Here is a 126770-nt window from a genome sequence, read left to right on the forward strand (position 1 = left end):
CGCTCATATTCATTACAGCATCACTGCGGCCGTGCACGCTCACATTTATTACAGCGTCACTGCGGCCGTGCACGCTCACATTCATTACAGCATCACTGCGGCCGTGCACGCTCACATTCATTACAGCGTCACTGCGGCCGTGCACGCTCACATTCATTACAGCGTCACTGCGGCCGTGCACGCTCACATTCATTACAGCGTCACTGCGGCCGTGCACGATCACATTCATTACAGCATCACTGCGGCCGTGCACGCTCACATTCATTACAGCATCACTGCGGCCGTGCACGCTCACATTCCTTACAGCGTCACTGCAGCCGTGCACGCTCACATTCATTACAGCATCACTGCGGCCGTGCACGATCACATTCATTACAGCATCACTGCGGCCGTGCACGCTCACATTCATTACAGCATCACTGCGGCCGTGCACGCTCACATTCATTACAGCATCACTGCGGCCGTGCACGATCACATTCATTACAGCGTCACTGCAGCCGTGCACGATCACATTCATTACAGCGTCACTGCGGCCATGCACGCTCACATTCATTACAGCGTCACTGCGGCCGTGCACGCTCACATTCATTACAGCGTCACTGCGGCCGTACACGCTCACATTCATTACAGCATCACTGCGGCCGTGCACGCTCACATTCATTACAGCATCACTGCGGCCGTGCACGCTCACATTCATTACAGCATCACTGCGGCCGTGCACGATCACATTCATTACAGCGTCACTGCAGCCGTGCACGATCACATTCATTACAGCGTCACTGCGGCCATGCACGCTCACATTCATTACAGCGTCACTGCGGCCGTGCACGCTCACATTCATTACAGCGTCACTGCGGCCGTACACGCTCACATTCATTACAGCATCACTGCGGCCGTGCACGCTCACATTCATTACAGCATCACTGCGGCCGTGCACGCTCACATTCATTACAGCGTCACTGCGGCCGTGCACGCTCACATTCATTACAGCGTCACTGCGGCCGTGCACGCTCACATTCATTACAGCGTCACTGCGGCCGTGCACGATCACATTCATTACAGCATCACTGCGGCCGTGCACGCTCACATTCATTACAGCATCACTGCGGCCGTGCACGCTCACATTCCTTACAGCGTCACTGCAGCCGTGCACGCTCACATTCATTACAGCATCACTGCGGCCGTGCACGATCACATTCATTACAGCATCACTGCGGCCGTGCACGCTCACATTCATTACAGCATCACTGCGGCCGTGCACGCTCACATTCATTACAGCATCACTGCGGCCGTGCACGATCACATTCATTACAGCGTCACTGCAGCCGTGCACGATCACATTCATTACAGCGTCACTGCGGCCATGCACGCTCACATTCATTACAGCGTCACTGCGGCCGTGCACGCTCACATTCATTACAGCGTCACTGCGGCCGTACACGCTCACATTCATTACAGCATCACTGCGGCCGTGCACGCTCACATTCATTACAGCATCACTGCGGCCGTGCACGATCACATTCATTACAGCGTCACTGCGGCCGTGCACGCTCACATTCATTACAGCGTCACTGCGGCCGTGCACGCTCACATTCATTACAGCATCACTGCGGCCGTGCACGATCACATTCATTACAGCGTCACTGCGGCCGTGCACGCTCACATTCATTACAGCATCACTGCGGCCGTGCACGATCACATTCATTACAGCATCACTGCGGCCGTGCACGCTCACATTCATTACAGCGTCACTGCGGCCGTGCACGCTCACATTCATTACAGCGTCACTGCAGCCGTGCACGCTCACATTCATTACAGCGTCACTGCGGCCGTGCACGCTCACATTCATTACAGCGTCACTGCGGCCGTGCACGCTCACATTCATTACAGCGTCACTGCGGCCGTGCACGCTCACATTCATTACAGCGTCACTGCGGCCGTGCACGCTCACATTCATTACAGCGTCACTGCGGCCGTGCACGCTCACATTCATTACAGCGTCACTGCGGCCGTGCACGCTCACATTCATTACAGCGTCACTGCGGCCGTACACGCTCACATTCATTACAGTATTACTGCGGCCGTGCACGCTCACATTCATTACAGCGTCACTGCGGCCGTGCACGCTCACATTCATTACAGTATTACTGCAGCCGTGCACGCTCACATTCATTACAGCGTCACTGCGGCCGTGCACGCTCACATTCATTATAGTGTCACTGCAGCCGTGCACGCTCACATTCATTACAGCGTCACTGCAGCTGTGCACGCTCACATTCATTACAGCGTCACTGCAGCTGTGCACGCTCACATTCATTATAGTGTCACTGCAGCCGTGCACGCTCACATTCATTACAGCGTCACTGCAGCTGTGCACGCTCACATTCATTACAGTGTCACTGCGGCCGTGCACACAAATTCATTACAGCGTCACTGCAGCCATGCACGCTCACATTCATTACAGCGTCACTGCGGCCGTGCACGCTCACATTCATTACAGTGTCACTGCAGCTGTGCACGCTCACATTCATTACAGTGTCACTGCGGCCGTGCACGCTCACATTCATTACAGCGTCACTGCGGCCGTGCACGCTCACATTCATTACAGCGTCACTGCGGCCGTGCACGCTCACATTCATTACAGCGTCACTGCAGCCATGCACGCTCACATTCATTACAGTGTCACTGCGGCCGTGCACGCTCACATTCATTACAGCGTCACTGCAGCCGTGCACGCTCACATTCATTACAGTGTCACTGCGGCCGTGGACGATCACATTCATTACAGTGTCACTGCGGCCGTGCACGCTCACATTCATTATAGCGTCACTGCGGCCGTGCACGATCACATTCATTACAGCGTCACTGCAGCCGTGCACGATCACATTCATTACAGTGTCACTGCGGCCGTGTACGCTCACATTCATTACAGTGTCACTGCGGCCGTGCACGCTCACATTCATTACAGTGTCACTGCGGCCGTGCACGCTCACATTCATTACAGCGTCACTGCGGCCGTGCACGCTCACATTCATTACAGTGTCACTGCGGCCGTGCACGATCACATTCATTACAGTGTCACTGCGGCCGTGCACGCTCACATTCATTACAGCGTCACTGCTGCCGTGCACGCTCACATTCATTACAGCATCACTGCGGCCGTGTACGCTCACATTCATTACAGCATCACTGCGGCCGTGTACGCTCACATTCATTACAGCATCACTGCGGCCGTGTACGCTCACATTCATTACAGTGTCACTGCGGCCGTGGACGATCACATTCATTACAGTGTCACTGCAGCCGTGCACGCTCACATTCATTACAGTGTCACTGCAGCCGTGCACGCTCACATTCATTACAGTGTCACTGCGGCCGTGGACGATCACATTCATTACAGTGTCACTGCGGCCGTGCACGCTCACATTCATTATAGTGTCACTGCGGCCGTGCACGATCACATTCATTACAGCGTCACTGCAGCCGTGCACGATCACATTCATTACAGTGTCACTGCGGCCGTGTACGCTCACATTCATTACAGTGTCACTGCGGCCGTGCACGCTCACATTCATTACAGTGTCACTGCGGCCGTGCACGCTCACATTCATTACAGCGTCACTGCGGCCGTGCACGCTCACATTCATTACAGTGTCACTGCGGCCGTGCACGATCACATTCATTACAGTGTCACTGCGGCCGTGCACGCTCACATTCATTACAGCGTCACTGCTGCCGTGCACGCTCACATTCATTACAGCATCACTGCGGCCGTGCACACACATTCATTACAGCGTCACTGCGGCCGTGCACGATCACATTCATTACAGCATCACTGCGGCCGTGTACGCTCACATTCATTACAGCATCACTGCGGCCGTGCACGATCACATTCATTATAGCGTCACTGCGGCCGTGCACGCTCACATTCATTACAGCATCACTGCGGCCGTGCACGCTCACATTCATTACAGCGTCACTGCGGTCGTGCACGCTCACATTCATTATAGCATCACTGCGGCCGTGCACGCTCACATTCATTACAGCGTCACTGCGGTCGTGCACGCTCACATTCATTACAGCATCACTGCGGCCGTGCACGCTCACATTCATTACAGCATCACTGCGGCCGTGCACGCTCACATTCATTACAGCATCACTGCGGCCTTGCACGCTCACATTCATTATAGCATCACTGCGGCCGTGCACGATCACATTCATTACAGCGTCACTGCGGCCGTGCACGCTCACATTCATTACAGCATCACTGCGGCCGTGCACGCTCACATTCATTACAGCGTCACTGCGGTCGTGCACGCTCACATTCATTATAGCATCACTGCGGCCGTGCACGCTCACATTCATTATTGCATCGCTGCGGCCGTGCACGCTCTCATTCATTATTGCATCGCTGCGGCCGTGCACGCTCACATTCATTATAGTGTCACTGCAGCTGTGCACGCTCACATTCATTACAGTGTCACTGCTGCCGTGCACGCTCACATTCATTATTGCATCACTGCAGCCGTGCACGCTCACATTCATTATAGCATCACTGCGGCCGTGCACGCTCACATTCATTACAGCGTCACTGCAGCCGTGCACGCTCACATTCATTACAGCGTCACTGCTGCCGTGCACGCTCACATTCATTATAGCATCACTGCAGCCGTGCACGCTCACATTCATTATAGCATCACTGCGGCCGTGCACGCTCACATTCATTACAGCGTCACTGCGGCCGTACACGCTCACATTCATTACAGCGTCACTGCGGCCGTGCACGCTCACATTCATTACAGCGTCACTGCGGCCGTACACGCTCACATTCATTACAGCGTCACTGAGGCCGTGCACGCTCACATTCATTACAGCGTCACTGCGGTCGTGCACGCTCACATTCATTATTGCATCACTGCGGCCGTGCACGCTCACATTCATTATAGTGTCACTGCAGCTGTGCACGCTCACATTCATTACAGTGTCACTGCGGCCGTGCACGCTCACATTCATTATAGTGTCACTGCAGCTGTGCACGCTCACATTCATTACAGTGTCACTGCGGCCGTGCACGCTCACATTCATTACAGCGTCACTGCGGCCGTGCACGCTCACATTCATTACAGTGTCACTGCGGCCGTGCACGCTCACATTCATTACAGCGTCACTGCGGCCGTGCACGCTCACATTCATTACAGCGTCACTGCGGCCGTGCACGCTCACATTCATTACAGTGTCACTGCGGCCGTGCACGATCACATTCATTACAGTGTCACTGCGGCCGTGCACGCTCACATTCATTACAGAGTCACTGCGGCCGTGCACGCTCACATTCATTACAGCATCACTGCTGCCGTGCACGCTCACATTCATTATAGCATCACTGCGGCCGTGCACGCTCACATTCATTACAGCATCACTGCTGCCGTGCACGCTCACATTCATTATAGCATCACTGCGGCCGTGCACGCTCACATTCATTATAGCATCACTGAGGCCGTGCACACACATCCATTACAGCATCACTGCGGCCGTGCACGCTCACATTCATTATAGCATCACTGCGGCCGTGCACACACATTCATTACAGCGTCACTGAGGCTGTGCACGCTCAAATTCATTACAGCATCTGTTGTGAATGTTAGTTATGTCTTGGCTGCTGGGAGGCTCCCTCTGGTGGCCAGGAATGGTTTGGACATGGACCAGGTGTGTTGAGCAGTGGGTGTTTCCTTTGCTAACTCTCTGCTTATTTAAGTCCTGGTCTGATTGCAGGCTGTTGTCGGATGTCAGTTGTTCTTTGTATCTCCAGCCTGCTTCATCCTGCTCTACACCACATCTTCCCCAGATAAGCGCTTGCTCTTTATTTATTGCCTGGTTCTTTTGCTTATCTGGGTTTGTCATTTGTTGTGGTTGGTTTCAGTTTATTTCCTTCCAGGGATTTTCCCCCTCAGTGGATTGTTGAGGAACTCCCTGCAGTTCTGTGTGGAGTATAGCTCCTTTGGGTCCATGTGTTTGTGGCTTGTTGAATTTGTTATAATTCTTGTTTTCTGTTCATTGGTATGACAAGGGCACCTGGTATAGGACGGAGTTCAGATCGAGCGATCTGAGGGCCTTTTTGTACTATCAGGAAGTTGGTATTTTGCAGGGTTTTTCTCTGGCCACCATCAGCCCCTTTCCTGTCCTTTCCTATTTTAGTCAGTGGGGGCCTCACGTTTTGCTAATCCTGTCATCTATCTGTGTATTGTGTTTTTCCTATATCACCGCAGTCTTTGAATGTGCGGGGCTAGCTATTCTTTATCTATTTTCTGAGGCAGAGAGTTATTCATCTTTCCCACCTTTAGGATAGTTAGTTCTCCGGCTGGGTTCGCGGTGCACAGGATGTTAGTTCACCCCTCGGCTACTTCTAGCTGTGATGGTTAGTAAGGGGATGGCGGCCAGATTAGTTGCCAATGCTCTTGTCACCTTTCACCAATGATTTATGGTGGTCTTCCATGGTTCTGGATCATAACAAGCGTCACTGCGGCCGTGCACGCTCACATTCATTACAGCGTCACTGCGGCCGTGCACGCTCACATTCATTACAGCGTCAATGCAACCGTGCACGCTCACATTCATTACAGCGTCACTGCAGCCGTGCACGCTCACATTCATTACAGTGTCACTGCGGCCGTGCACGCTCACATTCATTACAGCGTCACTGCGGCGGTGCTCGCTCACATTCATTACAGCGTCACTGCAGCCGTGCACGCTCAGCTCACATTCATTACAGCATGACTGCGGCCGTGCAAGCTCACATTCATTACAGCATGACTGCGGCCGTGCACGCTCACATTCATTACAGCGTCACTGCAGCCGTGCACGCTCACATTCATTATAGTGTCACTGCGGCCGTGCACGCTCACATTCATTATAGTGTCACTGCGGTCGTGCACACTCACATTCATTACAGTGTCACTGCGGCCGTGCACGCTCACATTCATTATAGTGTCACTGCAGCTGTGCACGCTCACATTCATTATAGTGTCACTGCGGCCGTGCACGATCACATTCATTACAGCGTCACTGCAGCCGTGCACGATCACATTCATTACAGTGTCACTGCGGCTGTGCACGATCACATTCATTACAGCGTCACTGCAGCCGTGCACGATCACATTCATTACAGCGTCACTGCGGCCGTGCACGCTCACATTCATTACAGCGTCACTGCGGCCGTACACGCTCACATTCATTACAGCGTCACTGCGGCCGTACACGCTCACATTCATTACTGCGTCACTGCGGTCGTGCACGCTCACATTCATTACAATGTCACTGCAGCCGTGCACGATCACATTCATTACAGCGTCACTGCGGCCGTGCACGCTCACATTCATTACAGCGTCACTGCGGCCGTACACGCTCACATTCATTACTGCGTCACTGCGGTCGTGCACGCTCACATTCATTACAATGTCACTGCGGCCGTGCACGCTCACATTCATTACAGCGTCACTGCGGTCGTGCACGCTCACATTCATTACAGCATCACTGCGGTCGTGCACGCTCACATTCATTATAGTGTCACTGCGGCCGTGCACGCTCACATTGATGGCTCATCCACACGGCTTTCAATGAGGCTAAAAAAACAGTGCCATAATTAACCAGAAAGGGTTATTACTCAAAAGAAATCAGCTTTACAAAGGGGATGACTTCCTGTTCGGACCCTCAGTGATACCGAAATTTGGGCTGTAGACCGCTGAGCATATATCTGAGCGCTGCACTTGCCAGTCCCAAAGACAATGACTACAGCGGGGTCTGCACATGTGCACTTCTGCTCCACTTGGGATTCGCTCTTCTGCTACACTTGGGATGCGCTCCTCTGCTACACTCGGGATGCCCTCCTCTGCTACACTCGGGATGCCCTCCTCTGCTACACTCGGGATGCCCTCCTCTGCTACACTCGGGATGCCCTCCTCTGCTCCACTCGGGATGCCCTCCTCTGCTACACTCGGGATGTCCCTCTCTGTCCTCTGCTACACTCGGGATGCGCTCCTCTGCTACACTCGGGATGCCCTCCTCTGCTACACTCGGGATGCCCTCCTCTGCTACACTCGGGATGCCCGCCTCTGCTACACTCGGGATGCCCGCCTCTGCTACACTCGGGATGTCCGCCTCTGCTACACTCGGGATGTCCGCCTCTGCTACACTCGGGATGTCCTCCTCTGCTCCACTCGGGATGTCCTCCTCTGCTCCACTCGGGATGCCCTCCTCTGCTACACTCGGGATGCCCTCCTCTGCTACACTCGGGATGCCCTCCTCTGCTACACTCGGGATGCCCTCCTCTGCTACACTCGGGATGCGCTCCTCTGCTACACTCGGGATGCGCTCCTCTGCTACACTCGGGATGCGCTCCTCTGCTACACTCGGGATGCGCTCCTCTGCTACACTCGGGATGCGCTCCTCTGCTACACTCGGGATGCCCTCCTCTGCTACACTCGGGATGCCCTCCTCTGCTACACTCGGGATGCCCTCCTCTGCTACACTCGGGATGCGCTCCTCTGCTCCACTCGGGATGCCCTCCTCTGCTCCACTCGGGATGCCCTCCTCTGCTCCACTCGGGATGCCCTCCTCTGCTCCACTCGGGATGCCCTCCTCTGCTCCACTCGGGATGCCCTCCTCTGCTCCACTCGGGATGTCCTCCTCTACTACAGTCAGGATGCCCTCCTCTGCTACACTCGGGATGTCCCTCTCTGTCCTCTGCTACACTCGGGATGCGCTCCTCTGCTACACTCGGGATGCGCTCCTCTGCTACACTCGGAATGCGCTCCTCTGCTACACTCGGGATGCGCTCCTCTGCTACACTCGGGATGCGCTCCTCTGCTACACTCGGGATGCGCTCCTCTGCTACACTCGGGATGCCCTCCTCTGCTACACTCGGGATGCCCTCCTCTGCTACACTCGGGATGCCCTCCTCTGCTACACTCGGGATGCCCTCCTCTGCTACACTCGGGATGCCCTCCTCTGCTACACTCGGGATGCGCTCCTCTGCTACACTCGGGATGCGCTCCTCTGCTACACTCGGGATGCGCTCCTCTGCTACACTCGGGATGCGCTCCTCTGCTACACTCGGGATGCGCTCCTCTGCTACACTCGGGATGCCCTCCTCTGCTACACTCGGGATGCCCTCCTCTGCTACACTCGGGATGCCCTCCTCTGCTCCACTCGGGATGCCCTCCTCTGCTCCACTCGGGATGTCCTCCTCTACTACAGTCGGGATGCCCTCCTCTGCTACACTCGGGATGTCCCTCTCTGTCCTCTGCTACACTCGGGATGCGCTCCTCTGCTACACTCGGGATGCGCTCCTCTGCTACACTCGGGATGCGCTCCTCTGCTACACTCGGGATGCGCTCCTCTGCTACACTCGGGATGCGCTCCTCTGCTACACTCGGGATGCGCTCCTCTGCTACACTCGGGATGCCCTCCTCTGCTACACTCGGGATGCCCTCCTCTGCTACACTCGGGATGCCCTCCTCTGCTACACTCGGGATGCCCTCCTCTGCTACACTCGGTATGCCCTCCTCTGCTACACTCGGGATGCCCTCCTCTGCTACACTCGGGATGCCCTCCTCTGCTACACTCGGGATGCTCTCCTCTGCTACACTCGGGATGTCCTCCTCTCTGTCCTCTGCTACCTTCGGGATGCGCTCCTCTGCTACCTTCGGGATGCGCTCCTCTGCTACACTCGGGATGCGCTCCTCTGCTACACTCGGGATGCGCTCCTCTGCTACACTCGGGATGCGCTCCTCTGCTACACTCATGATGCGCTCCTCTGCTACACTCGGAATGCGCCTCTCTGTCCTCTGCTACACTCATGATGTGCTCCTCTGCTACACTTGGGAAGCGCCTCTCTGTCCTCTGCTACACTCGGGATGTGCTCCTCTGCTACACTCGGGATGCGCCTCTCTGTCCTCTGCTACACTCGGGATGCTCTCCTCTGCTACACTCGGAATGCGCACCTCTCGCCTCTGCTACACTTGGGACAGTGGGTTCTAGGGCCCCATTATCAGAATCGCGGGCGGTCGCAGTGGTAAGACCCCAGTGATGAGAAGCGGTATGCCCTTGTCCTCCACTTTCTGAAGCCGGATCGCATTCTATCACTTTATACCTAACGTTGTTATTCTGTAAATGTAATGGAAGTTGTTATTCACCGTCCACAGGAGACCAGCGGCGTGGATATGAGACGTGGCTTTAGTTTACGCCTCCAGCGGCGTGGATATGAGACGTGGCTTTAGTTTACGCCTCCAGCGGCGTGGATATGAGACGTGGCTTTAGTTTACGCCACCAGCTGCCAGGACAAAGCATCGGCCCCTTATGCCGGCCACTCTGCATGATCGATCAGCTGCAGCGGCTCCTGGTGATTGAAGCATCTAAGGGCCAAAACGCCCGGGATCGGAGTCGTCAGGGTGAATCAGACGTGTAACACCGCACAGCCCTATACATAGCGAGTGCGCTCCTACCCCCGCACCACCGCCCAACGTGATACCTACCTGCAGCTCCCAGGGGTACGTAGCTCCTACATGTAAAGGTGCCTCTTAAAGGGGTCGTCCACTTTTAGAACAATGTTGCCTGGGGGCATAGCTTTTTTTAATGTGGAGTCGGGAAAAACACAATCTATTCCATCCTCCACTACAGTTTCCATGGACTGCACTAGATGGCGGTATGTCACATTCTGGTAATAGAGGACGCTCACCACTAGATGGCGGCATGTCCCATTCTGGTAATAGAGGATGCTCACCACTAGATGGCGGTATGTCCCATTCTGGTAATTGCGGACGCTCACCACTAGATGGCGGCATGTCACATTCTGGTAATTGCGGACGCTCACCACTAGATGGCGGCATGTCACATTCTGGTAATTGCGGACGCTCACCACTAGATGGCGGTATGTCCCATTCTGGTAATTGCGGACGCTCACCACTAGATGGCGGCATGTCACATTCTGGTAATTGCGGACGCTCACCACTAGATGGCGGCATGTCACATTCTGGTAATTGCGGACGCTCACCACTAGATGGCGGCATGTCACATTCTGGTAATTGCGGACGCTCACCACTAGATGGCGGCATGTCACATTCTGGTAATTGCGGACGCTCACCACTAGATGGCGGCATGCTTACAGCATGAACTTGTTCACACCCCATGGAAAATATTTTGCAGAGGACGTGTATGAATGTCACAAACCTGCGCAGATATTTGATGGAAATCCAAGGCTTCCTGTAGTCATTATTCACACACATTTATCTGGAATGCAGGATTGCAGCAGAGAAGAAAATACTAAATATTTGTCCCCAAATCATTTTTTGAGCTGTAATACAATAGGCAGCCTGAGGACAAGGGTGGCGCTGTTCAGAAGGGAAAAGAATCTGTCCTATTGCCAGATGTACCAGGGCAGGATTCACCTGCAGCGTCCGGATAAGGTGAACAGTTATACAGGGTAAAAAGTCCGAGAGCTGCACTTCATCTCATTTATTGTACCGGGTACCCTGTAGTGAGTGCACGTGGTCCAGAGTAGTCGGCGTACTGGTTCCTGTGTAGTGAGTGCACGTGGTCCCGAGTAGTCGGCGTACTGGTTCCTGTGTAGTCGACGCACCGGGTGCAGTGTAGTCGGCGTACTGGTTCCTGTGTAGTCGACGCACCGGGTGCAGTGTAGTCGGCGTACTGGTTCCTGTGTAGTCGACGCACCGGGTGCAGTGTAGTCGGCGTACTGGTTCCTGTGTAGTCGACGCACCGGGTGCAGTGTAGTTGGTGTACTGGTTCCTGTGTAGTTGGCGTACTGGTCCCGTGTAGTTGGCGCACCGGGTCCCGTGTAGTCGGCGCACCGGGTCCTGAGTAGTCGGCGCACCGGGTGCCCTCAGCTCTTCCTCAGGATGCATCGTCATCTAATGTGCAGCGGGACTGTAAAGACAACACATGCAAGAGGGTCTTAACCGCTTGTGACTGTGGTTTGTCCTGATGAAGAATCCGGTGGATTTCAAAACGCGTCGACTCCTAATGAACCGCATGTTCTTCACTTCTTGATCCCTGCGATTCATTGGACCAGTGCCATTTTCCTGGCCGTCCTACAGCAGCACACAATGGGTTAATAATGTATTCCTAGCTGGAGCAGAAGATGGGGTTAATGAGCAATAAACAAAATCATCAATGAAGTAGACGCTCCGCTGTCCTCTGCAATAGAGGGGGCTCAGAGACCCCACACCACGCATTATCCTTAATTTTTACAGGAACGGGAGATTTAACCCTGACAGGTGCAGGTCCTGTATACATGTATCTGTCCCTCTGTCCGCCATCTTGGGTCTTCAATGGTCCCTCTCTCCGGGGCAAGCTGGTCTAGGTCTTTCCACCTCTACCATTAATTCTGGAAGTATTGATCAAGATCAAGGAGGCGGGGGCAGAAGTAACAGCGATCAAGCCCTTCTGGCCTTGAAGAAATTGGTTTCTTCTCGTGTGGCATTTATTGAAAGGCGGATAATGGAAGCTTCCTCCGATGCCGGATCTCTTGAGCCAAGGGGACAACTTTCACCTAGCCTTTACCGAAAGGTGGATATCGGAAGCTTCCTCCGATGCCGGATCTCTTGAGCCAAGGGGACAACTTTCACCTAGCCTTTACCGAAAGGTGGATATCGGAAGCTTCCTTCGATGCCGGATCTCTTGAGCCAAGGGGACAACTTTCACCTAGCCTTTACCGAAAGGTGGATATCGGAAGCTTCCTTCGATGCCGGATCTCTCAAGGAAAGGGGACAACTTTCACCCAGCCGCAGCCAGGCTATCTGCCGGCATGGAGATTGTCCAGAAGAACTAAGCTGTCCATGGGCCACCAGAGCAAGTCATAACTTTGTCCGCAGCCAGAAGGCCGACGACACTAGAAGTCTAGGCCAGAATATGGAGAATCTACAATGTCTGGAGATTGACGGAACAGTCAGATATAAGATCCATAGCCTCAGTATTAGAGTTCCTTCAAGAGTTTACACTCTCAAGATGCAATTTTCTTCCATTGATGCCCACGTGGTTTGCTCTTTTTCAAATTATCATTTTATCAGGAACGTTTTTTAAGGCTATCAAAAACCTGAGACCGCCCAACACAACAGCCGAATAGGCTGGAGAAGTCCAGGCATTATCATCCAGGGAACCATATCTAGGTACATTTCCAGATCACGTGGCCCTAAGGCTCATGTTCCAACAGTAGGCTCTTCCTTTAATCGCCCATCAGGAGCGAATCTTACCGGTCCTGGGCTCTAATCCACAACATGAAGAATGGAACCGACACTCGATGGATGTCAAAAGGATTCTTCTTTATCTTAAAAAACTCAGCCATTTAGGAAAGATTTGGAGGGCTGCACCTAGGATGGACAGCTGGAAAAAGGCAGTTTAGCCAGGTGGGTCAATAATTTAATCTCTGAATCCTCAGGATGCACCGATGCCCCTCAGAGCCATTCCACTCGGGCAGCCTCTGCATCGGGGGCCCGAGATGACGCACGTCCCACTAGGACATATCTGCAGAGCGGCTATCCGGTCATCCCCAGCTGTACAGGGGTGCACCACCGGCTATTTAATTTAATAGGGCGGCTGCAGTCCCCTGTATAGCAAGGACGGCTGCGGAGAGCAGGGGATGGGGACAGACACAATGCAGGATAAATAAGTGGCAGGTAGGCGGTGGGCGCTGCAGGATGGGTAATACAGGCGGTGTGGCACTGGGCAGGTAATCTTCCCATTGACCACGGCTGCAAACCCTGCGACATTTACAGCAGCGTCCGGGAGAGAAGAGGGAACAATGGGCTTCTCATTACAGAGCTTCCCTGTGCCGGCCGCGGGGGCAGGGAGTGGGCCGCGGTATTCAGGGTCGCCACAGACGGCTCGCTCCGCTGTATTCAGGGCCTCCGCAGACGGCTCGCTCCGCTATATTCAAGGCTTCCGCAGACGGCTCGCTCCGCTGTATTCAGGGCCTCCGCCGACGGCTCGCTCCGCTGTATTCAGGGCTTCCGCAGACGGCTCGCTCCGCTGTATTCAGGGCCTCCACAGACGGCTCGCTCCGCTGTATTCAGGGCTTCCGCAGACGGCTCGCTCCGCTGTATTCAGGGCCTCCGCCGACGGCTCGCTCCGCTGTATTCAGGGCCTCCGCCGACGGCTCGCTCCGCTGTATTCAGGGCCTCCGCCGACGGCTCGCTCCGCTGTATTCAGGGCCTCCGCCGACGGCTCGCTCCGCTGTATTCAGGGCCTCCGCCGACGGCTCGCTCCGCTGTATTCAGGGCCTCCGCCGACGGCTCGCTCCGCTGTATTCAGGGCCTCCGCCGACGGCTCGCTCCGCTGTATTCAGGGCCTCCGCAGACTGCTCGCTCCGCTGTATTCAGGGCCGCCGCAGACTGCTCGCTCCGCTGTATTCAGGGCCTCCGCAGACGGCTCGCTCCGCTGTATTCAGGGCCTCTGCAGACTGCTCGCTACGCTGTATTCAGGGCCTCTGCAGACTGCTCGCTACGCTGTATTCAGGGCCTCCGCAGACTGCTCGCTCTGCTATATTCAGGGCCTCCGCAGACTGCTCGCTACGCTGTATTCAGGGCCTCCGCAGACGGCTCGCTCCGCTGTATTCAGGGCCGCCGCAGACTGCTCGCTCCGCTGTATTCAGGGCCTCCGCTGACGGCTCGCTCTGCTGTATTCAGGGCCGCCGCAGACTGCTCGCTCCGCTGTATTCAGGGCTGCCGCAGACGGCTCGCTCCGCTGTATTCAGGGCCGCCGCAGACGGCTCGCTCCGCTGTATTCAGGGCCGCCGCAGACGGCCCGCTCCGCTGTAGTCAGGGCCGCCGCAGACTGCTCGCTCCGCTGTAGTCAGGGCCGCCGCAGACTGCTCGCTCCGCTGTATTCAGGGGCTCCGCAGACGGCTCGTTCCGCTGTATTCAGGGCCGCCGCAGACTGCTCGCTCCGCTGTATTCAGGGCCTCCGCAGACTGCTCGCTCCGCTGTATTCAGGGCCTCCGCAGACTGCTCGCTCCGCTGTATTCAGGGCCTCCGCTGACGGCTCGTTCCGCTGTATTCAGGGCCGCCGCAGACGGCCCGCTCCGCTGTAGTCAGGGCCTCCGCAGACGGCTCGCTCCGCTGTATTCAGGGCCGCCGCAGACTGCTCGCTCCGCTGTATTCAGGGCCGCCGCAGACTGCTCGCTCCGCTGTATTCAGGGCCTCCGCTGACGGCTCGCTCCGCTGTATTCAGGGCCTCTGCAGACTGCTCGCTACGCTGTATTCAGGGCCTCTGCAGACTGCTCGCTACGCTGTATTCAGGGCCTCCGCTGACGGCTCGCTCCGCTGTATTCAGGGCGTGGGAGATTTAGGCCGTAGCAATGAATTTCTTCTGTAAACCTCATTCATTCAGCACCCGATGTAAACTGATCAGTGTCAGCACCAAAGAGACCATGGTCCATGGACCCTGAGATCTAGGGGTCTGCGATAGTACCGCTATTAGGGTAAATTCTATCTATAGCAGAAATTACCGCAGTGCACTCCGTGATAAGAATGGTTCTTGCAGAAATCCATGAGTGCTCGCTGCAGAAACAGCCACTAATGGCACCCACACATCAAAAACAGGGACACCAGAACATCTCCTCAAATTTTATGCAAGACCCTGAAGAAAAAATATAGCCAAATAACCAATAGAGAAAGTTGGATAAACTCTGTCTTCCTACATAGGGGTCTAGAGAAGAGGCTGGAGGGGATCGATCCATGGATCAGTCGGGGGAGAGGACACGGGTGGAGATCTGCTGTAAAGTGACGCGACTGTCTAAAAAGGTTCAGATGGACAGAGACTGCTGCAAAGTTTAATGTTAATTTTCGTTTATTTGTAAAATGTTGTTGTTTCTTTTATGAGAATCAGAATGTGACCCCAATGGACACAGAGGACGGGTCCGCCCTGCGGCACAATATTGTGCCATATGATGTATATTATTGTTTACCTTGTACCGACAAGGTATGATCTGATATAAAAAGACCCATGAAATAAATGAATATGACAAAATATCAGCAGTTTAATCATTTGGCGGCAGTGCGCGGCATTAACCCTTTGCAGCACTGCAGTGTGACCCCGTGGGGCTGCGGCAGGCGCCATTGTCTCACGCTTCCACAACCCCAATAGATGAGTATTTCCGTGCCCACGTCCTTGACCCGATCGGACCCTATTCTGCGCTTTTTATCCTCAGTTTTATAAGGACAAGCCTTGACTGCCTGAGACCACCAGGGTTGTTACCAGAAATTCCCTCCCAGCCCGAGGCCACCAGGGACATTGCCATTAATCCCCCCCCACCTTAGATGAGCGTTTCTCGTCTGCAGCCACCCCCCCCCCCCCGGGTCCGGATTTCCTCGGCGCCGCACAGGTGAGATTATCGTTAGATTATTAAAACCCGGAGTAAAGGATAATACGCTGCGGCCGCGCACTTCACCCCCCGCACATGCACGGCCCCTGCTTTACTGCTAGTCTTGGGTTTTGTGACCGGTTTGACTTAAGTGCTGATCCCGCCATTAAAGTTTGATGGGTTTCGTCTTTAGTTAGGGTCAGGAGTGAAACGCTATAGGTTTCTCTTTCCAAATAAAATATTTACATGAGTGATGGAGGGTAAAGATCCGGAGGAGCGCGGCACACACCGGGGACACCGGGGACGGCCGACCAAAAACAGGGGAGCATGTAAAAACCAACGGGTGATGACATGTAGGCGCCAACATAGACTACTACATCTGAAGATTTCCCCAGCCCCCTATGATCTACACTGCGGGGAGATTTAACCCTCCTGGCTTCTAGGGGTCCGACACTCAGGGGTCCATTCTGGATTCACCTTTTCCTTTCCGTCAGCCATTACATAGGCTTCAGTCATTTTTAGCCTGGATAGTAAAAGCCTGTGGCCCGAACGCCCCCCGCAGGGACGGAGAATCAGAACGGTGGAGGTCTCTGGCCTTCCTGGTTGTAGCCTTCATCTGGGAAGGGGGTCACATTTGGAATATACACAGGTAACGTACACACGTCATCAATATCTTGTGACAATGTAGAAGCCTTGTTCGGAGGGGACCGGGTGCGAGACCCTAAAACAAAGGGATGGAGGTGCTGAGCGCCACATGTTACCCCTGGTCTTCTGTTTGGCCCTCCCTGGGGGGATGGAGGTGCTGGGATTCACATATTGCCCCTGGTCTTCGGTTCGGCCCTCCTCGGGGGGATGGAGGTGCTGAGCGCCACATGTTGCCCCTGGTCTTCGGTTCGGCCCTCCTGGGGGGGGGGGGATGGAGGTGCTGAGCGCCACATATTGCCCCTGGTCTTCGGTTCGGCCCTCCGGGGGGGGGGGGGGTGGAGGTGCTGGGAGTCACATGTTGCCCCTGGTCTTCGGTTCGGCCCTCCTCGGGGGGATAGAGGTGCTGGGAGCCACATGTTGCCCCTGGTCTTCGGCTCGGGGGGGGGATGGAGGTGCTGAGCTCCACATGTTGCCCCTGGTCTTCGGTTCAGCCCTCCTCGGGGGGATGGAGGTGCTGGAGCCACATGTTGCCCCGTTCTTTGGTTCGGCCCTCCTCGGGGGGGGGATGGAGGTGCTGGGAGTCACATGTTGCCCCTGGTCTTCGGTTCGGCTCTCCTCGGGGGGATAGAGGTGCTGGGAGCCACATGTTGCCCCTGGTCTTCGGTTCAGCCCTCCTCGGGGGCAGAGGGGGTGGAGTACAGGCTCAGACGAGGTGAACAGAACATAAGGGGTGAGCTCTTGCTTCCATTTGTAGCGACATCCGGACCCCAATAATCTAAACTTGAAATATTATAACGTTGGTAAAAAAAAAATTTTAAATAGAAAAACCCTGTGACCTAAATTACGTTTATAGAGCGACATCTTCTTTACCTGTGGCCCAAAATGTCCCTTTGGCACAAGACAATACTATGAAGCCCGCCGGTGTTTCGGGCCCTATCAGAGCTGTGTTTTCAGGGCCACGTTACTTTATTGTGCCTAGAACATAGGCGTTACATGGACGATGAGCCGGAGTCCATGACTGACAGGAAGGGAATGCTGCTGCACGGTCACCTGGTGGGAGCAGGGTCCGGAGACCCCCGTGCTGGAGATCGCTGGGGGTCCTGGACTCTGCCTGAGAAAATTCCCTTTAAATAAAATCAGAAAACAAAAAGCTCAGTGGAGCGCCTTGTGCAGAGCTTGCATTTCCCGCAGGTGTCGGACGCCTCCGGGCCGGGGATCGCCTCCGTGTCCCAGTAACACCTTCTGCTGTGACATATTTCCATCCATTCAGCAGATCTGTGCCGGAGCGAGCGGCCATTAGCGAATTCTGCCATATGGCCCCGGCGCTTCCCTAAGTGACATAATCCGCTCTGCTGTGGTCATTATACCGTATACACTAATGTCCCCTCTGCTCCGGGGGTCATTATACCGTATACACTAATGTCCGCTCTGCTGTGGTCATTATACCGTACACACTAATGTCCCCTCTGCTCCGGGGGTCATTATACGATATACTAATAATTTTATTATTTATAATTTTATTCATTTATATAGCGCTATTAAGTCCACAGCGCTTTACATACATTGGCAACACTGTCCCCATTGGGGCTCACAATCTAGAGTCCCTATCTGTAGGTCTTTGGAGTGTGGGAGGAAACCGGAGACCCCGGAGGAAACCTACGCAAACATGGGGAGAACATACAAACTCCTTGCAGATGGTGACCTTGGTGGGATTTGAACCCAGGACCCAGCGCTGCAAGACTGCAGTGCTAACCACTGAGCCACCACAAGACTGCAGTGCTAACCACTGAGCCACCACAAAACCACAGTGCTAACCACTGAGCCACCGCAAGACCACAGTGCTAACCACTGAGCCACCGCAAGACCACAGTGCTAACCACTGAGCCAGCAGAGTAGTGCAGTGCTAACCACTGAGCCACCGCAAGACCGCAGTGCTAACCACTGAGCCACCGTGCCGCCCAGATATACACTAATGTCCGCTCCGGGGGTCTCCAGCTCCTCCAGTGGAGTCTAGTGCTTTCACACATCCGGTTTTTGCTGTGCGGCACAATACGGCGCTTTGCAGAAAAAACGCAACCTTTTTTTGCCGCCGCTTGCATTTTTTCCGCATAGACTTGCATTAGCACCGCACTGTGCCGCATGGCCTTGCGTTCCGTCCAGTTTTTGCTGGATGCGGCATATTTAGCCCATGCGGCGGCCGGATGGAACGTTCCCTGGCACGGTTTTTTTGTGCGGCGAAAAAAAATGTATGCGGCGCGATTTCCAATGCATGCCTATGGACGCCGGATGCGGCGTCCTGCGGAAAAAAACGCATCCGGCAGCCGCATGCGTTTTTTTGCACTGCGCAAGCTCAAGTAGGCTGGATCTACTTTCGCAGCCTACTTCCTGCTTACACTTCCTGCCCCAGAGAGACCGCCTGCAAGCTGCAGGAAAGAAGCATTACGACCGCCCGCCCGTGAATGCTAGCCTGGCCACACGAGACCACCGGCCCGATGAGACCCCCGGGCCGCAGGCCACCACCCGGCCCAGCCAGGCCGCAGGCCACCACCCGGCCAGGCCGCAGGACACCGCCAGGCCAGACGAGACCCCCGGGCCGCAGGCCACCACCCGGCCAGGCCGCAGGACACCGCCCGGCCAGACGAGACCCCCGGGCCGCAGGCCACCACCAGGCCGCAGGCCACCACCCGGCCAGGCCGAAGGACACCGCCAGGCCAGACGAGACCCCCGGCCTGGACGCAGGACACCGCCCGGCCGCAGGAGACTACCCGGCTGCAGGAAAAAGAGCCAGCCCGGCCACAGGAAAGAGGTCCAGCCAAAATGTCGCCTTCTGGGAGCCCTCCTGCACCTTCTCAGCAAAATGAGGTATTTTTTTTGTTCTGGGGTTTTCACCCATTCACGACAGATATATTTGTCATGGATTGTGTATGGTTAAACCTCGCCCCCTACAGTAGGCAGGTCGCGGTGATCCACGCACATATCAGCTGTTTTTATCAGACGCTTCCCACAGTGCACCCGACGCTTCCCACAGTGCACCCGACGCATCCCACAGCGCACCCGACGCATCCCACAGCGCACCCGACGCATCCCACAGCGCACCCGACGCATCCCACAGCGCACCCGACGCATCCCACAGCGCACCCGACGCATCCAAGTTTATTTTTTTTTATTTATTTTATTCAGGCTTCCGATTCTAGGGCTCATGGTAGAGTTCCTCCAAACACCCCCTCCCATGGTCGTGAGCGTTATCGTCGCGGCGGTCGAAGCGTAAGTTTTGTTTGTTTGTTTGTTTTTATCTACTTCATTGTCATTTTTTGTGTAATAATTTTTGTGTTCATCTGTTTTCAACAGGCTTCACAGCGGATCCAGACTCGGACGGTGAGGAGGCCGGATGTATCAACATGGACCTCCTCATCGATGAGGTTCGAGAGCGGGAGCCGCTGTGGAATACGGGTGACCCCGCCACGCTGATGCTGTTGTAACCCGTCGGCTATGGGAGGAGGTTTGCCGTGAAGTGGTGACAGGTTGGGAGGACGTCAATCCTCGAGCCCAGAATCGAGCGCGTATTCACAGCTCAGTAGGTTATGCTGCAGGATGTAGTGTTTGGATAATAAGCATTTTGTGTCTTCACTTTTCAGGGGATAGTTCTGAAGCGGTGGCGGTCCATCAGGGATCGCCTCAAGAAGGAGATGAACAGAGATGCTGGCCCCGAGTGGATCCGCAGGACGCGTCTCAAGATATAAGTATTCCAGAGCGTTGGCGTTCCTCTGGACAACAATGGCGTGCAGAAGGTAAATGTCACACAACATCTCCAAGGTTAAACTGTTTACATGTGTGACCTTTGAGTTTCCGCAGGAGACAGGCAATAGCAATATAATTTATTTATTTTATTTCTTTTCCTTTCTTCCACAGCAACGTCTGCAGCACCCGGGAGCCAGCATCGAACCCTTCAGAAGCGATCCCAACACGGTCCGCCACCGGGGAACACTTGGACAGACCCCACCCTTCTGCACCTTCCCTGTCTTCTGGTCCCTCGATCCCATCCACCCCCAGCGCTGGAGCATCTGGTGAGGCTTCATTACATGAAGCTGCTGGTGACGAGGGAGCTTTTCCCCTCCCCACCCCTCTGACGCTGCTGCCCTCAGTACAACACCATTGGGTTCTAGGCGTCAGCATCAGAGGGGTCTGGATAGCAGCTATGCGCCCCAGTTCTTGCATCTAAATGCAGCCTTCTAGAATGCAATCGAATTGCTGTCCGAGCAAACCAGTGCTGGAGCCTGGTGCAAAACACCCTGCAGAGCAATACGCATGAATTGTGCACGCGTCTGGACAGGCTGCATTCAGCCTGGTGCAAAACACCCTGCAGAGCAATACGCATGAATTGTGCACGCGTCTGGACAGGCTGCATTCAGTCTGGTGCAAAACACCCTGCAGAGCAATACGCATGAATTGTGCACGCGTCTGGACAGGCTGCATTCAGCCTGGTGCAAAACACCCTGCAGAGCAATATGCATGAATTGTGCACGCGTCTGGACAGGCTGCATTCAGCCTGGTGCAAAACACCCTGCAGAGCAATATGCATGAATTGTGCACGCGTCTGGACAGGCTGCATTCAGCCTGGTGCAAAACACCCTGCAGAGCAATATGCATGAACTGTGCACGCGTCTGGACAGGCTGCATTCAGCCAGGTGCAAAACACCCTGCAGAGCAATACGCATGAATTGTGCACGCGTCTGGACAGGCTGCATTCAGTCTGGTGCAAAACACCCTGCAGAGTAATACGCATGAATTGTGCACGCGTCTGGACAGGCTGCATTCAGCCTGGTGCAAAACACCCTGCAGAGCAATATGCATGAACTGTGCACGTGTGGAAAGGCTGCATTTAGATGCAAGAAATCGCCCAATCATTGTTTTTTCCAGGTAGTCCTCGAGCGCATGGAAAAGCTTTCTCCTGAGCAGCAGATGCATGTAATGCAAGCCACACAGCATGCTCTGGCACAGGTTAGCTTCCGACCACCCTAATTCCTCCCGCACCTACCCCCCCCTCCAGCCACTGTCCTTCCTCCCCCTCCTATACAATACCAGCATCCTGCCCCGTACCAGTTCCCAACCACATCTGTGCATCCACTCCCTGCCCTACCTGTACTCCCTGCCCAGTACCACCGTCTCCTTCCACACCCATCCTGCCCCAACTAATAATAATAATTTTATTCATTTATATAGCGCTATAAATTCCACAGCGCTTTACATACATTGGCAACTCTATCCCCATTGGGGCTCACAATCTAGAGTCCCTATCTGTATGTCTTTGGAGTGTGGGAGGAAACCGGAGGAAACCCACGCAAACACGGGGAGAACATACAAACTCCCTGCAGATGTTGTCCTTGGTGGGATTTGAACCCAGGACCCCAGCGCTGCAAGGCTGCAGTGCTAACCACTGAGCCACCACAAGACTGCAGTGCTAACCACTGAGCCACCACCAGACTGCAGTGCTAACCACTGAGCCACCACCAGACTGCAGTGCTAACCACTGAGCCACCACAAGACTCCAGTGCTAACCACTGAGCCACCGTGCTGCCCATACTACAACACTCTTCTTCACCCACCACCTCTTCTGTCATGCAATCCCTCCACTCCACCCCTCAATCCTTACCAAATCCCATGCCATCTCCTGTTTTTCCTCTTGGTTTCTCCACCACTTCACCTTCTTTCTTGTATTCCTTCACCCTCACCACAATCCACCCTCCATACTCCCACTGTCCAAGTGTTCCCATCTGACAGCCCCAGCCCCTCCAGTACTATCTCCACCCAAGACTTTTTAAATTTATAATTTTTACATTAAAAAAATTAAGTTTAAAATAATAAAAAAATACTTTTTTTGGTTTACTGATGTGGGTTTTTTTTTTTAATCTTAAAGGTATAAAGGTAAAATGTGGTTTAACAATAAAACAAATTTAAAAAAAGGTACAAGGTATAATAAAAAGTAAACTGTTTAAAACAGTAATCAAATATTACGAATCTAAGGGGTACTTCTCACACAGCGAGATCGCTGCTGAGGCACGCTTTTTGTGACGCAGCAGTGACCTCATTAGCGATCTCGCTGTGTGTGACACTGAGCAGCGATCTGGCCCCTGCTGCGAAATCTCTGCTCGTTACACAGAGTGATGGTTCATTTTTTGCTCGTTGCTTTCCCGCTGTGAAGCGCACATCGCTGTGTGTGACAGCGAGAGAGCAACGATCTGAATGTGCAGGGAGCTGGCTTCTGGAAGATGCGGACGCTGGTAAGCAAGGTACACATCGTGTAGCTAAGCAAAGTGCTTTGCTTGGTTACCCGCTATTTACCTTGGTTATGAGCGTCCGCAGCTGCTAGAAGCCGGGCTGCCTGCTTCATGCACACGTAACCAAGGTACACATCGGGTAACTAAGAAACCCGATATTTACCTTGGTTATAAGCATACGCCGCTCTCAGGCTGCCATTGCCTGTTCCCTGCACACGTAGCCAGAGTACACATCGGGTAACTATGCTTTGCTTAGTAACCCGATGTGTAACCTGGCTACGAATGCAGGGAGCCAGCACTAAGCGGTGTACGCTGGTAACAAAGGTAAACATCGGGTAACAAAGCACAGCATTTTGCTTAGTTACCTGATATTTTCCTTGGTTACCAAGGGCAGCATTGCTTCCACGAGTTGCTGGTGAGATGTGTCTGACAGCTCACCTGCGACCATGTAGCGACGTACCAGTGATCCTGACCAGGTCATATCGTGGTCGGAATCGCTGGTACATTGTTTAGTGAGACGGTACCCTAAGAAGTGTGGTATATACATACAAAGATTAAATCATGTCATCCTGCCATTCCAGTCTTCCTTCAGGTGACATGAAGTAATCGGCAAACTTGTCCCTTAATCGACAAACAGCAACACTTCTAACATTAATCACGCAGAGTACTTTGCTCCGCATTCTCATCAACATTTATACTTTCTTTAGATATAACAATATTGTGGAGGACGACACACGCTTTAATGACCTCATCAACAGTTTCAGTCTTCAGGTTAATGGCGGTGAATAAAACCCAAAAAGTACCAAAAGAGCACTCAACCCTTCGACGCGCTCTGAATAATCGATAGTTGAGTACTTTTTTGGTTTGTGTCGATCCACTGCTCGAGGAGGGCTTTAGAAGGTGATCAGAGAGTTGGAAAGCTTCGTCAGCAACGAACACATATGGCATTGGTGGCCCAGTGGTGTCCGGATGTGGTCTTTCTAGTGGAAAGTCAAGGGTGTTCCCATACAACTGACGCCCCATCGCTGACATCTTGAACACTTGGGAATCGTTGGCCATAGGCACCAATGTCCACCGCTACACTGTGTAATGCGCATCTGTGATGGCCATAAGCACAATGGAGGAGTACTTTTTATAATTGTAAGACTTCGATCCAGATGCCGCTGGCTTCACAATCCTGATGGGCTCCCGTCCACCGCACCCAAGCAATGTGGACACTGACAGGTTTGTAGGAAGCCATCTGCAATTTGCAGCCAAGTGTACCTGTGGGTTGTGGAATAAATTCTTCCTGCAAACAGCCCCACAATGCTCTGCAGGTATGGCGGACAATGCCGGATATTGTGGAGACCCCAAGGCGGAATTGGAAGTGGAGAGAAGAAAGTGAATCTGTCAAAAGAAAGACAATAATTAAAAAAAATAACAGTTTAACCCCTTAACGAACCATGACGTACTGGCTACGTCATGGATCGTGTGAGGTTAATCCCCGCCCCATGCCGTGGGCAGGTCGTGGCCATCCGCGCACATATCAGCTGTTTATCAGCCGGCATGTGTGCCTGCTAATCGTGAGTGGAATCGCTTCCACCGGCGACTGTTAACCCTTTACATCTCGCTGCCCAAATCTGGCAATGAGATGGTTATGCGCTCCGCCAATAGAGTGAATTACCCCCCCCCCCCCCCCCCGGAAGTCTCATCCCCAACATCACCGCAGTCCTCATCCCAGCCCTAACCCATCTCCTCAACCTATCACTAACAAGTGGTGTATTCCCTTCATGCTTTAAACATGCCTCAATCACACCCATCCTCAAAAAGCCCTCCCTTGACCCATCCTCTGTGTCAAACTATCGCCCCATATCCCTTCTCCCCTATGCCTCAAAACTACTAGAACAGCACGTCCATCTTGAACTGTCCTCACACCTCTCCTCCTGCTCCCTCTTTGACCAGCTATAATCTGGCTTCCGACCCCATCATTCGACTGAAACTGCCCTAACTAAAGTCACCAACGGCCTACTAACCGCAAAAGCCAAGCGACACTACTCTGTCCTCCTCCTCCTGGACCTGTCCTCTGCCCTCTACACTACTCTGTCCTCCTCCTCCTGGACCTGTCCTCTGCCTTCGACACTACTCTGTCCTCCTCCTCCTCCTGGACCTGTCCTCTGCCCTCTACACTACTCTGTCCTCCTCCTCCTGGACCTGTCCTCTGCCTTCGACACTACTCTATCCTCCTCCTCCTGGACCTGTCCTCTGCCCTCTACACTACTCTGTCCTCCTCCTCCTGGACCTGTCCTCTGCCTTCGACACTACTCTATCCTCCTCCTCCTCCTGGACCTGTCCTCTGCCTTCGACACAGTAGACCATTCCCTCCTACTACAGATTCTCTCATCTCTGGGCATCACAGACTTGGCGCTATCTTGGATATCCTCATACCTTACCAACCGGACTTTCAGCATCTCCCACTCTCACACCACTTCCTCATCTCGCCCCGTCTGTCGGGGTCCCCCAAGGCTCAGTTCTTGGACCCCTGCTGTTCTCCATTTACACCCTTGGCCTGGGACAGCTCATAGAGTCCCACGGCTTCCAGTATCACCTCTGCACTGATGATACACAGATCTACCTCTCTGGACCTGACATCACCTCTCTACTAACCAGAATCCCACAATGTCTGTCTGCTATTTCATCCTTCTTCTCTGCCCGATTCTTAAAACTGAACATGGACAAAACAGAATTCATCATCTTTCCTCCTCCTCACTCAATTCCCCCCCTCCCCCCACCTGACATATCCATCAATGTCAATGGCTGCACACTCTCCCCAGTCCCACGTGCTCGCTGCCTGGGAGTATTCCTAGACTCTGATCTCTCTTTCAAGCCACACATCCAAGCCCTTTTCACCTCCTGCCGCCTCCAACTCAAAAATATTTCCCGGATCCGTACATTCCTTTCCCAAGAAGCTGCAAAAACCTAGTACATGCCCTTTTTATCTCCCGCCTGGATTATTGCAACCTCCTGCTCTGTGGCCTCCCTTCTAACAGTCTCGCACCCCTACAATCTATTCTAAACTATGCTGCCCGACTAATCCACCTGTCCCCCCGCTACTCCCCGACCTCTCCTCTCTGCCAATCCCTTCACTGGCTTCCCACTGCCCAACGACTACAGTTCAAAACACTAACCATGACATACAAAGCCATCCACAACCTGTCTCCTCCCTACATCTCTGACCTAGTCTCCCGGCACTTACCTGCACGTAACCTTCGATCCTCACAAGATCTCCTTCTCTACTCCTCTCTTATCTCCTCTTCCCACAATCGCGTACAAGATTTCTCCCGTGCCTCTCCCATACTCTGGAATGCTCTGCCACAACACATCAGAGTCTCGCCTACCTTGACAAGCTTCAAAAGGAACCTGAAGACCCACCTCTTCCGACAAGCCTACATCCTGCCGTAACCCTCAGTCTGATATAGCGCCACACAATCAGCTCTACCCTCACCTACTGTATCCTCACCCATCCCTTGTAGACTGTGAGCCCTCGCGGGCAGGAACCTCCGTCCTCCTGTACCTGTGTGTGTCTTGTACTGTTTATGATCATTGTACTTGTCCCTATTATGTATACCCCTTCACATGTAAAGCGCCATGGAATTGATGGCGCTATAATAATAAATAATAAAATAATAATAATAATATTAATAATGATCACATTGCTATGGTAGCACAGGGTCATGTGTTGACGCCTGTAGCTAACATGGGTCACTTCCTCTCAATGCCGGAATACAGCCAGCATTGAAAGTTAACCCCCATATCTGCAGTTCTGAGCTCTGTAGCTGTGAGCTTGACATATGGCAGAAAAATTAAAAGGTTAAAAAAATATAAAAACATACAGCTATTTGGTATAACCGCGTTCAGAAATGCCCGATCTATCAACATATAAAATCAATTATTTGATTAGTAAACTGCGAAATGGCCAAAAATAAAATAAAAAGCAAAAAAATCCGTTTTTTTTATCATTAGAAAGTGCGCAAAGTGCAATAGCCGGCGATCAAAACGTAGCATCTGCACCAAAATGTTCCAGTTAAAACCGTCAGCTCGAGACGCAAAAAATAAGCCGTCACCGAGTCATAGATACAGAAAAATTAGAGCGCTATGGGTTTCTGAAAATGGCGCAAAACGTGTGGCACTTTTTTTGGACAAGTTTGTGAATTTTTTTTAATCCCTTAAATACAAGTAAAATAAATCATGTTTGATGTCTACAAACTCGCACCGACCTGAGGCATCACAATGACACATCATTCTTACCATATAGTGTACACGGTGAATAAAATATCCAAAAAACTATTGTGCGATAACACTATTTGAAATTTTTCCACACTTGCCGTTTTCCAGTACACTAGATGTTAAAAATGATTGTTTCCTTTAAAAGTACAACTCGTCCCGCAAAAAAACAAGCCCTAATATGGCAAGATTGATGGAAAAATAAAAAAGGTAACGGCTCTCTGAAGAGAGAGAGGTAAAAAACAAAACGGAAAAACGCAAAATGCCCGGGGGCTGAAGGGGTTAAAGTCTCCTAACAGAAGAAGATACAGTAAAAATGCCTTACCGTAGAGTCACCAGCAAACGCTCGTAAGTGTCACACTTCCGGATTTGGTCTTCAACGTAGCCAACCAGAATGTCGAAGGAATCCGGGGTCATCAGTACATCGCTGGCAAACCTTTCAGGGGGTCTTAACTCTAAATATAGAGTGCAATAAACCCCACGGGACATTCTGTGGGCTGTCAATGGGTGCATCCAAAAGCGTCGCCGAATCATGACGCGCTGTCGCTCTTTCTCCCGCACAATTACTGCTCACCGATTGGCCTCAAAATTGAAGTCCACAGAAATCCGCAAGATATTTGCTGTTATAGCCTCCATGTCTCCCTCTTTGTCTTCAAGCTGTCTTGTGCTGTGAAAGCACTGAATATATAGTTTTTCATTGGCCAATCAACAATTTAGTTTTTGTTTTAAAAAAAACGGATCCGTCAAAAAACGGAAAAGAAGGGAATTTTGTTACTTACCGTAAATTCCTTTTCTTCTAGCTCCAATTGGGAGACCCAGACGATTGGGTGTATAGCTACTGCCTCCGGAGGCCACACAAAGCATTACACTAAAAAGTGTAAGGCCCCTCCCCTTCTGGCTATACACCCCCCGTGGGATCACGGGCTGCTCAGTTTTAGTGCTAAAGCAAGAAGGAGGAAAGCCAATAACTGGTTTAAACAAATTCAATCCGAAGTAACATCGGAGAACTGAAACCGTTCAACATGAACAACATGTGTACCCGAAAAACAACCAAAAATCCCGAAGGAAACAGGGCGGGTGCTGGGTCTCCCAATTGGAGCTAGAAGAAAAGGAATTTACGGTAAGTAACAAAATTCCCTTCTTCTTCGGCGCTCTATTGGGAGACCCAGACGATTGGGACGTCCAAAAGCAGTCCCTGGGTGGGTAAGTAATACCTCAAGTGTGAGCTGCAAAACAGCCCTCTCCTACGAGGAGGCAACTGCCGCCTGCAGGACTCTTCTACCTAGTCTGGCGTCCGCCGAAGCGTAGGTATGCACCTGATAATGTTTGGTAAAAGTGTGCAGACTCGACCAGGTAGCTGCCTGGCACACCTGTTGAGCCGCAGCCTGGTGTCGTAAGGCCCAGGACGCACCCACGGCTCTGGTAGAATGGGCATTCAGCCCTGATGGAACCGGCAGCCCAGCAGAACGGTAGGCTTCAAGAATTGGTTCCTTGATCCATCGAGCCAGGGTGGATTTGGAAGCCTGCGATCCTTTGCGCTTACCAGCGACAAGGACAAAGAGTGCATCCGAGCGGCGCAGGGGCGCCGTGCGGGAAATGTAGATTCTGAGTGCTCTCACGAGATCCAACAAATGTAAATCCTTTTCAAACCGATGAACTGGATGAGGATAAAAGGAAGGTAAGGAGATATCCTGATTGAGATGAAAGGAGGATACCACCTTAGGGAGAAACTCCTGAATCGGGCGCAGCACTACCTTGTCCTGGTGAAAAACCAGGAAGGGAGCTTTGGATGACAACGCTGCCAGTTCGGATACCCTCCGAAGAGACGTGACCGCTACCAGAAAGGCCACTTTCTGGGAAAGTCGAGAAAGTGAAACATCCTTCAGAGGCTCGAAGGGCGACTTCTGGAGAGTAACTAGTACCCTGTTCAGATCCCATGGATCTAACGGCCGTTTGTACGGAGGGACGATGTGACAAACCCCCTGCAGGAACGTGCGTACCTGAGGAAGTCGTGCTAGACGCTTTTGAAAAAATACCGATAGCGCCGAGACTTGCCCTTTAAGGGAGCCTAGCGATAAGCCTTTTTCCAAACCAGATTGCAGGAAGGAAAGAAAAGTAGGCAATGCAAATGGCCAGGGGGACACTCCCTGTGCCGAGCACCAGGATAAGAAAATCTTCCACGTTCTGTGGTAGATCTGAGCAGACGTGGGCTTCCTAGCCTGTCTCATGGTGGCCACGACCCCTTGAGATAATCCTGAAGATGCTAGTATCCAGGACTCAATGGCCACACAGTCAGGTTCAGGGCCGCAGAATTCAGATGGAAAAACGGCCCTTGTGACAGTAAGTCTGGCCGGTCTGGTAGCGCCCACGGTTGGCCGACCGTGAGATGCCACAGATCCGGATACCACGACCTTCTCGGCCAGTCTGGGGCGACGAGCAGGACGCGGCGGCACTCGGACCTGATCTTGCGTAGCACTCTGGGCAAGAGTGCCAGAGGGGGAAACACATAGGGCAGCTGGAACTGCGACCAATCTTGCACTAAGGCGTCTGCCGCCAGAGCTCTGTGATCGCGAGACCGTGCCATGAAAGTTGGGACCTTGTTGTTGTGCCGGGACGCCATTAGGTCGACGTCCGGCCTTCCCCAGCGGCGACAGATTTCCTGAAACACGTCCGGGTGAAGGGACCATTCCCCTGCGTCCATACCCTGGCGACTGAGGAAGTCCGCTTCCCAGTTTTCTACGCCGGGGATGTGAACTGCGGAGATGGTGGAGGCCGTGGCCTCCACCCACATCAGAATCCGCCGGACTTCCTGGAAGGCTTGCCGACTGCGTGTCCCGCCTCGGTGGTTGATGTATGCCACCGCTGTGGAGTTGTCCGACTGAATTCGGATCTGCTTTCCCTCCAGCCACTGCTGGAAGGCTTGTAGGGCAAGATACACTGCCCTGATTTCCAGAACATTGATCTGAAGGGTGGACTCCTGCTGAGTCCACGTACCCTGAGCCCTGTGGTGGAGAAAAAACTGCTCCCCACCCTGACAGACTCGCGTCTGTCGTGACCACCGCCCAGGATGGGGGTAGGAAGGACCTTCCTTGTGATAATGAGGTGGGAAGAAGCCACCATTGAAGAGAGTCCTTGGTCGTCTGGGAAAGGGAGACTTTCCTGTCTAAGGACGTCGACTTCCCGTCCCATTGGCGGAGAATGTCCCATTGAAGTGGGCGCAGATGAAACTGCGCAAACGGGACTGCCTCCATTGCTGCCACCATCTTCCCCAGGAAGTGCATGAGGCGTCTTAAGGGGTGCGACTGGCCTTGAAGGAGCGAGTGCACCCCTGTCTGTAGTGAACGCTGCTTGTCCATCGGAAGCTTCACTGTCGCTGAGAGAGTATGAAACTCCATGCCAAGATATGTTAGCGATTGGGTCGGTGACAGATTTGACTTTGAAAAGTTGATGATCCACCCGAAACTCTGGAGAGTCTCCAGCGCAACGTTCAGGCTGTGTTGGCATGCCTCTTGAGAGGGTGCCTTGACAAGCAGATCGTCCAAGTAAGGGATCACCGAGTGTCCCTGAGAGTGCAAGACTGCTACCACTGCTGCCATGACCTTGGTGAAAACCCGTGGGGCTGTCGCCAGACCAAATGGCAGGGCTACGAACTGAAGGTGTTCGTCTCCTATAACGAAGCGTAGAAAACGCTGGTGCTCTGGAGCAATCGGCACGTGGAGATAAGCATCTTTGATGTCTATTGATGCTAGGAAATCTCCTTGAGACATCGAGGCAATGACGGAGCGGAGGGATTCCATCCGGAACCGCCTGGTTTTCACGTGCTTGTTGAGCAGTTTTAGGTCCAGAACAGGACGGAAAGAGCCGTCCTTTTTTGGCACCACAAACAGATTGGAGTAAAAACCTTGACCTCGTTCCTGAAGAGGAACAGGGATCACCACTCCCTCTGCACTTAGCGAGCACACCGCTTGCAGAAGAGCATCGGTTCGGTCGGGATGTGGGGAGGTTCTGAAGAACCGAGGCGGAGGACGAGAACTGAACTCTATCCGGTACCCGTGAGACAAAATGTCTGTTACCCACCGGTCTTTGACCTGTGGCAGCCAAATGCCGCAAAAGCGGGAGAGCCTGCCACCGACCGAGGATGCGGAGAGAGGAGGCCGAAAGTCATGAGGCAGCCGGCTTGGAAGCGGTTCCTCCGGCTGCTTTCTTTGGGCGTGAGTGAGTCCGCCAGGAATCTGAGCTCCTCTGCTCCTTCTGAGTCCTTTTGGACGAGGAGAATTGGGTCCTGCCCGAACCTCGAAAGGACCGAAACCTCGACTGTCCCTTCCACTGTTGAGGTTTGCTTGATCTGGGCTGGGGTAAGGAAGAGTCCTTACCCTTGGACTGTTTAATGATTTCCGCCAATTGCTCACCAAACAGCCTGTCTTGAGATAATGGCAAACTGGTTAAGCATTTTTTGGAAGCAGAATCTGCTTTCCATTCCTTTAACCATAAGGCTCTGCGTAAAACCACCGAGTTGGCGGACGCCATTGACGTACGGCTGGTAGAGTCCAAGACCGCATTGATAGCGTAAGTCGCAAACGCAGACATTTGCGAAGTCAAGGACGCCACCTGCGGCACCGATGGACGTATGATAGAGTCCACCTGCGCCAGACCAGCTGAAATAGCTTGGAGTGCCCACACGGCTGCGAATGCTGGAGCAAACGACGCGCCGATAGCTTCATAGACAGATTTCAACCAAAGGTCCATCTGTCTGTCATTGGCATCTTTAAGTGAAGCCCCATCCTCCACTGCAACTATGGATCTAGCCGCAAGCCTGGAGATTGGGGGGTCCACCTTTGGACACTGGGTCCAGCGTTTGACCACGTCAGGGGGAAAGGGATAATGTGTATCCTTAAGACGTTTGGAGAAACGCTTATCTGGATAAGCATGGTGTTTCTGGACTGCTTCTCTGAAGTCCGCGTGGTCCAGAAAAGAGCTCAATTTACGTTTGGGATACCTAAAATGGAATTTCTCCTGCTGTGCTGCTGCCTCCTCCGCTGGAGGAGAAATATCCAGCAGTCTATTGATGGCCGCTATAAGATCATTCACCATGGCGTCACCATCAGGGGTATCCAGGTTGAGAGCAGTCTCAGGATTGGACTCCTGATCACCTAGTTCTGTCTCATCATACAGAGAATCCTCTCGCTGAGACCCTGACCAGCGTGATGACGCCGAGGGTCTCTCCCAGCGAGCTCGCTTAGGCTGCCTGGGACTGTCGTCCGAGTCAGAGCCTTCAGCCTGTGATGTCTGGGACCCCCTTGGAGCACGGATTAGTTCCAACTGAGGGGGACCGGGGAACATTGAATCAGCAGTGCCCATGGTCTGAGTGACCGGCCTGGCCTGCAAGGTTTCTAGAATTTTTGTCATAGTCACAGACATCTTATCAGCAAAAACTGCAAATTCTGTCCCCGTCACCGGGGCAGGGTTCACAGGCGTCTCTGCCTGGGCCACTACTAGCATAGACTCCGGCTGACGAAGTGGCACAGGGACCGAACATTGCACACAATGGGGGTCAGGGGAACCTGCCGGTAGATCAGCCCCACATGCGGTACAGGCAGCATATGAAGCCCGTGCCTTGGCACCCTTGCTTTTTGCGGATGACATGCTGTTGTCTCCTCAGAGCAATATAGGGGTATAAGCCAAGAAGCGACCGTACAGTGCAATATATAGGTACAGATAAAGTACACAAAACAACACTGTGGCACTAGTGGGGTCAGCACCTAGGTGCTGCTTACCGTCCGCTTAACAGCGGGTGTGTGGTCGCCAGAATCCCCTGTCTGGGTCTCCCAGGGCTATGTCCGTTCTCCAGCTCAGACTGCGTGCAGGAATGGCTGCCGGCGTCCTGTGAAGAGGGGCGGGCCGTGGGCGTGCTGCAGACAAAGAGCGGGAAACTGGCGTCCCACTGTGCCCAGTGAGAGGGCTGGAGTATGTAAATAAGACTCCAGCCCTCGGCGCTGACTATTGTACAGCGTCTCTCCCCTTCCCTGACTGACAGGGCTGGGGGCGGGAACGAAACGTAACTAGGCCGCAGAAGCCGGGGACTAGATTTACAAGCGCTGCCGTCGTAAAAGCACGGTCGGCGCGAAGTCCCCGGCGCACCACAAGTCTCAGCCGCGCCGCAGTCACCATGGCGGCCGGCGCGGTAGTTCCCCACACATAAACTCACTCAGCAAAGCTGCAGTGAGTATAACCCCAAGCGCGCAGCGCTACTGTCCCCGGCGCACTAGAACACCCAGCAACGCTGGAGTGTGTCTGTGCCTGTCTGCACGGGGACACAGAGTACCTGAATGTTGCAGGGCCTTGTCCCTGACGGTACCCTAGCTCCGTATCCAGCAGGATCTCCGGGTCTGTGGATGGAGCCCGGCCTCAGAGCCTGGAGGCCGGTAAGATCCCACTTCACCAGAGCCCTTCAGGGGGATGGGGAAGGAAAACAGCATGTGGGCTCCAGCCTCCGTACCCGCAATGGGTACCTCAACCTTAGCAAACACCGCCAACAAGAGTGGGGTGAGAAGGGAGCATGCTGGGGGCCCTAGTATGGGCCCACTTTTCTTCCATCCGATATAGTCAGCAGCTACTGCTGACTAAACAGTAGAGCTATGCGTGGATGTCTGACCTCCTTCGCACAAAGCATAAAACTGAGCAGCCCGTGATCCCACGGGGGGTGTATAGCCAGAAGGGGAGGGGCCTTACACTTTTTAGTGTAATGCTTTGTGTGGCCTCCGGAGGCAGTAGCTATACACCCAATCGTCTGGGTCTCCCAATGGAGCGCCGAAGAAAAAACGGATGCCAAAACTGGACGAAACGGATCCGTTTCGTCCGTTTTTGCACATTTGCTGCCGGATCCGTTGCATCTGGCACAAACCGGATTGTGAGTGATTGCAAAAAACTGATGTGTGAAAGCAGCCGGTAACAATGGGAACAATGCGGTGTGTGAACTCGTGCGGAGCGGCCAGAGATTTCACCACCTAATCACACCGTGAGGCCGTACACAGTCGCCGCGCACCCGTACACCATCACGCTGCAGCACAGGTGCCGGACCACCGGCTGCTTTCATCCACAGATCATTGCATTTCTCCTTTCTAGGCAGATCCTGCACAGACCTGTCGTCTCGCAGCATAATACGGCCGGACTCACACCTGATATTAGATTTCCTCCAGCGTTGGCAGCTCTTCCCCTCTGCTTTACACTGAAGCACTGATCACTTTTTGGTTGCAGCTTATAAATGCAGCAAGTTTTCAGATCTCCAATAGAGCGATACATCACCAGGTGCACGTACATCATAGCCCCCCCAATACTATACAGTGTGTCCCCCCGTATCCTGTATACACCACCCCTATATACAGTGTGTCCACCCGTATCCTGTATACGCCGCACCTATATACAGTGTGTCCGCCCGTATCCTGTATACGCCGCACCTATATAGTGTGTCCGCACGTATCCTGTATACGCCGCACCTATATACAGCGTGTCCGCCCATATCCTGTATACGCCGCACCTATATACAGCGTGTCCGCCCATATCCTGTATACGCCGCACCTATATACAGCGTGTCCGCCCATATCCTGTATACGCCGCACCTCTATACAGCGTGTCCACCCATATCCTGTATACACCGCACCTCTATACAGCGTGTCCACCCAGATCCTGTATACACCGCACCTATATACAGCGTGTCCACCCATATCCTGTATACACCGCACCTATATACAGCGTGTCCACCCATATCCTGTATACACCGCACCTATATACAGCGTGTCCACCCATATCCTGTATACACCGCACCTATATACAGTGCGTCCACCCATATCCTGTATACACCGCACCTATATACAGTGTGTCCACCCATATCCTGTATACACCACACCTACAGTTAGGTCCAGAAATCTTTGGCCAGTGACACAATTTTGGCGACTTGGGCTCTGCATGCCACCACATTGGATTTGAAATGAAACCTCTACAACAGAATTCAAGTGCAGATTGTAACGTTTAATTTGAAGGTTTGAACAAAAATATCTGATAGAAATTGTAGGAATTGTCACATTTCTTTACAAACACTCCACATTTTAGGAGGTCAAAAGTAATTGGACAAATAAACCAAACCCAAACAAAATATTTTTATTTTCAATATTTTGTTGCGAATCCTTTGGAGGCAATCACTGCCTTAAGTCTGGAACCCATGGACATCACCAAACGCTGGGTTTCCTCCTTCTTAATGCTTTGCCAGGCCTTTACAGCCGCAGCCTTCAGGTCTTGATTGTTTGTGGGTCTTTCCGTCTTAAGTCTGGATTTGAGCAAGTGAAATGCATGCTCAATTGGGTTAAGATCTGGTGATTGACTTGGCCATTGCAGAATGTTCCACTTTTTTGCACTCATGAACTCCTGGGTAGCTTTGGCTGTATGCTTGGGGTCATTGTCCATCTGTACTATGAAGCGCCGTCCGATCAACTTTGCGGCATTTGGCTGAATCTGGGCTGAAAGTATATCCCGGTACACTTCAGAATTCATCCGGCTACTCTTGTCTGCTGTTATGTCATCAATAAACACAAGTGACCCAGTGCCATTGAAAGCCATGCATGCCCATGCCATCACGTTGCCTCCACCATGTTTTACAGAGGATGTGGTGTGCCTTGGATCATGTGCCGTTCCCTTTCTTCTCCACACTTTTTTCTTCCCATCATTCTGGTACAGGTTGATCTTTGTCTCATCTGTCCATAGAATACTTTTCCAGAACTGAGCCGGCTTCATGAGGTGTTTTTCAGCAAATGTAACTCTGGCCTGTCTATTTTTGGAATTGATGAATGGTTTGCATCTAGATGTGAACCCTTTGTATTTACTTTCATGGAGTCTTCTCTTTACTGGTGACTTAGAGACAGATACACCTACTTCACTGAGAGTGTTCTGGACTTCAGTTGATGTTGTGAACGGGTTCTTCTTCACCAAAGAAAGTATGCGGCGATCATCCACCACTGTTGTCATCCGTGGACGCCCAGGCCTTTTTGGGTTCCCAAGCTCACCAGTCAATTCCTTTTTTCTCAGAATGTACCCGACTGTTGATTTTGCTACTCCAAGCATGTCTGCTATCTCTCTGATGGATTTTTTCTTTTTTTCAGCCTCAGGATGTTCTGCTTCACCTCAATTGAGAGTTCCTTAGACCGCATGTTGTCTGGTCACAGCAACAGCTTCCAAATGCAAAACCACACACCTGTAATCAACCCCAGACCTTTTAACTACTTCATTGATTACAGGTTAACGAGGGAGACGCCTTCAGAGTTAATTGCAGCCCTTAGAGTCCCTTGTCCAATTACTTTTGGTCCCTTGAAAAAGAGGAGGCTATGCATTACAGAGCTATGATTCCTAAACCCTTTCTCCGATTTGGATGTGAAAACTCTCATATTACAGCTGGGAGTGTGCACTTTCAGCCCATATTATATATAGAATTGTATTTCTGAACATGTTTTTGTAAACAGCTAAAATAACAAAACTTGTGTCACTGTCCAAATATTTCTGGACCTAACTGTATATACAGTGTGTCCACCCATCTCCTGTATACACCACACCTATATACAGTGTGTGCACCCATCTCCTGTATACACCGCACCTATATACAGTGTGTAAACCCATCTCCTGTATGCACCGCACCTATATACAGTGTGTGCACCCATATCCTGTATACACCACACCTATATACAGTGTGTCCACCCATATCCTGGATACACCGCACCTATATACAGTGTGTCCACCCATATCCTGTATACACCGCACCTATATACAGTGTGTGCACCCATATCCTGTAAACACCGCACCTATATACAGTGTGTGCACCCATATCCTGTATACACCGCACCTATATACAGTGTGTCCACCCATATCCTGTATACACCGCACCTATATACAGTGTGTGCACCCATATCCTGTATACACCGCACCTATATACAGTGTGTCCACCCATATCCTGTATACACCGCACCTATATACAGTGTGTCCACCCATATCCTGTATACACCGCACCTATATACAGTGTGTCCACCCATATCCTGTATACACCACACCTATATACAGTGTGTCCACCCATATCCTGTATACACCGCACCTATATACAGTGTGTCCACCCATATCCTGTATACACACCTATATACAGTGTGTCCACCCATATCCTGTATACACCGCCATTAACTTGAGAACGGCGGCAGCTATAGGCATAGAAGTGGTTGTAACAGTGTGTCCCTCCCCCGCCTGTGCTCATGGTGTAAGAGTCTGTCTCTCCTTGACTGTCCTGTATGTACTACTGGTGGGTGATTGTTTGTTCTTCTCAGCATGAGACTTCTCCAATCCACAACTTGGTAAACAAAACAGAGCCAGGAGTCTAAAGTCCATTCATGTATCAAGTGTCCAGGCGGAGTTGGACTCTTCTGCCCACCTTAGGGGCTGATCCCAGGAGAGAAGAACAATGAGACCCATGTTAGGTTGGTTAGTTGAATCTCGGCTGGAGAAGGACTAGGATCTATTGCTGAGGCTGGATCCTAGGGCCTGTGTATGGACTGTCACAGACTGGAGATCAGTGGCCACGTGGAATTGTGTTGTCTCAGCCACGCTATCGGATTTAAGGAACACATCTAAGGACTGTTGTTGCATTTTCTTTGGCATCGGATTGGTGTGTGGCGCCCCGGATCTGTTTTCTTTGTGTGGACTCTAAAGAACCATTTGGATATTGGATGTTTTATGCTCCCTGCCTCATTAAATCTTGTTGGATTGTTCATCAGCCTGGCGTCCCTTACCGCTCTGTCACATACACCGTCACAGTGGTGTCTAGGTATAGTAAAGTAGCCATGCACTACGCAATGAAACCACCTATAGCGCCACCTGGTGGAAAACAACGGAGTTAGCATTTTTATCTCAAAAACGGAACGAGATAGAGAAAAAAAGTGAATTACAAAGTTTTGGGCGTCATCAATTCAATAGGAATCCACACCTTGCACAGAAATGCTGTGATTAGAAGGTGTAAACCTCACAAGGCTGCGGACGTGAAGCGACACCTCATGGAGACCTCCTACAAGTCATTGGGTATGGGGCTGTGTGGAGTGGCCTCCGCTCACCTGACCTGACCCCATAGGACTTCTCTCTGTGAGGTCACATCACACAGCCGGTGTATGCGACCCCTCCCCCAACATTGCAGGACCTACCACCACGTATCACAGATGCTTGTGCAAACGTGTCACCTGCCATATTGCACAGCGTGCAGCAAGATACAGTATGCTGTGCAGAGTCCAGATGTGCACTGCAGCCAGATACAGTATGCTGTGCAGAGTCCAGATGTGCACTGCAGCCAGATACAGTATGCTGTGCAGAGGCCAGATGTGCATTGCAGCCAGATACAGTATGCTGTGCAGAGGCCAGATGTGCACTGCAGCCAGATACAGTATGCTGTGCAGAGGCCAGATGTGCATTGCAGCCAGATACAGTATGCTGTGCAGAGGCCAGATGTGCATTGCAGCCAGATACAGTATGCTGTGCAGAGGCCAGATGTGCATTGCAGCAAGATACAGTATGCTGTGCAGAGGCCAGATGTGCATTGCAGCCAGATACAGTATGCTGTGCAGAGGCCAGATGTGCATTGCAGCCAGATACAGTATGCTGTGCAGAGGCCAGATGTGCATTGCAGCCAGATACAGTATGCTGTGCAGAGGCCAGATGTGCATTGCAGCCAGATACAGTATGCTGTGCAGAGGCCAGATGTGCATTGCAGCCAGATACAGTATGCTGTGCAGAGCCCAGATGTGCATTGCAGCAAGATACAGTATGCTGTGCAGAGCCCAGATGTGCATTGCAGCAAGATACAGTATGCTGTGCAGAGCCCAGATGTGCATTGCAGCAAGATACAGTATGCTGTGCAGAGGCCTGATGTGCATTGCAGCAAGATACAGTATGCTGTGCAGAGCCCAGATGTGCATTGCAGCAAGATACAGTATGCTGTGCAGAGGCCAGATGTGCATTGCAGCAAGATACAGTATGCTGTGCAGAGGCCAGATGTGCATTGCAGCAAGATACAGTATGCAGTGCAGAGCCCAGAGGTGCATTGCAGCTGACGGGGGCCACTAATGAGCGCCATATGCGTGACCAGCATTCAATGTTTGGGGGGTCATAGGTTTCATATCATAGCATTTCTGTGCAAGGTGTTGATTCGTATTGAATTGATGACACCCTACAACTTTGTAATTCACTTTTTTTCTCTATCTCGTTCCGTTTTCGAGATAAAAATACTAACTCCGTTGTTTTCCACCAGGTGGCGCTATAGGTGGTGTCATTGCGTAGCGCATGGCTACTTTACTATACCTAGACACCACTTCTATGCCTATAGCTGCCGCCGTTCTCAAGGTAATGGCAGTGGACAGGATATGGGTGGACACACTGTGTACTAGTATCAAAAAGCCCGCAGCACATTACAACCCGGTCACTGGAGGAGGAACAGCTGCAGTGTCCGTGCGCTGACAGGTGACGTGCTCCGGGGGGTGCTGATAATCCCTCACTCAACCCTGCAATTAATAAATCACAAGGCAAACAAAAAAATACGACACAAAAGTCACAAAAGTCATAATTTATTTGTTTTCTGTCTCCCTACGGTCGCTGCCTGCGGTCTCTCACACTCGGTGCGGTCCTGGACCCGGCAGCAGAGCAGGAATAAAGGCTATACAAGTCTGAAAATAAAATGACATCTCACGTGTTACTGAACCTGCGGCACAGGAGGCCGAGGAAGGGTCTCCAAAATGACATCCACACCTACAGGAATAAGGTGCCTGGTGGAAGAGCATCGCACGACAAGAACGCGGGGGGAGGGGAATGCAACAACAGTAAGGTAAAGGGGTCTGCACCAAGTGACGGGACCGAAACCGCAGGATGGGGGCGCCAACACACTGGCCGGGGGTAGGATGGGGGGGCCACGTGTGGTGAATGCAACAAACAGTAAGGTAAAGGGGTCTGCACCAAGTGACGGCACAGACAGACCACAGGCAGGGGGCACCCACACAACAGCTGGGGGTAAGGGTTTAGGACGCCCATGCCAACACACATTTTGGGGGGATTTTAGGACGCCTATACCCACACTTACCCTGGGAGAGGGGACACCCATGCCCACGCACTGGCCAGGGAGAGTGTGTGTGTGTGTGTGTGTGTGTGTGTGTGTGTGTGTGTGTGTGTGTGTGTGTGTGTGAAGATCCCCCCGCCTCTCGCGCACATTCACACATCGCTTCTTCCACCTCCGCAGTTTGTTCGCTGCAATTTTTATTGTCCCAATGAATCAAAAACTAAACCAAAAACACCTACATTTTCAGGAGGATTCAATGACCGTTTTGTGCACACAGCTCCTATACAGAGCGATGCGTCTCCATGGTAACAGAAAGCCAGGACTACACACCCTCTGACCCGCAGTCACCGTCTCCCATCGGTCGCTGACTTCTTCCTAATCCAAATGTCCAGCAAGTTATTAAAAAAGACAAATGTGCACGTGCAGGATCAGACTACGCAGGGTTTGTTTGTGGTCTGTTACCATGGAGACGCAGGAGTCCGGAGAGGAGCTGTAAGCACTAAACGGTGATTTTTTTTTTCCCTTTTTAAATGAAATCTTCGGCAAAGTTGCTTCATTTTTGATGCATTGAGACAATAAATGGCGGAGATGAACATGACCATGTGACACTTGTGGCCCCTGTACACGTGGCATCATCCCGGGGTGCAGAGCAGCATAGAAATGCGGATGAGGTCCTGACAAGTGAAGGCCGACCACTGCCAGCCATTCCCAAGGGACCCCCGAATGTTTACCACCCACATACAGACCCTTCAACTTCCAGGAGGAGTTACAGAGTATGGGGGATAATGGGCAACGTTAGGCACCATGGCCGCTCTCTTATCCCACAGACTTGGCTTGACATAACAGAACAGCGCCACTCCTCCTCACAGGTTCAGTGTGGTACTGCAACCCCATAAATTCAAGGGAAACTGAACTGCAAAAACAGGCGAGGCGCTGATACCAGCGAGGCGTCTAATCTCATACCTCCCCTTTCCTAAGCACATGAGGCCGGGGGCACGGGGTAGAAATAACCCGTAACATGAGCCGGGCGCGGTCTGTACACCGGTGTCTGGTAATGGCTGAGACTCGTCTCACACCAAGGAGGAGATGAGAGCGCAGCACCGGAGGGAGCGCAGCACCGGAGGGAGCGCAGCACCGGAGGGAGCGCAGCACCGGAGGGAGCGGATGCAGGAGCAGTCAGTGACACGAGGGCCGGCGCTCACCGCTTCATTCTGCACAATGGGAGGAGATGAGAGCGCAGCACCGGAGGGAGCAGACGCAGGAGCAGTCAGTGACACTAGGGCCGGCGCTCACCACACTATGTAACAATTCCCGGGACATAGAAACATTACAAAAATGGCCAGAAACACGTCAGCACAAAGAATTAAGGAAGGAAGGAAGGAAGGAAGGAAGGAAAAAAGAAAAAAAAAAGGGAAGGGGGGGGAAAAAAGAAGGTAAGGGGGAAAAAAAAGAAGGTAAGGGGGAAAAAAAAGAAGGTAAGGGGGAAAAAAAAGAAGGTAAGGGGGGAAAAAAAGAAGGTAAGGGGGAAAAAAAAAAAGAAGGTAAGGGGGGAAAAAAAAGGTCAGGGGAAAAAAAGGAAGAAAAAAAAAAGGCAATAATAAGGGGGGAAAAGGACAAAGGAAAAAAAAGGGAAAAAAAGGAAAGGAAGGAAGAAAAAAGGCAACAAATAAGAAAAAAAAACCCCATACAACGTTATAAAAACTGAAGAGTAAAAAAGAAAATACAAAAAGGAAAATGGCACAAAGAAGCAGAAATAAGAGGGTGAAAGAGGCAGCAAAGGAGGCACACTATTCACTACAGAGAACATGAGACCAGCGCTCACCCCCCCCCGCTGAGGCACTACAACTCCCAGCATACCACATACAACTCCCTACTAATCGGGGATCGCTCACATGCCTTCACAGCTTTTGTATTCCCCATAAAATAATTTTGGAGCTTTCTAAACAGTTTTGACGCTCCTCTGTAATTACTCCTGGAAGTGAATACATTGAAACCTGGGCTCCAGCCTTGTCCCTACAATCTGTGCTGGTCGTGTCAGGACACACCCCATTTACGAAAAGTATTGACAAGGCGTATTGTCCATTTCCAGGAGGAATAACAGAGGCTCTGCCAACACAATTCAAAGAATAAATGTTCCAAAAATCCCCATCATCAGGAGTTTATAGGTACGTGCTGAAAAAGACATGGCAGCAGAGCATCTCTGCATCAGGCAGTTCCTCTGTAATTCCTCCTGGCAATGTATAAGTACCATTCCTCGTCAATGAAGCCCATCCCTACTCTCTTTGATGGTCCAGTTGGTGTCAGGACAAAGTACGACAGAGCCCAGTTTATAATTAAACATTTCCAGGAGGAATAACAGAGGTACACAATAACAAGGTTGTAAGAAAAGATTGAGCAAAACAAGAACATTAAGGAGTTTGCTGAAATTTACTACCACAGCCGCGGTCAGGCGAGCGGAGGCGTCCCCCTCACCCACACTGGGCAGGAAATGCTGGGAGTGTTAGTCCGCCGCTTGATACAGATACTTGATCATAGCACCCATCAATGTCCTCCACCAGGCGTGGCACATAGCGGTGTGGTACAGGGGATCATGTGGCTTGTGGAGGTGTCCTTGGTGGCGGCCGGCGGTGACGTGTTTGTATAAGGTACACTTTGAGAACGGATATGGTGATGGCCGTACAGGACGTGGAGAACGCGGTGTACAGTCTGTGCAGTCTGCGCTGTGCATAGATGTCGGGCGCTCCGCCTCTTCAGTATCTCATGGTGCTGGACGCTCGGAAGTAAGACAGAAACTTGAAACACAGACTAACCACAAAGTACCAGATGTTCCGCGCCATCTGCGAGCGCGCAATGAACACGCGCCAGATGAGGACCACCAGGACCGTATTGAAGCCATAGCGAATGTTCCTCAACCTGGAAAATAAGGAGAAGACAGAGTAAGAAATCTGCATCACGAGCGACGGCGACCTCCTCTCCTATAGAAAGCGACAGGCGCGGAACTGAGCGTGTGCGACCACCTCTCCTATAGAAAGCGACAGGAGCGGTACTGAGCGTGTGCGACCTCCTCTCCTATAGAAAGCGACAGGCGCGGAACTGAGCGTGTGCGACCACCTCTCCTATAGAAAGCGACAGGAGCGGTACTGAGCGTGTGCGACCACCTCTCCTATAGAAAGCGACAGGAGCGGTACTGAGCGTGTGCGACCTCCTCTCCTATAGAAAGCGACAGGAGCGGTACCGAGCGCGTGCGACCTCCTCTCCTATAGAAAGCGACAGGCGCGGAACTGAGCGTGTGCGACCACCTCTCCTATAGAAAGCGACAGGAGCGGTACTGAGCGTGTGCGACCTCCTCTCCTATAGAAAGCGACAGGCGCGGAACTGAGCGTGTGCGACCACCTCTCCTATAGAAAGCGACAGGAGCGGTACTGAGCGTGTGCGACCACCTCTCCTATAGAAAGCGACAGGAGCGGTACTGAGCGTGTGCGACCTCCTCTCCTATAGAAAGCGACAGGAGCGGTACCGAGCGCGTGCGACCTCCTCTCCTATAGAAAGCGACAGGAGCCGTACCGAGCGACGGCGACCTCCTCTCCTATAGAAAGCGACAGGCGCGGTACTGAGCGTGTGCGACCTCTCCTATAGAAAGTGACAGGAGCGGTACTGAGCGTGTGCGACCTCCTCTCCTATAGAAAGCAACAGGAGCGGTACTGAGCGTGTGCGACCTCCTCTCCTATAGAAAGCGACAGGAGCGGTACCGAGCAACGGCGACCTCCTCTCCTATAGAAAGTGACAGGAGCGGTACTGAGCGTGTGCGACCTCCTCTCCTATAGAAAGCGACAGGAGCGGTACTGAGCGTGTGCGACCTCTCCTATAGAAAGTGACAGGAGCGGTACTGAGCGTGTGCGACCTCCTCTCCTATAGAAAGCGACAGGAGCGGTACCGAGCGCGTGCGACCTCCTCTCCTATAGAAAGCGACAGGAGCGGTACTGAGCGTGTGCGACCTCCTCTCCTATAGAAAGCGACAGGCGCGGTACTGAGCGTGTGCGACCTCTCCTATAGAAAGTGACAGGAGCGGTACTGAGCGTGTGCGACCTCCTCTCCTATAGAAAGCGACAGGAGCGGTACTGAGAGTGTGCGACCTCTCCTATAGAAAGCGACAGGAGCGGTACTGAGCGTGTGCGACCACCTCTCCTACAGAAAGCGACAGGAGCAATACTGAGCAACGGCGACCTCCTCTCCTATAGAAAGCGACAGGAGCGGGGTACTGAGCGTGTGTGACCACCACTCCTATAGAATGAGTGCTCTCTACACTCACACAGGGGTCTTTAGTCTGTACTCCCGGCTGCCGGACCCCTATGACTGACCATTTATCATCTCATCTGACATTAGGTGACGACGCTTTAAGGCTATGTGCGCACTAGAAATGTGAAGTTTCTCAAGAAAATTTCTTGAGAAACTTCTGCCAGTGAAAGATTTCCGGACCTGCGGAAAAAATCCGCACCAAATCCGCATGCGTTTTTGCCACGGATTTGCCGCAGGTTTGTCCCTGCAATAAATAATAAAGATAATCGATAGACAGATAATGGATAGAGGGAAAGATGGATAGATGAATAGATAGATAGATAGAGGGATAGATAGATGAATAGATAGATAGAGGGACAGATAGATGAATAGATAGAGGGATAGATAGATAGATAGATAGATAGATAGATAGATAGATAGATAGAGGGATAGATAGATAGATAGATAGATAGATAGATAGATAGATAGAGGGATAGATAGAGGGATAGATAGAGGGATAGATAGAGGGATAGATAGAGGGATAGATAGAGGGATAGATAGAGGGATAGATAGAGGGATAGATAGAGGGATAGATAGAGGGATAGATAGAGGGATAGATAGAGGGATAGATAGAGGGATAGATAGAGGGATAGATAGAGGGATAGATAGAGGGATAGATAGAGGGATAGATAGAGGGATAGATAGAGGGATAGATAGAGGGATAGATAGAGGGATAGATAGAGGGATAGATAGAGGGATAGATAGAGGGATAGATAGAGGGATAGATAGAGGGATAGATAGAGGGATAGATAGAGGGATAGATAGAGGGATAGATAGAGGGATAGATAGAGGGATAGATAGAGGGATAGATAGAGGGATAGATAGAGGGATAGATAGAGGGATAGATAGAGGGATAGATAGAGGGATAGATAGAGGGATAGATAGAGGGATAGATAGAGGGATAGATAGAGGGATAGATAGAGGGATAGATAGAGGGATAGATAGAGGGATAGATAGAGGGATAGATAGAGGGATAGATAGAGGGATAGATAGAGGGATAGATAGAGGGATAGATAGAGGGATAGATAGAGGGATAGATAGAGGGATAGATAGAGGGATAGATAGAGGGATAGATAGAGGGATAGATAGAGGGATAGATAGAGGGATAGATAGAGGGATAGATAGAGGGATAGATAGAGGGATAGATAGAGGGATAGATAGAGGGATAGATAGAGGGATAGATAGAGGGATAGATAGAGGGATAGATAGAGGGATAGATAGAGGGATAGATAGAGGGATAGATAGAGGGATAGATAGAGGGATAGATAGAGGGATAGATAGAGGGATAGATAGAGGGATAGATAGAGGGATAGATAGAGGGATAGATAGAGGGATAGATAGAGGGATAGATAGAGGGATAGATAGAGGGATAGATAGAGGGATAGATAGAGGGATAGATAGAGGGATAGATAGAGGGATAGATAGAGGGATAGATAGAGGGATAGATAGAGGGATAGATAGAGGGATAGATAGAGGGATAGATAGAGGGATAGATAGAGGGATAGATAGAGGGATAGATAGAGGGATAGATAGAGGGATAGATAGAGGGATAGATAGAGGGATAGATAGATAGATAGATAGATAGAGGGATAGATAGAGGGATAGATAGAGGGATAGATAGAGGGATAGATAGATAGATAGAGGGATAGATAGAGGGATAGATAGATAGAGGGATAGATAGAGGGATAGATAGAGGGATAGATAGAGGGATAGATAGAGGGATAGATAGAGGGATAGATAGAGGGATAGATAGAGGGATAGATAGAGGGATAGATAGATAGATGAGAAAAACCTATATAATGTTCCACCTCCCTGCATTTTCTAAGCTGGCACCCTTTAGTGACTTTCATGTGGCACTTAGGCTACTTTCACACCTCCGGTTTCTGCAATGCGGCACAATCCGGCACTTTGCATGAAAATCGCAACCGATTTTTTTTGCTTCCGGTTGCAATTTTCCTGCATAGACTTTAATTAGTGCCGCATTGTGCCGCATGGCCTTGCGTTCCGTCCGGTTTTTGCCGCATGCGGCAGATGTAGCCGATGCGGCGGCCGGATGGAACGTTGCCTGGCACGTTTTTTCGTGCGGCAAAAAAAAACGCATCGCGCCGCATTCGGACGATGCGGCGCATTTTTCAATGCATGCCTATGGCGGCCGATGCGGCGCATTTTTCAATGCATGCCTATGGCGGCCGGATGCGGCGCGATGCGGCAATAACCGCTTCCGGCCGCCGCATGCGGTTTTTGCCACTGCGCATGCTCAGTAGCATGCCGCAAGCGGCAAAAACCGGACTGGTCGCACAGGAAAAACTTATGCAAAGGATGCGGTGTTTTCACCGCATCCGTTGCATAGCTTGCACAGCCGGATTGAGCCGCAGAGCTCAAGCCGGATGTGTGAAAGCAGCCTAAAGGGTGCTTAGCCTTGTATTTAGCCATAAAATAAATAAATAATTAAAAAAAAATGACGTGAGGTCCCCCCATTTTTTGTAGCCAGCTAGGGTAAAGCAGACGGCTGCAGCCTGCAGACCACCGCTGGCAGCTTCACCTTGGCTGATAATCCAAAACAGTGGGCACCCCACGCTGTTATTTTAAATTATATAAATAATTTAAAACAAAAAACGTGGGGTCCCCCCCATATTGGATCACCAGCCAAGGTAAAGCGGACAGCTGGGGTCTGATATTCTCAGACTAGGGAGGTCCACTGTTATCGGACACTCCCCAGCCTAAAAATAGCAGGCCGCAGCCGCCCCAGAAGTGGCGCATCCATTAGACGTGCCAATCCTGGCGCTTTGCCCCAGCTCATCCCGCGCCCTGGTGCGTTGGCAAACGGGGTAATATATGGGGTTGATGCCAGATGTGTAATGTCACCTGGCATCAAGCCCTGGGGTTGGTGAGGTCAGGCGTCTATCAGATACCCGACATCACCAACCCAGTCAGTAATAATTAAAAAATAGACAACAAAAAAAGTTTTATTTGAAAAAACACTGCCCAAAACATTCCCTCTTTAACCAATTTATTTGAAAGAGCACAATCAATTCCACGTCCGGCGTAATCCAATAAGGGGGGGGGGGGGGCACGGCGATCCATACCATAGTCGCTGTCCCAGTCAATGAAAAACAGAATGTTCCCCATTGGCTGGGAGAGCAATGCAGTGACCTGAGCTAACATCAATAGGTCAGCTCAGGTCACTGCAGGGGATGACGAGCGCTGCCATCAGGAGCATAGATGAGATCATTATTTTCTGTGATCATCTCCTGTACTGCTGATGTCAGCGCTGTCACTGACTTATCGCGAGAGCCCGTGACGTCACCGCTAGTGACAGTCTCGGGCCGCTCGCGAGACGGGTATAGAAAGCAGTGACCGCGGTGACGTCAGGAGGCAGGAGATCGTCACAGCAGGTAATGATCTCCCCTCCTGACAGCAGCGATCGTCATCCCCGCGGCTCCCAGCACTGCAGGATGTCAGTGTCTGCCTGCGCTGCCGCGTGACAGGCTGCTGACACTGCGGGCAGACACTGACACCCTGCAGTGCAGGCAGCCGCGAGGCCGGAGCAGGACACACACTGCACGGGCACCTGGAGGTCGCACGGAAGTGCTTCTGTGCGGCGTCAAGGGAGTGTGACGTGTGTTTACTCTGCTCCTCTTCCTGGCATAATGACATCACTTCCTGCAAAACCGCAGGCAGCGATGGGCATTACCGCAGGTAAATCGCGGCTGTTCCGGTGGTATACCGCACATCATTGCTACCTGCGGAATACCCCCGGAATACCGCAGGTACCTGCGGAAATTAATGGACATGCACATTTTCTCAAGAAAGTTTCTCGAGAAAATTTTCTCAAGAAATTTTCTTGAGAAAAATCCGCACAGTGCGCACAGCTATTTTTTTTTCTCATTGAATTTCATGGGAAATGTCTGCACAAAGATTGCAGACATTTCTCAAGAAATTTCCGGGGCAAATCCGCGGGTAAATCCGCGGGAAAAACGGTCTAGTGCGCACAGAGCCTAATGATCCCCGTCCTCTGCTCTCCTGAGTCCGATCATGTAACCATTCTGTACAGACATTTCGCAGAACTCTGCAATGTGCTGTTCCTCTGTTGCTCCTCCTGGACACTGATCCTGTCCAATCACAGATGCCAGTGCCAGATATTGTAAGCACATCCCTTTAATTTAGCAATACACTTAGGAGGATTAACAGAGGAGCGACACAAAATTATAGGAAAAGATGAATTAAAGCAGGAGAGGCGCGAGGATCCCCCTACAGAGACAGTATGGCGGGCTGATAACATGTAATGTGAAGGAGCAGATCAGAAAGCAGCACTGCCAGTGCGCTAGGAAAGAGGGTCCCAAGCCGGGAGGTGGTACCGGCACATACACCACCGAGGCTATCGCTCGCAGCATCGCCTCCCTACAGAGCGGCACAAGGATCACGGAAAGTCCTGACGTAGTAAAGATGCAAGTACCGCCAGGTGGTGCTGGTGATACTATACCGCTATCTGTATCTGCCATCGCCCGCACCACGCCAGTTCCCCCGGCGGCAGACCACTTACTTGTTCAGGTGCTTCCTGGCGGCGGGCAGGCCGGACATCTCTTCATTCAGGACATACTTTTTGGTTCCCATACAATAGTTTTCCATATATTCCGCCCAGTGCAGCTGCCGGACGTCAAAGTTAAACACCTGCGAGAAACACAAGATGTAATCTCTGCGCGAGGACACCGCCCGTAAACAGCGGTGTGATCCCTGCACGACGCCCCCGCCCGCTAACAGCAGTGTGATCTCTGCACGAGGCCCCCACCCGCTAACAGCAGTCTGATCCCTACGCGAGGCCCCAGGACTGACGGGATATCTATAGGGAACTCTAGCGCTAGGGCACAGCGGGCCCCGGCCGGCAGAGCTCCAGCGCTAGGGCACAGCGGGCCCCGGCCGGCAGAGCTCCAGCGCTAGGGCACAGCGGGCCCCGGCCGGCAGAGCTCCAGCGCTAGGGCACAGCGGGCCCCGGTCGGCAGAGCTCCAGCGCTAGGGCACAGCGGGCCCCAGACGGCAGAGCTCCAGCGCTAGGGCACAGCGGGCCCCAGACGGCAGAGCTCCAGCGCTAGGGCACAGCGGGCCCCGGAAGGCAGAGCTCCAGCGCTAGGGCACAGCGGGCCCCGGAAGGCAGAGCTCCAGCGCTAGGGCACAGCGGGCCCCAGACGGCAGAGCTCCAGCGCTAGGGCACAGCGGGCCCCAGAAGGCAGAGCTCCAGCGCTAGGGCACAGCGGGCCCCGGAAGGCAGAGCTCCAGCGCTAGGGCACAGCGGGCCCCGGACGGCAGAGCTCCAGCGCTAGGGCACAGCGGGCCCCAGACGGCAGAGCTCCAGCGCTAGGGCACAGCGGGCCCCAGACGGCAGAGCTCCAGCGCTAGGGCACAGCGGGCCCCAGACGGCAGAGCTCCAGCGCTAGGGCACAGCGGGCCCCGGAAGGCAGAGCTCCAGCGCTAGGGCACAGCGGGCCCCGGACGGCAGAGCTCCAGCGCTAGGGCACAGCGGGCCCCAGACGGCAGAGCTCCAGCGCTAGGGCACAGCGGGCCCCGGAAGGCAGAGCTCCAGCGCTAGGGCACAGCGGGCCCCGGAAGGCAGAGCTCCAGCGCTAGGGCACAGCGGGCCCCGGAAGGCAGAGCTCCAGCGCTAGGGCACAGCGGGCCCCGGAAGGCAGAGCTCCAGCGCTAGGGCACAGCGGGCCCCGGACGTCAGAGCTCCAGCGCTAGGGCACAGCGGGCCCCGGACGTCAGAGCTCCAGCGCTAGGGCACAGCGGGCCCCGGACGTCAGAGCTCCAGCGCTAGGGCACAGCGGGCCCCGGACGGCAGAGCTCCAGCGCTAGGGCACAGCGGGCCCCAGACGGCAGAGCTCCAGCGCTAGGGCACAGCGGGCCCCGGAAGGCAGAGCTCCAGCGCTAGGGCACAGCGGGCCCCGGAAGGCAGAGCTCCAGCGCTAGGGCACAGCGGGCCCCGGACGTCAGAGCTCCAGCGCTAGGGCACAGCGGGCCCCGGACGGCAGAGCTCCAGCGCTAGGGCACAGCGGGCCCCGGACGGCAGAGCTCCAGCGCTAGGGCACAGCGGGCCCCGGACGGCAGAGCTCCAGCGCTAGGGCACAGCGGGCCCCGGACGGCAGAGCTCCAGCGCTAGGGCACAGCGGGCCCCGGATGGCAGAGCTCCAGCGCTAGGGCACAGCGGGCCCCGGACGGCAGAGCTCCAGCGCTAGGGCACAGCGGGCCCCAGACGGCAGCGCTCCGATGCATCCATTGTGCATTGGGGGGCACCAGATCGGCCCCCGCTGTCAGGCCGTACCCGCGCCCCTCACCTTCTTGTCCTCGGGGTTGAGCTGGTTCATTAACATGTTGGTGTTTTCATTACTCCAGATCCAGGAGTTACTCGTGAAATACTCCAGTAACATCATGGCTTTGTGCAGACGCGTGATCGTCTTCATCATCCTTAACCGAAAGGGGAGAAGCCAGAAGTCATTACTGCACCCCAAGAACCGGCCACTCTGTGGGGAAGAGGAACCCCAACATCTACAATTCTGGGCATACAAATAACCAAACCCCACGTAGCTCATAATAACCAACCGCAGCGAGCGGAAGAGGAGCAGCCGGAAAGCAAAAGCACAGGTGAGGTGAAGGAAAACAAAAAAAAAAAATGGAGATGTGGTGGCCCCGGGGGACAGAGAACGCGGCCGGCCGGGGGAGGGGGGGGTGGGGGGTGTAGAGAGCGCGGCCGGCCGGGGGAGGGGGGGGGACAGAGTGCGGCCGGCCGGGGGAGGGGGGACAGAGTGCGGCCGGCCGAGGGAGGGTGTGGGGGACATAGAGAGTGCAGCTCCAGACACACTGACACTGCTGCTGCACTCAGGGGGACAGCCGCATTTTTCTTTTCTGCGGAATACCATTCAGGTATTTGGTGTTTTGTAATAACCCGATTAAGGCCGTGTTCACATGTAGCGTCTTTGCAGCTTTTTCGTTTTTGAGATTTTAGAGATCTTCCGCAGACACTTGCTTTTCTGATTGAATTGAAAACAACCGCAGAAGATCATTTTTCCGATGAGATGAGAGTTTTTGGTGAATAAAAGTAACTTTGAGCGTCGCGCAGACAGAGCCCGCAGACAGAGCCCGCAGACAGAGCGCCCGCAGACAGAGCGCCCGCAGACAGAGCGCCCGCAGACAGAGCGCCCGCAGACAGAGCGCCCGCAGACAGAGCGCCCGCAGACAGAGCGCCCGCAGACAGAGCGCCCGCAGACAGAGCGCCCGCAGACAGAGCGCCCGCAGACAGAGCGCCCGCAGACAGAGCCCGCAGACAGATGCACCATAAACAAAAAATAAAACCTGTTCATGACGGCAAAAAATGGCACAAAAAAGTTTGAAAACCAGGAACTTTCACAGCAGCATTTTTTACAACGAAAAGAGCAGGTTTCAGCTGAAGACAAAAAAATGCAGCAAAAACGCTTCATGTGAACATCGCCCAACACCACAAAGAGGGAGCAAAAGATGCGAGGAGCCAAGGGGCAACATCTAACGGATCCGCTCCCCGACTGTCACCTCCCGGGGCCCAATCTGCCGCAGCCACAACATAATACACTGAAGCCCTTTACACCCTGAACATTGGTGGGGGCCGGGGTTACGAAGAGTCTCAAGGAGGAGGGGGGCGGACGGACAAACAGGAGGAGCCACAAGGAGGAGGGGGACGGACAAACAGGAGGAGCCTCAAGGAGGAGGGGGACAGATATACAAACAGGAGGAGCCTCAAGGAGGAGGGGGACGGACAAACAGGAGGAGCTACAAGGAGGAGGGGGACGGACGGACAAAGGAAGGAGGCTCAAGGAAGAGAGAGGAGGGAAATGGACACAGGGGGGCCTTGTGGAGGGAACATACACAGAGGAGGAGCATCAAGGGGGACAGCTAGACAAAGAAGAGGAGCTTCAAGAAGGAGAGGATGATAGAGGGGGAGCCTTAGGAGGAGGGGGATGAAAGACACAGAAGGAGCCTTGAGGAGGGGTGGGGGGGCGTACACAGGAGTTTTGAGGTAAGGGGGGGGGGACAGATGGAAACAGGAGGAGCTTCAAAAAGGAGGGGGACACAGACACAAAGAAGGGATCTCAAGGAAGGGGGTATGGACAGAGGAGGAGCCTCAAGAAGAGGTGAACAATGAGGATGGGCCTCAAGGTGGGTGCAGGGGAATGTGGCCGCTCACATCTATTTGGTATTAGGGGCTTAAGGGGTTCAAAACTATAACATGAGCAGCCACCAACACAAGCCGATGACGGGGGACGAGCTGTGAACTGACTGCATCTAACAAACCAGTCCCCGGCCTCCCCCCAGGCCCCAGCCTCCCCCCGGTCTAGGGCTCCCCGGCCTCCCCCAGCCCCGGCCTCCCCCCAGGCCCCAGCCTCCCCCGGTCTAGGGCTCCCCGGCCTCCCCCAGCTCCGGCCTCCCCCCAGGCCCCAGCCTCCCCCGGTCTAGGGCTCCCCGGCCTCCCCCAGCCCCGGCCTCCCCCCAGGCCCCAGCCTCCCCTGGTCAAGGGCTCCCCAGCCTCCCCCCAGCCCCGGCCTCCTCATGTCAGGAGGAAATCTCCCCTGCCGGATTTATGACTGATTAGAAAACAAAGTGTTTGGGCTGCTCCTCGGGGGGGGGGGGGGGGGGGGGGGGGGGGGGGGGGGGATGTAATGGAGTCTGCAGAATCCCGGCCTCTAGGACGGAGGATATTGATAATGGAGCACTTCTCCTAATGCTTTCCTGCCAGAGAAGATTACAATGGAACGCGTTACCCCGGCTCCAGGGAATTAATGGCTTTTCTTTCAGGAACTAAAAGGCATTTGTTTCCCAGATTTAAGCCGTCAGGAAATAAAATAAAACAATCAGACGCAGAGCAAGTGATCATTACACATAGCAACTGGTCTGCAACAGGTCAGGGGCAATACTCTGCAGGGAGCTCCCCCTAGTGGTGGCTGCAGACAGGATCTTATCATGTATCTCTGTATACAGGGAGCTCCCCCTAGTGGTGGCTGCAGACAGGATCTTATCATGTATCTCTGTATACAGGGAGCTCCCCCTAGTGGTGGCTGCAGACAGGAGCTTATCATGTATCTCTGTATACAGGGAGCTCCCCCTAGTGGTGACTGCAGACAAGAGCTTATCATGTATCTCTGTATACAGGGAGCTCCCCCTAGTGGTGGCTGCAGACAGGATCTTATCATGTATCTCTGTATACAGGGAGCTCCCCCTAGTGGTGGCTGCAGACAGGATCTTATCATGTATCTCTGAATACAGGGAGCTCCCTCTAGTGGTGACTGCAGACAGGATCTTATCATGTATCTCTGTATACAGGGAGCTCCCCCTAGTGGTGGCTGCAGACAGGAGCTTATCATGTATCTCTGTATACAGGGAGCTCCCTCTAGTGGTGACTGCAGACAGGATCTTATCATGTATCTCTGAATACAGGGAGCTCCCTCTAGTGGTGACTGCAGACAGGATCTTATCATGTATCTCTGTATACAGGGAGCCCCCCTAGTGGTGGACTGCAGACAGGATCTTATCATGTATCTCTGTATACAGGGAGCTCCCCCTAGTGGTGGCTGCAGACAGGATCTTATCATGTATCTCTGTGTACAGGGAGCTCCCCCTAGTGGTGGCTGCAGACAGGATCTTATCATGTATCTCTGTATACAGGGAGCTCCCCCTAGTGGTGGCTGCAGACAGGATCTTATCATGTATCTCTGTATACAGGGAGCTCCCCCTAGTGGTGGCTGCAGACAGGATCTTATCATGTATCTCTGTATACAGGGAGCTCCCCCTAGTGGTGGCTGCAGACAGGATCTTATGTATCTCTGTATACAGGGAGCTCCCCCTAGTGGTGGCTGCAGACAGGATCTTATGTATCTCTGTATACAGGGAGCTCCCCCTAGTGGTGGCTGCAGACAGGATCTTATGTATCTCTGTATACAGGGAGCTCCCCCTAGTGGTGGCTGCAGACAGGATCTTATGTATCTCTGTATACAGGGAGCTCCCCCTAGTGGTGGCTGCAGACAGGATCTTACCATGTATCTCTGTATACAGGGAGCTCCCCCTAGTGGTGGCTGCAGACAGGATCTTATCATGTATCTCTGTATACAGGGAGCTCCCCCTAGTGGTGGCTGCAGACAGAAGCTTATCATTTATCTCTGTATACAGGGAGCTCCCCCTAGTGGTGGCCTGCAGACAGGAGCTTATCATGTATCTCTGTATCCAGGGAGCTCCCCCTAGTGGTGACTGCAGACAGGAGCTTATCATGTATCTCTGTATACAGGGAGCTCCCCCTAGTGGTGACTGCAGACAGGATCTTATCATGTATCTCTGTATACAGGGAGCTCCCCCTAGTGGTGACTGCAGACAGGATCTTATGTATCTCTGTATACAGGGAGCTCCCCCTAGTGGTGGCTGCAGACAGGAGCTTATCATGTATCTCTGTATACAGGGAGCTCCCCCTAGTGGAGGCTGCAGACAGGATATCATCATGTATCTCTGTATACAGGGAGCTTCCTCTAGTGGTGACTGCAGACAGGAGCTTATCATGTATCTCTGTATACAGGGAGCTCCCCCTAGTGGTGACTGCAGACAGGAGCTTATCATGTATCTCTGTATACAGGGAGCTCCCCCCTAGTGGTGGCTGCAGACAGGACGTTATGTCTGGTTGTCTAGATGACGCTCCCCCTGGTGGTCCCATTATTAGAGGGAGCAGTTAGGCTGCTAATCAGTGGCCTTTTGCAGTTGTTGTAGCTCAGGCACAGCCAGTGAGACATTCCCTGACTGGTGCGCTGCAGATTTTCAAGTCTCTAGGATTATAAATCTCTACAGCTTCATGTATAAAGCAGCGAATGTAGAAAATGGTGCACAAGCTACTTATGAGGCCGGTAACCTGCAGCGTGACATTACCCCACAGTGCCCAAATACTGAGAGGAAAGAAGAGAGATGAGTGTACGTGGGGAGAGGAGTGCGGAGTCAGCGCTGCGATCCCCAGCCATGAATCAGCGCCTATCTGGGAGGCTCAGCTGTCTTAGGAGGGATCCTATTTAAAGCAAATGTTGGAGGAGTCTGCAGGAGCGGACCAAGGCGGAGAGGAGAAATGAAGGAGGGGGGACATGCTTGTGTCTTCACAGGACAGGACCGGGGGTGACTCCGGGACACAGCGAGGACATCATTAGGATGCAATACTGGGAATGGAGGTCAACCATCATCAGCGAGAACATAGAGCATTGCAAAGAGCTAACGAGTGTGGCTAATCATGTGCATATATAATGAGCGGACGCCTTCACACGAGCCGTGGTGACAGATCAGAGAGGCAGGTGTGAAAGCGCCCGAGAGCTGCGAGAAGAAGCGTCAGCGATCCACACCTCTACCCTAGGACCATCAGCCATTCTATATTTATATATACACATTATAAACAAGGGGTTAACGACACCCCGAAAATATACAAATGACTGAGAGATCATAACAGCATACAGGAAAAAATGCACAAAATGCTGCGCATACTGCAAACGTTTCACATGGGTACAGCTTAATGCAGAGAAAAGTGGCAGGCTTGATGGCAATAGACGCACGGGTGGAATTAGCCGGTTAGGTTGGTAATTGGGGAACAAACGTTCACGTTCTGCACCTCTGAACGGTAACACCTGCGAGCAACGGGAACAAAGATGAAAAAGAAACAATACCATGACAATAGTGACACCAATGTGGGCATGTATCAAAGAGAACCACATGTGGGTCAAGTGTGCCACATCTGCCGGGGCCACGGAGGCGCGCGTCCGGTCACCAGCTGGGGGCAAGCGGGGGCAGACGGGATCCTGTGTCCAGACCCTTCTCCCACCGAGCACCTCCAGAGGATGCCGGCAGATGTAAGCAATGGAAAGAAGCGGAGACGGTTTGGGGCCCTACAATGCAACACTGCACAGAGCATGCTCATCCGCATGACCACTGCAACTCACCGCTAATCCGCCTTCCCCTCCGCTCTCCTATCTATCCTGAATGCAGCAGTATGGCGGTCCAGCTGCTACACCGATGCCTCCACCCTGTGCCAGCCACTGCACTGGTTACCCATCTAACACATAATGCAATAAGCTCATCGCAATCACCCACAAAGCTCTCTACAGTGCTGCACCGCCTATATCTCCTCATCTGTCTACCTCCATACCAGTCCTCTCCACAGTGCTGCACCCCCCAACATCTCATCTGTCTTCTACCCTACCCGTCCTCTCCACAGTGCTGCACTGCCCTACATCTCCTCCTCATCTGTCTACCTCCATACCCGTCCTCTCCACAGTGCTGCTCCACCCTACATCTGTCCGCCACCCTACCCGCCCTCTCCACAGTGCTGCTCCACCCTACATCTGTCCGCCACCCTACCCGTCCTCTCCACAGTGCTGCACTGCCCTACATCTCCTCCTCATCTGTCTACCTCCATACACATCCTCTCCACAGTGCTGCACCCCCCAACATCTCATCTGCCTTCTACCCTACCCGTCCCTCTCCACAGTGCTGCACTGCCCTACATCTCCTCCTCATCTGTCTACCTCCATACCCGTCCTCTCCACAGTGCTGCACCGCCTACATCTCCTCCTCATCTGTCTACCTCCATACCCGTCCTCTCCACAGTGCTGCACCGTCTACATCTCCTCCCCATCTGTCTACCTCCATACCAGTCCTCTCCACAGTGCTGCACCCCCCAACATCTCATCTGTCTTCTACCCTACCCGTCCTCTCCACAGTGCTGCACTGCCCTACATCTCCTCCTCATCTGTCTACCTCCTTACCCGTCCTCTCCACAGTGCTGCACGCCCCAACATCTCATCTGTCTTCCACTCTACACGTCCTCCCCACATTGCTCCACCCCCCTACATCACCCCATCTCTTCCACTCCAAACATTCTTTGCCCCACCTACTTCTACATCTTATCTCGACAACCCTACCCAGTCCTCTCCAGAGTGATGCCCCACCCAACATCTCATCTGTTCTCTACCCTACGTGTCCTCTCCACAGTACTGCTCCGCCCTACATCTCATCTGTCCATCGCCCTACCGTTCTCTCCACATTGCTGCACCACCCTACATCTCCTCCTCTACCCATCCTCTCCAGAGTGCTGCACTGCCCTACCCCTCCTCTCTTCCACCCCAAACGTTCTCTGCACCTACATCTTATCTCCATCACCCTACCCCTCCTCTCCACAGTGCTGCACTGCCTAACATCTCATCTGTCTTCTACCCTACCCGTCCTCTCCACAGTGCTGCTCTACCCTACATCTGTCCGCCACCATACCTGTCCTCTCCACAGTACTGCTCCACCCTACATCTGTCCGCCACCCTACCCGTCCTCTCCACAGTACTGCTCCTCCTCATCTGTTCCATGCCTTCCGTTCTCTTGAAAGTGCTGCATCACCCTAAATCTACTTCTCATCTCAACCAACCTACCCTCTCTCCACAGTGCTGCACTGCCCAACATTTCTTCCTCGTGTGTCTTCCATCCTATCTTCTCCCTAGTGCTGCACCACCCTACCCTTACTCCCCACAGTGCTGCTCTTCCCTACATTGCTCCTCATCTCCATTTACCACCCTACCCATCTCTGTTTGCTAATGATCCAAGATTAATACTCATACATAATTAAAACCTCCCACTCATTTCTAAGACTTTTCTCATGCTGCACCAGTTTTCTAGAATGCGCTAACAGACAATTCTCAGTGTGCACAGTGTTAAAGAGAACTTTTTTTTTTTTTGCAGCTGCCTAGCTTTACAATCCGTGGCTGAAGCGCTGAGTAAAACTTATTTTTTCTGATTTTTCTCCACTCAGTTGTGGAGTTTGAAGCTTCTGGATTTTCCTGCTCTGAATATGTACATGCTGCCTTCAACTTAATGACTGAAAGATTTTTCTCTGCTTTCCCCTATATGACATTGCCCAACCATAGAGAGACAGCGTCATGAAGGGGGGTTTCAAAAACAAAAAAATAATACATTTGGCATTATGGTGACTTGACAACTAATAATGTCAGAAGTTGTTTAAACAAAAAAAAAAAACAAAAAACTTCAGTTTTTGGCCCTTTTTTGCCCATTTTCCTCTCCTTTTATTCTATAGGGTAAAATAAATTTTTACATTCAAAACTGCAGTCCGTGCCGCAAAAACTACCGCCATCCTACGGAAAAAAAAAAAAAAAAAAAAGCGCAAAGAAAAGAAAAATATCAAACCGAAATCTTTCCAGAGCGGCGGTGATACACAGGCGGATGGCGCTGGCTCTCGGCAGCACGGGTCCGGTCTCATACAGGACAATGTGCTGCCGAGGACGGTCTTACTCTGCCGCAGGATCTATTACATATTGCATTATAGTGGTGCTCCAAACCATCAGTGTAGAAAATTGCACAAGGGGCGGGCGGAAATTAAATAAAATAAACATTGTGGACTTCCAGGCAGTAAAAGAAAAAAGGCAAAAAAAGGGGGAGCAACCAAGGCACAGACTAGAAGAGCGAGCGAGAAAATGAGGCACAGACACAGCGGAGGGAGGGGGCATGTAACGGTGAAGATGAAGGGTGGGGGAGAGGACGGACTACACCGGTGCTTCTCAAACCGCGGGGCCCGGCTGCCGGTGCCGGTGTGGCAGGGTCCGTAGCTGTACCCATCGCTGGTTTTCGGCTCTGCTCAATGCTTTCTGAAGACGGGCCCGCAGACTTCCTTGTGGCCTGAGGGTCCCCGGTACACAGTTTGAGAAGCGTCAGTATTAACCCTTCGAGGGCAGCAGTATTGGCTTTTTGTTTTTTTTTTTTGTTTTTTTGCCATTGAGCCTGCGTCTTCTCCGCACGCCTTCACCAGGTTATCAGCACCTCCTAGTTTTAAATGCAACCTCCTTACCAGGGTTTCTGACCTGTCAACCTGAGAATAGCATCATACAACACTGCGGGAACTATATGACTGACAGCCGTCCAGTAATGGTGCAAAAGGGGGTTGTTTCGGAGGTTAACATTGGGGCGCCTGAGGGCCTGTTCTAAAGGATTCATCTTGAAGGAAACATTTACATAATATTCTGTAGGAGAAATAAGGGTCAGATGCAGTGAGAACACGTAGACAGTCTGGGACGCAACACAATATACAATGATGCATTACAGGACGCCTCCATAAAGGGAACCGGCCCCCGACCGTGGACGTCTCCCCAACTCCAGTGCGCTTCCCTCTGCAGTCACCGGCTCACTATACAGGGTCCAAATTACAGGGGCGCCCCCCCGGGTGTGCGGGCAACACGGGTCCCCCTCCCCCAGGCCCAGTGTGAAGAAGTGTGTATGGAGGTCAGCACGGCCGGAGGAGAAAAAAAAACAGGATCTGCCTCCTATACACGGCCGTCACTCTGTTACACCTCCTGGAAATGTATCAATAGGGGTCACAAAGTGATACTGCCATGTAGCAGCATACAGCGATCTGTTACACACCTGTCCCAGGTCCGGGCTCTGCTCCCTGCACCCCGGTCAACATCGGGTACCCCGTCCTCACAAGACTCCGCTCTGGGTCCTTCTATGAAAACTCTCTCACAACTCTTAGTTTGTGCACATTTCTTGTCTACAGGATCCTGGAGGTCTCCAAAAAGGTCTTTAATTTCCGCCACCTCCCTGCCCGCAGCTCCCGCGACTCGCCACCTCCCTGCCCGCAGTCTTCCGGGACTCGCCACCTTCCTGCCCGCAGCTCCCGCGACTCGCCACCTCCCTGCCCGCAGCTCCCGCCACTCGCCACACCTCCCTGCCCGCAGCTCCCGCCACTCGCCACACCTCCCTGCCCGCAGCTCCCGCCACTCGCCACACCTCCCTGCCCGCAGCTCCCGCCACTCCTCCCTGCCCGCAGCTCCCGCCACTCGCCACACCTCCCTGCCCGCAGCTCCCGCCACTCGCCACACCTCCCTGCCCGCAGCTCCCGGGACTCGCCACACCTCCCTGCCCGCAGTCTCCAGTACTCGCCACCTCCCTGCCCACAACTCCCGGGACTCGCCACCTCCCTGCCTGCAGCTTCCGGTACTCTCCAATTCACTGCCCGCAGCTCCTGGGACTCTCCACCTCCCTGCCTGCAGCTTCCGGTACTCTCCACTTCACTGCCCGCAGCTCCTGGGACTCGCCACCTCTCTGCCCGCAGCTCCCGGGACTCGCCACCTCCCTGCCTGCAGCTTCCGGTACTCGCCACCTCCCTGCCTGCAGCTTCCGGTACTCGCCACCTCCCTGCCTGCAGCCCCCGGTACTCGCCACCTCCCTGCAGCTCCCGGTACTCGCCACCTCCCTGCCTGCAGCTCCCGGGACTCGCCACCTCCCTGCCCGCAGCTTCCGATACTCGCCACCTCCCTGCAGCTCCCGGTACTCGCCACCTCCCTGCCTGCAGCTTCCGGTACTCGCCACCTCCCTGCCTGCAGCTTCCGGTACTCGCCACCTCCCTGCCTGCAGCTTCCGGTACTCGCCACCTCCCTGCCTGCAGCTCCCGGTACTCGCCACCTCCCTGCAGCTCCCGGTACTCGCCACCTCCCTGCCTGCAGCTCCCGGGACTCGCCACCTAACTGCCCGCAGCTTCCGATACTCGCCACCTCCCTGCAGCTCCCGGTACTCGCCACCTCCCTGCCTGCAGCTCCCGGTACTCGCCACCTCCCTGCCTGCAGCTCCCGGGACTCGCCACCTCCCTGCCTGCAGCTCCCGGGACTCGCCACCTCCCTGCCCGTACGAACAACGTGGCACCTCTATTAATTGACATTTTCATTCCATTTCCGCCCCCCTCGGCTCAAGAGCAGAGATCGTCATCAATTTAGTAATACATTTCCAGAAGGAGCAACTGAGGAACAGCACAATGCAATGTATAATAAAGAATATCAGGAGGAGTCATGAGAGTGGATGTGATCAACTGCCGGCCCCTAGTGGATCACTTACTGTGACCCAAATCAAGGACCCTCATTAGCAAAAATAAGTAATGTCACATCCACTCGACATTGTTCCTCTCATTTGTGTCATTGCAAAGTAAGTGTGACCGTATAGCCATGAACCAGGAGGCTCAGGATGATTATTATATCCCTCCAAGGTAGATGACCCCTGAACAGATACAGGGTGCCTTAAAAAATACATTTCAAATAAGGAAATCTGGACCTAGAACCTATGTGCGGACCTCCCGGGACAGTCACTTACAATAGGTGATGACTACAACTCCCAGCATCTCTATACTGAGCACTGCCCGCACACCCGAGGAGCGAGGAACAGCAACGGTGACAGGAGGCAAAGAGGAACAAGAACTGAAACAGACGTCCATTATCAGGCTCACTGGTACGTTCCCTTTAATGTGCAGGCGGGAGAGGATTTAGTGGATCAACATTGGAAGGCGCAAGATAAATGGCGCTGGATAAATGGCACTGTGCACTACAGGAAGGCACTGGATAATTGGTGCTGTGCACTATAAGAAGGCGCAGGATAAATGGCGCTGTGCACTATAGGAAGGCGCAGGATAAATGGCGCTGGATAAATAGCGCTGTGCACTGCTACAGGAAGCCACTGGATAATTGGCGCTGTGCACTATAGGCAGGCACTGGATAATTGGCGCTGTGCACTACCACAGGAGGGCACTGGATAAATGGCGCTGAATAAATGGCGCAGGATAAATGGCGCTGTGCACATCACACAGACCACCTGCTCCTCTGTGATTGGAAACTGAAAACTTAACCAGCCCCATTAGAATTTGGTGCCCAATATATACGGGGGTAAGTGACCGTTGATCCAGAACAATCCCCTCCCCGCCCGCGAGGCGTCCGCGGTGCGGTCTACCATCCACGCGGTTAGTACTGGGTTAGGCGGACGCATGCTTGGCGTACAGCAGACGGCCCATTGGCTCGATCCGCGGTCAGTCACTGGCGCTCGACATGTAAGAGGAACAGAAAAAAATGACAGAGCGATCCACCATTACCTTGGGCTTCTTCCAGTAATCCTGAGGTAGATATCATACAGGAATGCTGGGGCCTTATGGCTTACAGCAATCCAATAGTGATATAATAGGTGATTGGAGGTGAGATTTACATTGGGCCGTCTGAAGGCCTGCTCGAGAGGATTCCTCTTGAAAGTGGAAATTACATGGTATTCTGAGAAAGAAAAGGTGTTCAATAGCTTAACCGTGTAATGACCGGCGACAGACAACGCTCACAGAACCATAAAGACATCACAACTACGGGCGGGCGGGGGAGGGGAGCATGCCAAGTCTGCTGCCTACCGGGGCGCCACCGGCTACGCGGACACCTCGGGGACGGGTCGGGTGGGCGCCCGCTCTCCACAGCTGGGTTCCCCTACTTTTTTTCTGTTCCTCTTAAACCACTTCCCAATATTTTTCTCTTAAAAATCAGAACATTTTCCCCCAAAATAAATAAATAAATTTAAAAAAAAAAAAACAACAAATGTTATTCTTCGATTTTAGGGGAAAATGTGCTGCAGGATGCGCAATAAATAATAATATTCCACCTCCGGTGAGATTTGTACGGGAGAATCAGCCAATTTCATCTGGTGCCACCGCGAGTGAACAATAGCTTCGGATTTCACAATTTTTAAATTAAAAGAAAAAAAAAAATAAAATGAATTTTTATAAAAAATTGCTATAAAATGAAAAAGGTCATTAGATCCTGGAAATGTGATAACATGGAGGTCTCCGTGTGCGGAGGAGTGATCCGCTCTGGGAGTGCGGGGGGCTAATACATTATATGGGGGCCACATCCGATTGTCAGGGTCTGACAGCAAGTGTCGGGACCATGACAAATGGATGCCTGAATCCAGCAGAAAGGGAAGCAAAGGGTGGTCACAATGAGTACCCCCCAACCCCCCTCTCCTGGGTGGTCACAACGAGTACCCCCAACCCCCCTCTCCTGGGTGGTCACAACGAGTACCCCCAACCCCCCTCTCCTGGGTGGTCACAACGAGTACCCCCAACCCCCCTCTCCTGGGTGGTCACAACGAGTACCCCCAACCCCCCCTCTCCTGGGTGGTCACAACGAGTACCCCCAACCCCCCTCTCCTGGGTGGTCACCGCAGTACCCCCAACCCCCACCCCCCCCTCCAGGGTGGTCACAGCGAGAGCCCCCCACCCCCCCCTCCAGGGTGGTCACAGCGAGAGCCCCCCACCCCCCCCTCCAGGGTGGTCACAGCAGGTACCCCCCCCCACCTCCTCCTCCAGGGTGGTCACAGCGAGCACCCCCACCCCCCTCCAGGGTGGTCACAGAGAGAGCCCCCCACCCCCACCCCCCCCAGGGTGGTCACAGCAGGGTTCCCCCCCCCCCCAGGATGGTCACAGCAGGTACCCCCAACCCCCCTCCAGGGTGGTCACAGTGAGCACCCCCAACCCCCTCCAGGGTGGTTACAGCGGGCACCCCACCCCCCTCCAGGGTGGTTACAGCGGGTACCCACCCCCCCTCCAGGGTTGTCCCACTGGGTACCCCAATCCCCCACGGTGGTCACAGCAGGTACCCCACCCAAGGGTGGTCAGTGCTCAGACCACAATAAATGGATGCCTGAATCTAGCAGAGAGGGAAGCGTCCACAGGGGGCGTCCACAGGGGGTGTCCACAGGGGGTGCCACCCTTACATCTATACACCGGAGTGCAGGCAGAGAAGGCATCGTTGTAAATGATGAGCCGCTTTACGAGGAATGCCCCATAGGCCGGCGTGCTCATGCCCTCCCCAGGCCGGCGTGCTCATGCCCTCCCCAGGCCGGCCAGTAATCGTGGACCCACGTACAGTGTACATGGGTCACCGGCTACAAGAGCAGGTAATGTATTAGCCCCGGTACCTTCCAATCAGAGGTAATCATTAAATTTGGAGGAGACCATGAACCAATCACTGCAGACAGTCGTCAGATCCCGGAGATCCACAGCGCACCAGAGACGTCCATTATTATCACCGGGGAAAAAAATAAACGTCATTCCTGCACAAACTATATCCATGTAACGCACAATCCTCCCGAGTCATGCCGAGCTCAGAAAAGCTTCAAAAGAAAAATAAATAAAACCGTAGCACGTAAGCCGTGCACTGACGCTCTCCCGCCTGCCCTGCGGCCCGCGCGGGGCCACTACGCTGCCAGCAATGCGCCGCGGTAAGCTGGGATACAGGGAGGCGTCATACCGACTTCTCCCCAGTGGAAGGGGTTGGTTCCTCCGGTCGTGCAGTTATATACGATGATGTTTTTAGGCCTGAAAATGAAGAAAAGGAGAAGTTAGACGGCTGCAGCCCGGAGGCGGGTGCGGGGCTACGGGCAGAGAGGCGGCGTCACCTGCTGTACCTATTCACTCCCGAGTACCAGGCCGCCGCCACCGTGGTGTTCACAACCACATCCACGGGGATGAGGTCGGCCACGGCGTTGTTGGAGGCTCTCATGGTGCGGAGGATTCCCTTTCCTGCCTGTAAACGACAGCAATGAATGGAAGACGTGTCAAAATCAACGCGACAAGTCTAGTAGTGTGCTTCGCGTCCTACTGCTAAAGACACCGAGGGAAGCGTCCCCCGGAGGAATCGCCACAACCAGACGCTGCCCCCCCAAAAACCAACCAGACGCTGCCCCCCCAAAAACCAACCAGACGCTGCCCCCCCAAAAACCAACCAGACGCTCCCCCCAACCGTACACTCCCCCAACCCCAACCAGACGCTCCCCCCAACCCCAACCAGACGCTCCCCCCAACCAGACGCTCCCCCCAACCAGACGCTGCCCCCAACCAGACGCTCCCCCCAACCAGACGCTGCCCCCAACCAGACGCTCCCCCCAACCAGACGCTGCCCCCAACCCCAACCAGACGCTGCCCCCAACCAGACTCTGCCCCCAACCCCAACCAGACGCTGCCCCCAACCAGCCGCTGCCCCCAACCCCAGCCGCTGCCCCCAACCAGACGCTGCCCCCAACCAGACGCTGCCCCCAACCAGACGCTGCCCCCAACCAGACGCTGCCCCCAACCAGACGCTGCCCCCAACCAGACGCTGCCCCCAACCAGACGCTGCCCCCAACCAGACGCTGCCCCCAACCAGACGCTGCCCCCAACCAGACGCTGCCCCCAACCCCAACCAGACGCTGCCCCCAACCCCAACCAGACGCTGCCCCCAACCCCAACCAGACGCTGCCCCCAACCCCAACCAGACGCTGCCCCCAACCCCAACCAGACGCTGCCCCCAACCCCAACCAGACGCTGCCCCCAACCCCAACCAGACGCTGCCCCCAACCCCAACCAGACGCTGCCCCCAACCCCAACCAGACGCTGCCCCCAACCCCAACCAGACGCTGCCCCCAACCCCAACCAGACACTCCCCCAATCCCAACCAGACACTCCCCCAATCCCAACCAGACACTCCCCCAATCCCAACCAGACACTCCCCCAATTAACCCTTCCTGGAGTAAGTGAGGAAACCGCAGCACTCAGCAAATCCGTGCAATAACTGCCACATTTAACCACGTACATGCCGCTGACGGCAACACTAAATGCTGCGATTGGGGGGGTCCTGTTCCAGCGTCCCATCACCCCTTCACACTGGATCTCTTTCGCGCTGTGTGCACTCGGCACATTTGCCATTCAGAATCCCAGGAAAGATGGGTGTCACCAGCTGTACCAGCAGCCGTAGTGGGGTGGGGTCTCACCGCTTTTCTAAAGATCTGATTTCACAATTTCTAGCTAGATTTTTTAACAAAGGGGAAGCAAGCATCGCTTCTAGGGTAAATAGCCGATGATGGGGGCCGAGCCCCTATGGATCAGCAGGTTTGGGGGAAGCTGCGGTGACGTCTGCGCCTTTTAGTCCCGGTCCGGCTAGAGTACCCCTATAATTTGTGATTGGACCCTTGTGCGGTTCAGGGATGGTTGTTACTACTTACAGCAATGAAAAGACCACTTGGACCATTGAAATTATCGATCCAGCCCTGCAGAGGAGACAGAAGAGGTCAGTGCGGTACTCCGGACTATCAACAGCAAACAAGGCCGCCGTCTCCGAGATCAGTGCTGTGGACTCCGAGCCCGGACAGAGGACCCCCGAGGGGGGAGACGACGCTACGGACACTTGTTATTACAGACATACACAACACAGATAACAGTAAGACGGCTCAGCAAAGCCACAAAGAAAAAACACAGGTCATTTATCATTGCCAAATAAGCTCATTTAATAGGGAACCGGCCCTTTAAAAGACGACAAATAATGGAGCGCTAAAAACTTAGAAGACTTCCCGGAATAAACACAAAAGTGTCAGTGGACTTCATATCTGTAGGAAGCCGTGGGGAGGACGGGGTGTAGGGAAGGGTCGGCCCCATCAGGAAGCCGTGGGGAGGACGGGGTGTAGGGAAGGGTCGGCCCCATCAGGAAGCCGTGGGGAGGACGGGGTGTAAGGAAGGGTCGGCCCCGTCAGGAAGCAGTGGGGTGGACGGGGTGCAGGTAAGGGTCAGTCCAATCAGGAAGCCGTGGGGAGGACGGGGTGCAGGTAAGGGTCAGTCCAATCAGGAAGCCGTGGGGAGGACGGGGTGTAGGGAAGGGTCGGCCCCATCAGGAAGCAGTGGGGAGGACGGGGTGTAGGGAAGGGTCGGCTCCATCAAGAAGCCGTGGGGTGGACTGCGTGTAGGGAAGGGTTGGCCCCCCATCAGGAAGCCGTGGGGTGGACTGCGTGTAGGGAAGGGTCGGACCCATCAGGAAGCCGTGGGGAGGACGGGGTGTAGGGAAGGGTCGGCCCCATCAGGAAGCCGTGGGGAGGACGGGGTGTAAGGAAGGGTCGGCCCCGTCAGGAAGCAGTGGGGTGGACGGGGTGCAGGTAAGGGTCAGTCCAATCAGGAAGCCGTGGGGAGGACGGGGTGTAGGGAAGGGTCGGCCCCATCAGGAAGCAGTGGGGAGGACGGGGTGTAGGGAAGGGTCGGCTCCATCAAGAAGCCGTGGGGTGGACTGCGTGTAGGGAAGGGTTGGCCCCCCATCAGGAAGCCGTGGGGTGGACTGCGTGTAGGGAAGGGTCGGACCCATCAGGAAGCCATGGGGTGGACTGCGTGTAGGGAAGGGTCAGGCCCCATCAGGAAGCCGTGGGGTGGACTTCGTGTAGGGAAGGGTTGGCCCCCATCAGGAAGCTGTGGGGCGGACTGCACGTAGGGACAGGTCGGCCCCGTCAGGTTATATACGGCACGACCATTACACTGGCACAACAGAGAATGCCAGACATGAGGCTGCCCCCATCACCCGGTCCGCGCTCCCTGGTAACGCGCCCGTCCGCCTGCACACAGGGGACGCTGTTTACGATCCCCCATAAAGAGCTGCACTAATGTTTTCAGACTTTTGTGCGTATATTGCCGGAGGGTGAGGAGAGGGGCCGGTGTGGGGAGAGAATCAATGATTGACGAAACTAATGAGCGGCTGACGTGCACCTGCGAGGGTTAATCACTTACGGGGAACGGTTCCTTCCAGCTGGCACCGACGATGGAGGGCCTGACGATGGCGATGTTCAGCTTGCTCCCTTCTTGCTGGACTATGTATTCCGCCAGGGCCTTGGTGTACGTGTACGTGTTTGGCCGATCCCCTATGAGTTTGGGGGTGATGTCGTTCACCAGCCCGTCCTCCATCCATCTGTAAATGAAGGGTTGATGGTCAGAAGTGCGGCACCAGCGGTCACCTGTGATCGCCTTACAGGACCGGATGGATCCGGGGAATCAAGTCGGAAGATTCAATAACCCTATATTAAAGGGGCATTCCCGTAACGGGAAGCCGTCACCAGGACAGGACGGCGCAGGTCTCAGACAGAAGGGGGCTGAATGGTGCGGCGGCCGATCATGAGCACTGACACTATCATTCTCTACGTCACTGTCAGGCACAGCCGGACTCCACACAGGGAAGGCAGACACTATTCACTACCGCTCAATCAGCAGAAGGAAGCAGCAATGCGGTTACACATCCGCTCACTGCGCTCTCCGGGCAGCTGTGGCACGGTCAGGCGGCTTTATTTCTCTAATAAGCCGGCCCCATTAGGGTACATACACACGTCTCTTTTAGGGAGGTCCGCTCTAATCCGACTGAAAAAAGCAATACACAAAAAAAAAAAAGAACGAACGAACTGACTACGATGCAAAGCGACTGCACACGGTCAGCCTTTCCAAGAAAAGCAGAGTGATAAAACCTGATATATGATAATATACGCTGCCGCTCGCAGTCACAGACTGACAGACGGACTGACTGACAGCCTGCTGCGGCTGCTGAACTTTGTAACCCAACAATAAGGAACTTTGCAAACCCCACGGCCAAGATTTCCAGAAAAACCAGCGCCTGTAAAAGGAGAACGGCCGCATATTCACCAGGTGAAGGTGTGAAGCCTTTATTACAGGTGTGTAGTAACAGGAAAGTCACCTCGTCAATCAGTGCTGAGCAAACACACCGAGCCACGCCCGAGACGTGACCGCCCCACGGGTCATACCTGCCACATTCAGAGGAAAGGTCACGGAAGGGCTGGGCTGCAGCTGAAGGCTACGGACCTCCGAGCTGAAAAATGCAGAAGGACAAGGTGCCGCGGGCCGGTCTGCACCCGCTGCTGGAGGTGTGTGACGTGCAATGTCAGTATGGGGGCCTACACCCCTAAAAAACATCCAGGACACTCCAAAAATAAGGTGTAATCTGCCTCCCCCCCCCCCCCCCCACACACACACACACACACACACACACTGCTCCAGCGCAGCCTCTGCAGGTCTCCATTATTAACTCGTGCAACCAATCATAGCCCGCAGTGGTACGCACAGCCAGTGATTGGCTGCAGCGGGCACATGCATGTTTGGCCAGAAGAAGCAGAGAGACCAGAGGAGGACCGGAGAGCGCTGCAAGAGAAGAATTGGGGTAAATGGTTACTCAGCGCGGGCCGACTGATGAGAGGCAGCGCCGCATGCGACATTATCACAAAACTACAAATGCAAATCCTAAAACCGTACAGACCCCCCCCCCCCCCCAGCGACCCGCAGATGATTGGGCTCCCGGCATCTGACCACCTCACCTCCGCCTGTGCCCGGGCAGAGTATTTATACACTGAGCAGTAATTATAGACGGCCCCGTCATCACCAGCCCCGGAGTAATCCTCTCTGGCACCAAGAAGAGGAGCCCAGACGCTCCCAGCGAGCAATTACCTGAGGAGTCACCTTTATAAACACCTTCCATGGATGGGGAGCGGGGGGGCAGCTCTGCGGTGTAATGGGGGCTCGCTGGCGGGTGTTACAGAACATCTCACTGCACTGACACACTGTCACGAGCCAGGTGACATAACACTTACTCCAGAGACTCGATCAGCTTCTTGGGGTCCACCGGGGGCGGGTACACCACTTCCTCAATATGCTTCCGGTTGCAGTTGGCGTATGCGGTGGATACGTGAATGAAAACTTCCAGTTTCTTCATCCTCTGGGCGAGGTGCAGCAGCTGCTGGGTGGCGATCACATTCAGCTGCATGGCATCCCTAAAGAGACAGAAACGAGACCTCAGTACAGGTGCGCCAGCGTCAAGGGGCCCGCCAGCGTCAAGGGGCCCGCCAGCGTCAAGGGGCCCGCCAGCGTCAAGGGGCCCGCCAGCGTCAAGGGGCCCGCCAGCGTCAATGCAAATCGGTCACTAAAAAAGCCAGCCCTCCCGTCTCCTGTGCCTGCCTGTGTGCATGGCCAGCCAGCCCTCCCGCCTCCTGTACCTGCCTGTGTGCATGGCCAGCCAGCCCTCCCGCCTCCTGTGCCTGCCTGTGTGCATGGCCAGCCAGCCCTCCCGCCTCCTGTGCCTGCCTGTGTGCATGGCCAGCCAGCCCTCCCGCCTCCTGTGCCTGCCTGTGTGCATGGCCAGCCAGCCCTCCCGCCTCCTGTGCCTGCCTGTGTGCATGGCCAGCCAGCCCTCCCGCCTCCTGTGCCTGCCTGTGTGCATGGCCAGCCAGCCCTCCCGCCTCCTGTGCCTGCCTGTGTGCATGGCCAGCCAGCCCTCCCGCCTCCTGTGCCTGCCTGTGTGCATGGCCAGCCAGCCCTCCCGTCTCCTGTGCCTGCCTGTGTGCATGGCCAGCCAGCCCTCCCGCCTCCTGTGCCTGCCTGTGTGCATGGCCAGCCAGCCCTCCCGTCTCCTGTGCCTGCCTGTGTGCATGGCCAGCCAGCCCACCCGTCTCCTGTGCCTGCCTGTGTGCATGGCCAGCCAGCCCACCCGTCTCCTGTGCCTGCCTGCCTGTGTGCACGGCCAGCCAGCCCTCCCGTCTCCTGTGCCTGCCTGCATGGCCAGCCAGCCCTCCCGTCTCCTGTGCCTGCCTGCATGGCCAGCCAGCCCTCCCGCCTCCTGTGCCTGCCTGCATGGCCAGCCTCCCCTACCGTCTCCTGTGCCTGCCCTCCCATCTATACTCGGCATATATTTTTGCATTATCCTCCATTGCCGGGGATTAGAGGGCAGCAGTGTCCTCTGGAGGCTGTGACCTCACTGCACCCGATGGCTGCCAACCACGGCTCTAATCGCTGGCACTTCTTACCAAGACAGAACTTAGCTTCCCTTATTCACAGTAAATCGAGTTCTGCAGCATTTCATATGTACAGTAAAAACAGCAAAATTATTGGGCATAACAAGAAACAAATAACTTAATAAACCCTTTCCTTCATTGAGGTCAAACAAGCCCAAACCAGCAGCGCCAAAAAGGTGTCAACTACGTGTCTCTCCCAGTAATATAGGCTGGATGTGAGCTCTGTGTGTCTCTCCCAGTAATATAGGCTGGATGTGACCTCTGTGTGTCTCTCCCAGTAATATAGGGTGGATGTGAGGTCTGTGTGTCTCTCCCAGTAATATAGGCTGGATGTGAGGTCTGTGTGTCTCTCCAGTAATATAGGCTGGGTGTGAGGTCTGTGTGTCTCTCCCAGTAATATAGGCTGGATGTGACCTCTGTGTGTCTCTCCCAGTAATATAGGGTGGATGTGAGGTCTGTGTGTCTCTCCCAGTAATATAGGCTGGATGTGAGGTCTGTGTGTCTATCCCAGTAATATAGGCTGGATGTGAGCTCTGTGTGTCTCTCCCAGTAATATAGGGTGGATGTGAGGTCTGTGTGTCTCTCCCAGTAATATAGGCTGGATGTGAGGTCTGTGTGTCTCTCCCAGTAATATAGGGTGGATGTGAGGTCTGTGTCTCTCCCAGTAATATAGGCTGGATGTGAGGTCTGTGTGTCTCTCCCAGTAATATAGGCTGGATGTGAGGTCTGTGCGTCTCTCCAGTAATATAGGCTGGATGTGAGGTCTGTGTGTCTCTCCCAGTAATATAGGGTGGATGTGAGTGCTGTGTCTCTCCCAGTAATATAGGCTGGATGTGAGCTCTGTGTGTCTCTCCAGTAATATAGGCTGGATGTGAGGTCTGTGTGTCTCTCCCAGTAATATAGGGTGGATGTGAGTGCTGTGTGTCTCTCCCAGTAATATAGGCTGGATGTGAAGTCTGTGTGTCTCTCCCAGTAATATAGGGTGGATGTGAGCTCTGTGTGTCTCCCAGTAATATAGGCTGGATGTGAGCTCTGTGTGTCTCTCCCAGTAATATAGGCTGGATGTGAGGTCTGTGTCTCTCCCAGTAATATAGGCTGGATGTGAGGTCTGTGTGCCTCTCCAGTAATATAGGCTGGATGTGAGCTCTGTGTGTCTCTCCCAGTAATATAGGCTGGATGTGAGGTCTGTGTCTCTCCCAGTAATATAGGCTGGATGTGAGCTCTGTGTGTCTCTCCCAGTAATATAGGCTTGGATGTGAGCTCTGTGTGTCTCCCAGTAATATAGGCTGGATGTGAGGTCTGTGTGTCTCTCCCAGTAATATAGGCTGGATGTGAGGTCTGTGTGTCTCTCCCAGTAATATAGGCTGGATGTGAGCTCTGTGTGTCTCTCCCAGTAATATAGGCTGGATGTGAGGTCTGTGTCTCTCCCAGTAATATAGGCTGGATGTGAGCTCTGTGTGTGTCTCTCCCAGTAATATAGGCTGGATGTGAGGTCTGTGTGTCTCTCCAGTAATATAGGCTGGATGTGAGGTCTGTGTGTCTCTCCCAGTAATATAGGCTGGATGTGAGGTCTGTGTGTCTCTCCAGTAATATAGGCTGGATGTGAGCTCTGTGTGTCTCTCCCAGTAATATAGGCTGGATGTGAGGCCTGTGTGTCTCTCCAGTAATATAGGCTGGATGTGAGGTCTGTGTGTCTCTCCCAGTAATATAGGCTGGATGTGAGCGCTGTGTGCCTCTCCAGTAATATAGGCTGGATGTGAGGTCTGTGTGTCTCTCCCGTAATATAGGCTGGATGTGAGGTCTGTGTGTCTCTCCCAGTAATATAGGCTGGATGTGAGGTCTGTGTCTCTCTCCCAGTAATATAGGGTGGATGTGAGCTCTGTGTGCCTCTCCAGTAATATAGGCTGGATGTGAGCTCTGTGTGTCTCTCCAGTAATATAGGCTGGATGTGAGGTCTGTGTGTCTCTCCAGTAATATAGGCTGGATGTGAGCTCTGTGTGTCTCTCCCAGTAATATAGGCTGGATGTGAGCTCTGTGTGTCTCTCCCAGTAATATAGGCTGGATGTGAGGTCTGTGCGTCTCTCCCAGTAATATAGGCTGGATGTGAGGTCTGTGTGTCTCTCCCAGTAATATAGGCTGGATGTGAGCTCTGTGTGTCTCTCCCAGTAATATAGGCTGGATGTGAGCTCTGTGTGTCTCCCAGTAATATAGGCTGGAAGTGAGGTCTGTGTGTCTCTCCCAGTAATATAGGCTGGATGTGAGGTCTGTGTGTCTCCCAGTAATATAGGCTGGATGTGAGCTCTGTGTGTCTCTCCCAGTAATATAGGCTGGATGTGAGGTTTGTGTGTCTCTCCCAGTAATATAGGCTGGATGTGAGGTTTGTGTGTCTCTCCCAGTAATATAGGCTGGATGTGAGCTCTGTGTGTCTCTCCCAGTAATATAGGCTGGATGTGAGGTCTGTGCGTCTCTCCCAGTAATATAGGCTGGATGTGAGCTCTGTGTGTCTCTCCCAGTAATATAGGCTGGATGTGAGCTCTGTGTGTCTCTCCCAGTAATATAGGCTGGATGTGAGGTCTGTGTGTCTCCCAGTAATATAGGCTGGATGTGAGGTCTGTGTATCTCTCCCAGTAATATAGGCTGGATGTGAGCCGTGTGTGTCTCTCCCAGTAATATAGGCTGGATGTGAGCCGTGTGTGTCTCTCCAGTAATATAGGCTGGATGTGAGCTCTGTGTGTCTCTCCCAGTAATATAGGCTGGATGTGAGGTTTGTGTGTCTCTCCCAGTAATATAGGCTGGATGTGAGCTCTGTGTGTCTCTCCCAGTAATATAGGCTGGAAGTGAGGTCTGTGTGTCTCTCCCAGTAATATAGGCTGGATGTGAGCTCTGTGTGTCTCTCCCAGTAATATAGGCTGGATGTGAGCTCTGTGTGTCTCTCCCAGTAATATAGGCTGGATGTGAGCTCTGTGTGTCTCCCAGTAATATAGGCTGGAAGTGAGGTCTGTGTGTCTCTCCCAGTAATATAGGCTGGATGTGAGGTCTGTGTGTCTCCCAGTAATATAGGCTGGATGTGAGCTCTGTGTGTCTCTCCCAGTAATATAGGCTGGATGTGAGGTTTGTGTGTCTCTCCCAGTAATATAGGCTGGATGTGAGCTCTGTGTGTCTCTCCCAGTAATATAGGCTGGATGTGAGGTCTGTGCGTCTCTCCCAGTAATATAGGCTGGATGTGAGCTCTGTGTGTCTCTCCCAGTAATATAGGCTGGATGTGAGCTCTGTGTGTCTCTCCCAGTAATATAGGCTGGATGTGAGGTCTGTGTGTCTCCCAGTAATATAGGCTGGATGTGAGGTCTGTGTATCTCTCCCAGTAATATAGGCTGGATGTGAGCCGTGTGTGTCTCTCCCAGTAATATAGGCTGGATGTGAGCCGTGTGTGTCTCTCCAGTAATATAGGCTGGATGTGAGCTCTGTGTGTCTCTCCCAGTAATATAGGCTGGATGTGAGGTTTGTGTGTCTCTCCCAGTAATATAGGCTGGATGTGAGCTCTGTGTGTCTCTCCCAGTAATATAGGCTGGATGTGAGGTCTGTGTGTCTCCCAGTAATATAGGCTGGATGTGAGGTCTGTGTATCTCTCCCAGTAATATAGACTGGATGTGAGGTCTGTGCGTCTCTCCCAGTAATATAGGCTGGATGTGAGCCGTGTGTGTCTCTCCAGTAATATAGGCTGGATGTGAGCTCTGTGTGTCTCTCCCAGTAATATAGGCTGGATGTGAGGCCTGTGTGTCTCTCCAGTAATATAGGCTGGATGTGAGCTCTGTGTGTCTCTCCCAGTAATATAGGCTGGATGTGAGGCCTGTGTGTCTCTCCAGTAATATAGGCTGGATGTGAGCTCTGTGTGTCTCTCCCAGTAATATAGGCTGGATGTGAGCTCTGTGTGTCTTTCCCAGTAATAGCGAATGCACAACAAGTAGGCCAGATTGTCAAGAAGGGAATTTTGTTACTTACCGTAAATTCCTTTTCTTCTAGCTCCTATTGGGAGACCCAGACGATTGGGTGTATAGCACTGCCTCCGGAGGCCACACAAAGCAATTACACTAAAAAGTGTAAGGCCCCTCCCCTTCTGGCTATACACCCCCAGTGGGATCACTGGCTCACCAGTTTTAGTGCAAAAGCAAGAAGGAGGAAAGCCAATAACTGGTTTAAACAAATTCTCTCCGAGTAACATCGGAGAACTGAAAACCGTTCAACATGAACAACATGTGTACCCGCAAACAAACCAACAATCCCGAAGGACAACAGGGCGGGTGCTGGGTCTCCCAATAAGAGCTAGAAGAAAAGGAATTTACGGTAAGTAACAAAATTCCCTTCTTCTTCGGCGCTCCATTGGGAGACCCAGACGATTGGGACGTCCAAAAGCTGTCCCTGGGTGGGTAAAGAAATACCTCATGTTAGAGCTGCAAGACAGCCCTCCCCTACGGGGAGGCAACTGCCGCCTGCAGGACTCTTCTACCTAGGCTGGCGTCCGCCGAAGCATAGGTATGCACCTGATAATGTTTGGTGAAAGTGTGCAGACTCGACCAGGTAGCTGCCTGGCACACCTGTTGAGCCGTAGCCTGGTGACGCAATGCCCAGGATGCACCCACGGCTCTGGTAGAATGGGCCTTCAGCCCTGATGGAACCGGAAGCCCAGCAGAACGGTAGGCTTCAAGAATTGGTTCTTTGATCCATCGAGCCAGGGTGGCTTTAGAAGCCTGCGACCCTTTGTGCTTACCAGCGACAAGGACAAAGAGTGCATCCGAACGGCGCAGGGGCGCTGTGCGGGAAATGTAGATTCTGAGTGCTCTACACCAGATCTAACAAATGTAAATCCTTCTCATACCGATGAACTGCATGAGGACAAAACGAAGGCAAAGAGATATCCTGATTAAGATGAAAAGAGGATACCACCTTCGGGAGAAACTCCTGAATGGGGCGCAGCACTACCTTGTCCTGGTGGAAGACCAGGAAGGGAGCCTTGGATGATAGCGCTGCCAGCTCAGACACTCTCCGAAGAGATGTGATCGCTACCAGAAAAGCCACTTTCTGTGATAGTCTAGAAAGTGAAACCTCCCTCAGAGGCTCGAAGGCCGGCTTCTGGAGGGCAACTAGTACCCTGTTCAGATCCCATGGATCTAACGGCGGCTTGTACGGGGGTACGATATGGCAAACCCCCTGTAGGAACGTGCGCACCTTAGGAAGGCGTGCCAAACGCCTCTGAAAAAAGACGGATAGCGCCGAGACCTGACCTTTAAGGGAGCCGAGCGACAAACCTTTTTCTAACCCAGATTGCAGGAAAGAAAGAAAGGTAGGCAATGCAAATGGCCAGGGAGACACTCCCTGAGCAGAGCACCAGGATAAAAATATCCTCCACGTTCTGTGGTAGATCTTAGCGGACGTGGGCTTCCTAGCCTGTCTCATGGTGGCCACGACCCCTTGGGACAATCCTGAAGACGTTAGGATCCAGGACTCAATGGCCACACAGTCAGGTTCAGGGCCGCAGAATTCCGATGGAAAAACGGCCCTTGGGACAGTAAGTCTGGTCGGTCTGGGAGTGCCCACGGTTGGCCGACCGTGAGCTGCCACAGATCCGGATACCACGCCCTCCTCGGCCAGTCTGGGGCGACAAGTATGACGCGGCTGCAATCGGATCTGATCTTGCGTAGCACTCTGGGCAGGAGTGCCAGAGGTGGAAACACATAAGGGAGCCGGAACTGCGACCAATCTTGCACTAGGGCGTCTGCCGCCAGCGCTCTTTGATCGCGAGACCGTGCCATGAAGGTTGGGACCTTGTTGTTGTGCCGTGACGCCATTAGGTCGACGTCCGGCACCCCCCAGCGGCGACAGATTTCCTGAAACACGTCTGGGTGAAGGGACCATTCCCCTGCGTCCATGCCCTGGCGACTGAGGAAGTCTGCTTCCCAGTTTTCTACGCCGGGGATGTGAACCGCGGATATGGTGGAGGCTGTGGCTTCCACCCACATCAGAATCCGCCGGACTTCCTGGAAGGCTTGCCGACTGCGTGTCCCCCCTTGGTGGTTGATGTATGCCACCGCTGTGGAGTTGTCCGACTGAATTCGGATCTGCCTTCCTTCCAGCCACTGCTGGAAGGCTAGTAGGGCAAGATACACTGCTCTGATTTCCAGAACATTGATCTGAAGGGTGGACTCCTGCTGAGACCACGTACCCTGAGCCCTGTGGTGGAGAAAGACTGCTCCCCATCCTGACAGACTCGCATCTGTCGTGACCACCGCCCAAGACGGTGGTAGGAAGGATCTTCCCTGTGATAATGAGGTGGGAAGAAGCCACCACTGCAGAGAGTCTTTGGCCGTCTGGGAAAGGGAGACCTTCCTGTCCAGGGATGTTGACTTCCCGTCCCATTGGCGGAGAATGTCCCATTGAAGTGGACGCAGATGAAACTGCGCAAACGGAACCGCCTCTATTGCCGCCACCATCTTCCCGAGGAAGTGCATGAGGCGTCTTAAGGAGTGCGGCTGACTTTGAAGGAGAGCCTGCACCCCAGTCTGTAGAGACCGCTGCTTGTCCAGCGGAAGCTTCACTATCGCTGAGAGAGTATGAAACTCCATGCCAAGATACGTTAGTGATTGGGTCGGTGACAGATTTGACTTTGGGAAGTTGATGATCCACCCGAACGCCTGGAGAGTCTCCAGTGCAACATTCAGGCTGAGTTGGCATGCCTCTTGAGAGGGTGCCTTGACCAGTAGATCGTCCAAGGGATCACAGAGTGTCCGTGAGAGTGCAAGACTGCTACCACTGCCGCCATGACCTTGGTGAACACCCGAGGGGCTGTCGCCAGACCAAATGGCAGAGCTACGAACTGAAGATGGTCGTCTCCTATCACGAAGCGTAGAAAGCATTGGTGCTCTGTAGCAATCGGCACGTGGAGATAAGCATCTTTGATGTCTATTGATGCTAGGAAATCTCCTTGAGACATTGAGGCAATGACTGAGCGGAGGGATTCCATCCGGAACCGCCTGGCGTTCACATGCTTGTTGAGCAGTTTTAGGTCCAGAACAGGACGGAAGGAGCCGTCCTTTTTTGGAACCACAAAGAGATTGGAGTAAAATCCTCGCCCCCGTTCGAGAGGGGGGACAGGGATCACGACTCCTTCTGCTCTTAGAGAGTCCACCGCCTGCAGCAGGGCATCTGCTCGGTTGGGGTGTGGGGAGGTTCTGAAGAACCGAAGTGGAGGCCGAGAACTGAACTCGATTCTGTACCCGCGAGACAGAATGTCTGTTACCCACCGGTCTTTGACCTGTGACAGCCAAATGTCGCAAAAGCGGGAGAGCCTGCCACCGACCGAGGATGCGGAGGGAGGAGGCCGAAAGTCATGAGGTAGCCGCTTTGGAAGCGGTTCCTCCATTTGCTTTCCTGGGGCGTGAGTGAGCCCGCCAGGAATCTGAGCTCCCTTGTTCTTTCTGAGTCCTTTTGGACGAGGAGAATTGGGCCTTGCCAGAGCCTCGAAAGGACCGAAACCTCGACTGCCACTTTTTCTGTTGAGGTTTACTTGCTCTGGGCTGTGGTAAGGAAGAGTCCTTACCCTTGGACTGTTTTATGATTTCAGCCAATGGCTCACCAAACAGTCTGTCTCTAGATAATGGCAAGCTGGTTAAGCATTTTTTGGAACCAGCATCTGCTTTCCAGTCCTTTAACCACAAGGCTCTGCGCAAAACCACAGAATTGGCGGACGCCATAGAGGTACGGCTCGTAGATTCTAGGACAGCATTGATAGCATAGGTCGCAAACGCAGACATTTGCGAAGTTAGGGACGCCACTTGCGGCACTGCTGGATGTATGAAAGCATCCACCTGTGCTAAACCAGCTGAAATAGCTTGTAGTGCCCACACGGCCGCGAATGCTGGAGCAAACGACGCGCCGATAGCTTCATAGACAGATTTCAACCAAAGGTCCATCTGTCTGTCGTTGGCATCTTTAAGTGAAGCGCCATCCTCTACTGCGACTATGGATCTAGCCGCAAGCCTGGAGATTGGGGGGTCCACCTTTGGACACTGGGTCCAGCGTTTGGCCACCTCAGAGGGAAAAGGATAACGGGTATCCTTAGAACGTTTAGAGAAACGCTTATCTGGATGAGCGTCGTGTTTCTGGATCGATTCTCTGAAATCAGAGTGGTCCAAAAAAGCACTTAATTTACGCTTGGGATATAGGAAATGGAACTTCTCCTGCTGTGCAGCTGCCTCCTCTGCAGAAGGGGCTGGGGGAGAAATATCCAACAGCCTATTAATCGCCGATATAAGGTCATTAACCATGGCGTCACCATCAGGGGCATCCAGATTGAGAGGGGCCTCAGGATTAGAATCCTGGTCACCGTCCTCAGTCTCATCACAGAGAGACTCTTCTCGCTGAGACCCTGAGCAGTGTGATGACGTGGAGGGTCTTTCCCAGCGAGCTCGCTTAGGCTGCCTGGGACTGTCATCTGAGTCAGAGACTTCAGCCTGTGATGCTTGAGACCCCCCTGAAGTACGGATTAGTTCCAACTGAGGGGGACTAGAGAGCATAGCCACAGCAGTGTCCATGGTCTGAGGAACTGGCCTGGCCTGCAAGGTCTCCAGGATTTTTGCCATAGTCACAGACATTTTATCAGCAAAAACTGCAAAGTCTGTCCCCGTCACCGGGGCAGGGTTCACAGGCGTCTCTGCCTGGGCTACCACCACAATAGGCTCTGGCTGACGAAGTGCCACTGGGACTGAACATTGCATACAATGTGAGTCTTTGGAGCCTGCCGGTAGATTAGCCCCACATGCAGTACAAACAGTGTACACAGCCTGTGCCTTGGCACCCTTGCGTTTTGCGGATGACATGTTGCTGCCTCCTCAGAGCAGTACAGGGTGTCCAGCCAAGAAGCGACCTTACAGTGCAAATATATATATATATATGGTACCAAGAAAAAAGTACACTAATATAACACTGAGGCACAAGTGGGGCCAGCACTAAGTGCAGCTTACCGCCCGCTTAGGAGCGGTGTGTGATCGCCAGAAATCCCTTTAGTCTGGGTCTCCCAGAGCCTGCTGCCTTTCCCCAGCCAGACTGCATGTGTAATGGCTGCCGGCGTCCTTGTGGAGAGGGGGGGCGGGCCCTGGGCGTATACAGACGAAGAGCGGGAAGCCTGCTTCCCACTGTGCCTAGTGAGAGGGCTGGAGCATGTAAATAAAGCTCCAGCCCTCGGCGCTGCCTATTGAGCAGCGTCTCTCCCTGTCCCTGAGTGACAGGGTGGGGGCGGGAACGAAGCGGCGCTAGGCCGCAGAAGCCGGGGGCTAAAGTTAGAAGCGCCGCCGCCGTAAAAGCGCGGTCGGCGCAAAGTCCCCGGCGCACCACAAGTCGCAGCTGCGCCGCCGCTCCAGTAGCGGTCGGCGCAGTAGTTCCCAACATGTAACGTCACTCAGCAAAGCTGCAGTGACCTAACCCCAGCGCACAGCGCTACTGTCCCCGGCGCACTATAACGCTCAGCAAGCCTTGAGAGTGTCCGTGCCTGCCGGGGACACAGAGTACCTGAAAGTTGCAGGGCCTTGTCCCTGAACGGCACTCCCGCTCCAAATCCAGCAGGTTCTCTGGGTCTGTGGATGGAGCCCGGCCCCAGGGCTTGGGGGCCGGCAAGATCCCACTTCCACAGAGCCCTCCAGGGGATGTGGAAGGAAAACAGCATGTGGGCTCCAGCCTCTGTACCAGCAATAGGTACCTCAACCTTACAAGCACCAACCGCGGGTGAGAAGGGAGCATGCTGGGGGCCCCATATGGGCCCTCTTTTCTTCCATCCGATATAGCCAGCAGCTACTGCTGACTACAAACAGTGGAGCTATGCGTGGATGTCTGACCTCCTTCGCACAAAGCAGAAAACTGGTGAGCCAGTGATCCCACTGGGGGTGTATAGCCAGAAGGGGAGGGGCCTTACACTTTTTAGTGTAATTGCTTTGTGTGGCCTCCGGAGGCAGTGCTATACACCCAATCGTCTGGGTCTCCCAATAGAGCGCCGAAGAAAGGTGGAATCTCAACATCACGTTGGGTACGCTGCTGGTGTTGGTGAAGCCCCCCTCCTGGTGGTGGGCTGTAGTGACATGCATGCTGCTGGTGTTGGTGAAGCCCCCCTCCTGGTGGTGGGCTGTAGTGACATGCATGCTGCTGGTGTTGGTGAAGCCCCCCTCCTGGTGGTGGGCTGTAGTGACATGCATGCTGCTGGTGTTGGTGAAGCCCCCCTCCTGGTGGTGGGCTGTAGGGACATGCATGCTGCTGGTGTTGGTGAAGCCCCCCTCCTGGTGGTGGGCTGTAGGGACATGCATGCTGCTGGTGTTTGTGAAGCCCCCCTCCTGGTGGTGGGCTGTAGTGACATGCATGCTGCTGGTGTTGGTGAAGCCCCCCTCCTGGAGGTGGGCTGTAGGGACATGCATGCTGCTGCACACAGACGGCGCTGCCTCCCCGGGGGCTCGTTTCTTTAGTGCTCCTGAGCACCTCTTCTTGTGATATAATTGCTGGCCCCGACTTCTAGTTATACAATATCCCAGTATTTTGGGGTCATACAGTGCAGAGTGGGGGGAGCGTTCCTCAGATTTCATTTTCACACTTGTTATCCTGGAATAGCTCGTGACATTGGCCGTGGTCAGACGTGAGCTGAAGCGACAGCTCTGCCGGGACCAGTCCGGAGCCATCTGACATCTCCGCAGTGTCCGCCTGTAAATACTGGTATAAGATATGGCCGCAGTAAGGGAAGATCCTGCAGCCATTGGCTTCTCCCACCGCAGGGATCATTAGCGGGGGCTGGCAGGCAGCGCGGAGACAACAGATGGATACGGATATCCATGACGCATCTCGCTATATGTGGAGACGCCGGCCAATAACTGCTGCGCCTCCTTAAAGTGCAAGATACAGCAATAAGAAGCCTGCCGGTGACCGCAGAAAGTAACGAGGTGGAAGTGACAGCTACTGATCGCAACATCGGGGCTGCAGATGATTGACAGGTCTCTTGTTACTGGAGAGACCTGTCAATCAAACAGCGCAGCGCTGGGAGTAGCAGTCCGTGTGATGGCGGCGCAGGATTTTACTCTGCAATGCTGTGCACTCGCGCTGCCCAGCTGTGATTCACGCAGCCCGTGTTAGGTCTGTAATTCCAGAATGACCCCCCCCCCCTCCAGCCCTGGACAACCCCTGATCCGCTCCTGGTTCATTACCTGCATCAGAACCGATCCAATGCGTCTGAACGGCGTGTGCCCTGCCCCCGATAACATACCAGCAATCAGTCCGTCCATTCACTGCTCAGAACCACATGGTTCCGGTGCCGTCAGCACAGCCGGCCGCCCCATACATTGGTTTTTTTGAGTCCTATATATATGGCAATAAACTCACCGCAGCGACTCGTTGAAGCGCACGGTGGCGGCGCAGTGGAACACGATATCGATGCAGTCTATTAACATGTCCTGGTCTTCTCTGCTCAGGTCCAGCTCCGGCTGCGTCAGTTCACTGCTCACCGCAACCAGCTTCTCGGCACAACGCGGCTGCTCCTCTCTCAACCGGTCAAACAGCTGCGGAGGGAAAGAAACCATTAATGCCCATGAAGAGAGCTCCCTGACTGGTTCCAGTAAACTCAGGTGGTGCACATAGACATCACGTCATGCATAGAATAAACGGAGGAGATCTGCGGGAGCGGTGCGACATGTACGCTGGCCTCGGTGCCGGGTATATAGAGTCTGAATATAAAGGATGTTCAGAGGCGTCCGAGGAGGAAGAACACGCAGGATCACCGCACGGACCGCGTGCAAGATGGGAGCAGCGCCATGGCCTATGGGAGAGCAAGTGCCGACACATTGCGGCGCCCCCACGCAAAGCGCCCCGGCCCACCAACGCAAAGCGCCCCGGCCCACCAACGCAAAGCGCCCCGGCCCACCAACGCAAAGCGCCCCGGCCCACCAACGCAAAGCGCCCCGGCCCACCAACGCAAAACGCCCCGGCCCACCAACGCAAAACGCCCCGGCCCACCAACGCAAAACGCCCCGGCCCACCAACGCAAAACGCCCCGGCCCACCAACGCAAAGCGCCCCGGCGCCCAAACGCAAAGCGCCCCGGCGCCCAAACGCAAAGCGCCCCGGCGCCCAAACGCAAAGCGCCCCGGCGCCCAAACGCAAAGCGCCCCGGCGCCCAAACGCAAAGCGCCCCGGCGCCCAAACCCAAAGCGCCCCGGCGCCCAAACACAAAGCGCCCCGGCGCCCAAACACAAAGCGCCCCGGCGCCCAAACACAAAGCGCCCCGGCGCCCAAACACAAAGCGCCCCGGCGCCCAAACACAAAGCGCCCCGGCGCCCAAACACAAAGCGCCCCGGCGCCCAAACACAAAGCGCCCCGGCGCCCAAACCGCGTGGCAACAAGGCCCCAGGCTGCAATCACACCTTCAATTCCAGAGGCAGTTAATAAAGTGAAATCTAGAAATGCATCGGACAGTGACACGTTTCCATCCTCCGGCAGCTCCAGATCCTGACAAGTCCGTTCCTTGCTTTGTCTCATAAACCAGCAACGAAAGCAAGAAAAAAGTGAACCCAGAGAAAAAGCCGTTTTCCCTACCGCTGCACCGATCGATTCATGTGGCCAGGTCCATCAGTGATCTGTGGTCGCTGGATGGGAGCCATGAGACCCTCCAGATATCCTAAGGCACCCGCTGCTCTTCTATTGATTGGCCGGCCAGCGGTGACATCACGTGTTTGACCAGAACGATGACATCACGATAAGCCAGCTAATTAAGAGAAGAGCCGCGGATGCCGTCAGGTAAGAAGCTGCGCTAACGGATCCAACATGGCCGATGGACTGGCTTGTGTGAATCAATCATACCGGCTCTACTGCCCCCTCCACCGAATACCGGAGCATGGTAGTGCCCGCTCATCACTGGTTACCAGTACTGAGCACCCGAGCATGGTAGTGCCCGCTCATCACTAGTTACCAGTACTGAGCACCCGAGCATGGTAGTGCTCGCTCATCACTAGTTACCAGTACTGAGCACCCGAGCATGGTAGTGCCCGCTCATCACTAGTTACCAGTACTGAGCACCCGAGCATGGTAGTGCCCGCTCATCACTAGTTACGAGTACTGAGCACCTGAGCATGGTAGTGCCCGCTCATCACTAGTTACCAGTACTGAGCACCCGAGCATGGTAGTGCCCGCTCATCACTAGTTACCAGTACTGAGCACCCGAGCATGGTAGTGCCCGCTCATCACTAGTTACCAGTACTAAGCACCCGAGCATGGTAGTGCTCGCTCATCACTAGTTACCAGTACTGAGCACCTGAGCATGGTAGTGCCCGCTCATCACTAGTTACCAGTACTGAGCACCCGAGCATGGTAGTGCCCGCTCATCACTAGTTACCAGTACTGAGCACCCGAGCATGGTAGTGCCCGCTCATCACTAGTTACCAGTACTGAGCACCCGAGCATGGTAGTGCTCGCTCATCACTAGTTACCAGTACTGAGCACCCGAGCATGGTAGTGCCCGCTCATCACTAGTTACCAGTACTGAGCACCCGAGCATGGTAGTGCCCGCTCATCACTAGTTACCAGTACTGAGCACCCGAGCATGGTAGTGCCCACTCATCACTAGTTCAGTACAGAGCACCCGAGCATGATAGTGCCCACTCATCACTAGTTACAAGTACCGAGCACCCGAGCATGGTAGTGCCCGCTCATCACTAGTTACCAGTACAGAGCACCCGAGCATGGTAGTGCCCGCTCATCACTAGTTACCAGTACTGAGCACCCGAGCATGGTAGTGCCCGCTCATCACTAGTTACCAGTACTGAGCACCAGAGCATGGTAGTGCCCGCTCATCACTAGTTACCAGTACAGAGCACCCGAGCATGGTAGTGCCCGCTCATCACTAGTTACCAGTACTGAGCACCCGAGCATGGTAGTGCCCGCTCATCACTAGTTACCAGTACTGAGCACCTGAGCATGGTAGTGCCCACTCATCACTAGTTACCAGTACTGAGCACCCGAGCATGGTAGTGCCCGCTCATCACTAGTTACCAGTACTGAGCACCCGAGCATGGTAGTGTCCGCTCATCACTAGTTACCAGTACTGAGCACCCGAGCATGGTAGTGCCCGCTCATCACTAGTTACCAGTACTGAGCACCCGGGCATGGTAGTGCCCGCTCATCACTAGTTACCAGTACTGAGCACCTGAGCATGGTAGTGTCCGCTCATCACTAGTTACCAGTACTGAGCACCGGAGCATGGGAGTGCCCGCTCATCACTAGTTACCAGTACTGAGCACCCGAGCATGGTAGTGCCCGCTCATCACTAGTTACCAGTACTGAGCACCCGAGCATGGTAGTGCCCGCTCATCACTAGTTACCAGTACTGAGCACCCGAGCATGGTAGTGCCCACTCATCACTAGTTCAGTACAGAGCACCTGAGCATGATAGTGCCCACTCATCACTAGTTACAAGTACCGAGCACCCGAGCATGGTAGTGCCCGCTCATCACTAGTTACCAGTACAGAGCACCCGAGCATGGTAGTGCCCGCTCATCACTAGTTACCAGTACTGAGCACCAGAGCATGGTAGTGCCCGCTCATCACTAGTTACCAGTACAGAGCACCCGAGCATGGTAGTGCCCGCTCATCACTAGTTACCAGTACTGAGCACCCGAGCATGGTAGTGCCCGCTCATCACTAGTTACCAGTACTGAGCACCTGAGCATGGTAGTGCCCACTCATCACTAGTTACCAGTACTGAGCACCCGAGCATGGTAGTGCCCGCTCATCACTAGTTACCAGTACTGAGCACCCGGGCATGGTAGTGCCCGCTCATCACTAGTTACCAGTACTGAGCACCCGAGCATGGTAGTGTCCGCTCATCACTAGTTACCAGTACTGAGCACCCGAGCATGGTAGTGCCCGCTCATCACTAGTTACTAGTACAGAGCACCCGAGCATGGTAGTGACCGCTCATCACTAGTTACCAGTACTGAGCACCCGAGCATGGTAGTGCCCGCTCATCACTAGTTACCAGTACTGAGCACCCGAGCATGGTAGTGCCCACTCATCACTAGTTACCAGTACTGAGCACCCGAGCATGGTAGTGCCCGCTCATCACTAGTTACCAGAACTGAGCACCCGAGCATGGTAGTGCCCGCTCATCACTAGTTACCAGTACAGAGCACCCGAGCATGGTAGTGCTCGCTCATCACTAGTTACCAGTACAGAGCACCCGAGCATGGTAGTGCCCACTCATCACTAGTTACCAGTACAGAGCACCCGAGCATGGTAGTGCCCGCTCATCAGTAATGGCCATCTATGAACACGGGACTTTCGTCTCCAGACAACGCTGTAGAAGCCACTTCTGTGTTCGGGATCAGATAAAAGCTTCTGCCAAAGAATCGTCTGTGACGTAAATCCAGAGCACAATGTCAAATGGCACAAAGATAAGATGCAGGAGACGACTCAAGTTTCCGGCCTCGATCCAGAGACACAGACACAGAGCAGCAGAGTAATTAGTGTTCGGGTAATTTAGACCAAGCATGGAAATGAGGACAGAAAAAAGGGCACAAAGTCTTATAGACAAGTGTAACCCTCACAGACATTACACCCGGGGAGACACAGAAGAGTATACAGACATTACACCCGGGGAGGACACAGAAGAGTATACAGACATTACACCCGGGGAGACACAGAAGAGTATACAGACATTACACCCGGGGAGACACAGAGGAGTATACAGACATTACACCCGGGGAGACACAGAAGAGTATACAGACATTACACCCGGGGAGGACACAGAGGCGTATACAGACATTACACCCGGGGGGAGACAGAAGAGTATACAGACATTACACCCGGGGGGAGACAGAAGAGTATACAGATATTACACCCAGGGAGGACACAGAAGAGTATACAGACATTACACCCGGGGGGAGACAGAAGAGTATACAGACATTACACCCGGGGGGAGACAGAAGAGTATACAGATATTACACCCAGGGAGGACACAGAAGAGTATACAGACATTACACCCGGGGAGGACACAGAAGAGTATACAGACATTACACCCGGGGAGGACACAGAAGAGTATACAGACATTACACCCGGGGGGGAGACAGAAGAGTATACAGACATTACACCCGGGGAGGACACAGAAGAGTATACAGACATTACACCCGGGGAGGACACAGAAGAGTATACAGACATTACACCCGGGGAGGACACAGATGAGTATACAGACATTACACCCGGGGAGACACAGAAGAGTATACAGACATTACACCCGGGGGGAGACAGAAGAGTATACAGATATTACACCCAGGGAGGACACAGAAGAGTATACAGACATTACACCCGGGGAGACACAGAAGAGTATACAGACATTACACCCGGGGAGACACAGAGGAGTATACAGACATTACACCCGGGGAGACACAGAAGAGTATACAGACATTACACCCGGGGGAGACACAGAAGAGTACACAGACATTACACCCGGGGAGGACACAGAAGAGTATACAGACACTACACCCGGGGAGGACACAGGAGAGTATACACACATTACACCCGGGGAGGACACAGAAGAGTATACAGACATTACACCCGGGGAGGACACAGAAGAGTATACAGACACTACACCCGGGGAGACACAGAAGAGTATACAGACATTACACCCGGGGAGACACAGAAGAGTATACAGACACTACACCCGGGGAGACACAGAAGAGTATACAGACATTACACCCAGGGAGACACAGAAGAGTATACAGACATTACACCCGGGGAGACACAGAAGAGTATACAGACATTACACCCGGGGAGACACAGAAGAGTATACAGACATTACACCCAGGGAGACACAGAAGAGTATACAGACATTACACCCGGGGAGACACAGAAGAGTATACAGACATTACACCCGGGGAGACACAGAAGAGTATACAGACATTACACCCAGGGAGACACAGAAGAGTATACAGACATTACACCCGGGGAGACACAGAAGAGTATACAGACATTACACCCGGGGAGACACAGAGGAGTATACAGACATTACACCCGGGGAGGACACAGAAGAGTATACAGACATTACACCCAGGGAGACACAGAAGAGTATACAGACATTACACCCGGGGAGACACAGAGGAGTATACAGACATTACACCCGGGGAGGACACAGAAGAGTATACAGACATTACACCCGGGGAGACACAGAAGAGTATACAGACATTACACCCGGGGAGACACAGAGGAGTATACAGACATTACACCCGGGGAGGACACAGAAGAGTATACAGACACTACACCCGGGGAGGACACAGGAGAGTATACACACATTACACCCGGGGAGGACACAGAAGAGTATACAGACATTACACCCGGGGAGGACACAGAAGAGTATACAGACACTACACCCGGGGAGACACAGAAGAGTATACAGACATTACACCCGGGGAGACACAGAAGAGTATACAGACACTACACCCGGGGAGACACAGAAGAGTATACAGACACTACACCCGGGGAGACACAGAAGAGTATACAGACATTACACCCAGGGAGACACAGAAGAGTATACAGACATTACACCCGGGGAGACACAGAGGAGTATACAGACATTACACCCGGGGAGACACAGAGGAGTATACAGACATTACAGCCGGGGAGGACACAGAAGAGTATACAGACATTACACCCGGGGAGGATACAGAAGAGTATACAGACATTACACCCGGGGAGGATATAGAAGAGTATACAGACATTACACCCGGGGAGACACAGAAGAGTATACAGACATTACACCCGGGGAGACACAGAAGAGTATACAGATATTACACCCGGGGAGGACACAGAAGAGTATACAGACATTACACCCGGGGAGGACACAGAAGAGTATACAGATATTACACCCGGGGAGGACACAGAAGAGTATACAGACATTACACCCGGGGAGGACACAGAAGAGTATACAGACATTACACCCGGGGAGGACACAGAGGCGTATACAGACATTACAGCACGGGATCACTAATTATTCTTTCTTTGAGAAAAGCCGGCAGGTAAATGTTTTACCTCACAAGAAGCACCAGATGCGCCACCTTTAAGTCACAGATTACAATGTGGGAAATTATGCCCTAAATCTTCACGTTTACAGACAGACACTTTACCAATGCGCAGCAGGATCAGTCCCCATACGACACGCACTCCGCGTCCTTCCCTCTGTGCAGGTTACCATGGCAGACAAGCCTCTCTACCAGGGGAGTGCGTCACTTTAAATCCACGTGGGAGCCACGGCTGTCCTCGCCGGTGGTGTAAATGTCGTGCAGCGCAAGGATACGTAGTGCAATTATCTCAAGGTCAAACAGTAAAACACCAGAGCCCCAAAGCACCAGTGCTAGAGACCCTCCCTGCAAGCTAGTGCTCTCTGTGAGCAGCCAGCTGAAGGCGTCGCACCCACCTTGCAGCTCATCATTTCGGCCACCCGCTCCTGAGGCTTCTGGCTGGCTTTGGGTCGCACCAGCACATACACAGCCCTGATCCCCGGGCACGACCGCAGTAACTTCTCCAGCAGAACCTTCCCCATGAAGCCGGTGGCTCCGGTGATGAGGACGTTCTTCCCTCTGTAGAAATCTGGAATGGATGCCATGGTGAACCTGCAGACCTGCGGGGAACAGAAAGAAGGGGGTTACAGCCGGCGAGAGAGTCCAGGAGTAGCACTATCCCATCATATATGCTCTATACCCCCCCCCGTAATCACCGAGGGCCGGAATATAACGCTGCTCTACAGCGGCCCCCGGACAGACCCCCAGTATCACTATCCCATCATATATGCTCTATACCCCCCCGTAATCACCGAGGGCCGGAATATAACGCTGCTCTACAGCGGCCCCCGGACAGACCCCAGTATCACTATCCCATCATATATGCTCTATACCCCCCCCCCCCCGTAATCACCGAGGGCCGGAATATAACACTGCTCTACAGCGGCCCCCGGATAGACCCCCAGTATCACTATCCCATCATATGTGCTCTATACCCCCCCCACCGTAATCACCGAGGGCCGGAATATAAGCTGCTCTACAGCGGCCCCCGGACAGACCCCCAGTATCACTATCCCATCATATATGCTCTATATCCCCCCCCTCCGTAATCACCGAGGGCCGGAATATAAGCTGCTCTACAGCGGCCCCCGGACAGACCCCCAGTATCACTATCCCATCATATATGCTCTATACCCCCCCCCCCCCGTAATCACAGAGGGCCGGAATATAACGCTGCTCTACAGCGGCCCCCGGACAGACCCCCAGTATCACTATCCCATCATATATGCTCTATACCCCCCCCCCCCCGTAATCACCGAGGGCCGGAATATAACACTGCTCTACAGCGGCCCCTGGACAGACCCCCAGTAGCACTATCCCATCATATGTGCTCTATACCCCCCCGTAATCACCGAGGGCCGGAATATAACGCTGCTCTACAGCGGCCCCCGGACAGACCCCCAGTATCACTATCCCATCATATATGCTCTATACCCCCCCCGTAATCACCGAGGGCCGGAATATAACGCTGCTCTACAGCGGCCCCTGGACAGACCCCCCCGTATTCACTATCCCATCATATATGCTCTATACCCCCCCGTAATCATCGAGGGCCGGAATATAAGCTGCTCTACAGCGGCCCCGGACAGACCCCCAGTATCACTATCCCATCATATGTACTCTATACCCCCTGTAATCACCGGAATATAACGCTGCTCTACAGCGGCCCCCGGACAGACCCCAGTATCACTATCCTATATATGCTCCGAGCCCCCCCTGTAATCACTGGAATATAACACTGCTCTACAGCAGCCCCCTGACAGACCCCAGTATCACTATCCTATATATGCTCCGAGCCCCCCCCTGTAATCACTGGAATATAACGCTGCTCTACAGCGGCCCCCGGACAGACCCCAATTATCACTATCCCATCATATATGCTCTATACCCCCCCCCCCCCCGTAATCACCGAGGGCCGGAATATAACGCTGCTCTACAGCGGCCCCCGGACAGACCCCCAGTATCACTATCCCATCATATGTGCTCTATACCCCCCCCGTAATCACCGAGGGCCGGAATATAACGCTGCTCTACAGCGGCCCCCGGACAGACCCCCAGTATCACTATCCCATCATATGTGCTCTATACCCCCCCCCGTAATCACCAAGGGCCGGAATATAACGCTGCTCTACAGCGGCCCCCGGACAGACCCCCAGTATCACTAGCCCATCATATATACTCTATACCCCCCCCCCCGTAATCACCGAGGGCCGGAATATAACGCTGCTCTACAGCGGCCCCCAAACAGACCCCCAGTATCACTAGCCCATCATATATGCTCTATACCCCCCCGTAATCACCGAGGGCCGGAATATAACGCTGCTCTACAGCGGCCCCCGGACAGAGCCCCAGTATCACTATCCCATCATATATGCTCTATACCCCCCCCCCCCGTAATCACCGAGGGCCGGAATATAACACTGCTCTACAGCGGCCCCCGGACAGACCCCCAGTATCACTATCCCATCATATGTGCTCTATACCCCCCCGTAATCACCGAGGGCCGGAATATAACGCTGCTCTACAGCGGCCCCTGGACAGACCCCCAGTATCACTATCCCATCATATATGCTCTATACCCCCCCCCCTCCGTAATCACCGAGGGCCGGAATATAACGCTGCTCTACAGCGGCCCCCGGACAGACCCCCAGTATCACTATCCCATATATGCCCCGAGCCCCCCATAATCACCAAGGACCGGAATATAACACTGCTCTACAGCGGCCCCCGGACAGACCCCCAGTATCACTATCCTATATATGCTCCAAGCCCCCCCTGTAATCACTGGAATAGAACGCTGCTCTACAGCGGCCCCCGGACAGCGCCACAGCTCCGCCGCCCGGATCACAGCAAGTGGAGAAACCGGAAATACTGGAGGCGAAAGATCTGACATTCCCTGCACGATCGGGGAGGAAAGTGTGCGGCTCCAACCGGCACCACGCCGTATTATCACTACTTCCTCATCTGCAGCCAACGGGGAGGGGGATGTGACTGATGAAGACCCCAGCACCGCCAGCTCCGAGCCTCCACCCTGCACAGAATGTATGGCCACGAAGCTCTCAGCCCGGCCACCGGGGGCGGGGGCACAACACAGCCCGGCCACCGGGGGCGGGGGGCACAACAGCCCGTCCACCAGCGGGGCACCGCCGGGTAACGGGGGCACTGCTGTGCAGCTCACAGGACAGCCGAGTAGATGGGGCACTGCGGCGCCACTCCCTGCACAGTCAAACACTGGGGGCATCAACTCGCAACTCTGAGGATGACCGGGTACAAAGACTACCCATACACAAGAGGGGGGAAGATACAATGAAAGGAGCACAGCCGTGATTTGGCACCGTATATCCCAGGAATCTCTGCGGAGACCTGCTGCGCTGGAGCCGTCCACAATACACCGAGTTATGTATGAAGGGTGGAGAACGCCTCAGATTTTCCTATCAGGCAGAATAAACACCAACTCTCCATTATCATGCACCGAACACATCACATGCCGTGTATTACCGCCATATCTGTCTCCGGTGACTTCATCAATCGCAAGTGGAGAAAGGGACGACGGGGAAACCGAAGACGCACAACCGACAATATGTGACAAGCGCCTGTCCCCGCAGTCTACATCGGCCAATGTCACCGATGACCACGGTATAGCAGTATGGGCGGGAGTCGGCACCGATGACCACAGTATAGCAGTATGGGTGGGAGTCGGCACCGATGACCACGGTATAGCAGTATGGGTGGGAGTCGGCACCGATGACCACAGTATAGCAGTATGGGTGGGAGTCGGCACCGATGACCACGGTATAGCAGTATGGGCGGGAGTCGGCACCGATGACCACGGTATAGCAGTATGGGTGGGAGTCGGCACTGATGACCACGGTATAGCAGTATGGGTGGGAGTCGGCACCGATGACCACGGTATAGCAGTATGGGTGGGAGTCGGCACCGATGACCACGGTATAGCAGTATGGGTGGGAGTCGGCACCGATGACCACGGTATAGCAGTATGGGTGGGAGTCGGCACCGATGACCACAGTATAGCAGTATGGGTGGGAGTCGGCACAGATGACCACAGTATAGCAGTATGGGTGGGAGTCGGCACCGATGACCACGGTATAGCAGTATGGGTGGGAGTCGGCACAGATGATCATGGTATAGCAGTATGGGTGGGAGTCGGCACAGATGACCACGGTATAGCAGTATGGGTGGGAGTCGGCACAGATGACCACGGTATAGCAGTATGGGTGGGAGTCGGCACAGATGACCACGGTATAGCAGTATGGGTGGGAGTCGGCACCGATGACCACGGTATAGCAGTATGGGTGGGAGTCGGCACCGATGACCACGGTATAGCAGTATGGGTGGGAGTCGGCACCGATGACCACGGTATAGCAGTATGGGTGGGAGTCGGCACAGATGATCACGGTATAGCAGTATGGGTAGGAGTCGGCACCGATGATCACGGTATAGCAGTATGGGTGGGAGTCGGCACCGATGACCACGGTATAGCAGTATGGGTGGGAGTCGGCACAGATGATCACGGTATAGCAGTATGGGTGGGAGTCGGCACAGATGATCACGGTATAGCAGTATGGGTGGGAGTCGGCACAGATGATCACGGTATAGCAGTATGGGTGGGAGTCGGCACAGATGATCACGGTATAGCAGTATGGGTGGGAGTCGGCACCGATGACCACGGTATAGCAGTATGGGTGGGAGTCGGCACCGATGACCACGGTATAGCAGTATGGGTGGGAGTCGGCACAGATGATCACGGTATAGCAGTATGGGTGGGAGTCGGCCCGTGTTCACAGACCAGGGCCTCATCCTCTGTGAATTACATATGCCATAATAGAAAGGACAACTTTCGGGAAGGTTTGTATCAAAGTTACGGAGGATTTCTGCGATGATTGCGAGGAGGAAATGGATTGATAATCAGGCGACTGCGCGAGTCCATAGGAGATAAGAGCCTTATCAGAGTAAACTACTAGATATTGATTAGCGACAATCACTGAGACAGCAAAGTCATAAAACACTGATAAGCAGCGCTCCATAAAATAATCCGCCGATAGGACAGCGGCCGGAGGGATGTGTGCCAGGATAAAGGGGTCAGATACACGCTGGCACTGCGGCCCCGCTCCCCGCTCCGCTATTCTCTCCACTATTCTCTGCATTTACATGGCCGGACCCTCCCCCGGGTTACTGGACAAGGGTTACTTTGTGCTTCCAGAAAGTCTCATTACAGAATATCACGGCCTGGAAGAAAGCTGCAGACACGGGAGTCAGATCTACACATGGAAAAAAGTAAAACTGCAATTGCGTATCCAGAAGTAAAAACAAAAAAAAAAAAAAAACTTGCCGGACCTGGCGACACGCCGGGGGGGGGGGGGGCTGCGGACGTTGTACCGGACCTGGCGAGACGCCGGGGGGGCTGCAGACGTCGTGCCGGACCTGGCGACACGCCGGGGGGGGCTGCAGACGCCGTACCGGGCCTGGCGACACGCCGGGGGGGGCTGCAGACGTCGTACCGGACCTGGCGACACGCGGGAGGGGGGGGGGGGCTGCAGACGCCGTACCGGGCCTGGCGACACGCCGGGGGGGGGGGCGCTGCAGACGTCGTGCCGGGCCTGGCGACACGCCGGGGGGGGCTGCGGACGTCGTGCCGGACCTGGCGACACGCCGGGGGGGGCTGCGGACGTCGTGCCGGACCTGGCGACACGTCAAGGGGGGGGCTGCGGACGCCGTGCCGGACCTGGCGACACGTCAAGGGGGGGGGCTGCGGACGCCGTGCCGGACCTGGCGACACGCCGGGGGGGAATGCGGACGTCGTGCCGGACCTGGCGACACGCCGGGGGGGAATGCGGACGTCGTGCCGGACCTGGCGACACGCCGGGGGGGAATGCGGACGTCGTGGGACGTCGTGCCGGGCCTGGCGACACGCCGGGGGGGGGGGCTGCGGACGTTGTACCGGACCTGGCGAGACGCCGGGGGGGCTGCAGACGTCGTGCCGGACCTGGCGACACGCCAGGCGGCTGCGGACGCCGTGCCGGGCCTGGCGACACGCCGGGGGGGGGGCTGCAGACGCCGTACCGGACCTGGCGACACGCGGGAGGGGGGGGGGGGGCTGCAGACGCCGTACCGGGCCTGGCGACACGCCGGGGGGGGGGCGCTGCAGACGTCGTGCCGGGCCTGGCGACACGCCGGGGGGGGCTGCGGACGTCGTGCCGGACCTGGCGACACACCGGGGGGGGGCTGCGGACGTCGTGCCGGACCTGGCGACACGTCAAGGGGGGGGGCTGCAGACGCCGTGCCGGACCTGGCGACACGCCGGGGGGGCTGCGGACGTCGTGCCGGACCTGGCGACACGCCGGGGGGGCTGCGGACGTCATCCCAACCCTCTGAGTCTTTAACAGACAAAGGGGCAGTTTTGTGACCCAGTCCCCAAACATGTAAACATGTACACAAGTACCCCATCCCTCCGTGGTCTCAATAGTGATATATAACCCCCATAGCTACTGCATTTAAATGGACGGTAAATTAAACACATTAGAAGGATTGTCCAGAAATGGAAAAATATGGCCGCTCTCTTTATATAAACACAGCGCGACCTCTGACAAAAGGTTATATTTGGGATTGCAACCCCTTGAAGTGAATGGAGCTGAGCCACAATATCAGACACGTCCCATGGCCAGGGGTGTCTTGGTGTCTGAATGATGGCAGCCATGTTTTTCTAACCATGGAGAACCCCTTTAAGGTTGCACCCCCTGGGTCCTTCATCTATCGGCCATACAGCGCGGTGTGCGCCGGGTGGTTGGATTCCCCGGGTGCCCATTACATTACTCCAGACGTGTATAATGTGCGGCTCTAATAGGTCAATTACAGGAAGACGAGCAAAACAAACAACATTCAGGCTCAACGTGTGCTGCCTAGATGCCGGAAAATCAAGAACGGGGGCAGCAGTGCAATCACAACTGTATGATCACTGGGGGTCCGACTGCGGAGACCCCAAAGTCCCCTGTGTGAATGGAGCGATGCTGAGCATGTGCAACCACCACTGCTGTGGACAGTGAATGGGGGGGTGCTCGCACATGCTCAGTATGGCTCCAGTCACAGGGAGCCAGGACTGCGGCGTCTCAGCTGTCAGACCCCCAGTGAGCAGAGTCGTCATATATGCTGGGGGTCCTATTTTCCATATGGTGGGAGCAATGTTTTTTATGCTATGTAAGACATACCTGCCTGCAGTCACCACTAGGGGCGCTCAGTGCACAGCACTATCCCCGTACATCAGTCTGCGGCCAGCTCCTCGGCTCCCTCTAGTGACTGCTGCAGGAAGAACAGGATTTATTCTTTACCAATAGTTTCGGAGCAGTCTTAGAAAATTGGGGCTCCAAAGCATAAAAAAGTGACCAGGCCGAATTCTCCGCACATATAGGAGGACTGAAAACAAACAGCTAAAAGGTCCCGACCGTTACTGAGTAATGCAATGTACACCTAAATCCTGACAGCAGACGACCCTGCGGGCCCCACAGGGGTCATATTTACCTGCATTGGGCAATCTCTCCCCCATCACAAAGCACACTGCGGCGCAAAGTCTATACCGTACTACACCGCTCACAGGGGGGCATCGCTGCGGAGGTCAGTGGACCCAATACCGCCGGCAACACCATACTACGCATGATACCGCCGGCAACACCATACTACGCCCGATACCGCCGGCAACACCATACTACACCGCTCACAGGGGGGCATCGCTGCGGAGGTCAGTGGACCCAATACCGCCGGCAACACCATACTACGCATGATACCGCCGGCAACACCATACTACGCCCGATACCGCCGGCAACACCATACTACACCACTCACAGGGGGGCATCGCTGCGGAAGTCAGTGGACACGATACCGCCGGCTACACCATACTACGCACGATACCGCCGGCTACACCATACTACGCACGATACCGCCGGCTACACCATACTACGCACGATACCGCCGGCTACACCATACTACGCACGATACCGCCGGCTACACCATACTACGCACGATACCGCCGGCTACACCATACTACGCACGATACCGCCGGCTACACCATACTACGCACGATACCGCCGGCTATACCATACTACGCATGATACTGCCGGCTATACCATACTACACAGCTCACAGGGGGGGAGGGGGGGGGTCATCGCTGCGGAGGTCAGTGGACCCGATGATACTGGACTTTTTTACGCTAAGGCGAGTCATTCTGAAAAGGACTGCGAGTGACGTTGTAGCATGCGATTCCCCATCACAGGACGGATCGGAGCTAAATTTAGAACTCTAAAAACATCCATTGTATTAATAGAAAATGACCCAAAACATCAGGTGCCGGCGTCACTTCTCTGCCTCCACCAGTCGCCGGGTTCGAGGAGTTTATTTTTTTACTTTACCAGATCCTCCAGAGAGAAGAGGCCAGATTTATCTAAACTAGAGGAATAAGAAGAGGAGCAGTTACCATAGCAACCAGGGAATAACGCAGAATTCTAAGCAGTTGCTATGGGTAAAGTACATTCAGTCCAGTTTTGATAAGACGTCTTGTCCTCCCAGTTCAGTATAGAAATATTGGGGTGATTTCACATCAGTAGACGTTCCCCGCGATCGGTGCCCGGGCGCCTCCACCTGAGCGCTCCATTGTGCACTGTAGACATTGGCAGCTCCTCGGTCACCGCTCGGCCCGCGGTGTTTGCTTTCTGCCGCAGGTTTCTTGGCAGAGACAGATGTCGTACAACATCAGTGAAGGAAAACACGAGAAACAGCGGAAGACGCCTGGAAGGTGATCGCCCTCCGGGGACAGGAGCCTCGGGGGCCCATATAGTGGAGAGCCGTCCATTATGTCACCGCTGACCGAACCGGCACCGGAAAATCAGCCGGAGAGGGAAATAGGAGACTGCAACGTGGTGAGATCAATATCACAGGGTCAATACAGGTCTGGATCATTAACAGCGAGGCCGAGGGGGTTCCCCACAACAAAAACCTATCTGTAACATAGGAAGATGCACAGGATACGAGCTCAGCGCTGTGCACGTGAGCAGACGACCCCCGGGGGTAGACACCACCAGGATACTGCCCCACCAGAGCCCCCAAAAAGAAGGCCGCAGTCACATGACCACCGGGGACAACACTGACAACAGAGGAGGGGGACGGTCCAGGGGCAAATGTGCATTTTTTTTTTATTCTTCTTTAGTTCATGGGCGGCAGTGGAGCCATTATTATGGGGTCCTCCAGTCGGCTCATGCAAGTGACTTTGGGAAACCTACCTCCATGTTTAAAGGGGGGAGGGGATACCAACTGTCAGACAGGGAAAAATCATAGTGGAAAAACTCCTTTTGGCTATGTGCGCACTAGAAATGTGAATTTTCTCAAGAAAATTTCTTGAGAAACTTCTGGGAGTGGAAGATTTCCGCACCTGCGGAAAAATCCGCGGCAAAAACGCATGCGGATTTGCCGCAGGTTGCTCCCTGCGGTTTTGCAATAAATAATGTAGATAATCGATAGACAGATAATGGATAGAGTGAAAGATGGATAGATGAATAGATAGATAGGCCCCTTTCACACGTCAGTGATTCTGGGACGTTTGTGCTTTTTTTTAAACGTACCAGAATCACTGACATACGCAGACGCATTATAATGAATGGGTCTGCTCACACGTCAGTGATTTTTCATTGCACGTGTCTCCGTGCGGCGTACCCGTGTGCGCGTGATTGCCGCACGGAGAGATGTCCATTTTTTTCTGGCATCACTGATGTCCCACGGACCACGCAGTGGTGTGGTCCGTCAAACACGTGCCAGAAAAAAAACGTGCTTTTAAAATAAAAAACATTTTTACTCACCCGGCTTCAGCGGCGCTCTCTGCAGCCCGTGCAGCCTGCTGCTTCTGAGCCGGCTCATTACTGTCATGCATATTCATGATGCACGACACAGCCAACCCGGAAGCAGCTGCTGCAGGGGTCAGCGCCGGCCGGATGCTGCACCGCGGGAGCGATCAGCACCATGGACAGCGGGAGCGCGCACAGGTGAGTTGATTTCTAAGTGCAATCACGGGCCACGGAGAATGGAGCCCGGATTGCACTTAGACAACCCACGTGTGCCGTAATTCACGGCACACGGAGGGACATGTGCGTGTTTTACACACCAGTGAAAAACGTCAGTGTTTTTCACTGACGTGTGAAACGGGCCATAGATAGATAGATAGATGAGAAAGACCTATAGAATGTCCCACCTCCCTGCATTTTCTAAGCTGGCACCCTTTAGTGACTTTCATGTGGCACTAAAGGGTGCTTAGCCTTGTATTTAGCCATAAAATAAATAAATAATTAAAAAAAAACCGTGAGGTCCCCCCATCTTTTGTAGCCAGCTAGGGTAAAGCAGACGGCTGCAGCCTGCAAACCACAGCTGGCAGCTTCACCTTGGCTGGTAATCCAAAATAGAGGGCACCCCACGCTGTTATTTTACATTAAATAAATAATTTAAAACAAAAAACGTGCGGTCCCCCCCAAATTGGATCACCAGCCAAGGTAAAGCGGACAGCTGTGGTCTGGTATTCTCAGACTAGGGAGGTCCACTGTTATTGGACACTCCCCAGCCTAAAAATAGGAGGCCGCAGCCGCCCCAGAAGTGGCGCATCCATTAGACGTGCCAATCCTGGCGCTTCGCCCCAGCTCATCCCGCGCCCTGGTGCGTTGGCAAACGAGGTAATATATGGGGTTGATGCCAGATGTGTAATGTCACCTGGCATCAAGCCCTGGGGTTGGAGAGTTCAGGCGTCTATCAGATACCCGAGATCACCAACCCAGTCAGTAAGAAATAAAAAATAGACAACAAAAAAAGTTTTATTTGAAAAAACACTCCCCAAAACATTCCCTCTTTAACCAATTTATTGAAAAGAACAATCTATTCCACGTCCGGCGTAATCCAATAAGGATGGGGGGGGGGGGGCACGGCGATCCATACCATAGTCGCTGTCCCAGTCAATGAAGAACAGAATGTTCCCCATTGGCTGGGAGAGCAATGCAGTGACCTGAGCTAAAATCAATAGGTCAGCCCAGGTCACTGCAGGGGATGCCGAGCGCTGCCATCAGGAGCATAGATGAGATCATTACCTTCTGTGATCATCTCCTGTAGTGCTGACGTCAGCGCTGTCACTGACTTCTATGCCTGCAGCGTTGTCAGAAGTATCGCGAGAGCCCATGACGTCACCGCTAGTGACAGTCTCGGGCCGCTCGCGAGACGGGCATAGACAGCAGTGACAGCGCTGACGTCAGGAGGCAGGAGATCGTCACAGCAGGTAATGATCTCACCTCCTGACAGCAGCGATCGTCATCCCCGCGGCTCCCAGCACTGCAGGGTGTCAGTGTCTGCCTGCGCTGCCGCGTGACAGGCTGCTGACACTGCGGGCAGACACTGACACCCTGCAGTGCAGGCAGCCGCGAGGCCGGAGCGGGACACAGACTGCACAGACACCTGGAGGTCGCACGGAAGCGCTTCTGTGCGGCGTCCAGGGAGTGCGACGTCTGTGTTAACTCCTCTCCGCTTCCTCTCCTGGCATAATGACATCGCTTCCTGCAAAACCGCAGGCAGCGATGTGCATTCCCGCAGGTAAATCGCGGCTATACCGGGGGTATTCCGCACATCATTTGCTACCTGCGGAATACCCCCGGAATTTCGCGATTACATTACAGTGAATGGAGTGAAATTCCGGGGGTATACCGCAGCTACCTGCGGAAAATAATGGACATGCACATTTTCTCAAGAAAGTTTCTCGAGAAAATTTTCTCAAGGAAATTTCTTGAGAAAAACCCGCACAGTGCGCACATATTTTTTTTTCTCATAGGATTTGCTGGGAAATGTCTGCACAAAGATTGCAGACATTGTTCAAGAAATTTCTGCAGCAAATCCGCGGGCAAAACGGCCTAGTGCGCACAGAGCCTTAAGGTTGATTTAAAGGGACACTCCGGGCAAAAGAGATTAACTCCAGTAGACCTTATACAAGCCTGAGCACTCTTAACCACGGGTCCTGCGCCCGGCACCCTCCAGGGTCCTGCGCCCGGCACCCTCCAGGGTCCTGCGCCCGGCACCCTCCAGGGTCCTGCGCCCGATAGATTGCACAGTGCTCTGATGAAAGTTGTATCCACAAAGATTAATTGTTAGGGTGATTTGGGCATCTCAGTCAGCCTCTCCTTCTGCAAAGTATAGACATAGAAGGGGGCTGGTTTTGTTGCTGCAATAGTGTCTGGCGTAAGCAGGGGCAGGGTGGCCATTGGACTCTATGGGGTCTCCGGTGCAACTCACTTGCACACTGGATGTGTGAGGTGTGGATGAGCTGGCCATATAGCCTCACTATAGGCAGCATCGAGCATGTGTCCCAATGATACCTGCCAATCATCTGGTCATCCTGTTGGCACCACAGGGGGAGGGGGGCTTCCTTCACATGACTGGTAGGGTCCGATGCCTCCAATTCAGTGGAAAAGGTGTCAAGTTTTTGCCGTCAGCAAAGGGACCGACACGGGTAATTACAGTATACTACAAAGGAAGGGTAACAGAGCCTCCCTCGCACGGGGATGTGTCTGTCTCCTTTCCACCCACCTCATTTACCCCCTTAAGAGTTAATAAATCAAGACATGCTTAAACAAAAAAAAAAACAAAACTAAAATGGTAAAGCAATTGGAGTCTAGGCAGAGGATAACCGCTGGGCCTGTACCGGGCACAGTAAAGCTACTGGCGTCTAGGCAGAGGATAACCGCTGGGCCTGTACCGGGCACAGTAAAGCTACTGGCGTCTAGGCAGAGGATAACCGCTGGGCCTGTACAGGGCACAGTAAAGCTACTGGCGTCTAGGCAGAGGATAACCGCTGGGCCTGTACCGGGCACAGTAAAGCTACTGGCGTCTAGGCAGAGGATAACCGCTGGGCCTGTACCGGGCACAGTAAAGTTACTGGCGTCTAGGCAGAGGATAACCGCTGGGCCTGTACCGGGCACAGTAAAGTTACTGGCGTCTAGGCAGAGGATAACCGCTGAGCCTGTACCGGGCACAGTAAAGCTACTGGCGTCTAGGCAGAGGATAACCGCTGGGCCTGTACCGGGCACAGTAAAGCTACTGGCGTCTAGGCAGAGGATAACCGCTGGGCCTGTACCGGGCACAGTAAAGCTACTGGCGTCTAGGCAGAGGATAACCGCTGGGCCTGTACAGGGCACAGTAAAGCTACTGGCGTCTAGGCAGAGGATAACCGCTGGGCCTGTACCGGGCACAGTAAAGCTACTGGCGTCTAGGCAGAGGATAACCGCTGGGCCTGTACCGGGCACAGTAAAGTTACTGGCGTCTAGGCAGAGGATAACCGCTGGGCCTGTACCGGGCACAGTAAAGTTACTGGCGTCTAGGCAGAGGATAACCGCTGAGCCTGTACCGGGCACAGTAAAGCTACTGGCGTCTAGGCAGAGGATAACCGCTGGGCCTGTACCGGGCACAGTAAAGCTACTGGCGTCTAGGCAGAAGATAACCGCTGGGCCTGTACAGGGCACAGTAAAGCTACTGGCGTCTAGGCAGAGGATAACCGCTGGGTCTGTACCGGGCACAGTAAAGCTACTGGCGTCTAGGCAGAGGATAACCGCTGGGTCTGTACCGGGCACAGTAAAGCTACTGGCGTCTAGGCAGAGGATAACCGCTGGGCCTGTACCGGGCACAGTAAAGCTACTGGCATCTATCTAGGCAGAGGATAACCGCTGGGCCTGTACCGGGCACAGTAAAGTTACTGGCGTCTAGGCAGAGGATAACCGCTGGGCCTGTACCGGGCACAGTAAAGCTACTGGCGTCTAGGCAGAGGATAACCGCTGGGCCTGTACAGGGCACAGTAAAGCTACTGGCGTCTAGGCAGAGGATAACCGCTGGGCCTGTACCGGGCACAGTAAATTACTGGCGTCTAGGCAGAGGATAACCGCTGGGCCTGTACAGGGCACAGTAAAGCTACTGGCGTCTAGGCAGAAGATAACCGCTGGCTGGGCCTGTACCGGGCACAGTAAAGCTACTGGCGTCTAGGCAGAGGATAACCGCTGGGCCTGTACCGGGCACAGTAAAGTTACTGGCGTCTAGGCAGAGGATAACCGCTGAGCCTGTACCGGGCACAGTAAAGCTACTGGCGTCTAGGCAGAAGATAACCGCTGGGCCTGTACCGGGCACAGTAAAGTTACTGGCGTCTAGGCAGAAGATAACCGCTGGGCCTGTACAGGGCACAGTAAAGCTACTGGCGTCTAGGCAGAGGATAACCGCTGGGTCTGTACCGGGCACAGTAAAGCTACTGGCGTCTAGGCAGAGGATAACCGCTGGGCCTGTACCGGGCAAAGTAAATTACTGGCGTCTAGGCAGAGGATAACCGCTGGGTCTGTACCGGGCACAGTAAAGTTACTGGTGTCTAGGCAGAGGATAACCGCTGGGTCTGTACCGGGCACAGTAAAGTTACTGGTGTCTAGGCAGAGGATAACCGCTGGGTCTGTACCGGGCACAGTAAAGCTACTGGCGTCTAGGCAGAGGATAACCGCTGGGCCTGTACCGGGCAAAGTAAAGCTACTGGCGTCTAGGCAGAGGATAACCGCTGGGCCTGTACCGGGCACAGTAAAGCTACTGGCGTCTAGGCAGAGGATAACCGCTGGGCCTGTACCGGGCACAGTAAATTACTGGCGTCTAGGCAGAGGATAACCGCTGGGCCTGTACAGGGCACAGTAAAGCTACTGGCGTCTAGGCAGAGGATAACTGCTGGGCCTGTACCGGGCACAGTAAATTACTGGCGTCTAGGCAGAGGATAACCGCTGGGCCTGTACAGGGCACAGTAAAGCTACTGGCGTCTAGGCAGAGGATAACCGCTGGGTCTGTACCGGGCACAGCAAAGTTACTGGCGTCTAGGCAGAGGATAACCGCTGGGCCTGTACCGAGCACAGTTTGGCCACTACTCCACAGAACGGGATTAGTACCGGGGTGGAGGAGCACGAGTGTGCCACGCTCGCCGTTTGCATCTGCTTCATTGCTTGCGGCGAGGAATAAAGCCGATAAGGAGATTTAAAGACTGAAGTTACAGGTTGGATGGGATTGTGCAATTCCTGGAAAGCAGAGGTGACGGCGGGCCGGGCCTCCGAGCTCGGGTTGCTGCGGGCCCCCATTGTCTTACATATGGAGACGTAGATAACTGGAGTTTCTGGAAAGTTTACATTCAGCCGAGACTTTCACCCGCGAGAGGGAAAACTTCAGACAATTCACAACATAACAAATGACTGATTTCTATCCAAATCATGATCTTCCCAAGTCACTGAAAGCAAGCAGAGCTGCTGACAAAGGATACGAGCCGACAAAGGATCTACAAACTGAAGAATTTACAGAAGACCGGAGACTTTAGATGCACAAAATAAGCACCACCAATGCTGCAATAGTACAAGGAAAGGGCCGCCGAGAAATGCTGGGAGTAGTAGTTCTACACCTGTCGTACAGCCTCAGGGGCACCTATAAGTGTGTTCACTGCTCTACATGTATATCTAGCATTATACACATCTCACATCCAAAATGAATGAGTTTTGCAGCGTGTCCTCATGCTAAATAACATGCCGTTTTTTGTCCACAGCCCCTATACAGTCCTATGTGTAACCATGGTTACAGACTACATGTGCAGCTGGATACTGCAGTCATTCTCAGGCTGAAAGCAGGAATAACAGGACACAGGTTGGTCGGTTGCCAGGGGGAACGCATAACTCTGCATAGGAGCTGTATACACAAAACGGCGGGTTTTCAGTGAATACCATTTCTCATGTATTGGCGCCACAAGAAAAGAAGTTGGTTGCACAAGTATTCACACGCTTTACATCAGATCTTTGCTGGCAGCCGTGGTTACTTTTATCACCCGAGTCTGCGCACACACAGAAATCACAATCGGCGCTGGCTAACGAGAAACAAAAACATGGCGAAGTCAGCAAGAATGAAATTAATGTCACGTCCGCAGCGGGCGAGAGAACGACAGCAGCACAAGTGTGAGCGCCCGGCACTGCCACAGGGGAGAGCGGACCGTGGGAACTGGGAGGGTTAAAGCCAGATCAAAAATATTAACACCCCGGGGAATACACTGAAGAGGAACAAAGATACAAAACCACAGGAGGCTTCATGAACTGCCAAAAAAAAAAAAAGGGCGGATACACGTGCCCCGGCTCAGGGGTGTCCGGCCTCGCACGTCACTGCACATTCCTGCAGTCCCCAACCTGCGGCTGTGACCCCGCTGCTGGGCAACCACAACTCCCAGCATTGCAGCCCACTGGTGCGCCTCCATGTGCAGCAACGCGGGAATTCTGTGAATTCAGAAGGAATGCGACAGCGGTATATCAGATCTGCAGACAGGACCAGCGAGGGTGGAGCGTGCAGAACCCCGGCCTAAGCGGCTGCAGATCAGACCCCGATAACTGGCGCCTCTCGCAGGATCAACAACTTATCACAGCTTCTGGAAGTGAGCAGATGCGGAAAGGAAGAAACACGGCAACTGCCAGAAAAGCAATCGCCCGATTTCAAGATATAAAGGCTGCGTTCACACAACACGGCAGCAGCGGGCCTCGGCAGCAGCGGGCCTCGGCAGCAGCGGGCCTCGGCAGCACCTCGGCATTTTTCACCATTATGATCGGCCGTGCTGTTTCACTGGTGGAAATGCCCCCTGCAACACTAAGTGATTGTGTAGGGGAGCAAGAAAAAGGTTTATCAGCTGCAAGGTGTAAATGTAGCCTTACAGGGGTGGTCAATCAATGACTCCCCAGGAGGGTCTTATTGCTGAGCCTGCACATGACACGTGTACCCTTGTGTGGTCATGTGACATCATACATGCGAGCCAAGGAGGATCATGTGCTCACACAGGCGTGACATCACAAGCCCGTTATCAGACAGCAGCCGATACTGTGGGCAGCCCACCGGAGTGAATGGCACAAGGAGGGTCCATCCCAAATATTCCCGTCATGCACATTTCTATATACAGAGAGTGGCTTCCTGGTTTTCCGCTATATTCCAGCCCATGACGGCCGCATGTCGCTGTCTTCTAGGATCAGCAGCGCTCGTATCCCGTGTCTGCACCTCACAGCACAGTAAGGTTTCTGAACGCAGCCATGGCTATCTACGGCCTGACATTTGGGGCAGTGCCCGGGCTGGGGGGGGGGGGGGGGGTCTCCAGGCAAGAAGCTGTGGGGGTCAGCTCAGGACACTCACAGCCGGGCACTGCGGTCCAAACACACATGACCGGATCAGTGCTGTTCAGCAGGTGACTTGTGCTGCCCAGGTCCGGTTTGTGTCTGGCCCTCCTTTCTGCAATGTAGTATACGTTACGAGGACGGTCCCCCCCCTTCTGTGCGTCGTGCTTACGAGGCCGGTCCCCCCCTTCTGTGCGTCGTGCTTACGAGGCCGGTCCCCCCCTTCTGTGCGTCGTGCTTACGAGGCCGGTCCCCCCCTTCTGTGCGTCGTGCTTACGAGGCCGGTCCCCCCTTCTGTGCGTCGTGCTTACGAGGCCGGTCCCCCCTTCTGTGCGTCGTGCTTACGAGGCCGGTCCCCCCCTTCTGTGCGTCGTGCTTACGAGGCCCCGCAAAGTCTGGGTAAGATGTCCATGGTGATGCCACTTTGCATCGTGCAAACCAGGGGCCCCCGGACGTCGACTGCAGAAGTGAAGCGTGACCTGGGCGCCGGATGAGGGCAGTGATGAGCGGACTGCTGATCTCTAATCCTGGACTCTATAGATCACTCACTATCCAGCGAATAAGAAACGGACGAAGGCGCCACACCTGTGCGGACAGATGAAAGCGCTGCAACGTTCACGTCTTCAGCCCTGAGGAAAGCCGAAAGGTGGCATCACCGCGACCCTCGCCATGAGGCGCGTGGAGGGGAGAAGAGGTGGGCCGCGGGGGGCGGGAGGAGAATAGAAGTGCAGGTTGTGGGGGAGGGTTGGCAGAAGAGGAGGAGGAGTTGGGAGGAGGGCGGGGCGAGGGCACACACCAGGGGGGGGGAGAGAAGAGGGGGCCGCACACCAGAGGGGGGGGGGAGAGAAGAGGGGGGCGCACACCAGAGGCAGGGAGGAAGAGGGGGCGCACACCAGAGGCAGGGAGGAAGAGGGGGGGCGCACACCAGAGGGGGGAAAGAAGGGAACGCACACTAGAGGGGAGGGGAGGGGGCGCACACAACAAGAGGTGGGGGGGCCCACCAGAGGCGGCGGGGGAAGGGGGGGCCCACCAGAGGCGGGGGGGGAAGGGGGGGCCCACCAGAGGCGGGGGGGGGGGGGGGGGGGAAGGGGGGGCACACCAGAGGCGGGGGGGGAGGGGGCACACCAGAGGCGGGGGGGGGGAGGGGGCACACCAGAGGCGGGGGGGGGAGGGGGCACACCAGAGGCGGGGGGGGGGAGGGGGCACACCAGAGGCGGGGGGGGGGGGGGGAGGGGGCCGCACACCAGGGGGGGAGGGGGGCCCACCAGAGGCGGGGCAGGGTCAGGGATGATTGGCAGGAAGGGCAGCAGTAGGTGTGAGCTGCAGAGGCCGGGGTCTGATGTCGGCTGCTGATAACCGGCCCTCACAGACCTAACGAATGGCTGAGGCGAGCTCTGCTCTCGGGGGAACAGCCGGACACCCCATCACTGTGACCGCAGCCATTTGTCACACAGATTTCTCGGCAGCAGATGAATAAAGGGTTAATATCTGGAAATGAAGCTGAATGGAGCTGCCCTTTAAGAGGGTGAGGGGGGCTGAGCCGGGCGCATCAGCTGCACGTTATATGTGTGCACACGTGACCAGACGCCACTGAGGGGTCCCACACCCGACCCCCGCTCTGCCGCCCTGACCCGCGCGTTACCTCAGCCCGGCGGCGGCGGCGGCGGCGGCGGCAGCTCTCGCTCTTGTGGCCTCGCCTCAACTGACGCCCCAGCCTTCAGGCCGCGCGGTCCGAGCACGCCCTCAGCCGGCAGCCACGCCCAGCTGTGCGCTGAATGGACGAAGGACCATGACGTCACGGAACAGGCAAGAAAACCCCGCCCTGTGATTGGACGATCTGCTGGTACATGAAGGAGGGGACCACACCCATCCGTTACCGGGGGGACCGGGCGGGAGAGACCTCGGAGGATGCTGGGTAATGGAAGATGGGGAGTCGGGACGGGCGTGAGGGAGCGAAGGATTATGGGATGGTTGCCTCAGCAACGGCATCAAGAGCAGCCACGTAGAGGAAGGGTGATGAGTGTCACCGAGTAACGTGCGGGAGCCTGAGAAATAACGGGGTCTCACATAGATAACGACACCACGTTACCCCATAACGACCCCACATTGCCCGTAACGACCCCAAGTTACCCCATAATGACCCCAAGTTACCCCATAACGACCCCACATTACCCATACCGACCCCACATTACCCATAATGACCCCACATTACCCATACCGACCCCACATTACCCATAATGACCCCACATTACCCATACCGACCTCAAGTTACCCCATACCAACCCCAAGTTACCCCATACCGACCCCACATTGCCCGTAACGACCCCACATTGCCCATAATGACCCCAAGTTACCCCATAAGGCCCTCTTCTACCCATAACGACCACACATTACCCATAACGACCCCACATTACCCATAATGACCCCACATTACCCATACCGACCCCACATTACCCATAATGACCCCACATTACCCATACCGACCTCAAGTTACCCCATACCAACCCCAAGTTACCCCATACCGACCCCACATTGCCCGTAACGACCCCACATTGCCCATAATGACCCCAAGTTACCCCATAAGGCCCTCTTCTACCCATAACGACCACACATTACCCATAACGACCCCACATTACCCATAATGACCCCACATTACCCATACCGACCCCACATTACCCATACCGACCCCAAGTTACCCCATAATGACCCCACATTACCCATAACGACCCCACATTACCCCATAATGACCCCACATTACCCCATAATGACCCCACATTACCCATACTGACCCCACATTACCCATACTGACCCCACATTACCCATAACGACCCCACATTACCCCATAATGACCCCACATTACCCATACTGACCCCACATTACCCATACCAACCCCACATTACCCATAATGACCCCACATTACCCATACCGACCCCAAGTTACCCCATACCGACCCCACATTGCCCGTAACGACCCCACATTGCCCATAATGACCCCAAGTTACCCCATAAGGCCCTCTTCTACCCATAACGACCACACATTACCCATAACGACCCCACATTACCCATAATGACCCCACATTACCCATAACGACCCCACATTACCCATAATGACACCACATTACCCATAACGACCCCACATTACCCATACCGACCCCAAGTTACCCCATAATGACCCCACATTACCCATAATGACCCCACATTACCCCATAATGACCCCACATTACCCCATAATGACCCCACATTACCCATACCGACCACAAGTTACCCCATAAGGCCCTCTTCTACCCATAACGACCCCACATTACCCATAACGACCCCACATTACCCATACCGACCCCAAGTTACCCCATAATGACCCCACATTACCCATACCGACCCCACATTACCCATACCGACCACAAGTTACCCCATCATGACCCCACATTACCCATACCGACCCCAAGTTACCCCATCATGACCCCACATTACCCATACCGACCCCAAGTTACCCCATAATGACCCCACATTACCCATACCGACCCCAAGTTACCCCATAATGACCCCACATTACCCTTAACGATGCCACGTTTCCTTGTAGCAATCCCTCGTTTCCCCGTAGCAACCCCACGTTGCCCTGTAGTGACCCCACGTTGCCCTGTAGTGACCCCACGTTGCCCTGTAGTTACCCCACGTTGCTCTGTAGTGACCCTATGTTGCCCCATAAGGACTCCACATTATTCCGTAGCAATCTTTCATTATTCCGTAACGACGCCATGTTGTCCCGTAAGGACCGCACATTATTCTGTAGCGACCTCTCATTACTTAGCGACCCCTCGTTGCCCAATAGCGACTCTCCGTTGCCCCATAGCGACCCCTCGTTGCCCCGTAGCGACCCCTCATTGTCCCATAGAGACCCCTTGTTGCCCCGTAGCGACCCCTCATTGTCCCATAGCGACTCCACGTTGCCCCATAGCGACCCCTTGTTGCCCTGTAGCGACGCTCCTTTGCCCCGTAGTGACCGCACGTTCCCCCATAATGTATGCAGCTCTGCGTCCATGTTTCGTCCCTGGCCCCCCTGTGGTTCTCTTCCTTACACCTGAGCAGGTCCTGGGGTCCCAGTTTTAATACGGACCCTGAACTGATCACATTGCGCCATGTGCGATTGTCCTGATCCTGTTATTGGACTCTCAGGTTTTGCCACAAAACAAAACTATTTGTTCATTACATTTTTAAAAGTAAAATATGGAAGTTACATTTTCCGGAAGCAAAAACTGCCTGAGGTGGGCTTACCTGGGGGGGGGGGTCACGAAGCCGCAGATCAGGGTGGGCACATGGACAGAGCATCGGCTCTGGAGGGCACAGTGAACAGAGAGGACCAGGAGAGCAAAGGAGGAGCAGCAAGTCCAGAGCAGCACGTGGCGGAACCACCGGACTCTGGCAACGATGCACAAAGTGAGCAGAGGCTTCACCAGCGGGACAGAGGGTGCGCAGCAATCACAGGGGTGCGACTGATCTGAATGCACAATGGAGCGATCTGCACGATGAGAACACGAGGCTCAATACTAAAGGCCGCTTTACACCAGGATATCGCTAGCGACGTGACACGCCCAGATCGTAGTTACAACGTGCAGAGAACGCTCATAGGTCGTTTTGTAGCGGTCACTCGTAACGATCTCACCAACGACGCTACAGCGATCAGCGATATATTGTTTGACCAAGGCGGTCGTGTGGCTGTTGTTCGCCGTTTGCAGGTGTCAAACGTAGCAATATGTCTGCTGCGATCCAAACGACGAACAATATTATGAAAGTGAACGACGTGTCAACGATCAACGATTTTCACCCTGTTTGCGATCATTCTGAGTCGCTCATAGGTGTCACACGCAACGACATCGCTAATGATGCCGGATGTGCGTCACGAAAACTGTGACCCCAATGACATATCGTCAGATAAATCGTAGCATGTAACGGGACCTTTAGGCTATGTGCGCACTAGAGATGTGAAGTTTCTCAAGAAAATTTCTTGAGAAACTTCTGGGAGTGAAAGATTTCCGGACCTGCGGAAAAAATCCGCACCAAATCCGCATGCGGATTTGACGCGGATTTGCCGCGGATTTGCCGCGGAATTGCCGCGATTTTCCCGCGGGTGGTTCCCTGCGGATTTTTGCATGCTGTACTGCCGAAATCCGCAGGGTACCTGCAGAAATAATGGACATGTTCATTTTCTAAAGAAAGTTTCTCGAGAAATTCTTCTCGCGGAAATTTCTTGAGAAAAATCCGCACCAGTGCGCACAGCTATTTTTTTTTTCCATAGAATTTGCTGGGAAATGTCTGCACAAAGATTGCAGACATTTCTCAAGAAATTTCCGCGGCAAATCCGCGGGTAAATCCGCGGGTGAAAAGCTCTAGTGCGCACATAGCCTTAGACACAAGTGTGTGTGACTGAGCCTTAAAAGGCCTTGGAAGGTGATGTCACCGTGGAGCCACTTGTGAGCCCCAACGTGCAGCGCAGAAAAGGGAAGTGTCAGTCATGGACGGACCGGGCTCCGTAGTAAAGGGGCCGCTCATGAATGGACCGGGCGGTGTAATAAAGGGGCCGCTAATGAATGGACCGGGCGGTGTAATAAAGGGGTCGCTCATGAATGGACCGGGCGGTGTAATAAAGGGGCCGCTCATGAATGGACCGGGCAGTGTAATAAGTGGCCGCTCATGAATGGACCGGGCGGTGTAATAAAGGGGCCGCTCATGAATGGACCGGGCGGTGTAATAAGTGGCCGCTCATGAATGGACCGGGCGGTGTAATAAGTGGCCGCTCATGAATGGACCGGGCGGTGTAATAAGTGGCCGCTCATGAATGGACCGGGCGGTGTAATAAAGGGGCCGCTCATGAATGGACCGGGCGGTGTAATAAGTGGCCGCTCATGAATGGACCGGGCGGTGTAATAAGTGGCCGCTCATGAATGGACCGGGCGGTGTAATAAGTGAATAAGTGGCCAGTCATGGAAGGACCGCCTGTGTAATAGCGCGGCCGGTCAGTGCTGGTGGAAAGCCTCTGGCGGTGTCCCCTGCGTTCCGGTGGTTTCGGCTCTCCCCTCTTTCTCCGCTCTCCGGGGATTTCCACTTCTGCGGAGGCATTACCGGGACGTTACTGTGATAATGCACACAAGCGCTCCCCGGAGAGGGTTTGGGTTGGCAATGAACGTTCCTGCGTGCACTTAACCCTTCAGCCACCATCAGATGTAACAGATTTGCTGCACGTCAGAAAGTACCCACGAAATGTGGGACTTGTGTAAAGTGCAAGAGGATGTTTAGTGGCCGTTCCCAGGTGGATTGGGGTAGACCGTGATCAGGAGGATGAGGACTGCAACCACTGGAACCCCCGAATCAGAAGGAGGTGCTCGTCCCTGGTGTCCCGAGCATGTTCACAATGCAGAGAGAAACCTCCTAACCACAGACCCCGCACTACACATGGAGGAGACCCCGCACTACACATGGAGGAGACCCCGCACTACACATGGAGGAGACCCCGCACTACACATGGAGGAGACCCCGCACTACACATGGAGGAGATCCCGCACTACACATGGAGGAGACCCCGCACTACACATGGAGGAGACCCCGCACTACACATGGAGGAGACCCCGCACTACACATGGAGGAGACCCCGCACTACACATGGAGGAGACCCCGCACTACACATGGAGGAGACCCCGCACTACACATGGAGGAGACCCCGCACTACACATGGAGGAGACCCCGCACTACACATGGAGGAGACCCCGCACTACACATGGAGGAGACCCCGCACTACACATGGAGGAGACCCCGCACTACACATGGAGGAGACCCCGCACTACACATGGAGGAGACCCCGCACTACACATGGAGGAGACCCCGCACTACACATGGAGGAGATCCCGCACTACACATGGAGGAGACCCCGCACTACACATGGAGGAGACCCCGCACTACACATGGAGGAGACCCCGCACTACACATGGAGGAGACCCCGCACTACACATGGAGGAGACCCCGCACTAAACATGGAGGAGACCCTGCACTAAACATGGAGGAGACCCCGCACTACACATGGAGGAGACCCCGCACTACACATGGAGGAGACCCCGCACTACACATGGAGGAGACCCCGCACTACACATGGAGGAGACCCCGCACTACACACGGAGGAGACCCCGCACTACACATGGAGGAGACCCCGCACTACACATGGAGGAGACCCCGCACTACACATGGAGGAGACCCCGCACTACACATGGAGGAGATCCCGCACTACACATGGAGGAGACCCCGCACTACACATGGAGGAGACCCCGCACTACACATGGAGGAGACCCCGCACTACACATGGAGGAGACCCCGCACTACACATGGAGGAGACCCCGCACTACACATGGAGGAGATCCCGCACTACACATGGAGGAGACCCCGCACTACACATGGAGGAGACCCCGCACTACACATGGAGGAGATCCCGCACTACACATGGAGGAGACCCCGCACTACACATGGAGGAGACCCCGCACTACACACGGAGGAGACCCCGCACTACACATGGAGGAGACCCCGCACTACACATGGAGGAGATCCCGCACTACACATGGAGGAGACCCCGCACTACACATGGAGGAGACCCCGCACTAAACATGGAGGAGACCCTGCACTAAACATGGAGGAGACCCCGCACTACACATGGAGGAGACCCCGCACTACACATGGAGGAGACCCCGCACTACACATGGAGGAGACCCCGCACTAGTACACGGAGGAGACCCCGCACTACACACGGAGGAGACCCCGCACTACATACGGAGGAGATCCCGCACTACACACGGAGGAGATCCCGCACTACACACGGAGGAGACCCCGCACTACACATGGAGGAGACCCCGCACTACACATGGAGGAGACCCCGCACTACACATGGAGGAGACCCCACACTACACATGGAGGAGACCCCGCACTACACATGGAGGAGACCCCGCACTACACATGGAGGAGATCCCGCAGTACACATGGAGGAGACCCCGCACTACACATGGAGGAGACCCCGCACTACATATGGAGGAGACCCTGCACTACACATGGAGGAGACCCCGCACTACACATGGAGGAGACCCCGCACTACACATGGAGGAGACCCCGCACTACACATGGAGGAGACCCCGCACTACACATGGAGGAGACCCTGCACTACACATGCATTAACAAGAAGAGTGTATTATGCCTCTGTGTTGTTTTCTGGGCCGGGCTCCGCTCCCTTCCTCTTTGGCCGCTGCTCTTTGTTGTGCTCCACAGCAGTGGCCTATCCTTCCTCAGTGACATCACTGTCCACTTTGATCCCCCGGGGTCTCAGTATTGAGTCTATATAATACGTTCAGCTGACATTTGTTTGGATTTTTCCACAATAGTTTCTTCAGTTGCATCGCCTCCTCAGACTTTGGTGATGACTACAATTTGCACCCACTGCACAGTAAGGGGTACTTTGCACGCTGTGACATCGCTAGCCAATGATAGTGATGCCGAGCGCGATAGTCCCCGCCCCCGTCACACATGCGATATCTTGTGATTGCTGCCGTAGTGTACATTATCACTGCGGCAGCTTCACGCGCACTTATCTGCCCTGCGACGTCGCTCTGGCCGGCGAACCGCCTCCTTCCTAAGGGGGCGGGTCGTGCGGCGTCACAGCGACGTCACACGGCAGGCTGCCAATAGAAGCGGAGGGGCGGAGATGAGCGGGACGTAAACATCCCGCCCACCTCCTTCCTTCCGCATTGCAGGCGGCGGCAGGTAGGAGATGTTCCTCGCTCCTGTGGCTTCATACACAGCGATGTGCGCTGCCGCAGGAGCGAGGAACAACATCGTATCTCCTACTGGTGCGACATTATGAAAATGACCGACGCTACACTGATCACCGATTTACAACGCTTTTGCGATCGTTTATTGGCGCATCTAGGCTTTACACGTTGCGACGTCGTTACCGGCCACGGATGTGCGTCACTTTCGATTTGACCCCGACGATATCGCAGTAGCGATGACACAACGTGCAAAGTACCCCTAAGATCTGCTGCTTAACACATCGTTTGCTGTAAGCATTACGAACTGTAATTAATCTGTCCACATTACATTGCAATCTGCAACTTACATCTACTGCTTCAGGTAGCTGCTGATTAACCCATCATTTGCTGTAAGTATAAGCATCAGTTCACATTGTGCTATAATAAGTTCTGCTTCTAAGCTGTTCTGTTCCCTCTTCCCCTTCTGGTTCTGTGGCTTTTGTGGCCTCGTTTCTTGGTTGTCCTGGTCCTCACTGTCCCACCTGCTCTTCAGCCGGCTGTGGCAATGTCCACTCTGCCCATGGCTTTGTGAATCCTCGTCACCAGACATGCTCTAGCAGAATTCTCAGGCCGTAATCAAGAAATAAAGGGTTTTGTTCTGGACTGGATGTGCAGTTTGCTGCAAACTACCAGGACATTGTCCACGTTCTGTGACCTCTCAGCAAACATGGACGCTCTGCCTCAAACTCCTGCAGTTCCAACTCAGCACCGTCCGCAGTCTTCATGTCTGCGCCGTACCGGAGAGCCGGCAACACAACCATCTCCAGGTTGGACATTGTCTCGGAGCGTCAGGGCTCGCCATTCCTCACATACATCATTTCATTTGGAGGCCTATGTATGAATCCAGTTTGGATTGGCCACAAATTGTTGGCCTCCAAGCCCTACAAAGGCTCCTTGGCTTTGGAGAATACTGCCCGTTTAGTAAAACTACTCTGAAGGACCTAAGTCGGAAGGACACTGATTCTCAGAACTGGTCATATCTCAGTGGTGAAGGCTGCAGAGAACGTGACCGCAGCTCTTCTACGTCTCCTGTCCTGCACCCTCCTGATGTCACCAGATCGTTCCTCCTTGAAGTTGATGCCTCCGGTATTAGTTCTCTCGCAAAATTCATTACTGTGAATTCCTCTCCAGGAACTTTTCTCCATCAGAGCTGAATTATTGCATCGATGACCCTCAGATTTCAACCATAAAGTTAGATTTGAAGAATGGCGACATCTACCTAAAAGACCTAATTTTCCAGAGACCCTTACTGCCTGTAGGCCCAATCCTCGCCAAGGTGGATGTGTTGGCTGCACCTTCACAGGTAATTACACCTGAATGTGTCCTTGGTACCAGCTCTTCTCACAAGTCTCCACCTAAAGGTCGAACTCTTCTCTGAAAGGCTCTCAACTGGAAAGTCTTCATTTGGGCTCATTGTCTCCTCTGTGGTCTCTGAGGAATAGTATTCAGCGCTGATCTACTTTCTCAATTTTTTACTGTTGTCCCAAGTGCAAACAGGACATTTATAGATTTTTTAACACTCGTCGCTGGAGATGGTAAAGTGGCGGGCTAGAGTGGACCCACTGGACCACAGGGGACCCCGACCTAGCCTTTTACGTGAGAGGGGATTGACTAGACACCCAACGCGAAGCAAACGCCAGGTGCTACTCCTGGGGCAGGGACCAGGACTGTGTCAGCTGACCCCTTGGGCAAGGACAGACACAAGAGCAGACAGGCTGGGACAAAAGGCACTGCCGGGGCGGACAGGCACAGTCTCTGGTGTGGTGTAAGCCACTAGGGTAGATGAGGCTCGAGACACTGCCGGGGCAGACAGGCACAGTCTCTGGTGTGGCGTAAGCCACCGGGGTAGCTGAGGCTCGTGGCACTGCCGGGGCAGACAGGCACAGTCTCTGGTGTGGCGTAAGCCACCGGGGTAGCTGAGGCTCGAGGCACTGCCGGGGCAGACAGGCACAGTCACTGGTGTGGCGTAAGCCACCAGGGTAGCTAAGGCTCGAGGCACTGCCGGGGCAGACAGGCACAGTCACTGGTGTGGCGTAAGCCACCAGGGTAGCTGAGGCTCGAGGCACTGCCGGGGCGGACAGGCACAGTCTCTGGTGTGGCGTAAGCCACCGGGGTAGCTGAAGCTCGAGGCACTGCCGGGGCAGACAGGCACAGTCACTGGTGTGGCGTAAGCCACCGGGGTAGCTGAGGCTCGAGGCACTGCCGGGGCAGACAGGCACAGTCACTGGTGTGGCGTAAGCCACCAGGGTAGCTGAGGCTCGAGGCACTGCCGGGGCAGACAGGCACAGTCACTGGTGTGGCGTAAGCCACCGGGGTAGCTGAGGCTCGAGGCACTGCCGGGGCAGACAGGCACAGTCACTGGTGTGGCGTAAGCCACCAGGGTAGCTGAGGCTCGAGGCACTGCCGGGGCGGACAGGCACAGTCTCTGGTGTGGCGTAAGCCACCGGGGTAGCTGAAGCTCGAGGCACTGCCGGGGCAGACAGGCACAGTCACTGGTGTGGCGTAAGCCACCGGGGTAGCTGAGGCTCGAGGCACTGCCGGGGCAGACAGGCACAGTCACTGGTGTGGCGTAAGCCACCAGGGTAGCTGAGGCTCGAGGCACTGCCGGGGCAGACAGGCACAGTCACTGGTGTGGCGTAAGCCACCGGGGTAGCTGAGGCTCGAGGCACTGCCGGGGCGGACAGGCACAGTCTCTGGTGTGGTGTAAGCCACCGGGGTAGCTGAGGCTCGAGGCACTGCCGGGGCAGACAGGCACAGTCACTGGTGTGGCGTAAGCCACAGGGGTAGCTGAGGCTTGAGGCACTGCCGGGGCGGACAGGCACAGTCACTGGTGTGGCGTAAGCCACCGGGGTAGCTGAGGCTCGAGGCACTGCCGGGGCGGACAGGCACAGTCACTGGTGTGGCGTAAGCAACCGGGGTAGCTGAGGCTCGAGGCACTGCCAGGGCGGACAGGCACAGTCACTGGTGTGGTGTACGTCACCAGGCTAGCTGAGGCTCGAGGCACTGCCAGGGCAGACAGGCACAGTCACTGGTGTGGTGTACGTCACCAGGCTAGCTGAGGCTCGAGGCACTGCCAGGGCGGACAGGCACAGTCACTGGTGTGGTGTACGTCACCAGGCTAGCTGAGGGAAATAGTACACTGTAAGGCACAGCGGACAAGGGGTCCTGACAACTAGCTGGCTAGGGCACAGGGACTATAGCTAACTAACAGCGTTAATCAGGTTAAGGCCACTTTACACACACAGATAAATCTGTGGCAGATCTGTGGTTGCAGTGAAATTGTGGACAATCAGTGCCAGTTTCTGGCTGTGTACAAATGGAACAATATGTCCATGAGTTCACTGCAACCACAGATCTGCCAAAGATTTATCTGTGTGTGTAAAGTGGCCTTAACTCTCCTAGGGGCGAGCTGGCCTTATGTACCTGTGACGCCCTGGACTAGCGAGGTAGTCACAGGTAGACCCCCTGCACAAACACCAGCCCCTAATAAGGTGACAGCAGAAAACCTACAAACCCTTGTCACCTCTCTCAGTGTTCAATGGTCACACCAGGGGGCTGAGCCAGGCGGTTGGCCACGCCCATCGAGGAGTCCAGAAGGCCTGAGACAGGAAACAGTGCAGGCAGTACAGTGGAGTGGAGATCTAGTTCAAGTGCAGCAGGCCTGAGGCGTCAGGTCTGCAGCGACAACACTGACCGGTGCCAAGGTCGTAGCCCTGGTACCGTGGCAAGGAGGCAGACGGCGGTTGCCATCTGCAGGAGCCGGGAAGACGGCTGGTGGAACCGTAAGGGACTGGGACAGAGTAGTGGCCCGCCGGGACCGAACCGGGGAGCCAACTTGAAACCGGAGCACCAGGAGGGGTACTCAGACGCAGAACGAGGTCCAGAAGCCACTGGACCACGTCGAATTCACTGATTGAGGTCTGGACCTTAGGTCCTTTCCCGTCCCAAGACCTGAAAGACGGCAACAGCCCACCGAGGGGGATAGAAAGCCACCGCACAGGCATAGAGATCCCACGGGCCAGCGCCTGCGGGCAAACGGGTTCCCCGACACACATCAAGCCGGGGAGCAGACTACCATTGCTGAAGCATAGGCAGTCAAGTTCTACCACAGAGGTGCAGGAGAAAAGCGGGAACCACCAACCTGAGAAAGGGGCAAAGTGCAGCCGGCTGCGGGCACTGACCACCATCCTTTTTGGTTTACCAGAGACTCCAGTGTATCTGTCATAGTGAGTACAACAATGCCCTCGGGCCGCGCACCGCGCCACACCATCTTGCCCGCACCTCACAACCACCGGGCCCCGGGACCATCACCCCCTGCCCACGGAGGGGTCCACACCAGGCTGCATAACACCGTCCCCGGGAGCCTAGTTAACGGCAGCGGTGGTGCCCACATTCACCACAACCCGTGGGTGGCGTCACGAACTTACACCCCTAAACTCCACGGCCTCGGCTGTGAACCTCCCCACCGAAATCCCTACATGTAGCGCCAACTCCACTTCAGAGCGACGTGACCCCCGGGTCCGGGAGGAGCTCGAGCCACCCACCGACGAGCACGGACCCGAGCGGCTCGGCAGCCGGTCGAGCCCCGGGGCGGTACATACCCAGTACCTCTCAGCGATAGTCTGAGCACGGCCCCGAGCGGCTCGGCAGCCGGCCTAGCTCCGGGGCGGTATTTACCCAGTACCTCTCAGCGATAGGTAAGATAGTTAAGAAAGGTGTAGTTGCGCGTGCATGCGCCCCAGGAGCACTCTCTGGGGACCTGTGCCACACGCACATTCCCGATGAGGGGGGAGCAGGGAGTGCACACGTAGAGGAGGAAGCCGCTGGGACACGTGTGCACTGGCTGTGGTGGCGACTCGCGTCCCCACAGGGGTAGGAGGGTGGGGGGCGCAGGATCGCCAGTGCTACAGAATTCATGGCATCTTGCCCTCAGGGTGCAGAGTTCACACGTGACGCCTCTTCCACTTTGGTACAGTTCTCCCTGTGGTGCACGGGTTCATCCGGGTCGTAGAGGACCATCTCTCCAAAATGTCTTGTTCCATTATCGAGCTCTCCCTCTGCTCCACACTTGGCCCTAGTATTTTCACCTTAATTTTCCGGTACCGTGGCCTCTAGGCTCCCATCATCTCTGGCCTCGGGGTGTAGGTTGTGTTCAGGTTCTGGGGGTCCCTCTGCCAGCATTTACATATACCCTTGAAGGAACGCGGAGGCTTCGAGCATCTAGAAGGCATCGGGACGGCTTCTGCTGGGAGTTCTTTAGTTTTTGCAGTAACTTTCGGCTATTCCATGTGTGGGGCAGACGCCGATGCCGCCCGGGGCGCAGCACAGCATGGCGGCACACATTCTGGTGATATCGATAAGCTGGGATGATATCAGACTTAGTAAAATAAATAGAGAAGAGCCGGGCTGAGCCGCAGAGCTCACATCTGAATACCGCAATATGGTGCAAAGTCTGTGCTGATACTGCGATTATGCAAAAAGAAGAACGGGACATATGGAAATAATCTCACACACGCAGAGGAGCCCTTCATTCACTAGCGTGGCCAGCCCCCTCTCCAGGACTAATGATGGAACACAAGGGGGCTGGCTGTGGGAGCAGCACCAGGCCGCCAGCATCGCAGCCCGCTAGGCTTCTGTCATTGCGCCTATGCACAGCCCGCTAGGCTTCTGTCATTGTGCCTATGCACAGCCCGCTAGGCTTCTGTCATTGTGCCTATGCACAGCCTGCTAGGCTTCTGTCATTGTGCCTATGCACAGCCTGCTAGGCTTCTGTCATTGTGCCTATGCACAACCCACTAAGCTTCTGTCATTGTGCCTATGCACAGCCCGCTAGGCTTCTGTCATTGTGTATATGCACAGCATGCTAGGCTTCTGTCATTGCGCCTATGCACAGCCCGCTAGGCTTCTGTCATTGCGCCTATGCACAGTACGCTAGGCTTCTGTCATTGTGCCTATGCACAGCATTTTAGGCTTCTGTCATTGTGCCTATGCACAGCATGCTAGGCTTCTGTCATTGTGCCTATGCACAATCCACTAGGCTTCTGTCATTGTGCCTATGTACAGCATTCTAGGCTTCTGTCATTATGCCTATGCACAGCCCGCTAGGCTTCTGTCATTGTGCCTATGCACAGCCCGCTAGGCTTCTGTCATTGTGTATATGCACAGCATGCTAGGCTTCTGTCATTGCGCCTATGCACAGCCCGCTAGGCTTCTGTCATTGCGCCTATGCACAGTACGCTAGGCTTCTGTCATTGTGCCTATGCACAGCATTTTAGGCTTCTGTCATTGTGCCTATGCACAGCATGCTAGGCTTCTGTCATTGTGCCTATGCACAATCCACTAGGCTTCTGTCATTGTGCCTATGCACAGCATTCTAGGCTTCTGTCATTATGCCTATGCACAGCCCGCTAGGCTTCTGTCATTGTGCCTATGCACAGCCCGCTAGGCTTCTGTCATTGTGTATATGCACAGCATGCTAGGCTTCTGTCATTGCGCCTATGCACAGCCCGCTAGGCTTCTGTCATTGTGCCTATGCACAACCCACTAGGCTTCTGTCATTGTGCCTATGCACAGCCCGCTAGGCTTCTGTCATTGTGCCTATGCACAGCATTCTAGGCTTCTGTCATTGTGCCTATGCACAGCACGCTAGGCTTCTGTCATTGTGCCTATGCAGAACAGGATCCCGGATCGTTTAACCCCTTCCTGTGTATAGACACTCGTACGTTCGTGGCTTCTCCTGTGGATCCCACACTCGGGGGGGTAATGGTGGATGTTCGGATCGTCGCCTCCTAGTGAAGCTTTCCGGGTGATTTGCATGGCGGGCGGCGTGCCAGGCGTCATCAGCATATATTTGCTTATGTCTTCAGTGATTTATTCGCTCGGGGCCGGATTTCGGCTGAATCTTGTAACTTGTGTGATCTTATGTATTGTAGGGTTTTCACATCTTAATTAGGTAAAATTACAAAGTGGTTGTAGAAGGGAATGACGCTGAATCTGCCGGTCATCAGAGCTCCAGGCTCCTAATTCTTCAGTCTGCACTGGTTGCCCCGGTCTCCGGCCACTGCTGCGGCTGTCAGAGGCGGCCAGTCTCCTAGGCACCGTGCTATAGAAGCGCTGCTGTGCTGCTTCAATGCTGCGGCTGTCAGAGGCGGCCAGTCTCCTAGGCACCGTGCTATAGAAGCGCTGCTGTGCTGCTTCAATGCTGCGGCTGTCAGAGGCGGCCAGTCTCCTAGGCACCGTGCTATAGAAGCGCTGCTGTGCTGCTTCAATGCTGCGGCTGTCAGAGGCGGCCAGTCTCCTAGGCACCGTGCTATAGAAGCGCTGCTGTGCTGCTTCAATGCTGCGGCTGTCAGAGGCGGCCAGTCTCCTAGGCACCGTGCTATAGAAGCGCTGCTGTGCTGCTTCAATGCTGCGGCTGTCAGAGGCGACCAGTCTCCTAGGCACCGTGCTATAGAAGCGCTGCTGTGCTGCTTCAATGCTGCGGCTGTCAGAGGCGGCCAGTCTCCTAGGCACCGTGCTATAGAAGCGCTGCTGTGCTGCTTCAATGCTGCGGCTGTCAGAGGCGGCCAGTCTCCTAGGCACCGTGCTATAGAAGCGCTGCTGTGCTGCTTCAATGCTGCGGCTGTCAGAGGCGGCCAGTCTCCTAGGCACCGTGCTATAGAAGCGCTGCTGTGCTGCTTCAATGCTGCGGCTGTCAGAGGCGGCCAGTCTCCTAGGCACCGTGCTATAGAAGCGCTGCTGTGCTGCTTCAATGCTGCGGCTGTCAGAGGCGGCCAGTCTCCTAGGCACCGTGCTATAGAAGCGCTGCTGTGCTGCTTCAATGCTGCGGCTGTCAGAGGCGGCCAGTCTCCTAGGCACCGTGCTATAGAAGCGCTGCTGTGCTGCTTCAATGCTGCGGCTGTCAGAGGCGGCCAGTCTCCTAGGCACCGTGCTATAGAAGCGCTGCTGTGCTGCTTCAATGCTGCGGCTGTCAGAGGCGGCCAGTCTCCTAGGCACCGTGCTATAGAAGCGCTGCTGTGCTGCTTCAATGCTGCGGCTGTCAGAGGCGGCCAGTCTCCTAGGCACCGTGCTATAGAAGCGCTGCTGTGCTGCTTCAATGCTGCGGCTGTCAGAGGCGGCCAGTCTCCTAGGCACCGTGCTATAGAAGCGCTGCTGTGCTGCTTCAATGCTGCGGCTGTCAGAGGCGGCCAGTCTCCTAGGCACCGTGCTATAGAAGCGCTGCTGTGCTGCTTCAATGCTGCGGCTGTCAGAGGCGGCCAGTCTCCTAGGCACCGTGCTATAGAAGCGCTGCTGTGCTGCTTCAATGCTGCGGCTGTCAGAGGCGGCCAGTCTCCTAGGCACCGTGCTATAGAAGCGCTGCTGTGCTGCTTCAATGCTGCGGCTGTCAGAGGCGACCAGTCTCCTAGGCACCGTGCTATAGAAGCGCTGCTCTGCTGCTTCAATGCTGCGGCTGTCAGAGGCGGCCAGTCTCCTAGGCACCGTGCTATAGAAGCGCTGCTGTGCTGCTTCAATGCTGCGGCTGTCAGAGGCGGCCAGTCTCCTAGGCACCGTGCTATAGAAGCGCTGCTGTGCTGCTTCAATGCTGAGGCTGTCAGAGGCGGCCAGTCTCCTAGGCACTGTGCTATAGAAGCGCTGCTGTGCTGCTTCAATGCTGCGGCTGTCAGAGGCGGCCAGTCTCCTAGGCACTGTGCTATAGAAGCGCTGCTGTGCTGCTTCAATGCTGCGGCTGTCAGAGGCGGCCAGTCTCCTAGGCACCGTGCTATAGAAGCGCTGCTGTGCTGCTTCAATGCTGCGGCTGTCAGAGGCGGCCAGTCTCCTAGGCACCGTGCTATAGAAGCGCTGCTGTGCTGCTTCAATGCTGAGGCTGTCAGAGGCGGCCAGTCTCCTAGGCACTGTGCTATAGAAGCGCTGCTGTGCTGCTTCAATGCTGCGGCTGTCAGAGGCGGCCAGTCTCCTAGGCACTGTGCTATAGAAGCGCTGCTGTGCTGCTTCAATGCTGCGGCTGTCAGAGGCGGCCAGTCTCCTAGGCACCGTGCTATAGAAGCGCTGCTGTGCTGCTTCAATGCTGCGGCTGTCAGAGGCGGCCAGTCTCCTAGGCACCGTGCTATAGAAGCGCTGCTGTGCTGCTTCAATGCTGCGGGCAGTCAGAGGCGGCCAGTCTCCCAGGCACCGTGGTATAGAAGCGCTGCTGTGCTGCTTCAATGCTGCGGGCTGTCAGAGGCGGCCAGTCTCCTAGGCACCGTGGTATAGAAGCGCTGCTGTGCTGCTTCAATGCTGCGGCATCAGTCTGGGCTGGGATTTTTGCATAAACCTTTCTCATTTCTACAGACACAATGATTGCCAGGAAGAGTTCAGGGAGGAACCTCGGCTACAGGAGAAGCAGTCCCATGTAAATCGTCCGCTTCCCGTGCTATACAATGACGGCAGCAGAGACCTGGAGCGCAGTCATTGAGCCAAGGCCTTATATTTGGTGGGTGGTATATGGCGTCTTTCAGATAACGCCGCTATATTCTTAAAGGGGCAGTCCAGATACATACAATTCTAGATAAGTGAATAGTGGCGGCCCTGCGGGGCCTGGATCGGTGGGTGCAGGGTGTCACACCCCAGGGATCTGTCGGCCCATTACATCTCTGAACCCCCCATCTTTCTATACACCAGATGTGAGTGGAGGGGGCTGGCTTTGCAATCAGCCCCCCTCATACACGATGCAGGGAGTTGTAGCTGAAGGTCCTCAGTGTCTGGTTTTGGAGAGCGCCTCGTTGGTGTAGGGAGACTGATGTGCCAGGCGATGCTTCCCGAGAATTTCCATATTCATTTACAGTAATGGGATGAATCCTGTATACCCTGTTCCTCGCTTCCTCTGGTCTCGGCCCTGACGGATGTCACCGGTTGATGAATCGGTCACACAGATCTGTGCAATATCCTGCGGCAGAGCTGAGATGTCGCAATCAGAGCGGTGGCCATGTACATAAGATACTGTAAGGAGGACGCCAGAAGTACCGAGCGCCGTGTAAGGGGAAGTGACCGCGAGGGCCAGAGGTGGATTAACCCCTTGTAGTTATTATTTGTTTAGCACCAACATACTCTGCAGCGCTGTACAGAAATCATCTGTCCCCATCGGGGCTCACAATCTACATTCTCTATCAGGAGGTCTCTAAAGTGTGGGAGGAAATCGGAGCAAACACGGGGAGAACATACACACTACTCGCAGATGTCGCCCTTGGCAGGATTTGAACCCAGGACTCCAGCGCTGCAAAGCAACAGTGCTAACCACTGAGCTATCGTGTGCTAACCACTGAGCCACCACTTTATAACCACTGACCCATTGTGTGATAACACTGAGTTTCTGCCTTCTAACCACTGAGCCACCAATTACTACCCACTGACCCACTGTGTGCTAACTACTGATACACCGCCTGTTAACCACTGAGCCACTGTCTAATAAACGCTGAGCCACCAATTGCTAACCACTGAGCCACTGACTGCTAACCACTGAGCCACCATCTTCAAACCACTGAGCCTCTACATGTGAACAATTGACCCACCAACTGCCAACCACTGACCCACTGTGTGCTAACCACTGAGCTACTGACTGCTAACCACTGAGCCACCATGTGCTAACTACTGAGCCTCTGCATGTTGACCACCGAGCCACTGCCTGCTAAATGGTGAGCTACCAATTGCTCACCACTGAGTCACCACTTTCCAACCACTGACCCATCGTGTGATAACCACTGAGCTTCCGCCTTCTAACCACTGAGCTACCATTTGCTAACCACTGACCCACTGTGTGCTAACTACTGATCCACCACCTGTTAACCACTGAGCCACTGAGTCACCAATTGCTAACCACTAAGTCATCACATGCTAACCACTTGTCTACTGACTGCTAACCACCGAGCCACCATCTTCAAACCACTGAGCCTCTACATGTCAACAACTGAGCTGCAAACCACTGACCCACTGTGTGCTAACCACAGAGCTACTGACTGCTAACCACTGAGCCACCATGTGCTAACTACTGAGCCTCTGCATGTTGACCACTGAGCCACTGCCTGCTAAATGCTGAACTACCAATTGCTCACCACTGAGTCGCCACTTTCCAACCACTGACCCATCGTGTGATAACCACTGAGCTTC

At 54.2% G+C, this 126770-nt stretch overlaps 1 protein-coding gene across 4 annotated transcripts; it reads right to left on the reverse strand.

The window, feature by feature from the left end:
- Positions 1-40165: 40165 nt before the first annotated feature.
- FAR1 (fatty acyl-CoA reductase 1) lies at positions 40166-108617 on the reverse strand. Of its 4 annotated transcripts, none has more exons than XM_075325714.1 (12): positions 108444-108617; positions 89939-90142; positions 82865-83040; positions 70265-70444; positions 68406-68583; positions 66866-66910; positions 65285-65412; positions 65137-65204; positions 59883-60054; positions 51331-51460; positions 49545-49672; positions 40166-43579 (listed from the first exon to the last, which is right to left on the reverse strand). In XM_075325714.1, exons 2-12 carry the CDS (start codon positions 90125-90127, stop codon positions 43417-43419), a joined length of 1557 nt encoding a protein of 518 aa, XP_075181829.1. In that variant the 5' UTR covers positions 90128-90142; positions 108444-108617; the 3' UTR covers positions 40166-43416. The 4 variants fall into 4 exon arrangements, with proteins under 4 accessions (XP_075181829.1, XP_075181831.1, XP_075181828.1 ...); XM_075325716.1 differs by having other exon boundaries at positions 65294-65412; positions 108444-108607; XM_075325713.1 differs by lacking the exon at positions 59883-60054 and adding an exon at positions 62943-63114 and having other exon boundaries at positions 108444-108595.
- Positions 108618-126770: the final 18153 nt, after the last annotated feature.

Source organism: Anomaloglossus baeobatrachus, chromosome 10 (assembly GCF_048569485.1).
Source record: "Anomaloglossus baeobatrachus isolate aAnoBae1 chromosome 10, aAnoBae1.hap1, whole genome shotgun sequence".
NCBI classification, from domain to species: Eukaryota; Metazoa; Chordata; class Amphibia; order Anura; family Aromobatidae; genus Anomaloglossus; species Anomaloglossus baeobatrachus.

Coding starts and splice junctions, on each gene's coding strand:
- FAR1 (XM_075325714.1), bottom strand. CDS start 90,127: ATGGCATCCATTCCAGATTTCTACAGAGGGAAGAACGTCCTCATCACC. Junction 70,445..82,864: donor CGCTTCAACGAGTCGCTGCG/GTGAGTTTATTG, acceptor CTGTCTCTTTAG/GGATGCCATGCAGCTGAATG. Junction 65,205..65,284: donor GGAGTGAATAGGTACAGCAG/GTGACGCCGCCT, acceptor CTTCATTTTCAG/GCCTAAAAACATCATCGTAT.